Here is a 144,179-nt window from a genome sequence, read left to right as displayed (position 1 = left end):
GAAATCTTGTGAATGAGATTGAAAAAGGCCAGTGGTCTTCATGGACTGAAATCTGAGGGGCACAGCAGGAGTGCTGTAGGAAATGGTGGAGTAGTGGGGAGTGAGGCCAAGTGGAAGGAGGCTAAGGATACAGGCCCTTTGGAGAACACATTGGGGCAAGGCAGAACAGGAACAGGGACATGAAGATGGGAAGCTGACACTGCTGGACCTCAGCTCAGAGGAGAACATGCTGATCACAACTGCATCAAGGTTGCAGTGAGAGTGAGAAGAATCCAGCTGACAAGTCAGGATGTTGTCATTCCCTCTCTCTCTTTTCCAAGGTTTCATATTTGAGGTTCTATTTCCTGCCAGATGTTGGAGGAGATTCACTTATCCCTCACTGGACACATGGGAAAATGTAGCATGAGTTTTAAAAGGTCTTAATAATAAAAGCCTGGAGTCAGGTATAGGGGAAAATGAAATATCAGAGAGATCAGACGAGCCAGCCACAGCCACACCTTACCTCAATAACTTCCAAGCTAAAAAGAGACTGAGCTCCTATCTCCTCCCATCTTATTACTTCCTGTCTATGTCTACAAACGTCCAGAACTCTATGGTTTACTAGTGGCTAGCTCTGCCTTCTGGTCTTTAGGAAAGCTTTAATTGTTAAGAGTGCAAACAACATATCACTATAGGATATGTTCTTGTTTGGTAAATGGAGAAGTAGAGTTGGGAGGCCCAAGCCCTTCAACAGCACAGGGGTAGTCTGTGACAAGAGCCCCCAACTTACTCTCTTGCCCTAACTTTGTGTCTCATGCTTTTGGCTGGAGCATCTCAGAAAAGGCAGTGAAAGTTTTTGAGATGAGAAACACTGAAAAGAAAATATAATCCAGAAGGAGCTTTCCCAGAGTTGCTGCCTATGATGGTAATCTTGTCAAGTTGCCTAGATTTCACATGACCCAAAGACACACCCTGGGGTATGTCTGCCAGGTCATTGCTAGAGAGGTTTGACTGAGGAGGAAAGACCAATGGCCCCACAGAATGGTTCCTTCCATAGATATTCATTCTTGAATAAAACATATTGCACCTTAATTGGTGAGTATTGTTGAATTGAGTAAGTGAGTGTATGTGTACATGTGAGAGATACAGGAACACAGAAAATAATGATACAAGCCAGAGTCTCTAATCCCTGGCATATCCACTCTCATCACCAGTAAGAGCATGTTGCCCTTCACATGGCATCTCCTAATTCTAAAATACATGGCTATAACTCCATTTATATTACATGGAAACTACTAGTGAAAGACCCCTGAAAGCTCAGGCCACCAGGATCTCAGCCCAGGACCGAGGTCACCCCAATCACCATGAGGAGGCAAAAGCTTGATGCAAACAGCAAGAGGCTTTAATGAAAGATAAACATTTGTACAAACGGGCCTCCTCAGCACGCAGGCTAGAGGGTAGCCCCGACCTCTAGGCACCGCTGGGAATCAGATGGCCTCCTGACCCACCAGTTGTAAAACCCGCAGACCTCAGGATATGCTAACTAATCTTGCCTGAGCAAATTGTTAATTGTTGACATATTGGCCAGTGGGGCAATCTGTTTCCTTTATGTTTCCTCCAGGGAGGGGAGCCATTTGGGAATTCTTGGTACACAGTTATGTTATGGCCTTGTAAGGGAGTAATTGCTGGCGGTTGGTAAATTTCAGGCACGAAGTCATAGTAGTGGTCTTGGTCAGTTTCTGGACTATATTTCTTTGCTAATTTTTAAGTCTTTCACTAGTATACAGGGCCATTCTCATAAAAGATGTCACTGAATTAAAGCTTGAAACTGTTTCATTTTGTTGGCAGATCAGTAGTGTAGTGTTCAGAATACAACATATGATCTAATTGAAAGGGAAAAGAGAATAGAAAATCCATAGGTACCTGATTGAAATGGTTATTTCTGCAATAAGTCTTCATATATAAAGAATTATATAAATGACATATTTTATTTTATCTATAGTACAAAAGGACACAGAATACAAGTAGACTCCAATCCATAGTGGTCGCTGATGAGGAGAGGAAATACAAGGAAAAGAAGCCATGCACTTAGCATACCTGCATTTGGGTGTGTCTCGAAGAAGCTGCCTCCTCCCTCTTGTTTTCTGGATTTGATTGTGAGAGCCAGTGGTAGTTATAACAGACATACCTGACTACAAGCACAGTGTACTATCAGGTACTATTAAACAAACTAATCCTTCTGTTTGTTTGATTTCTAGAATAAATATTAGAAAGTCTACACTCTGTAGTTTTATGAAGCTGAGGAAAACAGACATATTTGTCAAAATTCGTAGACCTTTTTTAAATTCTTTTTTATTTAAATTTTTATTAATTTTACACATCGACCACGGTTTCCCCTCCCTCCCTTCCTCCTACTCACCCCACCTTCCACACACCCCAACCCCCAACCACTCCCCAGAAAGGGTAAGACCTCCGATGGTGAGTCAACAAAGCCTAGGACATCAAGGTGAGACATGACCAAACTATTCCCCTCTGCACTGAGGCTGAGCCAAGTATCCCAACATAGAGAATGGGCTCCAAAAAGCCAGATTATGCACTGGCAATAGATAGACCTTTTAGTGAAGTTAATAGGCTTGAAAAGAAACTTTTAAGCTGGGCGGTGGTGGCACACGCCTTCAATCCCAGCCCTTGGGAGGCAGAGGCAGGAGGATCTCTGTGAGTTCAAGACCAGCCTGGTCTACAGAGTGAGTTCCAAGACAGCCTCCAAAGTCACAGGGAAACCCTGTCTCAAAAAACCAAAAAAAAAAAAGACAAAAAAAAAAAGAAAATAAACTTTTAAAGTGTTTTTTTACTGGTTAGAGACAGGGTTAATACTACTAAGAATTTAAAATGAAAATGAATGAAATTAAACAATGGATCACAGCTAGAATATGTGTGTCCCTAACAACAAATCAATGCAGAGTGTATAAATTATTTGATGCTAGAGTCTGATTTTGCATTTACAAAACATTATTAGTATAGCTATAAAACAATCTATTAGTTTCCCACTATATTCCATCATTTGTACATACTTAAAAGGAAATTGTTCATATAAACGTCAAATGAAAACTAGGCTTCTGTGTTGTTTATGAAAATTATAAATTCCTGTCATTAATAACCTGGTTCCTGTAAATTTTCTGTAAATAAAATTATTGGTAATTAAGTTATTTGAAAAATGCCTTAGAAATCCCACAATTGATAAGAAGGATCAACATTGGATTATTTTGCAAAGTAAATAACTTTTTTCTTATAATGCCATTCAGTCTCCCAGCTTTTTATAGATGATGATTTTTGTAACATAAAGTGAGCAACATGAACTATAGAGGTTTTATCATGTAATATATATTACATGATAAAACCTCTACTATATATATATATATATATATATATATATAATATATATATATATAATTGCTGTGCTGTAGTACCATAATTCTGTATGTGTTCTTAGACTAAAAAACATAGGATTTACAATCTCCGGGAAAAAAAAAAATCTTACAAGAAGCTCCAAACTGTCATAAAGCTAATAAAAAGAAACCCACTGAGCCTATGTAAGGTTGAATTATTTTGAAGTCATGTGTGGAAATACTGAGATAAATCATTTCAGATGGAGAGATGGACAAAGTATCACTGACTATATATTAATCTTCAGGGCTGCCAGTCCCAACAGTCCTAGGCTTGGTATGGGCTTTGTATATGTGCACAGAGATGATGGTCATCACACTAGGGCAGAAGGACCTCAAAGCAATGGAGGACAGTAATCATCCTGGCTTCTTCTTTCCTGACAAATGCAAAAAAGTATATTGATTTGGCAATGTAAGAATAAGCCATACCAGGGAGCCTGCTGCCCAAGGGAGTCATATGGAAACAGAGGGATTCTGTGCTAGGAAAAAAAAAATAGTGCAGAAAAGATCAGCAAACTTCTCCTATAAAAGTGTGTGTGTGTGTGTGTGTGTGTGTGTGTGTGTGTGTGTGTGTGTGTGTGTGTGTTTATATATATGATTTTTGTAGCATAGGTGAGTAAAATGAATTGCAGATATTTTTATAGATGTTAGATTACAAGACAATGCACATCTACAACTCTTTAACTGAATAAATAAGAATCTCTCCTTCATAAGAATCTGAAAAATACAAACCTCAGGATAAAGTATCATTTTGTTATTTTAAAGATTTTACTATCCTTTCTTTCACTTGTTATCAATCAAATGGTAGTGTGATACAGTATTGTGGTGATGAATTCGATGGAAGAAAGAGACAGCAATCATGAATTCCATCTCTTTCCAGGAGATTGGTCTTCACAGTTCATGACTGCAAAATATCTATAATGCCAAAAACTAATTGTGAAATATTGTGTTACTGAGAAATAATTCATTTACAATAAGTCATTCCTGGAAAATATATATTCTGTGACTTTGAGTATTTCCACAGTATGTTGCAGTCATCATCATTAGCTATTTTTACAATGTCTTATTATATCCAAAATGTCTTATATCTGTCAGCAGTTTCTTCTCTATCCTACCATCCTTAAGGAATGAAAGCCAATGATTTATATCCGGCAACTAATTTTTGTCTGTAGACATTTCGCAGAAAGGGTATCATACCATATACAATTTTATACTGCCTTTGGCCACTTAGCATACAATACTAAAGATTTTATGTTGAAGAATGTAACATTGCTTCATTTATATTGCTAAATAGTATTATATTATGTATATAACATATTATTTATTCACTGAGTAGTTGAGTTACATTTGTGTTTCATTTGTGTTTGTGCTTTTTGTTATTATGAATAACAGTGCTGTGAAAATTCAGGTCAGAAATTTGCAATGGAGGTAATTTCACTAGTCTCTCTGTGTCATAGTTTCCAAAATTATGGCATAGGGAGTATAATAACTCTCATATTTGTATATACAATTCATGAATTTATAAGTCTCTAAAACTTGGGTAAATGTCATGAATTAGAATTGTAAAAATAAAGGCAAATTTTTCCTAAATAATAAGAAAATGTGACTATATATGGAATCAATTATTATTAATGTCATTTCTTGAAAAAAGACAATATTGGATATCTTTGTATAAGGAGAATAAGTTAGACTCATGAGGATGAATTTAATTGGATTTCTTTCCTATATATTTAATAAAAAGGAAGTAGATGGAAATAAGATGTAATACTCATATATCATGTTTTAATCCCCAAATCTCTGAGTTCAATTTCCCAACATTACAAATAAACATGAAAATCAAAAAGCATTAAAGACTAAAAACCTGGCAATAGTACCAATGAGAAAAGAAAAGGTGACTCAGCAACAGGAATAAAAAGAATAATATGATCATGGTAATTTATATACATATATGAAAATGTCATAATGAAGCTATTCATTGGTACAATTAATATAACCTAATACTCATAAAACTAAAACCAAAAATCAGCATAGACCTAAGATTCATTATTTTGTCAGTCACGAATTCCATGACTTAATGGATACTCAGAATTTTATCACACTTATTTGTTAAACAGAAATTCTCTACATGAAATAATTTTATGCCTAAATAAAATACAAATTTAACACCATTCATTCATAAAGTTAACTAGAAACAGCACTTACATTCTTTAACTCTCTGAGTATCTAGGAAAAGATCTGAGACCCAAATAACATTTACAAAAAGTAATTTGGCTTATAGGAAATCAGTTCCTAACAAACTTAGTTATGTCTTAAATCAAATATCATTTGTATAAGAGGGAAACAAAAGCTGTACCTAAAAAATAAGATTATAAGCATTTGATTTCAATCACTATTAAAATTTGTCAGTGAATGAATGAGGATAAACATACTATAATTTTCTTCAGGATACTCTCCCTATAGCTCCTTTAGTTGCTTTTAATAATTCCTTAAAAGAAAAACAAAATAGTGCTGTATGACACTATTAATGAGCAGACTCAAGCAAATAACTATTCATCTCAGATAAGGAAGCACTGACAGACAAAAGAGGATGCCACCAAAGTCAGGCTTGTTGAAGCTATGAATTTTTGGATGGTTACTTATGTGAATATGTGTAAGCTACCTACATGAACAGAAAGGACTCAAAAACAGCTGCACATCCAGCCCACCTAAGACATGGTAACACATTACAAAACCTGGAAATATGGAGCTCACTACCCAATTTGAAGGCAGCTTGACAGACTGAATGGTGTCTCTTTAGGATGGTCTCTGACTCTTATTGGCAGTTTAGCTTGTCTAAACTTATGTAGGTATAAAGAGGAAGGTGTCAAGTATACCTGGTTTCAGGAACATTCTGAATCTTGTGAGTTTTTACTTCCTGAATCTTGATCAGCCTCTCTTTAGTACATCCTTCGACTTAATGAGCTTATACCCAAAATTAAATGTATCAATTCAGACATTTCTTACATCTCTCTACTTGTCACTCACAGCTAACAATTTACATCAAAATGCATGTGAAATTTGAGAAAAAATGTAAACCTCTGGTCAAAAAATACTTATAAATAAAACTATGTTTATGTTGCATATTACATTAAAAATTGATTCCAGTATAATTATTTACTGTACTCATTTCTAAATGCTATATCAACTTAATTACTACTCTGGGTGCTATGCAGCTATAATAAAATGAAAATCCCTCCCACTGCCCAGGTCATTTCTTAAATGCTTCCTCCACTCTTATTTTTGGAGGTAGTATCAAAATTAGGAGGTTAGACCCATGCTGGTAGAAGTATAACAAAAATGGTGTGCTTTAGAAGGTTATACCATTTTTGTGGCCTTTTCAATCCCCTTATACCCAATCAGCCATGATGTGAGTGGTCTCTGCCACTTCATCTAGCCATCCTGATGTTCTGCCTCATTAAGTATCCAAAAATTTAATAGAGTCAAGAACTGTGGAATGAAGAGTATCCCCCCACTTTAATGATGACAGATATGTTGTCATAGAGATGAAGTGCTTAAAATATTAAGCCCAGCTGATTTATATAATGTACTGACTCTTACATTTTTGTATAAACTGAGAAATCTTTTGTTCCCTAAAAAATTACCTGCTAGATATCCTAGATAAAGTTCTTAAAACTCAGACAACTAGCTAATCCTTTACTAGAAATTCTTATTTTAGAAGTCTTCATAAAGTATTTAAGACTATTTTGCCAATACACGTCAGCACCATTATATATGATTCAAACATCATAACTTTTTGTTTTATAAATTTTAACATGCACAGAAACATGAACTGATATTTTCTGTCTTCTATTTAAACCTTCACTCTTTCCAGGACACCAGCGAATTGAGTTAGTAAGTGTGATATATTTGTTTTTCTTTTCCCAGGGTGAACACACTGGATACATCTGCCATTTCTGTTTTTAAAACAAGAAGGAAAAGTAAAAAAAGGGGGGCAATATTTATATGTCTGATTTGATGATTTTTTAATAAGGAAACGTGTATCTAATTCTCAATTTGAGACAAAAAGTATCAGTTCTTAAACCTGCCTAAATGTCCTTTCCTATTAACAACACTTGTCTTTTTTCTAGAGTTAGCATGGCCTTCTCAGTTAACCCCTGACAGTAACCTAAATAATGTGGGTTTTTTGCCTGCTTTGAAACTTTTTGTGAATTGAGCCACAAAACATGCATTGTCATATTTCTATATTCTTTTTCTCAGTCATGTCTTAATGCCCACCCATATATTTAACTTATTCTCATAACTAGATGATATATTAATTTTTATGTGAATCTTATATATGACCCTCTTATCATAATAAAAGGTATAATAATCAAACATTTAATCAAAATACAGCTTGAGGACAGAGGGCAAATTTCTGAATACTTTAACTCATATATTTAGGTGAATATAAGCACACATTTTACTACCATGTGAAATTAATAAAACACAAAGTGGGCTTCCTTCCCTTTCTGCCGACCCATCAGCAACTAGGTGAGTGACACCCTGCTTGTACCCAACTCCTGTCCAAAGCATCATTCACCCAGATCTCCCCAGGGTTGTCCCTGATTGAAATAGGCATGCCAGGCAGGGAGGAGCTCCCTGAATCTGGGTACAGGGCACTCTTCCTTCCCTTCCCGCCTACTGATCCGCCAGGAGGTGAGTGATCCACCATTCTTATCCAACTCCCTATCAAAGCCCCATCCATCCCGATCTCTTCGGGCCTGCTCCTGCTTGGGGTAGACCTTCCCAGGCAGTGAGGAACCCCCAGAGCCTGGAAACACCCCACTCTTGCTTCCTGTCCTGCCCCCACACACCCTATCCCTATGGAGGCCTAACTCCTTCAGAGTGAAGAGACTACCAGGAGAGGCAAGACCATCCAGAGCTTCGGACATTGAATTCCTGGCCCACACACACCACTGCATAACAGAGAGACTCCACCTGCACTCATTGGAAAAAGATATGGGAAGAAGACAGAATAAGAACTCGCACAACAACAGAAAGACCAATATGACACCACCAGAATCTAGGGACTCCACTCCAGCAAGACCTGAAAAGCCCAACATAGTGCATGAAGAAGAGATGGACCTCAAATATTATCTCAGCAAGATGATAGAGACCTTCAAAGAGGAAACAAGAAAACCCCTTAAAGAAATAGAAGAAAAAGCAAGCAAAAAATTACACGACATGGAGGAAAAAACAAACCAAAAAAACTCAAGAAATAAACAAATCTCTTAAAGAATCTAAAGAAACCCAAGATAAAACAACCAAACAAGTGAAGGAAGATCTTGAAACAGTTCAAAGCATAAAAGCTGAATTAGACACAATAAAGAAAACACAGAATGAGGCGATGCTGGAAATGGAAAGACTGGATAAATGATCAGGAACTAAAGATGTGAGTATAACTAATAGAATCCAAGAGACAGAAGAGAGAATCTCAGCTATTGAAGACTCGCTAGAGGATATACATTCATCAACCAAAGAAAACCTCAAGTCCAACAAATCCCTAACACAAAATATCCAGGAAATATGGGACACCGTGAAAAGACCAAACCTAAGAATAATAGGTGTAGAAGAAGGTGAAGAAACACTGCTCAAAGGTACAGAAAACATATTCAACAAAATCATAGAAGAAAACTTCCCCAACCTACAGAAGGATGCCTATGAAAGTACAAGAAGCTTACAGGACACCAAACAGGCTGGACCACAAAAAGAAGTCCCCCCATCACATAATAATCAAAACTCCAAATCTACAGAATAAAGAGAAAACATTAAGAGCAGCAAAGGAAAAAGGCCAAGTAACATATAAAGGCAAACCAATTAGAATCACACCCGACTTCTCAATGGAAACTCTGAAAGCCAGAAGGTCTTGGATAGATACCCTACAAGCACTAAGGGAGCATGGATGTCAACCCAGACTACTGTACCCAGCAAAACTTTCAATCATTATAGATGGAGAAAACAAGATATTCCATGACAAAAACAGATTTAAACAATACATATCCACAAATCCAGCACTACAGAAGGTTCTGGAAGGAAAACTCCAACACAAGGAACATAATTATATGCACAAAAACACAGGCAATAAATAATATAATTTTGCCAAACACAAAAAGAAGCAGGAGGGCAAAATCCACACACAATGACACCACCAACAATAAATCCAAAACAAACAAGAACAAATGAATAATAGACATTAATATCCCTAAATGACAATGGTCTTAACTTACCCATAAAAATATATAGGCTAACAGAATGGATACGAAGACAGAATCCATCCTTCTGCTGTTTACAAGAAACACACCTCAACTTCAAAGACAGGCGATACCTCAGAGTAAAAGGATGGGAAAAGATTTTCCAATCAAATGGCCTCAAGAAACAAGCCGGTGTAGCAATCCTAATATCTAACAAATTGGACTTTAAACTAAAATCAATCAAAGAGATGAAGAAGGGCATTTCATACTCATCACAGGAAAAGTCCATCAAGATGAAATCTCAATCCTGAACATCTATGCTCCAAATACGAAGGCACCCACATTTGTGAAAGAAACATTACTAAAGCTCAAACCACACATAAAACCACACACACTTATAGTAGGAGACTTCAACACCCCCCTTATGCCACTAGACAGGACCACCAGACAGGAACATAACAAAGAAACAAAGGATCTGAAAGAAGTTATGACCCAACCAGGGTTAATGGATATCTATAGAGCATTCCATCCAAACTCAAAAGAATATCCCTTCTTCTCAGCACCACATGGCACCTTCTCTAAAATTGACCACATAGTAGGCAACAAAGCAAACCTCCATAGTTACAAAAGAATTGAAATAACCCCCTGTATCTTATCAGACCACCATGCATTAAAGCTAGAATTCAGCAACAATACAAATGGCAGAAAACCTGCAAACTCTTGGAAAATGAATAACACCCAATTGCACCATTCCTGGGTTGAGGAAGAAATAAAAAAACAAATTAAAGACTTCCTAGAATCTAATGAGAATGCAGACACAACATACCCAAACTTATGGGACACTCTGAAAGCAGTGCTAAGAGGGAAGTTCATAGCACTAAGTGCCCACATGAAGAAACTGGAGAAAAGTCACATTAGAGAATTGACAGAACAACTGAAAGCACTAGAGCAAAAAGAAACAAACTCACAAAGGAGGAGTAGACACCAGGAAATAATCAACCTGAGAGCTGAAATCAATAAAATAGAAACTAGGAAAACATTATAAAGAATCAACGAAACAAAGAGTTGGTTCTTTGAGAAGATCAACAAGATAGACAAACCTCTAGCCAAACTAACCAAAAGGCACAGAAAGAGCATGTTAATTAACAAAATCAGAAACAAAAAGGGGGATATAACAACGGACTCTGTGGAAATCCAGAGAATCTTCAGGTCACAGTTTGAAAACCTGTACTCCACAAAATTTGAAAATCTAAGGGAAATGGACAGTTTCCTGGATAAATATCACTTACCAAAATTAAACCAAGATCAGATAAACAGTTTAAATCGACCCGTAAACCCTAATGAAATAGAAGCAGTCATCAAAAGCCTCCCAACAAAAAAAGCCCAGGGCCAGATGGCTTCACTGCAGAATTCTAACAGAAATTCAAACAACAGCTAATTCCAGTACTCCTCAAACTGTTCCCCACAATAGAAGCAGATGGGATATTGCCAAACTCTTTCTATAAGGCTACAATCACTTTGATACCCAAGCCACACAAAGATAAGACTAAGAAAGAGAACTACAGACTGATATCCCTCATGAACATCGATGCTAAAATACTCAATAAAATATTGGCAAATTGAATCTAAGAACATATCAGAAAAATCATCCAACATGATTGAGTAGGCTTCATCCCAGGGATGCAAGGATGTTTCAACATACGAAAAACCATCAATGTAATCCACAATATAAACCAACTGAAAAAGAAAAACCACATGATCATCTCACTAGATGCTGAAAAAGCCTTTGACAAAATCCAACATCCCTTCATGATAAAGATCTTGGAGAGAACAGCAATAACAGGAACATATCTAAGCATGATAAACGCAATATACACCAAACCAATAGCCAACATCAAACTAAATGGACAGAAACTCGAAGTGTTTCCTCTAAAATCAGGAACAAGTCAAGGCTGTTCACTCTCTCCATACCTCTTCAATATTGTACTTGAAGTTCTAGCTAGACCAATAAGACAAGAACAGGGGATCAAATGATACAAATTGGAAAGGACGAAATCAAACTTTCACTATTTGAAGATGACGTGATAGTCTACATAAGTGACCCGAGAAACTCAACCAGGAAACTCCTACAGCTGATAAACTCCTTCAGCAAGGAAGCAGGATACAAAATTAACTAAAAAAAATCTGTAGCCCTACTGTATATAGATGATAAACTCAATGAGAATAAAATCATGGAAACATCACCTTTCACAATACCCACAAGCAACATAAAATACCTGGGGGTAACACTAACCAAAAAAATGAAAGACCTGTACAATAAGAACTTTGAGACTTTAAAGAAAGAAATTAAAGAAGATAACAGAAAATGGAAAGATCTCCCATGCTGTTGGATAGGTAGAATTAACATAGTAAAAATGGCAATCCTACGACAAGAAATCTACAGATTCAATGCAATCCCCACCAAAATCCCAACACAGTTTTTCACAGACATTGAAAGAACAATACTCAACTTTATATGGAAAAATAAAAAACCCAGGATAGCCAAAACAACTCTTTACAATAAAAGATCTTCTGGAGGCATCACCACCCGTTACTTCAAGCTCTACTATAGAGCCATAGTTCTGAATACAGCTTGGTATTGACACAAGAATAGACAGATAGACCAATGGAATTGAATTGAAGACCCAGATATTGACCCACGCACCTACAAACACTTATTTTTGACAACGGTGCTAAATCTATACAATGGAAAAAAGATAGCATCTTCAACAAATGGTGTTGGCACAATTGGATTCAGATATGCAGAAGATTGCAGATTGATCCATACCTGTCACCATGCACGAAACTTAAGTGCAAATGGATCAAAGATCTCTCCATAAATCCAGCCACACTGAATCTTCTAGAAGAGAAAGTGGGAATAACCCTTGAACAAATTAGCACAGGAGACCGATTCCTGAACATCATGCCAGAAGTACAGACATTGAGGTCTGCAATCAATAAATGGGACCTCCTGAACCTGAGAAGCTTCTGTAAGGCAAAGGACACAGTCAGTAAGACAAAACGACAACCCACAGAATGGGAAAAGATCTTCACCAATCCCACATCTGACAGAGGACTGATTTCCAAAATATACAAGGAGCTCAAGAAGCTAGCCAGCAAAACACCAAACAATGAAATTAAAAAGTAGGGTGCAGAACTAAACAGAGATTTTTCAACAGAGGAATCTGAAATGGCTGAAAGACACTTAAGAAAGTGCTCAAAATCCTTGGCCATCAGAGAAATGCAACTCAAAACAACTCTGAGATACCACCTCACACCTGTCAGAATGGCTAAAATCAAAAATACCAATGACAACCTATGCTGGAGAAGATTTGGAGAAGAAGGAACACTCCTCCATTGCTGGTGGAAATGTGAACTTGTAAGACCATTTTGGAAATCAGTATGGCAGTTGCTCAGAAAAATGGGAATCTAACTCAAGATCCAGGCATTCCTCTCTTGGGTATATACCCAAATAGTGCATGTTCATACAACAAGGACATATGTTCAACCATGTTCATAGCAGCATTGTTTGTAATAGCCAGAACCTGGAAGCAACCTAGATGCCCCTCAACTGAAGAATGGAAAGAGAAAATGTGGTACATTTATACAATGGAGTACTACTCAGCAGAAAAATGCAATGGAATCTTGAAATTCGCAGGCAAATGGATGGAACTAGAAGAAACCATCCTGAGTGAGGTAACCCAATCACAAAAAGACAAACATGGTATGTACTCACTCATATATGATTTTTAGACATAAAGCAAAGGTTTACCAGCCTATAATCCTCTTCCCCAAAGAAACTAGAAATCATGAATGACTCAAAGTGGTAAATAGACTCCAGGAATGGGAAGTGGCATGAACTCCCGAGCTAATTGAGAGCATGAGGGTAGGGGAGTGGGTGCTGCCACAATAAGAGCACAAGAAGAAGAGTAGAGGAGAGGAAATGGAGGAGCAGAGATATTGAGTAGGGGGAAGAATAGAGGAGAGAGAGCAGGATGAGAGATACCATATCAGAGGGAGCCACTATAGGTCCGAGAAGAGATCTGGAACTAGGGAGATTTGCAGAGACCTACAAGGATGACACGATCTGACAGTCCGGGCAGTGGAGGAGAGGATGGCCTAGAAGCCCTTCCCCTAGAATGAAATTGAAGACTACTCTCTATGCTATCCTAGAACCCTCATCCAGTGGCTGATGGAAGCAGAGACAGACATCCACAGAAATACACTGAGCTGAAATCTGGAACCTAGTTGAAGAGAGGGAGGAATGAAGATCGAAGGGGTCTGTACCAGGTTGGAGAAACCCACAGAATCAGTTGGCCTGAAAAAGGGAAAGCATATCGACCTCAGAGGCTGTTTGGGAGGCCAGTGCGGGACTGATCCAGCCCCCTGATCATGGATGCCAATGGGGAGGTCTCTGCACTCCGGGGAGCCTTGGATGCCAACGGGGAGGCCCCTGCAGTCCGGGGAGCCTCCGGAGGTGCACTGGCGTTTTTCCCTGTTGTGGGGGGGGGGACTTTGAGAGCCCATCCCATGTGAAGGGATGCACTCTGTCTCAGGAAGTTGAAAACTTAGTTCCCAGATGGTAGCTGGTTGGAAAAGATTAGAAGATGTGATCTTGTTGGAAGAGGTATGTCACTGTGGATTAGCTTAAGGTTTCAAAAACCTCCTGCTATCACCAGGGTATTTGCTATTTGTGGATCCAGATATGAGCTTCCAGTAGGTCCTCTAGTATCATGTATGTTTTCCTGCTTTCATGTTCCATGACATAATGGTGATGAAGTCATATAACCTCTAAAACATTAATCTTCACATAACACTTTTTTCTAGAAGTTGCATTAGGCATGGTGTTATATCACAATCATAGAAAAGTAACAGATACACTCAGGTCCTGTTCAAGAGTAACAAGCGCTATTATTTGCTGAACAATCTCTCCAGCCCCAATGTTAGTTTAATTTTTTTAATTGAAGATAACAATTTTGTCTTTATACACCATATTCTAATCACTTTTCCTTCCCCAACTCCTTCCCTATACTCTACAACTTTTCACTTACCCAAATCTATGTCCTTTCTTTCTGTCTTTAAAAAACAAAATGTAAAATTAACAATTCTCCATTGGAACAAACTAACTTTTCTCTGCAAATAAGTCTAAATTGAAAATAGCTTCTTGATTGAGGTGGGAGCCAATGTCTACTTGGGACCCTATCTGGCTTCAAAGTGTACAGGCCCTGTGCATGCCTCCACAGCCTTTGTCAATTAATATGTACACCAGTCCAGTTGTGTCTGGAAGGCACTGTTCCTTAGCATCATCCATTCCCTCTGACACTTACAACGTTTCTTCCTCTTCTGCATAGCTTCAGACATCCCATTTAGGACTGAATGTTCCAAAATCTCTCAGTCTCTTCACATTGTCCAATTGAGGGTCCCTGTTTTGGTTCTCATAAGAGGAACTATAAAGGAAGCTTCTCCCATGATGGCTGAGTGAAACAATGATCAATAGGTGTAGCAGTACAACATAGGAAGTCATTGAATTATTTTGTTCCTTTAGAAGAACAATGATATTTGTATTATCTCTAGGAGAATGGACTATCTAGTCTCAGGTTCTTGGCAACTCAAGTATTGTCAGGCATGGGTTCCATCTTATGGAATGGGCCTTAGATTCAGTAAGAGAATAGTTGGTTACTTCCACAGCATTTATGCCACTATTACACCAGCTTACCTTGAGGGCAGGTCATTGATGATTGCCTTTCTCCTCTGGCAACATGTAGAGTACCTTACAGTACCATGAATTCTGGTCAGGAAAAAGCCTCTACCTAGGTACCAGCTAAATTTCTTCATATTTGATGAGATATATAAATGTTCTCAGCAACAGATCCATACTATCTTTTTTTAGAAAATAACCAATGGCCTTGGCAATAACTTGAGATGTTTGGCAATTTCCTGGGTACCTATTTTTCTAATGACTGAATTAGATGTAGCCCATCCCTCGAAATAGAGTTAAGCAATTTTATTATTGAGAACTTACTCTTTCTTTTCTTTTTTCCACTTTTATTGAAAATAGATTCTCTTTTCATATAATAATTACAAATTAAGTTTCTTATACTCCTCTGAGGTCCTCACCACTTCCTCTGCCATCCAGATCTATTCCTCTTACATCTCTTATTAGAAAAGAACAGACTACTCAGAGATAACAACCCAAAATGACAAAATAAAATATAATAAGATAACACAAAAACCATCATATCAAATTTGTTCAGGGAAGCCCTACAGAAGGACAAGAGCCCCACGAGCAGACACAATAATCAGAGATCCATTCACTCACACACTCAGTCCCATAAAAATACTAAGCTGAAAACTTTAATATATATGCAGAGGACCTGGTGCAGATCTGTGATGGCGCTATGCTTGCTGCTTCAGTCTCTGTGAGTTCATTCTTTCCAACACTAGGCACTCAACAACTTTTTCAATTAAACCATATTTTAAAACTACCATTAGTATTATATTGCTGTTTTAGTTCCTGTAACCTTGATTAGAATTAAAATGAGTGGGTTGCTACTGATATACAATGGGTAGAAAGAACTCGTGCATTCTATGAAAAAGAATGAACTGGCCCCATATATGGTGTCAGCAGTGACATGTTGAGAGGATTGGGCTGAGGACACTAGAATTTCTAAACTATTTTGAGGTATACATGACTGCTCTTGTGCTATCTTCTCTTTGAACAGTATAATTTGTTTATCAAAAAGAATAATGCATCAGGACTTTAAAAATAACCTACTTCAGTCTTGTCATGTGATGTTTCTGGAAACAGGAATTTTGTTGTTAGTTTCTCACAGAGGTGTTTCTTGCCTTATTGGTGTTTTTCTTTGTCAACAACACATTTGCCATCTTCTGACACCACAATTCACTTAATTGACAGCTTTCTGTTTCATTAAATTTTCTATTTTTCAAAATAATAAAACTCTTTTTGGAAATAAAGACAAATATAAATACTTAGTTGTTCTTCAGTAAAGTCTACCTGGTAATTATGAGAACAACCTAAAGGAAACTAATTTCTTACATTCTTTTCGTGTTTTTTTTTTTTTTTTGGTATTCTGAATTCTTTTCTTTTTCTTTTTTATTTAAATTAGAAACAAGCTTGTTTTATATGTCAATCCCAGTTCCCTCTCCCTCCACTCCTCTCCTGCCCTCCAACAACCTCCTATCCCATCCCTTTTCTGCTCCCTAGGGAGGGTGAGGTCTTCCATGGGGGAATCTTCAAAGTCTGTCGTCATTTGGAGCAGGGCCTAGGCCCTCCCTTGTGTATCTAAGTTGAGAGAGTATCCCTCCATGTGTAGTGGGCTCCCAAAGTCCATCTGTATACTAGGGATAAATACTGATCCTCTATCAGAGGCCCCATAGATTGCCCAGGCCTCCTAACTGACAACCATGTTCAGGGGTTCTGGATTTGTCCTATGCTGGTTTCCCAGTTATCAGTCTGGAGTCCATGAGCTCCCCCATGTTCAGGTCAGCTGTTTTTGTGGGTTTCTCCAACATGGTCCCCAGAAAAGGGGATAGGCACCAGATCTCCTGAGCTGACTGGGACCATGGGGTGAGACAAGAGGGAACTAGGAGAAAGAGAAGGGGAGAAGAAGAGGGTAGAGGAGGACATGAGGGAGCAGGAATATTGAGTTAGGGAAAGAATAGAGGAGAGCAAGAAAAGAGATACCATAATAGAGGGAACCATCATAGGTTTAAAGAGAATTCTGGCACTAGGGAAAAGTCCAGAGATCTAAAAGGATGACCCCAACTAACAATCTAAGCAATAGTGGAGAGACTACCTTAAATGCCCTTCTTCAATTATGAGATTGATTTCTGCTTTATATGTCATCCTAGAGCCTTCATCCAGTAGCTGATGGAAGCATAAGCAGATACCCACAGCTAAACACTGAGCTGATCCCCTGGAATACAGTTGCAGAGAGGGAGTGATGAACAATGGAGCCCATTTCCTACATTTGTATTCACTAAATTTGCAAGGAAACAACAAAAGCTAGGATAACACAAACCTTAGTTTCTGAAGTTATCCAAGGACAATAAAATTTACATATCAAAATATCATTCCCAACTTTGAGTTAATCACCTTTCCTCATTTTTAATTTGTGGGAGATTATTCACATAACTTTCTGAGTGATTATATAAATGATATCTAAATCAGTTTAATGTAGATTTAATGTAAATACAAAGCCTATGCAAACATGTCTTCACATGATTTTGCATCTCTACTAATAATCCTAAATAGAGACATTTTCTGAAATAAATTTCCTGTAATTCAATGGATTTTCAGATTCGGGGTATTTGTGCTTCTACAAATTCCTTCTATATTATGGAACTATTTGGCAATTGAGATTTCTGTTATATTTTAAAGTGGAGTTTTAGGTTCTATTTGACCCTGAGTAAAACCTCTTCTTCCATGGTTTACCTTGCTTTTGTAAACTGTTCTATACAGTCTAACTGAACCATAAGCTCATATGCTGTTCTCTCAAAAAGGAAAACAATTCACTCTTGAAACTATTTAATTTAATATTGACCTATTTTGCATTCTGACCTCAGTTTCCTCTCCCTCTTCTCCTCCCAAACCCCCACCATCATTTCCCCATCCCCCCATTATCCTCTTCCATTTCTCTTCCATTTCTGTTCAGAAAATGACAGACCTCCCATGGATATCAACAAAACACAGCATTTCAAATTGCAGTAATGCTGGCACCTCCCATTGTATTATGACTGGACAAGGCATCCCAGTATGAGGGATAGAGTCCAAAAAACAAGCAACTGTTATTAGACACTGTCCTTGCTTCCACTGTTAGGAGTTCCACAGGAGGATTACACAACTTCACAACTGTTCCATATCTCCAGAGGGACTATGCCAGTCCTATGCAGGTTCCTGGGTTGCAGTTCAGAATCTGTGAGATCCTAAGAACCAGGTTAGTTGATTCTGTGGGTTTTCTTGTGATGTTCTTGAAACCTCTTGCTCATACAATCCTTTCTCCCTATCTTCAACAGAATTTCCTTAGCTCAGCCCAATGTTTGTCTGTGGGTCTCTGATGACAACTGGTCTTGGTATCAATATATGTGTGTAGCAGAATATCATTACGCATCATTACATCGACACTTTTTTGTTCAATAATGTTTGATTATATCCTTGGTATCTAGACTATCCAGCCGCTGAGTCCTGGTGCTCCAGGCTGTGTCAACTCTGTGCTCAGAGAGGCTAGGTAGCAATTAGGGCTCAAGTGGGACACCTGGATCTCTCTGGGCAGGGGAAAGAGAAGAGATTTTATGGGTGGGCTGAGGGCAGGTGCAGATGGGTACATGAGAGATCAAGTTGAGAGGGATGGAAGGGTAGAGTAATGAAAGAGAAGATTGGAAAGTGGAGGAACATTTCAGAGTAAGGTAAAAACCTGGTACAAGGGAAACTCCTAGGAATCCAGAAGGATGATGCCAGCTAAGACTCCTAGCAAGAGCAGAGGACACATAGCCTAAACTGGACACTTCCTGTAAACAGGCAAGACTTCTAGTAGAGGGATTGGGACAGCAAACCAGCAACATAATCTTTGACCTACAGTCAGTCTGTCCTGCCTATGGGATGTGCTGGGGTAAGGGGTAAGTGGGCAACTAAGGACTTGTCTAGCCTGAGATCCATGCCAAAAATGTTAACCCACCACAAACTATTTTCTTAATGATCAAATTCTTATATTTGAATTGCACTGACTTGCATTTGCTTTATATTTCCAATTGACACTAGCCCTGAATACCAAGACCTTTTTGTAAATAGTTATCTGGCTTAAAATTATACTACAATCGCCCCTCAGAAGTTTGTTTATTCTAATATCTTTGATCTGGCAGCCCTCTCTGTGGTATACCTGAGAGAGAGACTTGCAGCTATGACTTCTACTACTGGGATCTGACACTGTATATTGTATAAATGGGACAGATGGAACTTGTCTAAGATTTTGTTTCATTAGCCTTATCCTTGGCAAGCAACTCATAGATATCAGAGTAAGACAGACTGGTGCCTGATCTGTTATTTATGAAAAAGAGCTGATATTAAAGTACAAAATACCATTGATACAATTATGGGGCAGAAATCAATAGCATAAGATTTAGTAATAAGGAGTTGTCACTGAAAAAGTAGAGCCATGAACTGATCATACACATTGTCCATTTATAAGCAACTTGAAAGAAAAAAAAAGAACTCTGATTCCAATAACAAAGCACTCGATGGTGTTCTACTATAGTGCCTTTTGTCATGTCTCTTTTATGGAAGAGCAAGTCAGACTTGAGAATGATGACTTCACTGCAGATGAGACAACTTTCAGTAAGTGGTTACACTGGTTCTTGAGTATTAAATTTCATGGGCTGAACAGATGACTATTTACAACGGTCATAAAGTTCTATAGAGATGTTTTATTACATCTAATTTTCTACTCCTAATTTTTCATAGGTGATATGTTTTCAACTTGAGTGTAAAAATTAAAAGGCAAGAGAACTTTTCAGAAAAAAGTTACAAGGATTTTTTTAAATCAATGGACACTGATATAGAAAGGACATAAAAGGTAACCATTGAGCTCTGAGGTTTTCTGTGGTTATATATTACACATTATGTATTACAGATGTATGAGAAAACATTCTGCACAACACACACCCTCATTCCATTTATTATGTTTGTCTTTGTGTGTTCTTCTTCACTTATAAAAATCCTATGGTATTAATTTACCACACCAGTCACTTTGACACTTAATTAAAATTCTATACTAAGTAGTACTGATACTTTTCAGGACACATATTCATTCTTCCTAAGGAGAAATAAATTTCTCTAAGCAAATATTTTATGTTATCCTATGACTTCTTGTTAGAATCAATCAGAGATATGACACAATGAAAATCACTCAAGAAACCCTTACACAACCAGTAAAAATTAAATGAATTCCAGTAAAAAGAATCAGTGTACAAATTTTGAAAAATGAAATATATCAAAATATTTTACTCATACATTAAAATGAAAAGCCAAGGTATAGAAAAGCTTATATTATTGCATATTTCCCTTAATTTTTCTTTAGTTACACTTTATATTAAAAGTGCATACCAAAGGAATTCAAGAGGAATGGTTGGCATTTTCACATGGACAACATTTAAACAATATTTAGACAATATAATGATGGAATGCAGATGGGGACATATTGATGAGGTCCCATGGGAGTCTGAACTAGGAAATTTGGGGTATACATGACAAAAATATATTTAATACATACATATAATGTTTGACTAGTAAATAGAATTATTTTAAAGTTTGCAATTTTATTTATTTAAATTTTTAATTCAATTTTATAAAACAATAAATAAAAGGTAATAGATATTTATTGATTTCCATTATTTGTGATAGATATTTTAGAGGGCTAGATTTACTTTTAAAGTGTTTTATAAAAAGATTAATGAACTTAAATGATAAACAAGAGTAGAAAACTAGCAGAACAATTGTAAGCACAAAGAATGAAATATGCAGTGATAACTTTTCATAGCAAAATCAGAAATTAGCTGTTCTTGGTACTGGGGACATGAGGAGCACTCAGTGGCTGTATGAAAAATCAAACTGAATTACCTACTTATAACTTTCTGTACTGAAGCATATAGGAAATTAGAGAAGGCACTAAATGATTTCTAGATATAAACAAGAATTTATAATCATAAGACATTATGTTGAGCACAAAAAGATTTACAGAATTTAAATGAATATAGATGCAAAAATTAGATATGGGTATAAGGAATAAGAAGCTGTTAAGCTGAGTAGTACTCCATTGTATAATTGTACCACACTTTCTTCATCCATTCTTCAGTTGAGGGGCATCTAGATTGCTTCCAGGTTCTGGCTATTACAAACAATGCTGCTATGAACATGGTTGAACATATGTCCTTTTTGTATGAATATGCATTTTTGGGTATATCCCAAGAGAGGAATTGCTGGATCTTGAGGTAGACTGACTCCCATTTTTCTGAACACCCACCATGCTGATTTCCAAAGTGGTCTTACAAGCTCACACTCTCACCAGCAATGGAGGAGTATTCCTTTTTCTCCACTTCCTCTCCAGCATAGATTGTCATTGCTGTTTTAGCCATTCTGACAGGAGTAAGATGGTATCTCAGAGTTGTTTTGAGTTGCATTTCTCTGATCGCCAAGGATTTTGAGCATTTTCTTAAGTGTCTTTCAGCCATTTCAGATTCCTCTATTGAGAATTCTCTATTTAGTTCTTCACCCCACTTTTTAATTTCATTGTTTTGTGTTGTGGTGGCTAGTGTATTGAGTTCATTGTATATTTTGGAAATCAGTCCTCTGTCAGATGTGGGGTTGGTGAAGATCTTTTCCCATTCTGTGGGCTATCGTTTTGTCTTACTGACTGTGTCCTTTGCCTTACAGAAGATTCTCAGTTTCAGGAGGTCCCATTTATTGATTGCAGACCTCAACGACTGTGCTACTGGTGTAATGTTCAGGAAGCAGTCTCCTGTGCCAATTTGTTCAATGGTATCTCCCACTTTCACTTCTAGATGATTCAGTATGGCTGGATTTATGTTGAGATCTTTGATCCATTTGCACTTAAGTTTTGTATGGTGACAGTATGGATCTATCTGCAATTTTCTGCATGTCCAAATTCAGTTGTGCCAGTTGTTGAAGATGCTATATTTTTTCCATTTTATAGATTTAGCATCTTTTTCAAAAATAAGGTTTTTGTAGGTGTGTGCAGTAATATCATGGTTTTCAATTGGATTCCATTGGTCTTTCTGTTTATTTTTTGCCAATTCCATGCTGTTTTCAGTACTATTGCTCTATAATAGAGCTTGAAGTCAGGCATGGTGATGCCTCCAGAAGATCCTTTATTGTATAGAGTTGTTTTGGCTATCCTGGGTATTTTGTTTTTCCATATAAAGTTGAGTATTGTTCTTTCAAGGTCTATGAAGAACTGTGTTGGGATTTTGATGGGGATTGCATTGAATCTGTAGATTACTTTTGGCAAGACTGCCATTTTTACTATGTTAGTCCTGCCTATCCAAGAGCATGGGAGATCTTTCCATTTTCTGGTATCTTCTTTAATTTCTTTCTTTATAGACTCAAAATTCTTATGGTACAGGTCTTTCACTTTTTTGGTTAGTGTTACTCCAAGGTATTTTATGTTGCTTGTGGATATTGGGAAGGGAAATGTTTCTCTGATTCTTTCTCATTGAATTTATCATGAAATTTGCTGAAGGTGTTTATCAGCTGTAGGAATTCCCTGGTAGAATTTTTCAGGTCACTTATGTAGACTATCATATCATCTGCAAATAGTGAAAGTTTGACTTCTTCCTTTCTTATTTGTATCTCTTTGATCTCCTTTTCTTGTCTTATTGCTCTAGCTAGAACTTCATGTACAATATTGAAGAGGGATGGAGAGAGTGGACAGCCTTGTCTTGTTCCTGATTTTAGAGGAATCACTTTTAGTTTCTGTCCATTTAGTTTGATGTTGGCTGTTGGTTTGGTGTGTATTGCTTTTATCATGTTTAGATATATTCTTATTATTCCTGTTCTCTCTAAGATCTTTATCATGAAGGGAATCTATAATGAGACCAATGACTACTTTTTATGCCATCCTAGAGCCCTCATCCAGTCGCTGATGGAAGCAGAGACAGACATCCACTCAGATGAAATCTGGAATTTAGTTGAAGAGTGGAAGGAATGAAGATCAAAGGGGTCTGTACCAGGTTGGAGAAACCCACAGAAACAGTTGGCCTCAACAAGGGAGAGCACATCGACCCCACATGCTGTCTGGGAGGAAAGTACAGGACTGATCCAGACCCGTGAACATGGATGTCTATTAGGAGGCCTCCGCATTCTAAGGGGCCCCTGGTAGTGGATTAGTATTTTTCCCTGTTGTAAGAAGCAACTTTGAGAGCCCATCTCACGTGAAGGGAGGCACTCTTTTCCTGGACAGATGGGGGAGGGCCTAGGCCCAGCCGAGGATGATGTGGTGGACTTTGAGGAGGCCCTGTCGAGGGCCCTACCTTGCCTGGGGAGTGGAGGCTGGATGGGGTGGGGGGCAAGTGGGGGTTGGAGGGAGAGTTTGGGGGGCCTGGAGGGAGAGGAAGAAGGGATAGACATGTGAAGCCAGCTTGTTCCTAATTTGAACTAATAAAAAAAATAAGACAAAAGAAGCTGTTTAGCAACTGAGGCTTGTTATACTCATATTCACAAGGTAAAGAAAGTCAATTCAAATACTATATAAAATCTGTGTGGCACTAGGTCAGTAGTAAGTGCACATCTGTCATCAAACAAATAAAGATTGCTGAATACTACCCTTGCTGTGTTGATAGTTATATTTGGGGAATTAGTGGGTAATTAATCACTACCTCAAACAAAAACTGTCAATTATTCTACCTCTTACAGAAAATAGTTCATTAAGCATAAATATATATGAAGAATCTATTGAATCTGTAATACTAAAAATTAGAATAATTGAATAAAAATTCATGAAACACTTTATTAATACACCAATATCTTTTAAAGAACAGTTCTTGTTACCATTTGTTTTTTAGTTTGGCAGAACAACTTTCAAAAATATTTATACCTTACAGAAGCACCTAAGAAGCTTAAACTGGAATTCATTTCCAAATGAGCACAGGTCAGTGCATGTGGACTACAGTGGACTACTGTGTATGTATGTGTGTGTGTTTGTATGTATGTATGTATGTATGTATGTATGTATGTATGTGTGTATGTATGCATGCATACACATACATACATACATTGATTGATTGCCATAATCTCCTATGGTACACCTGGTGCCTTTAGATAAGTAATAGAACCTTTTTACCAGTAATGACATGTCAAAGTCTTAAAAGAAAATCCTGCCAGATGCCACCTGTAATCACTTTCTGCTGGTTCTAATATCCGTTTCAGTCTAGGTGTCCTCAATCTATTCTGGCAGTACAACAGAGGAAACAATGTCAGTAGACATTAGTAATGAATGGAAAGTGTAAATGAAAATGCTGACCTGGGATAGGTCACATTGTAAAATCAAAACACAGACATTTAAGAAGGCAGCACTTACTTCTATTGCACTTAAATGTCACCTATACTGTTTAAGCGGTAAAAATGATATTTATAATAAGAAAGTTTTTAATGCCCAATATAAACTTAGTGCTTTGGACCTTTAAAGCTAATAATTATACCTAGGCCCATCCTATAATCATTCCTTTGTTTTTATAAGATAGACATACCAGGTCCTGAGATGAGAAGTTAAAAGGGTACATTGATAACACACACAAATCTGATAACCCTGTGGAACTTAACACAAGCTAATACAAATATGCCTGCAAAATGAGAAGTGCAATATTCCATTCTCAGAAAAATTCTATATAGAAAAATTCAGGTTATAAGCAACTTTAGTAGCAATACCCCAGATAGAACTTTATTTCCTAATGCTCCATTTTATTTTAAAGATCTAATTTCTCTTCCATTTGTATTCTGTTAACCTGTATTTAAAAAGTCTTGAAATATTTCCTTCAGCAATGATCATTGTTTCTAAAAATGAAAAGAAAAATAAATCCCAGAACTGTGGGATCTATCTGTATTTGAACATATTGTCTTAATCATAATGTCTGTGCTTTCCTCTCAACACTGTTTCTCATGTTTTTTCTTTGACAAGGATCCTGATAATATCATTAGAGTACAAATTTCCAAGTGTAATAGTTGAAGGAATTCATGAAGCAAACTATAATTAAAACCCAAAGGAGAAAAAAACCTTTTACATTTATGACAAAGACTCTTTTATCCTTTTCATAACTCATTCAGTTCTCTGTCCCCAATCATATCAATGTGTGTTGAAAGACTAACTCATGGGAAAAGAAGAACTCATCCCTGTGTTGTTCAACATCTAACTCATACTTATCATTCATAACCACAAACTGGTCTACCACAATATGCTTCAATAAAATAAAGACATCATCTATACTTCACTTGGTTAATTTCTGGTCTCTTTAGGTTTAATTACAGCAATGGTAGGACCTGTTGGATTGATGAAATGTTCTTTTATTGACAGCAGAAATCTGAATTTGTAGTTTTGCTTTAAAACAATTAGATGGTAGTAAAAGACTATGTCACAAAGGAGCAATTGAAAAGTTAGGTGGCTCTTAAAATGATTTACGTATAGATCAGTGACTCAATTGTGAATGTAGAATCAGAGTATTTTCATACTTTGTGTTTCTGTCTGTCTACTTTTTGTGTATATCAATTCATCTCATAATAATCTCCTACTAGTTATAATGTTATCAGAATATACAAACATTCACCTGGATCTGTCATGATATATTTAATAAATGTATTTAATAAGTGTCCTAGTTTGGTTTTATATTTCATGTTAAAACACTCTTATCTAAAACAACATAAGAATGATTGTTTTAATTTCACTTTATAATCACAGGGTATGGAATCCATTGTTTAGTGTACTTGTAGAAGAAAATTTATCAAGAATTGAATCAGAAAACATATGCATATATGCTTGCTGGCTTGGAAGTTTTCTTATATAGCCCAGGAATACCTGCCATGTATGGCAATATTCATAGTGGCCTGGAGACTTTCAAATCAATCATCCATCAATACAATTCCTCCACTGATTTGGCTAGAAGCCAACCCTATTAAAGTAATTCTTCAAATTAAGTTCCCTTACCCCAAATGACTATAGATTATATCAAGCTGACAATAAAAAATAATCACAATAATGGAACAGGAAGGGTTAAATTGGGAAAGGGAAAATGTATGAGAGAAATGAAACTATGGTGAGGGATAATTAACATTAAATATTTTTAAATCCTATGTAAATCTACTACCGTAGAAGCTTCTCTCTCTCTCTCTCTCTCTCTCTCTCTCTCTCTCTCTCTCTCTCTCTCTCTCTCTCTCTCTCTCTCTCTCTCTGAGTGTGTGTGTGTATTTTGTTAGGTTTTCTTATATAAACATATGTTAAAAGAACAAAAATGTAACTACTATGTAACAGAGCAATAATGACCCTACTCAACATCAGAAGCTAACAAATAAAAAGTCCATCAACAAGAATTTGTTGCTATTGGAATTGTTACTCAATGAGTTTTGGGTTCCCACATGGTAAAAGCTTTTGCCAATGCACTTTGTTACCCTCCAGTATTGTGATAGCACTGTATTGTTGAAGATAACACATAATCAAGTCAAAGGATATGGAGAAATCAAGCTCTTTTTGACCTAGAAATTCCACTCAGACTGTCCAGCCTTCATAGGACAGGAAGGTGCCATGTATGCTAACAAATGAGAGAGGCAATCATAAGTTTTACCCAGGTTACAACACTGTGAACTACAGTAATGATTGGTCTAGCAATACATCCCTTCTCATACAGCACTGGTTTGATTGTTATCCGAATAACCAACCACTTTCTGGATTAATTTAAGTCCTACTAGATAAGATAAACCTCCAGACTTGACAATATTGTCAAGCCAAGAACCTATGACTAGAGGGGTAACAAGGCCTAGTGGAGAACCTACAACTGTTATGGACATAGTATTAAGAATAATTCTAATGAGTTATGTATATAGTCATCGATTAAGGCATCTACATATGCTCATCAGAGAAGCTTGTCTTTTATAGTAGATAGTGACTAACATGGAGAGCCATAATTGGCCAAGGCACAGAAAATCAGAGACAGAAAAATATTCAACTTAAAGGGAGGATATTTATAAACAGAAGGAACATACATATTATATATCCTCCTCCCAAAGCTCAGGAATCATTGTAGAAAAGGGTGATCAAAAAAGTGTAAGAAGCAGAGATGGTATATTAAAACAAAGAGACAGTATATTTGGGACACAAGAGATCAGCTGAACATATGAACTCACAGTGATTGGGGCAGTATTTACAGAACCTGTGCAGGCCCAAGTCGTATCAAATCTCAGCATGGTAAGGGGAGTTGGGCATGAAATTCCATCACTAGCTACAGAGCAACTGGTATTTGTTAACTGCTGAGGGTGGTAGACTCAATGTTCTCTTAAAGTGTAGAAACTGGTGCATTAACCATTCTAAAGTGGAAAAAAATCACACATGTGAGAACATCTAGACAACACAAATTGGCCTTCATGTAGAAAAATACCCAAAATGTGTTTATGGAAAATCAGTGTTTAACTGGAAGATTTAGGCATTGGCAGTGAATAGGATCAAAACACATTCTATGAAAAAATCCACCAAAGTAAGCATACTTGTAATTTTAATATTTCTGATGCATAAATGCTGCATTAATTATTTTTAATTAAATATTGTATTATGATGCTAAGGTCCTTTAGGAAAAGGAAAAAAAGTTTATGGGGAAGCTAGGTTATCTAGGATTACAATAAATTTAGGAGTTTAGAAAAGTCACCTTACATATGGGTCCTTATTATTTTCATATCATTAATTTTTGTTAGTTTGTAGGGATACTAGTTGTTTGTCTTCCTTTGATTTAAACAATAAACTTAAATAAAGAACAATGACAACCCACCCACCAGGTGTAGTTTTGAATGCATTGTGTGCAGATAAGCCTGACCAGTCACTGTTTTTACAGTTAATATGTTACTAAATAGAAAGTCTTAAATAAATCATCACCCTATTAAAATATTATTTGTAAGAGTGTGCAATAGTGTATGTCTGAGATGGTGTTAAGTGTTGGCTAAATGAGAGAACATGCAGAGAGCCCTTAGTGTTGTTCCTAAATGGATTTATGAATGAGAGAGAGAGAGAGAGAGAGAGAGAGGGAGGGAGGGAGGAAGGGAGTGTGTGTGTGTGTGTGTGTGTGTGTGTGTGTGTGTGTGTGTGTGTGTGTGTACACTCTTTTTTGTCAGTATCCTCATAGTACCAACATATCAGTCAGCCTTGGAAAATTTTACATTTAGAACCCAACCAAAAAAATATATATATAATTAACTATGTCTTAATTTTGTTAACCCAAATAACTACAAAGTTCTTCTTTCCTGATATGGTCACATGTTTATATTATATATATGTTCCAAGAATAAGGGTATTTCTGTCTACATAATTCTCAATTAATTGCTCAATTGGGATTTGACATGTACGCTTGTGTTAAACCAGTATGAAAAGTGCCAGCACATGCTAGGCATTGGTGGCACACACCTTTAATCCCAGCACTCGGGAGGCAGAGGCAAGCAGATGTCTGTGAGTTCGAGGCGAGCCTGGTCTCCAGAGCTAGTACCAGGATAGGCTCCAAAGATACACAGAGAAACCCTGTCTCGAAACACCAAAAAAAAAAAAAAAAAAAAAAGGTGCCAGCACATATGTTTAAACCACAATGTGCCTTGCCTTTAAAGTTTCAGGAAGTAAACACATGAGCAAAATGTAGTAACAAAATATAGGTAGAATTTATCTTGAATGGCTTGCACAAAACTAAAACACCTCTAAATTCGGGAACTGAATAACAGGATGAAGAGGAAAAGCATGCAGTACCTGTATATGCAGAAGTAACAAGATACAAATAACCGTTACCCTCATCTATGGTAACTTTACCAAGTTCCTAAATAATAGTCTCCCAATGGTCTCAATAGGTGAGGACACTACAGTGACACTTTGTCTACCACCTTCTACTTTTTGCAAAAACTTTCTCTACCAGTCCCTCCAGCTTAAGCATAGAACAGAAAATCACAGTTCACCCCTACTGTTTCTCTATTGGAAATTCATTCTGAGTTGTGACTGTGAGAATCAAAAAGTAAGTTCCAGATTCAAAAGCTTCTTTCTTTGTGCACCTTATCTTTGTTCTCTCTCTTCTCTTTTCTCATGTCATCACCACACTTCAGGAAACACAGTAGTTTCGAAAGGGAATGTTATTTAACAATATTTTCATATTTGGGTTCCTAAGCATACAGATAGAGGAAAAGAAAGAAACCCACAAGGATATAGACTGGCAATAGCAGTGAGCTATATACCATTTCTGACGATTTCCAGATGACTAATCTTGCCTAAACCATGTTCATAAATCTGGCATTATGCTAGAAATACAACACTATACCTGCTTAATGTTACAGACACTAAAAATTACAAAATAAAGACCAGATTTCACTGACAGGGTAATTAAGGTAGGAACGTCTTAGGACTATATGGCTCTTTATTCCTAGCTCTTGCTCCACACCAAGTAAGGTATAGAACCTCCAAATCCCTGTCAATGAGAGTAACTAAATCAAAGATCACCCCTACTGGGCTAGGCTGTGGTGGCACACACCTTTAATACCAGCACTTGAGAAGCAGAGGCAGGCAGATCTCTGTGAGTTCAAGGCCAGTCTGGTTTACAGCCTGAGTTTCAGGACAGGCTCTAAAGCTACAAAGAAACCCTGTCTTAAAAAATTACAACTACTAATTATAGCCATCTCTGTCACAAAGTCATCAGCCAGAGCTTCACCCTCTATTTTTGAATCACTTTACTACCTTGGGATACCAGCTTGACTGGTGGATTGCTTTCTTCATTGATTAAAGAATTAAGTCAGGATCTAGAGAGGAGGTTTAGTGATTTAGGCCACTTGTTGTTCTTGTAGATGATCTGGGTTGAATTTCTTGCACCTAGAGTGGCTCACAACCATCCATAACAACAGTTCCAGGAGATGCAATGTTCTTCTCTGACCCCCAAAGGTACCAGACTTGCACATGATATGCATACATCATTCATGAAAAATTCTCATACATATGAAATAACATAAGTAAATTTATATTTTAATTAAGAGATAGGTAAACAAGAGTTATAGATTTTTGAATAATAAATGGTTCTATAACAGGTGCCATTAACTTTAACAGGGTCTAGGTCATTTCTTTGGTTCCAGCACACAATCCAGTTTACCCATTCCTTTTTCTTATGCCTTCTTTGATACAAAAATTTTCACTGTAGAGATTGTGTCCCTGACTCTTTCCACAGGCATGGGACCACTTGCCTTGTTGTCTGAGCATGGACGTAGCTGTACTAGTAACCCATGTCTTAGTGCATGAGTATAAAAACAATTGTTGGTTGGTTCAGTAAGACTGGATCCCCAGCCCTCTCTTTTGGGTGTGCTGTTATAGGAAAAAAGAGACCAATCTCAAGGGAAGGGAAATGACATACATTTTTCGTAAATGGAAGTTTCCTACTGCCTCATAGCCTAAGGCCTTACCTGCATTAGAATGGAGAAAACTTTTTCTCTACAGCTGAAATGCTGGACCATATCCCAGTCAATTCTGAAGTCTTGCATTAATTCATCCCCAAGCTCCAGTCTCCTGCAAATACTTTGGGTTGCTGAAGTAGTCCACCAGTATCCTAAAGCAGCAAGAATTCCCAGGACATTTCTACAAAACAGGGAAATAATTTGCATCTGGCCATCATCAGCTCACACATCATTACATAGACCATGACTTCTTATTCCACAAACAACTCAAGATTCCATGAAGAAAATCTTCTGTTTCTAACTATGGCAGTTTTCTGACAGGGCTGGAGTCAGGAGACAAAGCTACATTGAGTTCCCATGCCCCTAGATTTGGAGTATATAAAACTTTCTTTCAAATATAGTCAGGTGGCTTTATTCTTGACTGTATCCAAACTTGTCTAAATAGTTGGAAAACAGCCTACACTAGAGCTAAAATATCCAACATATGGAGAATATGTCAGGAAAATAACAACAAGAATGTGCTAGAAGGAGTTCTGGATTTTTATTAGAAACGGCCTTATTGTACCATCAAAAGACCAAAGTGTCATATCTGTAATGGCAGTGATGGCTTTTGTGGTAATACATGATTTTATGGTTTATTACCTATTGAATTCACATTTTGTTTGGCCACAACAATAATTTATTGAATTTTAGAAAATAAATTATATTTGAGCATTGTAATCTCAATACTTTTTATAGGGTATAATAGTATCCTTCCCCCAAAAAATCCTGGCTAAATTCACAGTTGCAGAAGTCAATATTAATTACTAGTAACATGAGATATACACTCTAGAGAACTTCCATAGTCTAAATTGAAAAAAATTATGATCTCTGTCTTAGATAGCAAGCAATATGATTAAAACTATATTCGGAAAACACACCTGACTACTTCAAAAGTGTGTGAGTTTAGCAATATTGACCAACTATTTTTGAAATTAAGTAGATGCTACAAATAAGTCACCAGATTAATAAAATAGAGTGTTTGATACAATAATGTAGAGAAATATTACTTTTCACGGAGAAGTGAAAGCAGGAGCATTTCATGGTGACCAGAAACTTAACAGGCTTTGTGAGGAGAGGGCATAATGATGTACAAACAAGTGGGTTTAGACATCTTGCATTTGTAATGAACTGTTGTGTAAGAAAAAAATCACTAAACAACAGCATAAAAACAGCACCTTATCTAAAGAGAGACCTAGCATCCTAGCATTCCCTGAAGTCTACTGGAAGTGATAATTAAGCCTCTGAAATGCCTTGCCCAAGGTCATGGTTGTCTTTATCCACCTGGCACTTTTGTCAACAGATAGTATTCCAGGGAGATGTGATGTGACTGTGAAACAGGTCATTATCAGTTATATATTTCTCTCAAAACTCCAAGAACATCTGGAAAATAAACAAGAATCTTTTGGTTGAACTCCAATGAAGACACTGAACACAGAAGGATTATTGAACACTGCTTAGTTCTCAATATTTTTTGAATGGTCAGAAGGAAGTAACTCTAAACAAGAACTTGTAACTTTAAGGGAGCTAAAATTGTCCAGCTTGGGCTTCCTCCAGGCCTTGCTGTATGCATTGTTCCCTTCCTTTAGTTGTTACTAGTTTGTGTCATATCCTTTTACCATGATGCAACTATAATTCCTATGTATTATAACTATCTGCATCTTGTATATCATTCTAAAAGTTGCCAACATTAGATAGCTAGTAGAAATATACAAAGTTTTGATGATCTGATCAGAAGTAACATTGACCCAAGGATCTAAATATCTGGAACAGTCTTGTGTAGGATTGTGTCATTCTTTGGTGAGATTTGTCCTATATCTAACTTCCTGGAGGTGAATGTTACTTAAATTGTTTACTAGGGTTCATAAACAAGATAGAGTGGATAGGTTTCAGACAAAAGAGTATATTGCTCTTAAAGTCCACTAGAAATATCTCAGATTAAGATGAGAAAAATAGTGTTCAATAGTAAATATGACCTCTCATTCACTGCGAAGTAATTCTACTGCTTTGGATTAAGATGTGATGGCCGACCTAATGGTGGTGGCTAGTTTAGTATCAACTCAAGACAAGTTAGAATCATTTGAAAAGGAAAGTTCAATCTGGAAAATGTCCCCACCATATTGGTCTATAGGAATCCCTGTGATTCATTTGCCTGACTCATGATTGATGCAAAAGGGCCTAGCTCACAGTAGATGTGTCATTCTTAGGCTAGCCGCTGTACCTGCTCTGAGAAAGCAGGCTAAGAAAGCCATGAGGAACAATCTAGTAAGCAGCACCCATCCATGGCCTCTACATCAATTCCTGCTTTGTCTCTCTTAAGTAAAGGACTGCTACCCTAAAGTGTAAAGTTAAATGATCCCTTTTCTCCCTAAGTTGCTTCTGGTCATAGTGGTTTAAAGCAGCAATAGAAACATTAACTGAGACACTGAACTCATCACTAAATTCATGAGCAGGCCTCTATTTGGGTGATCATTAGGGTGAGGTCAGAGCCTGTGGTGATTTATTTATGATTTCTTAAAGCTTACCTGAGGATTCAGAAAGCAAAGTCAGTCTCAAGCTACAGAGATCAGTCAGTGGTGATACACACCTTTAATCCCAGCAGCCAGAAGCTAGGAAGTAGTGGTACACACAGTTAATCCTAGGACTCAGGATCAAGAGGTAGATGGATCTCTGTGAGTCCAAAGCCACCTAGATCTACACAAGACTGATCCATTCCTAAAGAGAAACAGCTCACACAAAGATGATCTCAGCACATGGGATCATAGCCTTTAAGCCCAGTCCTAGAGGGGTATAAAAGATAGAAGCAGAGTCTTCAGTAGTCAGTATCAGGCATTCATTCTCCAGCCACATTGAGAATAGGATGACACTGAGTTTCAGGATTCTCTACTCATGCTGAGGAGAGAGGTTTGGTGGAGCCAGGATCACCTTTAAATCTGAGATACAATAAAAGCTAGTGACCAGTTGCTCTGCTCTTCTGATCTTCTGTTTGAAGCTTGAACCTCAATATCAGTCTCTGGGTTTTTTAATTAGTCATGCTACCCAGCAAAACAAGGCACTCTGGTATAATATTGTTTCACAGGTTCCCTTTCAACTTCATTCATGGCAGGTAACTGAAAAAAAGTTTTCAATCTAGATCTGTTTTATACTTCTCATCTTAATATCCACAATCAAGCTTGACATGAAAGCTCTCTGTATACATTTTTTTCTAATGAAAACTTAAAGTGTAAAATATCCCTTTGAGCTATTCAATTTAAGCTTTCAATTAATGGAGGAAAAACAGAGTGGTTAGATGGTTACTCATATGTGACCCAAAGTCTACAACCCTACTTGAGCTAAGCAACAGCAAATTCCTTTGGCTTAAGGAACTCCAATATAATCAGTAAGTCTGCTCCTTTCTGCAGGATATCCCTTCCTGTTACCACCATACAGCACCACAGACACTGAATCTCAGTGAGCGTCCATACCCAAGTAAACACACCCTTATCAGTTTAGTCACTGTGGTCTGGTCATCACATACAAGTTAGCTCTCAGACAGTCCCAGGTGTCTATAGTTAGATGGGACATAGAAACAGTAGTGAGCCCAGATGGAGACATCCCAGCTGAACAGATGGCTATGCATTGTGGGTTGCAGAGCAACTCACCCACATCAGGACTAAATAAATTTCATTGCCAGACACATTTTCAAGAAGCCTCTAGTCCCAGCAGGAGATAAAATGAAGCCTGCTGGGCCAGACAATGCTGCAAGATTGTCATCCAGCCAGGAAAACTGACAGAGAGGCTTCTGCATCAGTGGCCAGCAGGCTGCTCAGCCGGAAAAAGATATGTCTTCTAGAGATCAGCAGAGCTCACCCTGCTGAATAATGACCATCTATTGCTAAACAAGAACTTCTGTAAAAAAAAAAATGAATGTTATGGAATGATAGAACTTTATAAATGTATGATAGTGCCTTAACATATTATGTTAAACTAAAATATAATTATGATAATACTTCTAGTTTTTTCAATTCATAAGGAAAAGGAGATTATATTAGGAAGAGCATGTTTTCCAACCCTACTGTGTTGTTTGACAGGTTCATCTTCGAAACTTGCTAGGCTATTTACATAATTAATTTAATACTTGTGATGTCTGTGACATACATTTATCCCATATTCTTATAAAGTGCACAAAGAGGAAAAAATCTATGATAATGTTTATAAAATTTCTGCTGATATATAGTTTCATATATATGTGTATATGTGTCAATTAAAAATATATATGTAGTCATCTCACAATCATAGTTTATTGCATGATATATATGTAAGTAAGAATTTTGTGTGAAGACTAAATTGTTCTATATTGTCTACCTTTCCTAGTATAGTTTTCATTTACTGAAAAGAAGCCCAAACAATTCAGTAGAGAAGAATTATCTCTAAGTGATATGTTACAATTACCCAAACTAGTAAAGCTTAAATATAGCATTATAGCTTTGACATTGATAAATTAGATACAAATAAGAACTTCACAGTCTCCACAGTGAGTTCCCAACCACACCATCATTCTAGAATCAGCATACAATGGCATGGTGATAACACAAACAAGGACAGATATCAAAACTTGGCTCTTCCCTGACTCTCCTTAGTGCATGTCATGGGTTAATATGATTAAATCTATCTAAAGAGGCTTATATTAAAACTTTCATTTCTCCTAGGATGTAAAGTCAGTCCAGGAATCTTGGTCCTTAATGAATGGTTCATAGTATTATATATTTTCATTAGGTAAACTTTCATTTCCTATTTCCTTAAGGGTCACTGAAAGAATTCTATGAAGTCATGATAATACCTCAGTGTTTAAACAAAGCATATTTGCAGTTTAACAGAAATCTTACTGAAAATATTTTGTGATTTACTTTAGTATTTGATGTCTACAAAGGATTTAATTTTATAGTCCCTGAACAATGGATTTCAAAACTCTGTTAAGAAACAAATCATATACATGCTAAATGTTTGACTTATTTTATATGCCACTAACTAATGTGTATTTATGGGAATGAACAGTACCAATTAGTATTTGCAAGTTTAATAAAGAAAAACTATTCATTCTTACCATTACTGTTGATCCAGGGTTTAAAGTCACAAAAGCTATTGTGAAAAGAACATTCTGAGATTATTGTAGACAACCTACAGGAAGAACATTTCAGAGGACTCTAACAACTTTCCACTCATGATGGGACTTTTACACTTAGTAATATTTTTGGTGAACTGACATCTATGCTATTTATAAATAATGTTGAGTCACAGGGATAACATGTTTGACTCATTTGATATTACTCAGAAACCATAATACTCAAGATAACCTGGCATGGTTAATAAACATGGAAATAAAACTTTATTATGACAATGCTGCACAATAACAGGGTGTTTGGTTGTTAGGCAATGTGGCTATCAAACATTGATTTCAAATACCAGCACTTGTTGATTTGAGAACTGGCAGGATAAATTAAAATTGAATTATTTTGATTTCTCTGTTCAATATTCAATCAAAGCATTCTAAAGCAACCCATTTCAAATGGGTACAAAAAATGGAAGGCAAAAGAAAAATCATCCCATTTGCCTAACAAGTGAACAGCTCTGATGAATAATTCAGAGGCCATCTCTCATTCTAGGAAGTACATAATTCTTGAGATCTCATATCTATGAAGAAAGTAGCTTCCTTTTCATGCCTACAATTACCCATTTACACCAGGTTCATAGAATAAGATGAGTTTATCTTCAAGATCAATGTCAATGTGCCAGTTACTAATAGGTCAGATATAGCCATTTAAAGTCCAGAAAAAAAATATTTTTCTACAGTTCACTTCAACACTGTAATGTTTTAAGTCAAATATTTTAAGCTAATGCACTATATTGGAAGTTTGGGTTCTATTAAGATCCAATTGCTCCTTTAGTTATCAAAACATGATAGAGACACTGTGGTTATCCTTACAGGTGAATGAAGAAACTAAAGCATTGAATTATTAGATTAATTTTCCTGATTCCACTTCCAAACAAGCTGAACTATGTACTCTCATTTTAATCCTTGGTTAGAGATTAGGAGCCATGAAATGATCACTCTAATAGTATCTAAAGACATAAAAAAGGAGGACACCATCAATAGAGAAACAAGGAACTTGCAAGAAAATGTGTGCATATACAAATAGCAGACTGATGTTTCATTTTTGTTACAGAGCAGTTAGCTGTTTTCTATTACCTAGTTGGCAAAGATGATTTCTTTTAAATATGAGCTGTTTCTTCCTACTCTTTCTTTCTTGCAAGCTGATAGCAGTAGCACATCTTCTTGACCCCAAAGTATACCACAATTGGAAACAACACAAAGCAAAACAAAGGAAGAAAACATTATAAACTGGAAACTCATTTTCTGTAGTTAAGAAAAACACAAAACCATAATCTGAAGATAATACTTCATCTTCAATTCCAGACAAACAGATAAACATATTTCATTTGGCTATGATCTTAATGCAGGAACGTACTTCAGCTAGCTATTTATTTTACAATACATTTTCTACTATTCAGAGAATGCCTGTTATGGGGAAGTTATTTCATAGCTATGAGCAAAATGAATAATCTTGAGACCTGAATTAATTACACATGGCTGTCTATAACCCAACAAACTTGTGTGTGTGTGTGTGTGTGTGTGTGTGTGTGTGTGTGTGTGTGTGTGTGTGTGTGTGCTTATTCCATTCAAGGGAACCTTTGTTGCAAAGGTCCTTCTCATGCTAAGTTCTGATTAAAAGAGGTTCATGCCTTCCATTACAGATGTGGTACTTTGCATTACATTAGCTGGAAATGCCTTTAGAATGCATAGATATTTACAATGAAACTCTCCAGACTAAATACCTGTCCCAAGTTCTTTGCCTAGAAATGGTTTCATTATCAGTCTATTGCTTCTTCAGTATTTAAATGCTGCACTATTTTAGCAAAGCATGACAGAATTAACTGTGAATGCTAAACTGTTCAAATTATTTCATGTAGTAAGTACCTGCTTTAAACAGTTCCTGAGAGGTTATTTGACTTCTTGCTGCCTGATGTAGAGATGAAACTTTATATAAAGCCAGAAGGGTGTCTACCTTCTGAATTTCACATTAAAACATTCTGCAAACATAAATCATCCTTGATAAAGAAAATGATGTTCTTTGGAGGACTCTTTCTACATAATACAGGAGAGGCTAGAAAACATTTTAATTTTTTATCTGAATCTACTGCTTTAGGCTATTAGCAAGGAACATTGCAGCCCTTCATAAAAATCAAAATAATGTTGCATTATCACCTTTCAAGTGAACATGAGCTTATTCATCATGTTCAGAAACAAAAGGTGATATTTCTTTAATCAACCAGACATGAATAAACTCACAATCTATAATATGAATGAGAGAGTATGTACTCAGAGCATCAAGTAGCTTGTAGAGTAAAGTAGCTGGTTAGCTTCATTTAGTTCTTAGCTTCTCAATTTCCTTTACTTAGTGAATACTAGAATTTATAAGTGTAAATCATAAATAGGCATGATATTAATAATGATATCAAGATAAAGGGAAACCTATCTGCTGTTTCAGAAATATCAAGAATATTTTCCTTACATACATTTATTCAAAGTAAATTTAATTATAAAAATTCTCCAATATTATTTGGTACATATAATTGGCCTGTAATAGAAATGAGTAGGAGATGTGAGAGTGGAGAAAAACAACTGGAGATGTAAAATTTTTATCTATTTTTCAGCCAGGTATTTTTCAGGAGATACAATGAATGCTCTAGAGATTCCAGATTATCAGTAGTATTCCTGGGAGCTCACAAGGCTTTGCACACCAATGGGATTCTCTCCTGTTGAAAACTCCTGATGCCTGTGACAATTTATATCACCACCCAGAATGCCAAATTTGTTATAGAAAAATTAGAATAAAATATCCTGAATAAATTTTGTAAAAACAGGCCTTGCATTCTGTAAGAGTTAATGAGTACCAGGTAAAATTCAACACACCTATGACATTTCCTTTCCTTCATTCTTAGATAAATCATTTTGAAATCTTGTCAGACCTTTAATGTTCTAGATAGGAACATGATAATATCCAGAGACAAAATAATTAAGAAACCAACTTAATATGGGGAGATAAATTATAAAAGCCTTTATTTTACTTGTATCTTTATCATTCTAAGATTAACCATGTCAGATATTAATGTTAAAGCAGAAAATGTTTATCCTTCTTTACCCATACTTAACATTGTGAATAATATAACAGGGAATTTGTCCCATGCACAAGCCATATTCTTTTTAATAGCATTGAAAAAAATGAATTCCTTTCTCTGTTGACCTCTATATCATTTGAATGGAGTTTGTTTTGTCTGCTAGTAAAAGAATTAAACAGCTGTAAAATTTTTGAGCCCAACTTGTAGGAGCAAGGGAAATTTGAGCCACAGCAGGGAGAAACTGCAGGTGAAGAGAGACATTCATTAAGGATGAGAAACAACACCCACAGAAAAGCACACAGAGAAAAAGATTCTGTTCAAAGCAGAAGGTGAACTCAGGAAGCTGAAGTCCATCTGTCTTTGAAGGCTGGGGATTTAAGGGTCCTAGGTAGGCTGAAATGGGAGTCTAATTTAGGGTTAGCAAACAAAAAAGGGGCAACTGCAGGAACAAAACTTGGACAAAATTGCCTTGAGCTTGTCTAATTGGTCTGCTATGCAGGGTCCTCCTAGCATGAGGCCACCTGGTCAGAACTTAGGCCCATGCCTGTCTCTAAATTTGAGAAAGTGAGAGAGAAGCTGAAGTTGTCATCTTTATTATCTGTCTGTGTCCCCTTTCCCTCTCTGTCTGCCTATTAGTAATCTGTACTTCCTGGTCCTTAAATGCATACAATACTCAATGGTGGAGAGTATAATTAATGGATCACTTCAGTCACTTTTATAAAAACACAGACTTGCATAAAACACCATAATTGATTTATCTAGCTTTACTAAATGCAACCTCTAAAATCGCTGGGTTATTAGCTCCACAAAATTTACCTGACTGCTCTTAATGATAAGGGCAGTATTTTATATACTTGTGGGGAAACTCAAAAGCATAGGTTTGTCCTTAAACTCATTGAGATGGCTAACAGGGTAACAAATCACCAAAAATATTGAACATTTTGCAATGCAGTTTTATTACTCCATGGATTGAGAGTAAATATCCAGAAGTTATTCTGGATTCCTGTGCTACATTGCAAGTTTTAGAGAGACCCATATCACTCCATTCTAATTTCAAGGTCCTCCCAACCTACTAACGCTCTCTTGATAAACATACAGTTCATAGTCAGATTTGCTCCCCTTGAACATTTCATGTTCATAACTCCCTGATCATCCATTAGTTTTCTTCACACACATAAATATCAAGTTCTCATTTGTCTAAGAAATCTAAGGAACAAGTTGAAAAGAGAGCTATCCTACTGCTACATACCTAAATGTGTTCCCTTGTTTCATTAACCTATTCTAATCTGCCTGCTCAGGTATGAATCTTCATGCACTCTCTTCTCTCAGGATGTTTTTCATGTAAATCCTTACACAAATGACCTTTGCTTATTCTTAGACCTTCACACAAATGCCTCAGTACTAAACTTCCTAACCCACTTTCTCAACTTCAAACAAGTTTCTCACTATATTTTCTCTCAAAACGTTGTGTTTTCATTTCAAATACAAAGAACTTGTGTCAATGGTTGCTATGTATGTATATTTAGTAATTTTTCTCCTATATGGATCAGAATAGTCTATGTTAGTTATGAGTATACATGTCATATTAAAGACCTAGAATGAATTACCATAGAAATTAAAAGAAAAACTTAATTTGGGTAGATAAATTCCAAAAGTAAATTTAGAAACTGTGTTGTAGAGGACTTTCAGTATGTAAGAAATTCATAGCAAATTGAGTGCACGGGGTGGGGGGGAGGGAGGTGGGAAAGGGAGAGGGGGAAAACCGAGAGGGGGAGGACAACAGGAGGACTGAGACAGGGAAGGAATAGAGAAGGGCAAAAAAGGAGATGCTATAGTATGAAATTACCAATACGGAGTCAGGTAGAAATATAAGGGTATTTAATAGGGAAAAGCCTTACTTACAGAGCAAACCAGCCAGCCTGTGGTAGTCTGTACAGCAAGAAGCAAAGAGAAACCGAAACCGAAAACGCAGTCCCCCTACTCACTCTGACCACGCCCTCACAAGCCCTCAGGTACTCCTGTAGCCAGCCCCTAAGAAGGCGTGGCTACAGCTTCCCCTACAATTCCCCTTTTAGTCTAAAAGAGGATTAAAACTTAACAGTATAAAGGTAAAATATAAGAAGATAACTATCTATTTTAACTAAACCCTAAAGTCATCTGAAAGAGGTGTCCAAGCCTGAACACCTCCTTCCAAACCGAACCATAAACAATAGGAAGCTATTCCTAACAAGGTATATACACTATCCTAAGTGACAACAATGGGGAAAGGGGGCGTAGCATTTTCCAAGTTACTTCCTGCTGAAATGGGACGATGATAGTCATGTGGGGTCCTGTAGAAAGAAAATGTTAGTATCCAGTCCATGTTAGATGGGATTCACTTGATTGAAGATCTCGCTTGAAATCCTCAACTTGATTGAAGTCAGTACCCGAACCTCTGGCCGGAGTGTCAGTTGAAATGGAGCAAGTTGGATCCAGTGCAGTCGAGGAGATGTGGCCCATTTTCTTTCCAGGGTGTCCAGGGATTGCTGTCAGGCAGGTCTTCATTGGCTGTGTGGGACTCAAACATAAACAGTTAGCAGAGAAATGTTTGCTTGTGTATGTACACATGCTAGGGAATGCAACCATGAGAGCATAACAATTATGAAAGGGTGTACACCTTGAGAGAAAGATCCAAGAAAAGACAAAGACAGTCCCCAAATTCTTCTTTTATTCTGTATTACATCAATTGGCTTCTTGATACAACACAGAAACACTAAAGCTTAGTTAAATAATGTGCTTGGATTTTAGAGGAGGAAAGCCAAATCCACCTCTAAATCCAGCATTGGTTTAATTGAATAGGGACTAGGAAATAAAGAGTTTTTTGAGAGACAGCTGTAAAGTTTACCGTATGGCACATTCCTTCTATTTGATGGTTATAGCTACCTTGTCTTCTTAAGTATCTACCCATGCAGTGTCCTTTGCCTTCTGAAGATGAGTTTTCCTGTGAAGATAAAAGCAAAACACTTCCCTTTCCTTTGGGAGGTTTCTATTTAGTTTATAAGATATACCTTAGTAGAATACCTGTCATTTGTCCTCATTGAGAGGTTTTTCCTTTTCCAGTCGAATCTTGATCAACTTTGATGGTATCCAAAGTTTTTCTTCTCCTGTAGAAACCAATGCAAAACCCCTACCCCAACGTAATACATGTCCTGGTTTCCATGCAGAGGTTAGTACATCTTTGAAGTATACTGGCTGATTGAGTTCAGCAGTTTTTTCCATAGTCCAGTGTCTTTCTGCAGCTGTTTGTCCTTTTTCATTGGCATTAAGAAAGTTTAGTGTTAATAAAGCATTATGCAACCTATGTTTGGGGGGTTTAGTCTTCCAAGCTTGTTTGTTGAGCATCTCCTTAAGTGTTCTATTAGATCGCTCAACCACTGCTTGTCCTGTAGGATTGTGTGGTATACCAGTAACATGCTTTATGTTATAATATTTGAAAAATTGTTCCAATTTCGTAGAGACATATGCTGGAGCATTGTCAGTTTTTATTTGTGCAGGTATACCCATAACTGCCATCACCTCTAGCAGGTGTATAATAACAGAATCAGCTTTTTCAGAGTTAAGAGCAGTAGCCCATTGGAACCCTGAGAATGTGTCTATGGTATGATGCACATATTTCAAATTTCCAAACTCTGCAAAGTGAAAGACATCCATCTGCCAAACCTCATTTCTCCGAATGCCCTTAGGATTACAACCTGCTGGCAATGGAGTTTGATTATAAAAGGAACAAGTAGGACAGTTTTTCACTATCTCCTTGGCTTGTTGCCAAGTGATAGAGAAGTCCTTTTTCAAACCTTTGCTATTTACATGATGTTTCTTATGAAATTCTGAGGCTTCTAGCACACTTCCAATTAATAAACGATCAATCTCATCATTGCCTTGTGCTAGTGGGCCAGGCAGACCCGTATGGGATCTGATATGTGTAATATACATAGGATTACTTCTGTTTCTGATAGTTTCCTGTAATTGTAAAAACAGAGAAGTTAATTCTGTATTATCAGGAACAAATTCTGCAGTCTCAATATGTAACACGACTCTCTCTGCATACTGAGAATCAGTAACTATATTAAGAGGTTCTGTAAAATCCTTAAGTACCATGAGAATTGCATATAATTCTGCCTTCTGTACAGATGTATATGGACTTTGAACTACTTTACTTACCTCACCTGCTTTATAACCTGCCTTACCTGATTTGTTGGCATCAGTGTAGAAGGTAAGAACTCCAGAAATGGGAGTTTGTCTTACAATACGTGGAAGAATCCAGACTGTCTTTTTTATGAATTTAATTCTGTCAGTTTTGGGATAGTTGTTGCTAATTGTTCCCAAAAAGTCAGTAAGAGCTATTTGCCAATATTCATTATCTTTCCATAAGGAAGAAATTTCTTCATTAGTTAAAGGTACTATAATTTCTGCTGGATCTTTTCCAGTCAGCTGGCGAAGTCTTAATTTACCCTTTAAAATCAAATCAGAAATCTTTTCTATATATGTCTTTAACTTTTTATTCTGTTTATGTGGCAGAAATATCCATTCCAATATAGTGTCTTCCCTCTGCATCAGAATTCCAGAAGGGTATTCTCTGGATGGCAAGATAACCAGAATACAGTCTAAATTAAGGTTTATCCGATCTACATGTGCATTCAATATTCTGTTTTCTACCCATTGTAACTCTTTTTCTGCCTCATCAGATAATATTCTAGGACTGTTTAGGTCCTTATCACCTTTAAGGGCCATTTTTAAATGCTTTAAGTCATGTCCTTCTACACCAATAATTGTCTGTAATTGAGAAATTTCCCCTAATAATTTCTGAAGAGAATTAAGAGTTTGATACCGATCTCTCCTAATTTGTACCTTTTGAGGTCTGATTCTCTGTAAGTCTATCTTGTAACCTAAATAGTTAATAGAATTTCCTCTTTGTATCTTTTCTGGTGCAATCTGTAATCCCCAACGAGGCAGAACTTCCTTCACCATTTCAAACATACGTTCCAAAGTTTCCTTATTAGAATCTGATAAAAGAATATCATCCATGTAATGATAAACAAGAGATTGTGGAAATTTCTTACGAATTACTCCCAAAGGTTGCTGTACAAAGTGTTGACACAAAGTAGGGCTATTTAGCATTCCTTGTGGCAAAACCCTCCATTGATATCTCCTAACTGGCTGTGAATTATTAAGAGTTGGTACAGTAAATGCAAATTTTTCTCTATCATTTTCCTGTAACGGTATTGTGAAAAAACAGTCTTTTAGATCAATGACTATGATAGGCCATCCTTTAGGTATTAAGGAAGGTAATGGCATTCCAGGTTGCAGAGAGCCCATTGGTTGAATTACCTTATTTATAGCTCTCAGGTCTGTCAGCATTCTCCACTTACCTGACTTCTTTTTGATGACAAAGACAGAATTCCAAGGACTGGTAGATTCCTCTATGTGTCCAGCATCTAGCTGTTCCTGTACTAACTTTTCTAAAGCCTCTAGCTTCTCAGAGGTCATAGGCCATTGTCCTACCCAAACTGGTTCATCTGTAAGCCACTTCAATGGCAGGGCCTTTGGCTCCTCTGAAGGTCCATCATTTGTACCTAGTTTCTGTACAGCATGGATGGTTGGTAACCGTTTTCCATAGCGTCTTACCAGATCTTTTTCATAATTTGTATCTGACACTGGAGGAATATTAATCTGAGTATTCCATTGCTGTAAGAGATCACGACCCCAGAGATTTATAGCTATATCTGCCACGTATGGTTTCAGTATCCCTTTCTGTCCTTCCGGTCCAATGCAGACCACTGAGTTAACACTCTGTCGAACTCTAGATAGAGTTCCAATTCCTAAAAATTGTACATTTGCCTCTCTAAGAGGCCATTTCTGAGGCCAAGACTTTTGAGTAATAATAGTTACATCCGCCCCAGTGTCCACTAAGCCAGAAATAACTTTATTATTAATTTTCACTTTTAACTGAGGCCTTTTATCATTAATAGAAGCTTGCCAAAATATGCGTTTCTCATTTTGTCCATTCACACTTGATTCTTCATCACTATTCAAACTACCATCTAGAGCAATATCTTTTTTCACAATAGGCAAAGAACTATCTATTGTTCCTGTGAGAGATTGTCTTCCACTGCTATTGGGAATGACCTGACCTTTCTCGATGTGGGGGCCTTCTTGAGGCCCCCCTCGGGGTTTCCTGACCTTAAGGGGTTTCCTTGTATGTCCCTGGTCGATCTACATTCATTGGTCCAGTGTCTGCCCTTACCACACCTTCTACACAATCCAGAAGGCAGTGGCCTTCCATATGAGGCATTATTAGAATTCATTTGTCTACAATTTCTCTTAGTATGTCCCATTTTACCACAGTTGAAACATCTAGGTTCCTGGCGCCTTCGTGGTCTCAAGGGGAAGGCTCTTCCTCCCCAAGGTTCTGGTTCATAGTAGTAGTAACCTCTAGCCTCTTGGTACCTATGTTGACCTCTGTAAGGTGCTTCTCCTTGCCAAGCCCTTACATCCTCACCTCTAGAACTTTTAATTTCCTGTTGCCGTTTTAAACCTTTGGAGATGGCTTCTCCTACCCAAGCTCCAGTATCTTGCACATTATAGTCAATGTTGGCTGCATACAAAACCCATTCTTCTAACGGAGCTGATCTGATCTTTAAAGGCAAAAGTATTCTTTTGCATATAGGGTTTGCATTTTCATAAGCTATTGTATATATAATTGATTGTCTTGTTTCTGGATCTGTTACCTGTAATTCTACTGCCCTAGTTAACCTTTGTAAGAAGTCCTGGAACTGTTCTGTAGGTCCCTGTTCTATTCTGGTATAAGCTTCTAGACATTCTCCTGGCTCACGAACCTTATCCCAGGCATTTAATGCTGCTTTCCTGCAAAGAGACAGTATATCGTCATCATATTCAGCCTGAACCTGTGGGTCAGCATAAATACCCTGACCAAGAAGCTTATCTAGAGGCGCTTCAAAACCTTCCTTTATGCCCTGACGTTCAAGGAGCTTTGCCTCTTCCCTTACCAATGCCTTCCACTGGATTTGGCATGAATTCTCAAGTACAGCTGTTACCAATAGTTCCCAATCTGTGGGTGTCACCCTGTTAAAGGTTGCCCATGAATGTAATAGCTGTTTTACGTATGGGCTATGGAGACCATATGAGACAACTGATTCTTTAATATTCTTAAGATCCTTTGGCTGTATAGGTTGCCATTCATAAACCATTCGTCCATGAGGGTGTTTCTTAGAAGCTGGCTTTTCTACCATGGTAGCTGGGTACACTAATGGTGTACGAGTAACAACCTTAGAAGAATAGTCACGATACCTGGGTGGAGTAGGTGCCTGGGATTGGAGTGATTCTGCTTCTGAGGCATCCCACTGATCTTTAAGCCTAGCAATGATATCCTTTTGAAAAGTTTCAATCTCCTTAATCATAAAAGATTCCAAGCACGTTAGTGAATCTGTAAATTGCTCTAACTGCTCATCTACACGTTTTTCTAGGTCTTTCATACGATCATCCTTAGACAGCATCTGGATGGCATGGAAACTGCCTTCTAGGTATTGGAGTCTAGATTCCAGGTCATGATTTGCTGATTTTGAGTCCTCAGCAATCGACCGTATGGACCTATGTAATCTGTCAGCCCTGTACTGTAAATTATCTTCCAAACATTCAAATCTAGACTCAAATTTCTGATCTGCTACCTTGGATGCTTCAATAACTGATTGAATGGCATTGTCCAATTCTTCAACCCTATGCTGGGTATTTTGCACCGTTTCGTCTAGTTGATGAGTAACATTGCCTATCTGAGTTTCTAGCTGGCTACAGATATTCTTTAGCTGGTCATGGTCTTCTGACAGCCTAGCCTCTAAGGCCTCAGACATGGAGGATCTCTCTGTGTTTATCTTATCATAAATACGCTGTATCTCATCAGACAGCTCTGTCTTTAGTGTATTGGACACAGAGCCAAGCTTATCATCCAATTTCTGTTCCACTTGCTGCACAATTGTGGTCTGACCTAATCTGTTTTCCAAAACCTCATTGCGTAAAGCTGTTATTTCCTGAAAGCAGGTGGTGAAGTTATTTCTGTCCCTGTTCCTGAGTCCTCTGGCTAGTAATACTATTTGTACCAGCAAGCTAACTGCCATGACAGCATATAGGCCAATAATTGGCAAATTAGCATCCTCCTCAAACAGTGAATTCACGTAATAAGCAAAAACATTACCAATTTTAGCAAATGATAAATATTCTGCCATGATTTTACCTGATTTCTACTCCAGATGCAGTAAATATATTTGACCAGCAGGTAGCACAGGCCTTCAGTTATTCCGAGGCGTTTGGCAGCAGTCGGTCAGCGGTGGAGAGAGGTCACAAAAGCTCCTGCGCTTATCTTAGAGAGTATACGGCTTTTCAGCTTTGGCTTTCCCGTTCAGTGGCAAGGGGAAGCCTCTGCTGAAAGCCGAAACTTACTCACCTCTAGGCAGCTAGAAACTGGGTGGATGGCTCTGAGCAGCTCAGCTGCCGTGGGTCGGCTGCTAGCCGGGAACGCCTGTGGAGAGAGGGTGCTTTCCCGGCCTAGGCCACGGGCCTGATGGAACCCACAGCCTGTCCCAAATGGGGTGTGGGTTTCCAATATCCTGCTTCTGACAACCAGATATAGTATGAAATTACCAATATGGAGTCAGGTAGAAATATAAGGGTATTTAATAGGGAAAAGCCTTACTTACAGAGCAAACCAGCCAGCCGGTGGTAGTCTGTACAGCAAGAAGCAAAGAGAAACCGAAAACGCAGTCCCCCTACTCACTCTGACCATGCCCTCACAAGCCCTCAGGTACTCCTGTAGCCAGCCCCTAAGAAGGCGTGGCTACAGCTTCCCCTACAAGATGCCTTAATAGAGGGAGCCAGTACAGGTTTGGAGAGAGGTTTGGCATAAGGGAAATGTTCAGGAATCCTCAGGGCTGACCCTAAGGATCTAGAGAGTGGTGGAAAGGCTGCCTTGGATGCTCTTCTTCTATGATGAGATTGATGACTACCCTTGGTTGCCATTCCTAGAGCATTCATCCAGTAGCTGATGGAAGCAGAAACAGACACCCACAGCTGAACACTGAGACACATTCCCAGAATCAGTTGTGGACAGGGGGGAGGAATGAGCAAAGGAGCCAAGAAACAGTTGGAGAAACAGTTGTTGACCCGACCTAGTGAGAGCAAAAAGACCGTAGTCATAAAGCTGGGGAACCAGCATTGGACAGAACCAAACCCTGTGAATGTGGGTGCCAGGTAGGAGGCCAAGGCAGTCTTTGGGAACTCTAACAGTGGAGACAGTGTTTATTCCTAGAGCACAAATGGACTTTGGGAGCCCATTCCCTATGGAGGGATACTATTGCAACCCAGATATGGGAAGGAGGGCCTGGGACCTCCCTCAAATGATGTGTAGGAGTTTGATGATCCTCTGTGGAGGGACTCCCTATCCCTGGGAAATACATGGGGGTCAGTTGTGGGGTCAGTGGGGAGCATGGGAGGATGGGAAGGTGAGGGAATCGGGGGATGTATATGTAAATAAGAGTTCTATTAAAATAAATGTACAAAACATTAAATAAAGGAAATTCATCATCAATTGTATTACATAATAATTTGACTATGACTGCCATTGTCTACACTGCCCCCATCCAGTTAAGAATTTACAGTGTACATTAGTCCAGGGTTATTGCTGAAGTTCACAGGTTGTGTTTTCAATTAAATTACATAACACTTAATGTTACAAAATTTACCTTACATGTATTTTGTATTACTTATATAATTTAGGATGATACTGCATGCATTCTACATTCTTAGTACAGCTTAGTGAATTAAATTGGGATGGATTGAATTAAAGCAAATCAAAGAGATTTTTTTCATAACATTGTGTCTTTTACATTTGGCAGATAGGGCACCAATGTAATGGTTAGAAGAACATATCAACTAAATAATTGGATCCATTTGTAAGCTTTCTACTCCTGAGTCTAGAAAATGAGGCTGATGCCTGTTATCTTTTCAAGGGTACCAGGAAGACTACACAGCATATTTACATGAAAAAGCTTAATAAATGTGAAGTGTTGTCATTCATGCCTGGAAAAGTAAAATACTGAGCTGAAAATGTGATAATTAAGGTCTTTCTTAGAAAGATGGAAATTTATAATGGTAGAAAAAGATGCTTAATGAAAGTTGTAAAAATCTGTTTAGTTTATATGTGTTTGTCTCATTAGCATAGCAATTCTATGAAGCCCCATAGTTCAGAGTACTGGTGTTTTGCCCTCATATATGTCTACAGAACACTGACATACCTGGTGTCTATGGAAGATGGAAGGTATCAAATACCCTGAAATTTGAGTTATAGGTGGTTGTGGGAAGGTATGTTGGTTCTATTAATCAAACTCTAGTTCCCAGGAAAAGCAGCCTGTGCTCTTATCTGCTGAGCCAATTCTCCATCCCCTTAATAAAATCTTTTACCAAAAGGCCACTCAATAGAAGAAATGGCTGATTTGTTATTGCCTTCAGTAAACACTGCTTAAGTCATTGATCTGTTATTTGCAGAGACAGAGCATATAACAGTACAGTGATACTTCACCAGAGTTTATTTATCCAGAGTTAAGAAATTTCAAGAATTATCCTTCACTTTAAACAACAGATTATTGATCACACTGCCATATTTGCCATCATCTTCAAGATAAAACTGAGCACAACAATGTATTTGTGATCCAAGTGGGGCCAATAACAACAGTATCTGGAGAAACAACAGAGATAATATGTGGGGGAGGGAGATAATTTCTGTTAACACCACAAGTCATACTATTCTTTGCATTTTTTTTAAAAAAATGAAATTAAAGTATAATTATATAATTTTTCACATCTATTTTCTCATCTGAACATTCACAAGTAGAATTGTGAGTACCAGGGCCTTAGGAATATCAGAAATTATCACTGTTGTCTAATAGTAGCTACAGTTTTGTAAGATGACAAAGATCGATGAGACAGGCATGGTGAAGGTTGTATGAGAAGACATATGCTCTTAATGTCTTAGATCTGTACACATAAATGTTAAATGACAGCTTTTTCAGGTTAGGAATGTACATCCATAATAAAGAACATTAAAGCTACCCCTGATAGGTATGTTAAGGGTATGGACAGATTTGATCTCATGATCTAATGTTTTTATTTTAAATCCTATGATACTACCCAAGGATTTATAAAAAAAAAAAAAAAAAAAAAAAAAAAAAAAAAAAAAAGCTTGTGGTGTGCATGAGTAAAAGACACGTTACATATTATAGGCATTCTACATGTTCATGGATTAGATCATGTATTAACATTGGCACACAGTATGTGTTGTTCCATAAAATAACAGTTTCTCACAATTGTTATGAAACCAACATTACAAGCCAAGTACAGGAATTACAACCATATCATAACACTTACCAGCTGTTATAACATGGGCAACTCCTCAGTTTTCTCATTTGTACATAGCTTAATGTCCGAAAAACACTCTGGATTGCTGGCACATGGGCAGCATTTACAATTTCAGTTATCATTGTGTTGCTTAGAATCCTTGGGATGTAGATGTGTTTTCTTCCTGCTTCAGGAAATACTACCAGTGAGAATACTTAAGCCCACATGACTTTAAAATAACATTGATCTTGGAAGACCATGCTGACACTGAGGAAACACTCAGCTGTTTGCAGGGCCAGGCAGAACCTCCGGTCCTGTGCCTGGCTGGGATGCTGAGTTCATGAAGTTCACATTTCGAAGGGCTCAGAAAGTCAAGCCTTCTCAAAGCTAAGGGGCAGAAAAGTGTAATTCAGGGTTTGTGTTTCTTTTTTTGAGTCTCACAATTAGTATGGGGGGTACTCATTGAGAGAGGAGTTGGGATCTACTGACATAGCATAGGTATGCTGGCTTCTCCTTTTTTTTTTAAGTGTATCCCCCAGCAGTCAACACTCTTTCTTATTCATTTAAATAATTGGCAATCTGTGCAGCCCTTAGCAGAAGGTGGGAGATTATTTATATCTTCTCTTTGTCAGTGAAGACAAAAGAGAGGAACAGATGAGATCAGATCAAGGAGCACTTTGTTTTGTAATCTCTCTGGAGGAATCTCGGACTTTCCTCCCCTTAAGCTCGTATTTCTTGTTGTGGAGCACTAATGAAGACAGTAATTAGTCGTTCTGTGGCAGGGCTTCCCTTGGATATTTTCAAGTCACACTTCTCCCCACTTGGCATATGCTTTACTTATATGTTTCCTGTTGCTCTTTCCTAATTTCTGTCTGTGAGATAGAATGGAGGTAAATCCTCTTTTCTCTTTTTCTTTCTCTATTTCCCTCTCTTCCTCAACCTCTCTCCTTTCTTTCCTTCTTTCCTCATCCTTTTACAGATTTGATGTTCATCCAAAAGCTTTGGCTGGGTGTAAGTCAAAGAAAATAAAGGCAAAAATGTGCTAAATCATTAACACAACAGGCAAAAAAAAAAATACTATTGATTACAGTAGATTATTGACATAAGAGTTCCAAACCTCCTCCAGAGAGTTCGTAGTAGCTCCTATACTTGTGCTTCCCATTGGCATATTGCCATTCCAGGAACAGAAAGTAACATGACAGAGTGCCTGCTGGAATGAAGTGTTGACTGACATTCTCAAAGGCCCTGGGGTTTTGGTTTCATTAGATACACTGATTGCAGTCATTTAAACATTTTCACTGTTAATTCTGTCTAGTAACTAGTCTTAGTAGGTGGAATTTTAGCAGATTTATCAAACCGAATGATAAAGTTGATAGATAACAAAGTTAATACCAAAAATTAGTTTAGAAGATTGGATAATTGGACCCAATTTAGTACTGAGAGTCCTGATGTGTAAAATCATAAATATGCAAACAAGAATATTATTTGGGGATATCCTGACAGTTTAGTTTATACTTTATTTTGAATCAACAATGTGTATTAGAAGTCAAGATGCCAGGAAATGCACATATGAAACAAGAGAATTAAGTCTTTAAAAGCAAGAGGCATTGAGAAGGAATTATAGAGCTGTTGAATTATCTGATTGTAAAAAGGCTTTAGCAAACTGAAATATTCATAAGTGAACAAATACAGAATGTGGAATTTAAATAACAGCTTGAAATAAGAAACTGCTAAATTTGAGCAACTGAAAGGTTGAGCATAACACAGTCATATTTCAATGCTACAATTATTCACATGGTTCCATAGACTGGTATATCAGTTAATTCATGTTTTAGTTTGTGATTTTATTCATCAAAAATAATGGTTACATATAATGTTCTACTCATTTGCTACTTGATATGTATGAAACAGTGAGCAAAACAAAAAAAGTTGTGCCCTCTAGTATTTTGAAATTATAGAATGGAAGGTAAAAGGCCATTGCCTAAGATAGTCAGTGGAGTCAAGTTCAGATCAACATAGAAAACTATTTCCCTTCAACAAAACTTTCCTCACCATCTCAGAAAAAATAATGAGTTTCCATTGTGAGAAATATGTCATGGCTCATGTGATCACTTGTTTGGAAATTCTACACTGAATATTCATCCTGCATTTAGCCATTTCTCTTTAACACCTTACCAAAGTAATTATACTTTAGTTCTCTTCTATGAAGTCAAAAGAATATTTGGTCATGTACACTCAAATGATATTTTTTTCTAAATTTATTCTTTAATTTCATTTTATATTCCAACCAAAGTTCTCCCTCCCCAATCCCCCCTCGATGCATGTGTAGCACTTTTTTTTTTCATCAGTAAGTTTAGATTAAATGTGATCAATATGAAATCTCAAGTCTTAGGATATCTGTTACTCTTAGATACACCCAGTCTCTTGTTTTAGAGTTATCAGAAAATATATGTCAATGAAGTTTACAAACTATGAAGCTAGCTATTGTTTTGTTGGTACACAATGTGTAAGGATTCAGGCATTATGCTGGCCTGCCCCTGTCACCTGGCAGAATGCACTCAGGCAGTAACCAGGTAAGCCCAGGGTTCCATAATTGTGTAGTCTGCTCACAGGTGCAAAGGACCTCTTTAAAAGACAGACCCCCACCCACTTATGCTCTCCTTCTGCTCTCTTCTTTTTCTGCTCTTTTCCAGCTGTTTTCCCACTCTCTTTTCCTGCTGTTCTCCTGGGGCAGACAAGACTTCCTGTCTCCCTCTTCTGTCCTCTATCTGTCTCTATATTTCTTTACCTCTTTTCTCTTCCCTTCCCTATCCCTCCCCTTTCTAATAAAACTTCTCACTTAAACTCTGTCTGCCTGGTATGCTTGTCTTCTGCCTTGGTCACCCTCACCTGCCATCAAATCCACCATGGTTCCCCATGAAAGGCCCTCATTGAGCTTTATCCTAAAACAATGGGTGAGAATGAATATGAAACAGAAAGACCTTGCTCTCCAGTCAGCAAAGTTTAGAAGAGTGGCTTATTGTGACATAAGTTGCAGAATAAAGACAGATGACACATTTGTATTGGGCCATGCAAAGTTTAAGGATACACACCAACTTTATGAACAGAAGTATGCATTTTACAATCACATCATCAGCATCTGCCCTTTAACTTCTACATTTCTCAGTACAACACTCTACAGAGATGACTTTATTCTCAGATAGTCTCTGTATTATGCAATAGAATGTTCCGAGTAGACCCAGGCTGATAAGGCCTAACACCATGCAATAAATGTGATATTATGCCAGATACTGGAAACCTAACCAACTACCAGGGCCTAGTAAAGGATTTGGGAGAAGAACCTACAAATGCCTCCTTACCAAACAAGCATAATTCCTAACTACACTTGAAATATTTATCCTTATGCCTAGAGATAAGTAAATGTCTCATCTCTCTTCAAATAAATTGCAGATGGAAATTATTGCAGAAATCAACACTAATGAAAATGAGGACAACAAATGTTCCTGTGATGCTCAGCCTCAACTGTTATATCCATAGCACAACTCCTGAATCTAAGACTCTGGGATCATGGCAGGAGAGGTACCAGAAGGACCATAAGAGCCAGAACAGAAAATTCAGTGTGATACTTTATCTCTTAGAAATGACAAAGAAGCTACCCTCATGAAGTCTTATCAGCATGGCTGAATAAAAAAGACCTGAACAAGGACAACACCAATAAACATGTTAACATGAAAGGGAGAAATATCTTCAGCCTCAACCTCAGACAAAACTATAAGCAACAAAGAGATGCTGAGATTAGACGAAATAGTCTTCCCCAGGTAAGAATGCTACTGACTACTTACTGGTTTTTCAATATGGTAGTCAGCCCTAAAATCATATACAAACAAGTAACTTTATATGAACTCATAAAATTTTATTGATATGTTGAAGAACACACACACATATACATATATATGTATATGTGTAGGTATATATGTATGTGATGTATGTTGCATAGTTTACAGCTGAATGAGATTCATTCTTATGTTTTTCCTCTAGTAGTATGCTTGGAATCTCCCAGAAACATAGAAGATATCCAGGAAGGATGGAGCTTACAGGTAAGTAGCAGCTTTATTTTGCCATGTTCTATGCATTAATTATGTGGTATATTCACCAATTAAGGTCTCACCATAAAGTTCTGGAGAGTAAGCAAAAGTATTGTGGTGGTTTGATTAGGTATGGCCCTAAAGACTCATGTGTTTGAAAGTTTGACCCATAGTGAGTGACACATTTAGGAAGTGTAGCCTTGTCAGAACAGATGTGCCCTTATTGGATGAAGCGTGTTACTGTGGGGATGGCTTTAAGGTCTCTTATGCTCAAGCTATGCCCAATGTGGTACACAGTCTCCTGCTGCTACTGTGGATCAAGACGCAGAATTCTTGCCTCTTCTCCAGCACCATGTCTGGATGCATGTTGCCATGCTTCTCACTATGAAAATAATGGACTAAACTTCTGAAACTGTAAGCCACTACAATTAAATATTTTTCTTGGTAAGAGATTCTGTGGTCATGTTATCTCTTCACAGAACTAAAACCCTAACTAAGACAGCTTATAAAGCTTAAGAGGTCTATGTGACCCCACTAGTCAATGAATCAAAAGGAGGTAACCCAATCCTGGCACTGGGATTTTATTTACTACGATGAAATATCTACTTGGGATACTCTCCCCTGTTGCATGGAACCTCCATTAAAGCTCTTTTATATCTGTATTTGTATATATTTTAGAAAGATTTTATAGTAGTAGATTTCAATATGGATGTTTCAAAATGAAGTTAGTTTTAGTTATTCTCTATATTCTCTCATCTACCTTGTTCTACTGTCTACCACCCTTCATGCTCTATTATTCTTCTTTACCCATTTTAGAAATAATGATAAAAACGTATTGTGATGCCCAACTCCAATATTTTTACATATATACATATATAAATTTGCATTCAAAGAATTTGGAAAATATCACTTCAAAACATATTTTCTTTGATATGTTGATATTTTTGAGTGAAAGATTGTTGCAGGTTACCCTGCTCAGACCTGGGGAAGGCAGTGAAAAGACCCAGCACCAATGACTCAGGCACTCTTTTATTAAGGAAGTTCGACCTTGCTGTATACCCCCGCCCAAGGTCACATTTGCTCAGGCAGCTGGCTCTACTGCATTGTCCTTTCCTCATTGGTGTCTCTGGACATGTGTCTCTTCATTAGCTGTCTCTGTGTGGAGGGACAGGCTTGGCTCAGGGAGGAAAGCCTGCATTACATACTCATGCTGGCTGGCCTAGGCACCTGGGCACCTGGGCAGAGCAAAATGAGGCTTGAGTTTCTCATACAAAAGATACTTTTCAGAAGGCATATACAGTTTTATAGCAGTCCTTTTCTTGTTTGATTTTCATTCTTTAGACTTTAGGCTTTTTAAGATATTCACCAACCAGTTTCAACATAAATCATACATGGAGACTTATTCTTACTTATTAATGTCTGGCATTAGCTTGGCTCGTTTCTTGACAGCTTTTCTTAAATTATCCCTTTTGCCTGTGGTCTTTTTCCTTTTCTTTGTACATCGTACTTTCACTCTTGGGTGACTGGGTGGCTGGGTTACTGACCCCTGAAATCCTCTTCCTTTATCTCTCATTTCCAGATCTCTCCTCTTCCAGATTTCTTTTTTATATTTATCCTCTCTGCCTTCCAACCCCACCTATTTCTCTCCCCTGCCTCTCTATTGGCCATCCAGCTCCTTATTAGACCATCAGGTGTTTTAAATTGGCAGAGAATCACAGATTCACAGAGTTAAACAAAAGCAACACATCCTTACATCATTAAACAAATGTTTCAAAGAATAAACAAAAGTAGCATACCTTAACATTCTACAACACTTTCACTCCAACTCCTAACAATTACATTCTGCCCCATCTTACATAATGTTCCCTTAATTCTGGGGTAGTGTGATATAGTTACCACATTGATGTCTAAGCTGTCTACAGACATTTATTCTGTATACGTTAATTGTGAGTCTCCATATTAACTATCATCTACTTTGAGGAAGGCTGAGAGTTCGAATAATGAATGGGTAACATGATAAGTATTGTGCTTATTAAGTAAGGAAAAGGAAGAAATGTTGTGGCTTCTTACATGAAACCCACACAAAATCAATCCACTCAAAGTTTTGTTACAACTGGGGAGAGATTTGAGAATCCCTAACCTGTGCTGAGAAGTTACTGGCACATGATAATGTCTAGAGGAGGAAGAATTTACTTTCTTTAGGGGTCTGGTCCCTGGTAGGTTGTCCATGATGGAGTGCATACACCTGTTGAGGTCTTTGATTCGTTTGCACTTAAGTTTTGTGCATGGTGACAGATACGGATCTATCTGCAATCTTCTGCCTGTCCGAATCCAATTGTGCCAGCACCATTTGTTGAAGATGCTATCTTTCTTCCATTGTATAGATGTGGGAAATTACCAATACGGAGTCAGGTAGAAATATAAGGGTATTTAATAGGGAAAAGTCTTACTTACAGAGAGACCTAGCCAGCCGGCATGGCAGCAGTCTGTACAGCAAGAAGCAAAGAGAAACCGAAAGCGAAAACGCAGTCACCCTACCTCCCTTGACCACGCCCTCACAAGCTTGTGAAGGCGTGGTCAGGCACACCTGTAGCCAGCCCCTAAGTAGGCGTGGCTACAGCTTCCCCTACATATAGATTTAGCATCTTTGTCAAAAATAAGGTGTTCATAGGTGTGTGGGTTAATATCAGGGTTTTCAACTCAATTCAATTGGCCTACCTGTCTATTTTTGTGCCAATACCAAGCTGTTTTCAGAACTATGGCTCTATAATAGAGCCTGAAGTCGGGGATGGTGATGCCTCCAGAAGATCCTTTATTGTAAAGAGTTGTTTTGGCTATCCTGGGTCTTTTGTTTTTCCATATAATGTTGAGAAATGTTCTTTCAAGGTCTGTGAAGAATTGTGTTATGATTTTGATGGGGATTGCATTGAATCTGTAAATTGCTTTTGGCAAGATTGCCATTTTCACTATGTTGATCCTACATATCCAAGAACATGGGAGATCCTTCCATTTTCTAGTATCTTCTTTAATTTCTTTCTTTAGGGACTCAAAATTCTTACAGTACAGGTTTTTCACTTTTTGGTTAGCATTACCCCAAGGAATTTTATGTTGTTTGTGGCAATTTTAAAGGGTGATGTTTCTCTGATTTCTTTCTTCATGAATGTATCATCTGTATATAATAGGGCTACAGATTTTGGGGGGGTTAATCTTGTATCCTGCCACATTTCTGAACGTGTTTAGCAACTGTAGTAGTTCCCTGGTATAGTTTTTCAGGTCACTTATATAGACTATAATATCATCTGCAAATAGTGAAAGTTTGACTTCTTCTTTCCCAAATTGTATCCCCTTGATCTCCTTTTGTTGTCTTATTACTCTAGCTAGAACTTCAAGTACAATATTGAAGAGGTATGGAGAGAGTGGACAGCCTTGTCTTGACCCTGATTTTAGAGGAATTGCATTGAGTTTCTCTCCATTTAATTTGGTGTTGGCTGTGGGCTTGCTGTGTATTGCTTTTATTATGTAAAGTTATGTACCTGTTATCCCTGATCTCTCCAAGACCTTTATCATGAAGGGGTGTTGGATTTTGTCAAAGGCTTTTTAGGCATCTAGTGATCATGTGTTTTTTTTGTTTTTATTTTTTTTTCTCAGTCTGTTTATATGGTGGATTACATTGGTGGATTTTTGTATGGTGAACCATCCTTGCATCCCTGGGATGAAGCCTACTTGATCATGGTGGATGATTTCTCTGATATGTTCTTGCATTCGATTGGCCAGTATTTTATTGAGAATTTTTACATCAATTTTCATGGAGGGATATTGGTCTGTAGTTCTCTTTCTCAGTTGTGTGTTTGTGTGGCTTGGGTATCAAGGTTATTGAAGCCTCATAAAAAGAGTTTGGCAATGATCCTTCTGCTTCTATTGTGTGGAATACTTTGAGGAGAATTGGTGTTAGCTGTTCCTTGAATTTCTGGTAGAATTCTGCACTGAAGCCATCAGGTCATGGGCTTTTTGTGGTTGGGAGTCTTTTGATTACTGCTTCTATTTCATTAGGGGTTATAGGTCTATTTAAGTTGCTTCTCTGTTCTTGATTTAATTTTGGTAAGTGAAATTTGTCCAGAAAATTGTCCATTTCCTTTAGATTTTACAACTTTGAGGAATACAAGTTTTCGAAGTATGACTTGATGATTCTATGGATTTCCTCTGTGTCTGTTATTATGTCCCACTTTTCATTCCTGATTTTATTAATTTGCATGTTCACTCTCTGCCGTTTGGTAAGTTTGGCTATCTTTTTGATCTTCCCAAAGACCAACTCTTTGTTTCATTGATTCTTTGAATAATTCTCCTAGTTTCCACTTTATTGATTTCAGCACTCAATTTGATTATTTCCTGGAGTCTACTCCTCCTGGTGTATTGGATTCTTTGTGTTCTAGTGCTTTCAGTTGTCCTGTTATTTCTCTAGTTTGATTATTCTCCTATTTATTCATGTGGGCACTTAGTGCTATGAACTTTACTCTTAGCACTGCTTTCTAAGTGTCCCTTAATTTAGTGTATGTTGTGTCCGCATTCTCATTGAATTCTAGGAACTCTTCAACTTCTTTTTTTATTTCTTCCTTGACCCAGGAATTGTGCAATTGGGCATTACTTAATTTCCATGAGTTTGTAGGTTATCTGCAATTCGTGTTGGTGTTGAATTCTAACTTGAAAGCATGGTGGTCTAATAAGATATAGGGGGTTATTTTAATTTTTTGTACCTGTTGAGGTTTGCTATGTTGCCAAGTATGTGGTCGATTTTAGAAAAGGTTCCATGTGGTGGCGATGAAAAGAAGGTATATTGTTTTGTGTTTGGGAGGAATGTTCTATAGATGTCTGTTAAGCCCAATTGGGCCGTAACTTCTTTTTTAATTTTTTTTGTTTGTTTTTTTGAGACAAGGTTGGGCCATAACTTCTATTAGTTCCTCTGATTCTTTGTTAAGTTTCTGTCTGGTGTTCCTGTCCAGTGGTGAGAGTGGGGTGTTGAAGTCTCCCACTAAACATGTGTTCAGTTTTATGTGTATTTGAGTTTTAGTAATGTTACCTTTATGAACGTGGATGCCTTTGTATTTGGGGCATAAATGTTCAGAATTGAGACTTCATCCTGATGGATTTCTCCTGTGATGAGTAGGAAGTGACCTCCTTCATCTCTTTTGATTGATTTTAGTATAATATCCAATTTATTGGATATTAGGATTGCTACCCCGGCTTGGTTCTTGGGTCCATTTGATTGGAAAATCTTTTCCCAACCTTTAATTCTTAGGTACTGTCTGTCTTTGAGTTTGAGGTGAGTTTCTTGTATGCAGCAGAAGAATGGATTCTGTCTTCTTATCCATTCTGCTCACCTGTGTCTTTTTATGGGTGAATTAAGACTATTAATATTGAGGGATATTAATGACTATTGATTGTTCATTCTTGTTTGTTTTCGATTTGGTGGTGGTGTTGAAATTATAGGTAGGTTTCCATCCCTGTTTTAGGGGGGTGTTGGTAAAGTGGGATTATCTATTGCTGTATTTTTTTCTGGTTGTAGTTACCTTCCTTGTGTTGCAGTTTTCCTTCCAGTACTTTCTGTAGGGGTGGATTGGTGGATATGTATTGTTTGAATCTGGTTTTGTCATGGAATATCTTGTTTTCTTCATCTATATTGATTGAAAGCTTTACTGGGTATAGTAGTCTGGCCTGGCATCCGTGGTCTGTTAGTGTAGGTAGAACACTTATCCAGGACCTTCTGGCTTTCAGAGTTTCCATGGAAAAGTCAGTTGTAATTCTGATAGGTTTGCCTTTATATGTTACTTGACCTCTTTCTTTTCCTGCTCTTAATATTTTCTCTTTATTCTTTATGTTTGGGGTTTTGATTATTACGTGTCAAGGAGACCTTTTTTTTGTTCCAGTCTATTTGGTGTTCTGTAGGCTTTTTGTACTTTCATTGGCATGTCTTTCTTTACATTGGGAAAGTTTTCATGCTACTCTTTTGGGGGTCTTCATTTCTTGAAGAGGGATTATGAACCATGGAAAACTTTCATGAAATAAATTTGTACTCTTTTCCTCTGTTTTATGTTCTTTGTGTCAGTTTAATTATCATACACCACGATCTATTTAAAATGTATTAACTTGTTCTACAGAACTGAGAATAATGCCACTTTAGTTGGGAAGATGAATGTACTCAGCGTTTTGGTGAGGACTTAAAGATATAGCAGCAGATGGGGCCTGGGAGCTGAGCTCAGGTTTACTCTGCAATACAGTCACAATTATATCAGTATGCACTACAAAATAGATTTAAAGAATTGGTGATAGGTCACTTATTCAAAATAGGATCCTGTCAGACATGACTATACACACTAGCACTAAGGAGTGTAAAGCAGGAGGTTTTTTTTTTTTTTCCAGTTCTGGACTAGCCTGGGCTACATAGGCAGAATTCTGTCCAAAAACACAACAAAACAAATAAAAAATACATCATAAAATAAGTACACCAGAACAATTTTTTTCTGTCAAGTATATTCAGAGTAGAACTATAACTGCAATAAAGAAGTGAAAATTGGTATTATGTTAGAAGGGATACATTCAACTGGTGCTTCCGTACAACAAACCATCCCAAATATCAATGGTACTTCATACTCTGCAAAGAAGGCAGCTTGTCTCAGACTTTCCAGAAAGGTAACTCCACTCCAATGCTTTCTCACTGAGGATGAGCAGAGTGACTTTTAGTCACAGCTAGGCATTTTCACACAATAATTTATACAAGAAGACTAGCAGAAACATGTGACGTCTCCATGGTCTGAGCTTGGAAATGGAACCCTGTCTCATCTACTTCATTCACTGACCAATCTAGAAGAAACAGAAAATATTTTAATTCAGGCAAGAAAAAAATACAATATTACATAACAAAATGTATGTTTGCTTACAGGATGATACAATTAGTAGCAATACAGTCATGCAAAAATGTAATTTCTAGGAAGATCTGAGGTTAGGTCATGGGAAATGAATTATTATAGCAGAGAAACAAAACTAATAAAGGTTTATGGGATTGCAATCATTGCAACATTATTGGATGCTCATTGAAACATAAACTGGATGCAGATTAATGCTAGACATTCCAGCTTTCTCTGCAGTGGGATAGTATCTAAGTCTGGAATATCTCTATTTGTCATGAAGGGGTATATCTGGAGACACAAAGGATAATGGAGGCAGATACTCATAGAATTGTGTGTATTTGAGTAAGAAATAATCAAGGGAATGACCAGGAAAGGAGAAATGTTTTATCTAAGGAATAGATTATCATATTAAGAATGTTTTAAGAAAAAGATTACATTTTTATTCAATGGGTTCTATGAATGCCAAAAGACTTCTTAAAAATAAATGAATAAAATAATCAAAGTTGTGAATTAGGAGGGCTTATCTACCAGAGTATATAACATGGAAAACAATGGAAGATTCTCATAGGCAAGGTTTTGAAGAAGAAGGCTGAAAAAAGCACTGAGAGACTCATAATCTATCACTTTGTGATGAGTGTTTAAGGCTTGGAGAACATCATGGGAGAGAAATTTGAAAGATTTTAAGAACCAGAGGATCTTGCTTAGACATAGTGTCTACTTCTAGACATGACAATCATGTGGTACTGATGAAATCTCAACAGTATGGCTGCCAAAGCAATTCCTACATAATGACAATGTCAGTTGACATGACAATATGGATGGGGAAAACTTCACACGACCCTATTCCTATATTAACAGCTATATGGATTAAGTGCACAATAAGAAAGGGAAAATCTGCATTTTCCAGGGATGAGTTGGAAGTGTATTGATCTCAAGTTATCAAGCCTTAACATATGTACATATCAACAACATTAAATGGAGTTAGTGAATACACACACACACACACACACACACACACACACACACGGAGATATATATAGATAGATATAGATATTGATATTGATATATATTGATAAGAAGAAATAAATTTGAGATATTTGAGATGGAGTAGGGAGCATGGAAGAAAATGGATGGGAGAAAGGAAAGGGTAAAAATGATGTAAATACTGTGAGCATTTGAGAAATTCTCAAAATACAGCTAAAATAAGTGATGAAGAAAGGAGCCTGAGTGAGCAGTGGGATAGAAAATACTGGAAAAGAATTCAAAGAAAGAATCCCAAGTTTTCAACTAAAGGTTCTTAAACCTCAGTGATCAGAATTTATGATACAGTTATTTAAGAAAACTCAAAGTGGGACGTATTTTAGAAAAATGGTAAAAGTTTTAGGGTGAAGCAATGACTCAAACCACATTGTTTTTTTTTCCAGAAAGAAAGCAACCCTTATAAAGGAACATTGAAGGTTGGAAAACAAAATAACAAAAGCAGGAAAGCAGCATCTTCTATAAAAAGCCAAGAAGTTAGCTGGAAACATAAGGGCATTGAAAGCTGGATTAAATATTCGAGGATCTGGGCAGCAGTAGAAATTTTAAAAACAAGAAAAGCATGATCTGATTAACATTTTTGAAAGATCACCCTGAAAGCTGAATCAACCTAGGTGAGAAAATTACTAATTAAACTGATTATGCAGTGTACAAATTCTTTTAGCATAAAATGTGTCACCACTGGAGCTGAGCCAACACTACCCTTTGTAAACAAGATAACCCAAATGGGCTGAACGTGTTTTGTTGAGTAACAAAGGATAAAGAGGAGAATTCATATTTACAAAATTAAAGTACACATCTTTCTTCAGAGTAGAAACACCAGCTACCCAGAGACATGCTAGAAGCATCTCTGACTATCATCACTGCAGTACAGTTTCTGACAGCAGAAATTGTACAGCAACTGTTCCGTGTATTCAATGATTATTCCCTAATAGGAAGTGACAACATTGCTTTCTAAGAAGGGAATCTTAATAAAAAGATTTTAAGGCTTTATTATGTTTTCCATTATATATATGTGTGTGACTGTGTATGCATTTGTGTACCTGAGCACCTGTGTGATCAGAAGCCAGAACAGGATGTCAGATCCTCTGGAACTGAAGTTAGCAGTAATAAGTTGATACATGGGAGTGGGGGGAACAAAACTCAGTTACTCTGCAAGAATAGTACGTGGTCTCAAACACTGAGCCATCTTTGTAGCCCCAAAAGGAAATAATACTTAAAAGCTATTGAAAATGTATCCACTGACATCTATTGTTTGGTGGAAATTGAAGTGAATGGCATAGCTCTTATCCAATTGGACAGGTCCTGAGTTCAGTCCCCAACACTGAAAACAGAATTTCATTGCATTTAGCCAGAATATATAAGGTGACCACCAATTTTATTTTTAAATTAGAAAATGGTTACAATACTTCACATACAGGTAAAAGAATATCCTCCAATTTTTGTTATATAATTTCCCATTTTTTCTTGGATGTTTTCATAGAAAATCGTAAATTCATGGAATATTTATTATATAAAAGGAAAGACTATTTTCATTCAGTGCTGATCAGGTGGAATTATGGCCAAAATAAATTGCCTACCACTTCCTAGTTTAATAAACATATTAATATACGTTTTATATAAAAATTGAGATTTATATATATATTATAGCATTTCAAAATTGAAGATTTACCTTCCTTTGAAAATGGTTAAAGATTGTGTAGACTTGTGTGCACATGTAAAATTATATTTATTTAAATATGCTGGCCACATTTAATGGAATCTGGGAAGGTGTCTCAGTGATTAAGATCACTGGCTGTTCTTCCAGAAGATCCTGGTTTGATTCCTATCACACATATGTTGGATAACAATATTCCAATAGTCCAGTTTCAGGGCATTCAATCCCCACTTCTGACATTTATGGGTACTGGATGCACATGATGCACAGACATACAAGTTGACAAAATACTCATACACATAAAATAAATCCAAAAATAATTTATTTCTTTTAAAACATTAAAAATTAAAGTAAAAATAAGTACACAGTGGTATTTTTTAAAAGTAAGAATGAAAATAGAATATACTTAAGCTTGTCACAGGGCATTCACTAATGCAAAGAAATCACAGTGTGAAAAATACTCAAAAACAGTATGCATTAAGTCTTCCTTTAAGACATTTGTTACCATACATATTACAATATAACTTATTTGTCTTTATTTTGACGAATTTTTTACTCTATTATTTATGAGATTATAATATACTTAGACAACATTTCTGCAAATCCTTTTCCCCCTCCAAATTCTCCCATGTAACCCTCCTTCCTGTCTTTCAAATTCATGGACTCTTTTTTGATTTATTTTAATTGTATACATATATGCACATTTTTGTACATATACATTCCTCAGCATAACTGGTTGAATCTGTATGATTTCACTTGCATGTATGTTTTCAGGGCTAACCATTTTAATATAGTATATAGTATTTTATTAGTTTCATTGAGAATTTCATACAAAGAATTTTGAAAATATTTATTCCCACTCTTCCTCTTGACTCCTAGCTCCATCCCCCCGCCCCTTTTTATGTCACTCTGGATTCCATGTACTTTCTTTTGCTTTATTTTTAACTCACCATGATCAATTTGTGCTGTCCACGTATTCAGGGCTGTGAGGTTATTCACTCACATCATGAACAACCTACCAGGTACTATCCTCTTAATAAAAACTAATTACTCATCCACCAGAAGCCATCAACTATACTCATCTCTTTTGTGAGGGGTGGAGTTTCTTAAACCCACTTCCCTTTTCTAGAAATTTTAACCATCTTAATTTCATATGTCTTGGGCAAGCAAACAAGGTGCCAAAAGTTCACATAGCCAATGGTCCTGCCATGGCCAGAAAACATGGTTTCAATATTGTTGCTCTAACCCATTGGCTGTCAATGGCACCTGAGCATCAGGGTTGTGAGGGGAAGAATGATAGTGAAATTCCAATTATTATTGAGTATGCCTTTGATACTTTTTCTCAACATTTTAAACAAGGGGGAGTTTCTGTGTTAACCTGGGCTTGAAGGATTTTGGTTTCCCCATGAAGAATACTTGGATTGTCGGTTAGAGAGAAGGCTTAGTGATTCAGAACACTTTCCACTCTTGCAGAGGACCATAATTTGATTCCCAACATATATGTGAAGACTTACAACCATATACAACTCTGATGCTTTCTTCTGGCTTCCTTGAACATCATGGAAATAAAACAGGCACAAATGTATATGTAGATAAAGCATCCATACACATAAAAGAAAAAAAGAAAGAAAGAACACTTGTGATATAGTACTTGGATCCAATAGTAATCGCAAGATGCACCTTGGTTTTGTATAGGTAGGGTGTTAGTTTCGGGGGCAGAGGAGGAGGGGAGGGAAAGGGACCTGGGGCTGACATGTAAAATAATTTTCTTTCTAATTAAAATAAAAAAAGAAAAATAAATAAATAAAAGAAATAATTGCAAGTAAATCTTCCCATTTTTTATGTTTTAAATATAGAGCTCATATTAAGATATATGACTCACTGGGAATATATTATGAAATAATGCTTAGGTAGAAAATCCAACAGTCTCCCCTGCTTCTACTGATAGACAATTAAACTTTTTCCAGCAACATGATTTAAATGATTTAGGTTTACTAATTAAATTATAATATAATTATTTGAATCAATTTTTATTTTAAATATTTTTTATTTTAGAAGCATCCTTATTTACATACCAGTCCCCCCATTCCCTCACCCTCCCATCATCCCATGCTCCCCAACGACCTCCCAGACACCCTAAACCACCCCCCAGCCACTTCCCAGGGATAGTGAGGCCATCCACGGTGTGTGTGTGTGGGGGGGACCATCAAAGTCTGTCACATCATTTGGGGGAGGGCCCAGGCCCTCCTTCTCGTATCTGGGTTGCAATAGTATCCCTCCATAGGGAATTGGCTCCCAAAGTCCATTTGTGCTCTAGGAATAAACACTGGCTCAACAGAGGTCCCATAGACTGCCTTGGCCTCCTAACTGGCACACACATGCAGAGGGCTTGGTTCTGTCCAAGGCTGGTGACCCAGCTTTACAACTAGGGTCTCTGTGTTCTGGCTTGGTCAGATCAACTGTTTCTCCTAGTTTCTCCAGCACCTTCTTGGCCCCTTTGCTCATCCCTCCTCCCTCTTCACAACTGGATTCCAGGAGTAGGGTTCAGTGTTTAGCTGTGGGTGCCTGTTTCTTCGATCAGCTACTGGATGAAGGCTCTCAGGATGGCGACAAGGTAGTCATCAATCTCATCATAGGAGAAGGGCATCAAAGGCAGCCTCTGCACCACTGCCTAGATTCTTTGTAAGGATCAGCCATGTGGATCCCTGAACATTTCCCCTGTGCCAGACCTCTCTCCAAACCTATATTGGATCCCTCTATCAAGGCATCTCCATTCTTGCCCTCCTCTATTCCTCCCCTGTCTCAGTCCTCCTGTTCTCCTCCTCCCTCCCCTTCTCCCCCTTTCCCCTTCCCACTTTCACCTTCTCTCCCCCTATGCTCCCATTTTTCTCAGGGGAATTTTATCATTTTCTGCTTCTCCAGGAGTCAAGGTTTTTTCTGATGTCTTGTTTCCTAGTTTCTCTGGCGGTGTGGATTGTAGGATGGTAGTCCTTTGCTTTATGTCTAATATCCATATATGAGTGAGTATATAACATGCTTCTCTTTCTGTGATTGTGTTACCTCACTCCAGATGTTTTCTTCCAGTTCCATCCATTTGCCTGCAAATTTCAAGATTTCATTGTTTTTCCCATTGTGTAAATGTACCACATTTTCTCCATTCTTTCTTCAGTTCAGGGGCATGTAGCTTGCTTCCAGGTTCTGACTATAACAAACAACACTGCTATGAAAATATGTCCTTGTTGTATGAATGTGCTTCTTTTGGGTATATGCCCAAGACAGGAATTGCTGGATCCAATTTTCCTGAGAAACTGCCATTGGTGTTTTTGATTTTAGCCATTGTGGCTGGTGAAAGATGGTTCTCAGAGTTGTTTTGAGTTGCATTTCCCTGATGGCTAAGGATGTGGAACACTTTCTTAAGTGTCTTTCAGGCATTTTAGATTCATCTATTGGAATTCTCTAGTCCTGCATCCCAATTTTTAATTGGATTGTTTGGTGTTGTGGAGCTAGCATCTTGAGTTCATTGTATATTTTGGAAATCCACCCTCTGTCAGATGTGGGGTTGGTGAAAATCTTTTCCCATCCTGTGGGCTGCTGTTTTTTTCTTGTTCACTGTGCCCTTTGCCTTGCAGAAGCCTCTCAGTTTCAAGAAGTTCCATTTATTAATTGTGGATCTCATTGTCTGTGCTATTGGAGTTATGTTCAGGAAGCAGTCTCCTGTGTCAATTTGTTCAAAGATACCTCCCACTTTCTCTTCTAAGAGGTTCAGAGGGGCTGTATTTATGTTGACGTCTTTGATCCATTTCTATTTAAGTTTTTTTCCATGGTGATAGATATAGATCTATCTGCAATCTTCTACATGTCTGAATCCAGTTATGACAACACCATTTGATGAACATGCTTTCTTTGTTCTATTTCATAACTTTAGCTTCTGTGTCAAAAATCAGGTTTTCATAGGTGTGTGGGATAATATCAGGGTTTTCAATTCTATTCTATTGGTCTACCTGTCTACTTTTGTGCCAATACCAAGATGTTTTCAGGACTATGGCTCTATAATAGAGATTGAAGTCAGGGATGGTGATGCCTGCTGAAGTTGATTTATTGTACAGGGTTGTTTTAGCTATCCTGGTTTTTTGTTTTGTTTTGCTTTTCCATATAAAGTTGAGAATTTTTCTTTCAAGGTCTGTGAAGAATTGTTTTGGGATTTTGAGGGAGATTGCATTGAATCTGTAGATTGCATTTTCAAGATTGCCATTTTTACTATGTTGTTCCTACTTATCCAAGAGCATGGGAGATCTTTCCATTTTCTGGTGTCTTCTTTAATTTTTTTTTCTTTAAAGACTTGAAGTTCTTACTGTACAGGTCATTTGCTTGTTTGGTTAGTATTACCCCATTCTTTGTGGCTACTCTAAAGGGTGATGTTTCTCAGATTACTTTCTCAGCCCATATATTGTCTGTATATAGAAGGGCTACTGAATTTTTTTAGTTAAGTCTGTATTCTGACACATTGCTGAAGGTATTTACCAATTGTAGGAGGTCCCGGGTAGAGTTTTTCAGGTCACTTATGTAAACTATCATATCATCTGCAAATAGTGAAAGTTTGACTTCTTCCATTAAATTTTGTGTCCCCTTAATCTCCTTTTGTTTTATTGCTCTAGCTAGAACTTTCAGTACAATATTGAAGAGATGGAAAAAGTAGACAGCCTTGTCTTGTTCCTGATTTTAGAGGAATTGCTTTGAGTTTCCCTCCATTTAGTTTGATGTTGGCTGTTGGTTTGCTGTATATTGCTTTTATCATGTTTAGGTATGTTCCAGTTATTCCTGATCTCTCCAAGACCTTTATTATGAAGGAATATTGGATTTTGTCAAAGGCTTTTTCAGTATCTAGTGAGATGATCATGTTTTTTCTTTTACAATTTTTTATATGGTGGGTTCATTGATGGATTTTAGTATGTTGAACCATTCTTGCATCCTTGAGATGAAGCCTACTTGGTCATGGTGGATGATTTCTCTGATGTGTCCTTGGATTTGATTTGCCAGTACTTTATTGAGTGGTTTTACATCACTGTTCATGTGGGATATTGGTCTGTAGTTCTGTTTTTTATTTGTGTACTTTTGTGGCTTGGATACCAAGTTAATTATAGCCTCTTAAAAGAGTTTGGCTATATTCTGCTTCTTTTAAGTGGAACAATTTGCTGTTAGCTCTTATTTGAATTTCTGGTAGAATTCTGCACTGAAACCATCTGGCCCTGAGCTTTTATTGTTTTTTTGTTTGGGAGACTTGTGATGACTGCTCTTATTTTTTTAGGGGTTATAGATATATTTACATTGCTTATCTGTTCTTGATTTAATTTTAGTAAGTGATATCTATCCAGAAAATTGTCCATTTCCTTTACATTTTCAAATTTTTTAAAGTACATGTTTTCAAAGTATGACCTGATCATTCTCTGGATTTCCTGGGTGTCCAATATTATGTCCCCATTTTCATTTTTGATTTTGTAAATTGGCATGGTCTCACTCTGCCTTTTGGTTACTTTGGATAAAGGTTGGTTTGCCTATCTTTTTTATTTTCTCAAAGAACCAACTCTTTGTTTCATTGATTCTTTGTAATGTTTGCCTAGTTTGTACTTTATTGATTTCATACCTCAATTTGATTATTGTCTGGCATCTACTCATACAGGGTGAGTTTGCTTCTTTTTGTTCTAGAGGTTTCAGTTGTGCTGCTAATTCTCTGGTATGACTATTCTCCATTTTCTTCATGTGGGCCCTTAGTGCTATGAACTTTCCTCTTAGCACTGCTTAAATAGTGTCCCATTAAGTATGAACATGTTGTATCTACATTCTCATTGAATTCTAGGAAGTCTTTAATTTCTTTTTTTTATTTCTTCCTTTACCCAGGAATCATGCAATTGCACATTGTTCACCTTCCATGAGTTTGTAGCTTTTCTGCAATTTGTGTTGTTGTTGAATTCTAACTTTAAACCATGGTCATATAGGTTTTTTCCCAATGTTTGTGTATCTATGGAGGTTTGCTATGTTGCTGAGTATGTGGTCAATTTTAGAGAAGGTTCCATGTGTTGCTGAGAAGATGGTACATTCTTTTGTCTTTGGATGGAATGTTCTATAGATGTCTTTTTTTTTTGTTTTTTTTTTTTTGAGACAGGGTTTCTCTGTGTAGCTTTGGAGCTTATCCTGGCACTTGCTCTGGAGACCAGGCTGGCCTTGAACTCACAAAGATCCACCTGCCTCTGCCTCCCAAGTGCTGGGATTAAAGGTATGTGCCACCAACACCCGGCCTCTATAGATGTCTTTTAATCCCAATTGGGTCATAACTTCTGTTAGTTCCTTTGTTTCCTTGTTAAGTTTCTGTCTGGTGGTCTTTTCTACTGGTGAGAGAGGGGTGTTGAAGTCTCCCACTATAAGTGTGTGAGGTTTTATGTGTTATTTAAGCTTTCATAATGTTTCTTTTTATGAATTTGGATGCATTCATATTTGGGGCATAGATGTTCAAAATTGAGACTTCATCTTGATGGACTTTTCCTGTGATGAATATGTAATACACTTCTTCATATCTTTTGATTGATTTTAGTTTGAAGTCCAATTTGTTAGATAATAGGATTGCTACACTAGCTTGTTTCTTGGGTTCATTTGATTGGGAAATCTGTTCCCAACCCTTTACTCTGAGATAATATCTGTCTTTGATATTGAGATGTGTTTCTTTTATGCAGCAGAAGAATGGATTCTTGTAGTAGCGACCAGTGCTACAACATTTCATGGATTTGGGTGAGGAAATCTGAGGGTTAAATAAAGACAAGACAAGGGGTTATTCTTGCAAGGAGAATGCCATTTATTTTCAAAGGTGAGGAGACTTATATACCAACAGCAGCCACAGTGAAAATTTACTCAGGTCAAGGTCCATGTCCCCAATCCCTCTTGCAATGGGCAGATAGTTTTCATACTTGCATACAGGCCTAGGCAGAAGGAGGGAAGTGAACGCCTAATCGAGGAGGGCAGATAACACCAAGGACACCTTAGGTCACCCAGAAAGGTCTCAGCAGGAATACCTAGTCCAGAGGCCAGACAGCCAACCCCAAGGGCACTATAGGTCACTCATCAGAGTCCCAACAGATTCTGTCTTAGTATCCATTCTTTTAGCTGGTGTCTTTTTTTTATAGGTCAGTTAAAACCATTGACATTGAGGGATATTAATGACCATTGATTATTTATTCGGGTTTGTTTTGGTTTTGTTGGTGGTGGTTGCATTGTGTGTGAACCCCCCCTCCTTTTTTTTTTCTTTTGGTGTTTGGTTAAGCAGGATTATCTATTGCCTATGTTTTTGTGAGTGTAGTTATCTTCACTGGGTTGGAGTTTCCTTCCAGTACTTTCTGTAGGGCTGGATTTGTAGATATGTATTGCTTGAATCTGGTTTTGTCATGGAATAGCTTGTTTTCTCCATCTATAGTGATTGAAAGTTTTGCTAGATACAGTAGTCTGGACTAGTATCCATGTTCCTTTAGTGTTTGTAGAACATCTATTCAGGACCTTCTGGCCGGCAAAGTTTCCATTGAGAAGTCAGGTGTAATTCTGATAGGTCTGCCTTTATATGTTACTTGGCCTTTTTCTTTTGCTGTTCTTAATATTTTTTCTTTATTCTGTAAGTTTTATGTTTTGATTATTATGTGTCAAGGGGACTTACTTTTATGGTGCAGTCTGTTTGGTGTTCTGTAATCTTCTTGTACTTTCATAGGCATATCCTTTTTTAGGTTGGGGAAGTTTTCTTCTATGATTTTTTAGAATGTTTTCTGTACCTTTAAGATGTATTTCTTCACCTTCTTCTATACCTATTATTCATAGGTTTGGCCTTTTCACTATGTCCCATATTTGATGGGGGATGTCCTTCTGTGTATATGTTTGTCTTATTGGAAGGTAAATAAAGCACTGTTGGCCAATAGTGAGCAAGTTAGGTGGGACTAGGGGAGAAGGAGGATTCTCGGAAATGTAGGAAAGGGACAGAGTCACCATGTGATCCCTAGAGAGAGGATACATGCCATCAGTGTCCACGATAAGTTGTCTTTAATATATATATATGTGTGTGTGTGTGTGTGTGTGTGTGTGTGTGTGTGTGTGTGTGTAGTTATGGTTGATAATTAAGACTGAGCTAGCAGAAAAGAAATCCTAGTCATTGGCCACCAGCTTGCAAATCAATCTGTGTGTTATTTGGGGGCCCTAAGGTGGCAGCAGAACTCAGGTGGCTGGCGGAAAGAGTTATCGTTACACATATTTCCTGGATATTATGTGTTAGGGTTTTGTTGCACTTGAAATTTTCTTTGGTCAATGACTGATATCCTCTAGTACATCTTCAACCCCTGATATTCTCTCTTCCATCTCTTGTATTCTATTGGTTATACTTACATCTGTAGTTCCTGATTGTTTACCCAGCTTTTTATTTCCAGCATCCCCTAATTCTGTGTTTCCTTTATTGTTTCTTTTTCAGATTTCAAGCCTTGAACTGTTTAAATTGTTTAATTCATTTGTTTGTTTTTTTTCTTGGCTTTCTTTAGACTCTTTAAAAGATTTGATTATTTCTTGAATTTTTTGGTTTGTCTTTTCCTCCATTCAATGTATTTTGGTTTGTTTTTTCTTGTATTTCTTTAAGGGATTTTCTCATTTCCAATTTAAGGCACTGTCCTTGCATGTGTCAGGTGACATTAGTGCATTTCCCCTGGGGCATTTCTGGACAACAAGACCCATGAGATTACCATCATAATTTTAATTAGTACCTTGCATAACTCCCAGGAGAATGCATGTCATGAAGACAAGATTTACTTCTGAAATTCACAAAGAGAACTGAGCTTGGCTGAGAATAGAAACTGACAAAACATTCATTCCCTGATGACTAGATGTTGAATAAAATTCTAGTAAAACCTCACAATGCACTTTACCTCTAAACAACTCTTTAGTCATCACTCTCAATGCCATGAGTTCACATGGGTTGGTTCACCTTATGACTAAAGAATTACAATAGGCATCAGATTTGTCACTGGGAATTATGGGAATCATTCTCATATGCTATAGGGGAAAAGCATATTACCCCTATTTCTCATCATTTTGGGGAATTTTAAGATATTGAATCAAGTTATTTTTTATAAGAGTTTAAGTGAGATTAAACAGGTGAAAATGCAAGATAGAACCTGAATGACATAACATTAAATTTATAGATTATTTTGACGAGTAAGGTATTTATATTAACTACCAAATTTGAACATTGTTGATGTTAACAATACTGCTTTATTTAATTTCCTTCTTTTAATTTTTACCATAGTGTCATCTGCAATAATAATTATTCATTTTATATTTGTTCTAAATTAATTACAACAGTTGTAATATAATAGATTCTAAATTTTAGCAAAAGTTAAATTTAGCATTCTTGAAAATATTTTAATTTTGCTATTCTAGTAGAAAACATTCTGTTAAGATTTGTTAAGAGTCATTGAAGTGCTAGTTATCTTAATAGAGGATAAAAGTATTAAATTGCAGTCTATAAATAAATAATTCATATGTTTAAATAACTTTATGCCAGTATGTTGTTCCATTAAGTGTTGTGTTATTGTCAATGTCTTCCTGTGTCTAATTTGCAAATTTAATTTTAAAAATGTATTTGTATGGAAAATCTTAGTATATATTTAGTTCTAATAATGTGTGTGATTTCAGTCACCTTCTATGCATCTAGAAGAAGACATCTGTAGTAATATATTATTTGTGATTTATTAAAGCTTGCCTAAGATTTCAGAAAGCAAAGCCAGTCACAAGCTATAGAAGCTGAGCAGTGGTGGCACATACCTTTAATCCCAGACTCAGGAAAAAGGCAAATGGATCTCTAAGTGCAAAACCAACTTAGACTACCTTTAATCCCAGGATTTGAGAGCTATAAAAGGTAGAGGAATTCAGTCTGAGAGTTAGTCTTTAGCCATGTGTAGGAGAGCATAGCAGTCTGAGTGATTCTGAGGAGCGGTGAAATCTGGAGAGGTTTAAGGATCACCCCTTTGATGTGAGCTGAGGTAGAGGTAGGAGCTAGTGGCTGGTTGCTTTGCTTTTCTGATCTTCAGCTTGAAGCTTGAACCCCAATATCATCTCTATGTCTTTTATTTTTCATGCAACAGATATCACTCACAGATAAAAGCCTACTGTACTCCAAGATCATATCAATATGCCTTAAGCGCTATGAAGCACTTAGTGGATGCTTTAATGTTATCAAATGAAAAGCAAATTACATTCCCTAATAATATATTCCAATTTTCTTTAGTTCATAATTAATCTTAAAAAATCAATCCAGACAATAATAAATGATTCAGATGGGCAAGGTTTTGCAAGTATAGTTTTCAGGTACAGCTTATTATATAGCACCAATAGAGGATCAACTGTAAATGAAATTTTGCTATTTTCATTTCTTATTTATATCATTTTTCTGTCTTTATATAGAAAAAAGAATTTTACCTTTTAAATGGAGTATTGATTCTGTGTAAATGTATTAAAAAATAAATTTCAAAGGCCATAATGCTGACTGTAGCATCTAAGGTGCTTTTGGACCACAGTCTACACTATGTTCTGGATTGAAAACTTGAAGGAATAAGCCAAAGTGCCAAGGGGCTGGCATGGTAAAATGGAAGCAAGATTATTAGTAAACTGCCAGCACTAAAACTAGAGTAACTCCCTGGAGTACAAGGCTTCACTTCAGACTTAAACATGCTTGGAACACTGCCTTATCCTTATGGCCTTTTGACAGCTCTAAAAGCTACACAAAACATGACAAAAGGAGATAAGCCTTTTCATTGACTCTGTTCTTTCTCTGCTTTGCCAACTAGTTTCCAGTGGAGAATGCACTGCACAGGTGAACTGTTTGATGATCTGAAAGTTGAGGTGGTGTGGTCTTGTTGGAGTAGATGTGGCCTTGTTGGAGAAAGTTTGTTGAGGAGGTGGGCTTTAAGGTTGCAAAAGCCCACTCCATGCCCAGTGTCTTTCCATTGGCCTGGTGCCTGTGGATCAGAATGTAAAGCTCTCAGCTACATTTCTTGTGTTGGAAAGTGAACAAATGTGTGCAGAGGCAAATATTACAGGCTTATAACTCTCAGTTACAAATCACTTGTCTTTATATTAAGCTGGATAATGATAAAATGAATATTCATGGAGGTTACATAAACTCTCAAACATCTTTAAGCATAGCTACAATATCAATGATTGTATTTCAAACTAATTTTCATCCATAAATCATTATGTATGGAATGGTTTAGGTGTGCAATTCTTATGATAATAAGTCACATTATTAAAAGAAAAATATATAGCTGATAGAATAAAACATACATCTCTATGGAGATAAAATATTCATTTATAAAGTGATGCATACCATATCCCATATATTTCTTTTCTGATATTATTCACATATTTTAATGTATACATATGTCCTTTTTATAATCTATACTTATATTTTTCCTTCCCCATTAAAAGAATATAAAATGTACAAGTGACAAGAAGTTTTTAATCTAAATGTCATTTCCTGAATTAAACTAAAGTAAAAAATAGTGAGAACATCAAGTATTAAACTTTTGTAAGTTTATAAAAAGAACATATAAAATCAAAATGAGTATATAACAAAATTCATGCCTCAATGTAGAAAAATAATTATTGTGTTGACATTTACAAAAAAATGTAGGACTCATCCTAAAGAATAAGAAGAGTGTCCTGAGAAAGTGTGTTTCATGATCCCATGGCAAATGTATTTTTTAGATAAAACTGCCAATCAAAATAAAAATTTAATGTTTGTGATTTTTAATTGATTTATTCATGAGGGAATCGTCTTATGCGGTAATATGTACAATCATGTTAAAATTGCAATTTATTCAACATTAGGGCTTACAAATATTATTCACACACAGCATTTCAATATATATAGACATTCACATAGTACATGTATTGAAATCATAATGGTGTTTTTAAGGTATTATTAATAATTGATAATCACTGAGAATATTAAAGCTGGATCTCTTAACTAAAGACTTAAGCTTCTAAGCTGTTAATCTTGTGGTTACAATAAGTGTCATAGACATTTGTGGTAGTAGATATGAACAGCATTATTCACTCCTCATGAACCCAAAATTAAAGCAGTATGCTAGAGAAAAGCCTGGAAGTCAGACTGAGTCCCATGTAATCTTTACAGCTTACTCTATGACTTTTACCAGGCAGAATTCCTTAATCTTCCCAACTCATGGGTTCTTTGTGAAGAGGAATACTAGATTGCCATCTTATAGAGGTGCTGACTTAATTACATAAGTTGCTTACAGAGCCTAACACACAATCAACATACATAGATTCTATACCCTTTCTTGTATGTTTGTTTTTTTTCTGAAGCATTTTAAAATTACTATGATGTTTTCATCCCAATATAATATAATGCACCATTGTATTTTGGCTCTATCTCCTCAGTCTCACATTGTTAACTGAAATAGATAACAACCAAGGAAAAACTACTTGAAAATAGAACACTAGAACAAGAAAAAGAAATATGGGAAACTAGGGTTATTTTTACCATAGCTCAGTAAATCATAAAGAATAAAATACCAAGTTAAAATGTTTATTTCTTCACTGAGGGTAGAGATCTGAGAGTATCTTCTATTTAAAACTTAACGAGACTCAATAGATTTGATTGAACACTCTTAGCTCATACCATTAAATTTTGATTATAAAACAAGAGTGAGATTATCATATGAAAACCCCTTATTATAGAAAAAAGTATCGTGAGGTAACTCTTGACATGCTGCAAATGTTATGTCACTACACATACAGAAATGTTTCCTCCAACTCATGTTTCATGCTATAGCATGGCCAGATCACTGCAGGGAAAATGCAAGAGAAAACTGAGTTAAACTGAAGTTAAAGTGGGTGGTCACAGAGGGCATGCTAATATTGACAAATCCTCATATATTGGATGTACCTAGAAACCTCTGTGACCACTTGTAATGTGTGGCCATGGTACACAATTAGAAACTGATATTTTTAAGTAAGAATGCTAAAATTAAAATCAAGGTAAATGAAATACAAGTAGACACACACCTTGAGGTGGTCACAAGTTACAGTCCAGGTAACTGCATTACAATAAATATTTTGCAGTGACAATTCACATATGTTTAATGGTTTTCCAGAGCATAAATAATCCCATAGTATTTTGTTTTCCACTAAATGTGCAGCATCATTCTGTGTTTTAAAAATGTGTTCCTTAATATAAAAGACTTCACTGATTTTTTTAAATGATAATCATTATCTGGTCTTACAGGGAATTATGGTGTTTCTTTCGGTAAAGGAGGTGTTTTTCTCCAGAGAAGAGCATATCAACTGGCCATGCAGTGCCAAATCATCATTCATGAAAACATATATGCAAGTAACATTATACAAACTTAAAAGTTTATATTTAGGAATATATGTATATGTATATACATGTAATAATAATTAGTGAAAACGAAAACGAGGTCAAGTATTTGAAAGAGAGTGGACAAAGATATATGGAAGGGTTTGGAAAAAGGAAAGGGAAAAAAGATACGAAATATTCTAAATATATCACAAAATCTGTTTTTCTTTTTTCTTTAGAAACCATCATTTTACATATCAATCCCCCAATTCCCTCTCCCTCCCATCCTCCCATGCCCCGTACCAATCCCCACAATCCCCCACCCACCCACCCCTAAAGATGGTGAGGCCTTCGTTGGGGGTTATCAAAGTCTGTCACATCATTTGGGGGAGGGGCTAGGCCCTTCTTAGTTTATCTGTGCTGTAATAGTATCCCTCCATAGGGAATGGGCTCTTGAAGTCCATTTTGCATTAGGGATAAATAGTGGTTCCACTGCTAGAGGTCCCATAGACTGCCCAGGCCTCCTAACTTGTACCCACATTCAGAGGGTTTGGTTCAGTCCAATGCTGGTTCTCTAGCTTTACAACTGGGGTCCATGTGCTCTCACTAGGTCAGTTCAGCTGGTTCTGTAGGTTACTCAGGGTCTTGTTACGCAGGGTCTTGACTACTTTGCTAACCCAGCCTCCCTCTCTACAACTGGATTCCAGGAGTGTGGCTCAGTGTTTAGCTGTGGGTGCCTGTGTCTGCTTCCATCACCTACTGGATGAAGACTCTGGGGTGGCAATTAAGGTAGTCATCAATCTCATTATAGGGAAAGGGCATCAAAGGCAGTCTCTCCACTATTGCCTAGATTCTTATTGGGTTCATATTTGTGGGTCTCTGAACATTTCCCTGGTACCATATTTCTCTTTAAAACTATAGTGATTCCCTCTATTAACGTATCTCTTTTTTTGCTCTCCTCTATTCCTCCCCTGTCTCAGTCTTCCTAATCCCTCATGTTTTCCCCTCCTCCTCTTCACCATTCTCTTTTTCCACCCTCCCTTCCCTCCCCTTTCCCCATGAAATTCACAGGCAAATGGATGGAACTGGAAGAAACTATCCTGTGTGAGGTAATTAAGTCACAGAAAGACAAGCATGGTATGTGCTCACTCATATATGGATATTAGACATAGAGCAAAAGACTACCAGCCTACAATCCACAACACCAGGGAAAATAGGAAACAAGAAGGACACTAAGAGAAAAAAAAATACATGGTCCCCTGAAGAAGGGAAAGGGACAAGAACTACTGAGCAAACTGAAAACACAACATATTTTTTAAAAAATAATAAAAATAGCCAGGTAGTGGTGGCACATGCCTTTAGTTCTACCACTCAGGAGGCAGAGGCAGAGGCAGTCAGATTTCTGTGAGTTTAAGGACAGCCTGGTCTTCAAAGTGAGTTCCAGGACAGCCGGGATTATTACACAGAATAACCCTATCTTAAAAAAATAAGAAGAATAACAATAATAATTTTTAAAGGTTATTTATATTGTAAAAAATAAAAATGAAATGGCATGACAATAGAAGTTTTACTGGAATTTTCAGATGAGAAGAGGATAAAGTGTAGTCAGAAGGAAATGTATACATGTATGAACCTTTCAAACATTAATTTAAAAAGTAAAGCAACAAATTAATTTGTACTTTGTATACATATTTTCAGGGTTGACCCCCCTGGGTGCTTTTTCCCTGGGGAAGACTATTTCTCCTGATGTCAGTATTCCTTGGTTGCCTGTAGTTCTTTGTGTAGTGTTGAGGCCTTGTATTGTTTCTCCCATTCATATTGGCATGTCTGTTGTTTGGGGTCATGTTCATTTCATGGTAAGCAGTGATGTTGATGAGAAATTATGGGTGTACCTCTGACATTCCTAAGAGACAGAATCTCATAGCAAATTCCCTGAATCTCTGACTCTTACATTCTTTTGCCCCTTCTGTCACATACACACAAGTGCCATTATACAGATTGATCAGGTTAGATTTAGGAATATTTAAATGTCTTAATGTTTCTATTGCTGTGAAAATATACCACAACCGCAGAAAAATCTTATAAAAGAAAGCATTTAAATAAGTGGCTTACATTTTCATAGACTCAGCCCATTATCACCATGGTGCAACATGGTGACATGCTGGCAGACATGGGACTGCATATGGAGCTGAGAGTCCTACATCTTGACCCACAGGCAATAGGAAGTGACTGAGGCACTGGGCATAGCTTGATCAAAAGAGATCTCATAGCCTGCCATCACATTGACATGCTTATTCTAATAAGACCACATCTGCCCCAACAAAGCCATACCTCCTGATAGTGTCATTCCCTTTGGTAGGTACTTTCTTTCAAACCACCACAATATGTATATAATATATGCACATAAAAAGAGTTAATGGAAAAACCCATGAATTTGAAAGGGAGCAAGTATGAGGTCTATGGGTGGTTGGAGAGAGGAAAGAGGGAAATGATGTAATCATATTATATCTAAAACATAAAAGTAATTTTAAAAACAAAATTAAAGTTGCTTTATCATATCCATTTCTGTCCCTGAAATTTTAGTATCTGGACTTTTGCTCAGCCTATCAAGGTCTCAGACGTAAACTGCTGGGCTGTTTAGCTCACCTTTCTCATCTAGAGTTAATCCCTTTATCCAGTGCTGCCAGTTTTAATTCATTAGAGCATCACTGTTGAAAACAGTTTATTTTCTGGCTTTCTTTACTATTTGCGTCAACCTTCTCAAAAATACAGAGGCTTCCAGTCGTGATAACAGGGCAGCTTCTAAAAATCATCTTGCTATTGGGATACTTCCTTTTATTTCCCCTATCATTCATTTATCAGAGGCATAATTTCTACCTCTCGTTTTTACAGTTCCCTTCACAAATAAGGCTAAAATGTCGATCCTCAGAAAGAAAATAAAGTGGAAAAGATACTTGAAAGATGTTATAAACCACTTATGACTTAACTCACATATGAATATTAATTGTATTTACAATTGTATTTAGATAAAAAGGGACATATTTCTTTTTTATTCGTTGACCATTTCATACATGAATGTAATGAGCTTTTAATACTCTTTACCACTCACTATCCTTTCTTAGTCAAATTTATGCTTTCTTTTATTATGACCCTCTCAATTAATTATTGTTGCTCCTTGAATTTGCCTGGGAGGTTTGGAAGTGTTTTGAAATATAATTGTACAGAACAGGTACAGGGTTCTTTTATCTTTATTTCCTAAACAGCACAGGAGAAGAGCAACATACACCACAAACTATAAAGACAGACAAAGCATATAACAGTATGGGCAAGCTACATGCAAGCACATCTCATGTTGCAAACAGGACTTCAACATTCACATGGAGGAGGCAACAAGCTGCAGCTGTTACAGTACAAGTAATTTCTTCTCTGGGATCTTTGTCCAATGCCTCATGTATTCTAACTTATTGAATCTTCTTAACAGATTTCCTGAAATTAATATAGTTACAGTAGCTTTTTTCCCAAGGCTTATGCTTCCAAAGCCTGGCCACTTGCAAAGATATTGAAATATAAAGATTGAGTTTGGTTTTTTAGTGTTGTACTTTCAGAGTAGTTAAAAATGAAGAACTCTGAGAACACCAACCAACCATCTCTAAGAGAGAAGCTTAAAATTAAGGTGTGGTCACAGTTGGTTTCTTCCAAGACCAGTGAGGGAACCATCTGTCCACAGGCATTCTCCTGGTGGCTTGTATTTTGCAGACAGTCTGCGTCACTTGAATTTGCTACCTCATTCTGATCTGTGTTTACATTTGCCATTGCGAAGTGTTGTTCTTCTGTATAGGGCACTTCAAAGACAGACAGAAATCAACAATGAAGCTTAATTCTCTCAAGGCAATGTATGAAGGCTCTCTCCCATCTTTTTCTTCCCTCGTTACCATGGATGTTAGGAAGTATAAGTATATTCTCCTTTTGAAATGTGTGCAATTAGTCATCTCTATCACTGAAAAAGTTCTTAAGATCCTGGAAGTCTTCTCTTCAAAATGCAAACATCAGGGTGAAAGTGCGCCATCTCTCAGTATCTAACTTCTGTGAACAACTTATTCCAGTTACATAACCCGCAGGCATCATAAAAATATGAGTTCTTAGAAATTCTGTTACTTAACATAGACAACCATTCTAATTACCAGCTAGAAGAGAATGAATAATGTGTGGCAAATAGGCAGTGAAGCTCTCTTCTGAGCAACAGTTATCATTTATCTTGATGATTGCAATAGGTAGCATCTCATTGCATTTATTAACAGTTGAAACTTATTAACAGTTGAAACCTTGGAATATTTTAGCAGATTGTTGTTGTGCACTTCACATTCTAGATAATGCATGATCATTCATTGTATTCTTCACTTCCTCTGTGAAGACACTTCCAAGAGACATTTTGCTTCTTTGTTTTTGTTTTTTTAAATGAATATTCCATTCACAGTGGATTAGGTCCATCATAAACACATCATCCAAACTAGTTTTATCTTCTTCCTCCTTTTTCTTTATAAACCTACATTATGAGGTACCAGTTATAGATTTGGAGACAGAATTCCATCCATAACTATTATGTCTTGGTTCAGTTAGCATGTGACATAACCAATGTGCACTAGCATGTACACCACATACAAAACTTTTAAGCTCTGTGTATATTTACAGTAAGAGCCTTTTTCACTTATAGGTAGAAACTTAGAAGTAAAATGGCCAAGTTGAATGTAATATTCACTGAAAATAAAGAATCATTTCAGGCTAGTGAGCAGAATTGGCGTTTTGCCTAGGAAAAAGCATTTTTCATCTCTCATTGTTTTACTCTAAAATCCGGAATGAGCTATATTTTCAGGAGAAGTATCTTCAAAAGCAAAATACTCCATTAGAGATTTAGCATACATTTAAAATGATGTTACCAGAAAGTACTTTAAATGCAGCATGCTTTGCTGTTATTGCTTTTTCAGAAAAATACTCAGAGTCTATAATCCTGTGACTTGTATATAATTTGACAAGCCTAAGATCTTAATTTGGGAGAAAGAAAACAGACACTGAACTCATAATTCCCCAAGTCTCTATTCCAAACCCAGTGACCTATGCCTTTATTCTCTTCAAACTTTTCCATGGCAGTATATCTGCCACACACAACCATCTGATCATGCTGATCATGAATTATTTCTAATTTTAATTGATCTTTTGGATAAAAGAATTTGTCTTTTATTGTCACATTTTGTCTATTCTCAGGCCAGTCTTCCCAGTTGGCTTCTCCTTTATTGGCACAGGAGAAGTTTATTGCATAATTCATAGACCATTAATGATCTGGCAACCAGCAAAACTCATAGCATTGCAAAAATAGCTATGTACACAAAACAGAGAGATTAACTATGGTTGGATGCTGTAAACAACCATAGACGGATGCAGATAACTCTAAAGGGGACATCTTAAGCAAAGACATAAAATATACATCCTTATTTTTTTTTTTTTTTTGGTTTTTCGAGACAGAGTTTCTCTGTGTAGCTTTGGAGCCTATCCTGGCACTCGCTCTGGAGACCAGGCTGGCCTCAAACTCCTAGAGATAAGCCTGCCTCTGCCTCCCAAGTGCTGGGATTAAAGGTGTGCGCCACCAACGCCCGGCTCAATTACATCTTTTTTTGTGCAAGGAAAATTTTCTTTTAACAAGTTTTTATATTTTTTATAATCCAACAAGCACTAAAATTCTCCACACATTATATGAGCATAGAAATAATCATCACTTTATAGCTAACAAGTATTACTTCATGTTAAAATATTAATGCATCTTTCTTTGTATGGAAGTAAAATTGTGCACACAATTAAATTCTGGTTATTATATATTTTCTAGGCTACAGCAAAGATAAAACCTGTCACTTGCTTAATAATTTCAGTTGTATCAAGTGAGTAAAAAAACTTCAGGGTATAAAACTTGTGTTTCAGTTTTTAGCCATCTCTGATGGGTGTATTTCACCTAAGTATTTCATTTTTCATAAATATGGATATAAGACTTCTGTTGGCTTTCAATGGTATTCTTCCTGTCAGCTAAAATTCATCCAGGCACAAACAATACAGCTTACCTGAACTATTGGACTATTGCTCCCAGATCATTCTCTGTATGAGAGGTCTTACCTTGTTTCCACAGTAATTTTCTCCAGCTGTGTTGCTGATGCAGGTAATATAGAAAGCATTTATGAAATATTCGAAATCTTTCTTTTATAGTAGAAGTCATGTTCAGAGATTTCTCTGTGTTCATTCTGGGGACCTTTGACACACTGTGTACTTTTTCAAATAACTTGTGATTTATTTTAGAAGTTGGTAAACTTCAACAGATGAATTTTTAAAAAGCTATTGTTCAATTATGTTTATATAATTTAATAGAGTTTTCAATAAAGATAGACATGCTATGATGTATGGATTTTTTTCCATAGTAGAAACAGATCTTTGACCTAGAATAAACTTTTTCAACTATACGTTTCATTTTCTATGATGTAGTTCTCTATTGCATTGCTTTGATGGAACTGTACATGGATCTATTTCAATTTTAGTTTTCCAGGCTTCTATATTATCATGCCCATTCAAGCAGCCTTAGATCAATATGAGGCTACTTTCTTTACAATGGTATGAAAATAGACGTTTGTGGTTTTCTATCATATATTTATTATGAGAAGTCTAACATCTGGAACACTTTCCTCCTGTTCTATAACCTTTAAGAACCCCTAAAGAAAAACCTTAAATAAAAGTCCCATTTCCAAGTTCATATGCTTGTTCTCTACATTCCCACTATATAGAATGGAAATCTATGAAGAATTCTACTGGAAAATAAAGAACAATCCTTTAAATTTAGGGGTATATTTCTGAGCTGTGATTCATTCTTTTGGGTCAGGGTTTAAAATTACTTCATGGACTAGAAAGATGTGCCAGTGGTTAATATGACCATCTGTTCCTCCAGAGAACCTGGGTTCATTTAACTCCTCGAAACATTATGCAATATTACAATAGTATTATAAATTCTTACAGGTCAAGAAATAGCTGGTTTGCTCATAGTGGATCATCATCACTAACTGTGGGTTCAAACACGCTAAGAAGTTGTACATATGCTGTTTTTATTTAATCAATTAGTCAGTCAAACAAGAGAAAACAAAATGAAAGTTCACTGAGTATACTAACTACATATATATTATTAGTGAGTTAGGGATGTACACACATGACATTTGCAAGCAATTTCAGGAATATTAAGACATGAAGAAAGCCCCATGAGGAAAGGTCACTATGGACTTCAGAAAACCTTTATATAAAAGATGATCTTTAAGGTGAAAATGCACTGACAATAAGAATAAACTACTTATGACCTGGGTATAACAATTCTCCAGCTCTGCCTTGTGTACTTGCTTCCTGCTGACTTAATAAAGCAATAGAAAGGAGTGGATTTTAAAATTCAATCATTAGAGCCTTACTGTGAAGTATAATCATTTCAAACAAGTGTTGCTTTCTTGAGAACAGACACAATAGAGTGGTAAAGAAAATTATATGATTTTGAATTGGGAGTAAGGGAGATGATTCAGTGCTTAAGAGTGTTTACTGCTCTTCAGAGGACCAGAGTTTCTTTCACAGTACCTTTATTGGCCACCTCACTACTAACTGTTACTGCAGATCTCAAGCATGCAGTACCCTCTTGTGACTTCTGCAGGAGTCTGTAATACCTGCACACAAGAACAAAAGAACAAACGTTCAGGTACACACACACACACACACACACACACACACACACACACATTAAAATAAATAAATATTTTTAAAGGAAAAAAAGAATTACAGAAATCAGTGAGATCATAATAACTCAAAGAGGATTAAACATCGGTAATGTACCTATAATACACCTATAATGTGGTTTTGTGATGAGAGATTTGCCATAGTCTGTTATTTTAAATTAATTCCAAAGCAAGATGACAGAGAATGGATAAAATATTTCTTAAATATTGATAAATTTAAACATGAAAAATTTAGTATGTGTGAGATACATAACTTTGTATACTGTTAGACAAATAGTATGTGTCCCATATTTTTAGCATGGCAGATTTAGTAACTTAGTTTAAACCAAAGGGATAATTAATACAAGGGAAATACTGCCAAAAGAGAGCTTCCTCTCTTAAAGTTGAACTCAATAGTTCTTGAGCAATAGTTAAAAATAGACTTTGCCTCACATGGATATGGCACTAGATCTTGTAAAATGTAAAGCTTAACTAAAAACATCATATACTGACCCTGACTTTGGCTTTGGCACATCATGGGCATCAGCTTCTTAGAATCAGGTATGGCATTCATCCTTGAGCTTTCTATTCTGGTAAGGATAATGTAGAGATGTAAGATAGAAAATAAATGAAGTGAAAATGGAAAGGTATAAGAAAAATAATTAGGTTCTTGGGCACATATGACTAAAGGAGGCAGAGATTCTGCTATAAAACCCAAAGAAGTTTAAACAAAACTTGCTGTAGTGTCCATGCCACACATGTCATTGCCCAGTGATAACAGTTGGAAAGGAGCTAATGAGGACAGCCTTGCTGCTCTTGGTCTCATAACTGACAGTGTCACCACCCCTTGAAATCTTCAATCTGCTTCACAAATACCATAGCTAACATCACTGTAAAAATGATTACAGTCATTGCTGCCAAAAAATTTTACAATTCCATTTTTAGGATGTCTTCCTGTTTGAAGAAAAACATCTTGTGTACATTTAATCTTCTGAACTCATCTCTCAACAGTGAAAAACAATAAATAATGAAAAAGTAAAGATGTTTTCAGTCTTCTATTGTCTTAGTCTAATTTTTATTTTCAGGTGTCAGTATCACCCTCAGACACTACCATGATTGGCATACAATGGCCACATGTATACGTTTTCAATATTTTTATTCAGTGCAAATGTAGGTAGAACTAATTTGCTGATATCATCAATTCTAAAAAACTATAGCATAGATTCAACGGAAATCAAAACATGGTACAAAAAAGCATGCTTTTGAATAAAACAATAGCTTCATACATCAGCATGCCCTAATCTACATATACATAAAGCATTCAAAAGAATGGCCTACTGCATCTATTCTCAGCTGTTCAGTCATCAATGTTCAGTAAACCTGGTAGACACAATCATGCAACAATGATTATATATAATAAATAGTATTATAGAAATAAGCTCATTGCCATCATTATAAAATGTTAAAAAGAAATAGATGGTAATGAAATATTTTTATGTTATGATTTTAAAGTATTTTGCATTTAACTAGGAAAATTTAAATAGAAAAAATTTAAACATATTGAGCCTGTGCAGTGAAATAGTCTGATAAATGTAGCTCTCACCCATTATTACAGAAGCCTCTTTTACAATAGATAGAGACTACGCAGATCTACAAATGACCAAAATGCAGACTAAGTTTTTGTGGGTCGTCCAGGCACAACAAATAGATCGGCAACACTTCCCTTACACCTAATGCTCAGGAGACATCCTCAAAGGAATGGTGAAAAATTTGTAATACTTAGAGGAAAAAAGATGCCTGCTGCTAGATAGTGTCCCCTAGATATGACAGTAAAACTGTGCACATGAAATCTTAGCAATATGGTTGCCTGAATATCATCAGTATGATGCCATGAGTTGACATGACTGTGGGTTGAGGAAATCCCAGAATCTCCCAAGTATAGATGAAGAGCATGGGGTGGTCAATGGCTAATAGGAAAAGGAGAACAAGTTTCCTTCATGGATGAGCTCACACACACACATTGTCCTATCTGAAGTGGTCAGTCTTGGACATTTACATATAAATAGCAGTAAATAGACTTATTAGGCTTTGTGTGTGCATATGAAAAATAATACACAAAGGAGAAGAGGGCATGGATTTGGAAAGGAGGAGTGGGACACAGGAACAACTGGAGTAGGGAAGGAGGGGCTGTAATAATACAAATGCAATACTAAATACAACTTCTCAAAAACATAAAGTTAAATGTGTTGAAGTAGAATCAAAGCCACAGTGGTGCTGAAAACTCCTGCATAGAATGTACAGCAATAATTTCCCAGATAGATTTGGAGTTAGATGGAAATGGAAATGATCTAAGCCCACTTATGCCATTTGCCAACTAACTCCATTAGCTTATGCAAAGATGGAATGCACTTACATGCATCATGTAGACATTCTAATTGATGCTGTAAAAAACATTATTATAACTAAAATTGAAACACTAAAGCAATTTCTTTTAAAATCTGGAAAATGGACTAGATCTAATGCTGAGAGTATTTATCACTACTAAAATAATTTCTGATTAAAATAGTAAGACAGCAATTTTAATGGCTAAATAGCAAAAGGGAACAGAATGCAAGAATCATCAAGTAGGTTGATTAAAGACTACATCTCGTTAAAAGACTGTCACATTACATATATTTGATAAATATTTAAGATAATGTGTATCTGATAAATTTAGTAACATAAGTTAGAAAAAAAGATAAGATTATATAAGAGCTCCTAGAGGAAAACTGGTAATTTATAGATACCAATTTTATTAGTTTATTTTTAATTTCTTTTATCCCCTGAGGTTGTAATATAGTTACATAATTTTCCCTTTCCCTTTCTTCTGTCCAACCCATTTCATATATTCTTCTTTATTCTCCTTCAAATTCATGACCTCTTTTATCAATAATCCATATATGTATCTACATATATATGAATACATACATACATATATAAGGCATATAAAGAATTAATGACATTAAACATTATTAAATGTTATAGCCATTAATTTCTTCAATTTTAAGTTTCATCTCTTCTGTTTCAATAATAACCTTATTATTTTATAAAATTTTTATTATGTGATTTTTAATTCCTACTGCATACAACTTCTACTTGAGTAGATTTGGAATTTTACAAGGATTATATCAGAAAATGCCAGTCTTTTGTATGGAATTATATTTCTGGCATTCTACATGAGCAACAGAGCAAGGTCTATGCTTAGTCTACATGAACTCCAATATCAAAATAGCACATATATTTTTCATATTGAAAATAAATATACTGTGATTATCCAGTGACTTTGGGTCATAGATAAATGAACACTATGCACTGAAAAAAAATGAATACTTTGGTTGAAAATTCTGAAGAACAAATAAAGGTGGTGATATAAATGAAGTCAATTATACTCAGTAGGCTAGTATTGAACAACTAGTAAAAATATATTTATAGCTATTAGCATGAGCAGACTAAATCTGAGTCTATACTGATTTTAGATACAGTGAAACTGCCTTGGAAAACCATGTATTAGTAGTAATTTCTCCTTCAACTCCTAAGACACATTATATTAAATATACCATCCTTTCATCCCTCTTAAAATCCAATGATGATTATCAGAAGATGAATCTCAGGTTTGAAACTATATAGTTTAGATGTGTCAGTGATTCACACTTTCCAAAAGCATTTGAAATTATTAGTATTTAAGTCAGGATATAATCTCTTGAAAAGCTCTCTCTAAACCAGCAGTTCTCCAACCCCTTTGGGGACAACATGTCAGATATTCTGCACATCAGATATTTATATTACAATTTACAACAGTATCAAAATTACAGTTATGAAGTAGTATCAAAATAATTTTATAGTTGGGGTCACCACAACATGAGGAACTGTACTAAAGGATGGCAGCATTAGAAATGTCAAGAACCACTGATAAACCAACTTGAAATTACTAGTTCAAGCCTTCATCAACTTTTTTGCAGCCTCCACTTACTGAATTTTCCACTTTATTCTATTTCATTCTTTTAATACTCTACATATTGAGAAAATATATAGACTTGAAATATTTAATTAAGTCATGCCTCTCATCTACTTAATAGCTTCAGTGTCTCCCCACTGACATTAGGATAATAGTCAAAATCAGTTTCACGGCCTGTAACACCTCAATATGCTAGCCCCTATGTACTTCCCTCTCATCTCAATTAGACACTGCTCTTCATCTAATAACTTCAGCAACATGTTCTTCATTAATATGAAATGATCTTTTCTATAACATGGTTTGCCTGCCTTTGTCCATAATTTATGCACATTTTATACTTTTCTTGCTAACATAATAACCCTTAGGTCTCAGCTTTAATGACTCATTGGTTTCTTGTATACATGCATATCATGTTTTTCCCTCATCATATAAATCTTACTGTAACAATTTCTTACATGTTTGTCTGCTGAATGAGACTGTAAGCTCTGAGATAATTAAAACCTTGTATTGTCAGAATATCACTGTGTCATGATTTCTGCATGAGGCATCATTAAAAATGCTCAGGAATTGGAGGTTTGTCCCTTGGTTGATGAATCCAGTCACAAAACACATATGGATCATGACAGCTCTGAATCTACTATGAAGTGGTGGAAACTATCCAATAGATTCTGATTGAAGGATGTTGACTGTAGGATATGCATTCATCTTGTCCCTGGTCCATTGCTGTCTCTCTCAGTGCTTTCTGGCTGACATGAAGGAGGCAGATCTACTCCATCACACTCTCTCTTCCAAAATGTTCTCCCTTGCTGTCGGCTAAAAGTAATGGAGCCTGATGCCACTAATTGAAACATCTACAACCACAAAAAGAGTCTTTCTTTTGAGTTGTTTTAATCAAGCATTGTGTCACAGTGATGAATAGTTGACTAACAAGGATACAAATGTGGTCCTAGCCTAATTGAGCTTGCTCTGAGCAGGAATGGATCAAACACAAGCTCATCAATTTCACATATATGTTTCCTCCTGGAATATGATGGTGCAAATGGTAAATTGAAAGCTATCAATTTGAATCAAGGAAAGATGAGATGACCAGAAGTTTAGGCTACTATATTCTTCATGGAGGCCAGTCTTCAGTGAGACATTGCTTCAATAATTTAAATTAGTAAAACAACACAAAAGATTTTAAATTATTTAAAGATAAATATTATTCAAATTAAAGCTGGAAACCATCTTTTTATTTTAGCAGAGAACAGTAGTAGGTAATATGTGAGTTGCAATATCCAAAACAATAAGGAACAATTTTATCATATTTTCCTCTTTTTAATCTCTTCATGATGAGCCACTTTCTCCAACAGAACAAATAACAACAAAAACAACAAACCATAGTAATATAAAGTTTGCATAGTTAGCCTGGAGATAGAGGAAGTGTCTGGGACATGGAGAAAAAGACATCTAGTAACAAGTCCTCACTGACTAGCACCTCTGTTTCTCTCAATTGGTTACCTTCTCCTATTCCTCTCCCTGGTCTCTCACTCGATCCTCTCCCACTTATTTATCATGCTAATATACCTTTCTCTGTGGTTGTCTTTAATCTCACTGAATTTTATTTAAAATATGGATGAGTTTAATGAATACACCAAACTGGATGAACAAAAATCCTTGAGGCCTCAAGCCTACTAAAAGAACTATACATGAATAAAAGTGGGAAACAGATTGTGATCAATTAGTTGTAAACAACACTACTTTCGGACCAACCATATGGAGGGATACTCCCTGAGCCCAGATACAAGCAGGTTTGTCTAGGCCCTATCCCAAAGAATATGACAGACTTTGAAGACCCCCTATCAAAGGCCTCACCCTCCCTGGGGAGCAGAAAGGGTATGTGATGGGTACAGGGTTAGTTGGGGGGGGTCAGGGGAGGAGAGAGGGAGAGGGAACTGAGATTGAAATGTAAAGTAATTTTCTTTCTAATAAAAAAAGGGAGGAAAAAAGTGGGAAACAGGATTTTTGATCCTGAAGTGGAATAAGAAATGTTTCTCCTGGTGTTGAGTCCTGAACAGCTTCCTGACATGGGACTAGAGGACGAACGAAAGATGCTTACTGGATCCAGAGACTCCAAAGAGGAAGAAGAGCAGGAGGAATTAGTGGACCCCCTAACTACAGTGAGAGAGCAATGTGAGCAGTTAGAGAAGTGTGTAAAGGCCAGGGAGCGGCTAGAGCTTTGTGATAAGCATGTCTTCCCCAACACAGACGAAAAGGATTGTACAGAGGAGCTCTTTGACTTCTTGTATGCACGTGACCACTGTGTGGCCCACAAACTCTTTAACAGATTGAAGTAGCTGCACAGATTCATCCACCTCAGCCTTGTCACCAGGCATCAGGAAAAGTTCCTTGTGGTTTTAAACCATTTGATTCCAATGTGTATTCTGGAGAACCACAATGATTATGGCAATTAGCTTCTCTACCATGTAATTAGCAGCGATTCCATCTTAATAAACTGATATGCAGACCTGCAAAAAAAAAAAAGAGTAGGAAACAGAAATGTGGTCCTCCCTGAGGGAGAACATAATAATTGGTTGTCTAGTGCCAAATGATTGGCCCAAAAATATATTAAAAGTAACAATACATGGACTCAACAGGTTATAGTTAGGAATACATAAGTATATACAAAGGAGGTCATGAGTCTGAAGGAGAGTAGGAAGGGCTATATAGGAGGGTTTGGAGGGAAGAAAGGACAGTGAGAAGTGTTGTAACTAAATTATAATCTTAAAAATAAATAAAAAGAAATCTTTATGTTTAAATTTCTTTAAAGATGATTTTAAATTCATTTCATCTTGTTGAGCTTAAAAATAAAAGGTGACACAGAAAGAGTGACTAGGTTATGGTAGTGAAAAAGATCTAACCCTTTGTATTCTATATCATCTATGATTTTATTAGTTCAGAGCAATGCACAGTGATGGGTATATGGCACACGTCACTTGAACAAGAAGAGTAGAAAGTGAAATATACTGCAATATGATCTTTTTGTTTGTGTTCAAGTGTAAATAGACTTATAGTGAGCACTCTGGATGAATAGCAAGAAAAGAATTTTGAAATAATATTAGTTCCAAAAAACAAACATTCAGTGTGAAACTTTAAGATCTCACTCTAGAAAAGTCAAGTCTTTCCTGAAAGAAATGACTTCTGAATGGCATGAATAACTTGCTGTTACTTTTAACATTTCACACTCATAACATTTTAGATTTATATTCCCGGAGAAAGCAGCTCAAGAAGATTCTCAGATCTGCAAAGAAAATGACTTTGCACATAACAAAGATAGCATCTCTGGAGAAGGAACTAGTGCCTCTTTAACAATGCAAGTTGCCTCATGACATTCGAGGAAGTTCGAAGAGGCTGGATTCTGACTCTGTGGTGGCAGATCCTCCAAGTCACTTACGCCACACTCACAGTTAGTCTTCACCACATAGACATTTATTCTCTGAGAATAGCGTCTTATAAATAAGGTATCTTGCCGCTCTGCACTTCTGTCATTTGTCAGAATCGTGACTGTTCTGTTTGGAAACCATAGCTAGCTGTCTCTCTAAATAAGACAAATAGAAAGAGAGGAAATTTCTAAACAGGTTCTCTAGCCCTTATTCTGTCTTTTCATTTCCTGAAAATCCCCTAGATTCTGTCTCAGATGCTTTAGTAAAAAATGTTTCTTGCTATTTTAATCTGCTGGTGACTACCTAGGTACCGTACTTGATATCTGTGTGGTACTTCTGGATTGAGAAATTCGTTAAACAGACAAATTTAAACTCCCCACTTGTCTAAGAAGTGGAAATAAGATGGGAACAAAGTGAAATCTGTTTTCCTGGGGTTTCTATTGAAGCAATGGAGAAAAGCAGGATGAGAAAAAGAAAATAAGGTATACTTGAAAAAAGAGAATATCCATTGTGGGACATGGTGATAATATTGTTTATGATCTAATAAAGCCCCTGGAGATCTGAATACAAAGCTAGACACAACCGTAAGAGGCCAGGCAGGGGTAGCACATATCTTTAATCCCAAGACTCAGGAGACAGAGGCAGATGGATCTCTGTGAGTTCACAGCCACCCAGGACTACAAGAGAGTGAATCAGTTTAAAAGAAAAACAGAGCTCACACAAAAGTGATCATAGGACTTGGGAACTCATGCCTTTAATCTCAGCCCTAGAGAGAATATAAGGAGCTCAGTGCAGTCTCAGAGGGCAGTCTAAGATTCTGAGGCTTGGTGGAGAGGAGTGGAGTCTGGAAATGCAATCTGAGGTTCGTTTGATGGTCCCTTCAGTCTGAGCATTGGAAAAGGTGAGAACTCTCTAGTGGTTTGCTGCTTTGTTTTTCTGATCTTCATCTTGAACCCCAATATCTGTGTTTGGGTTTATATTATTTGTGCTACAGTGGGAGGTACTGTTTCTATGTTTATATAAAGCAGTCACTGGTATTTGATAATATCTGAGCAGACTTGAAGAATACAATGAGTCATGTTGACATCTAGAAGAGCACTTTAAGAAAAAAGATTAGTTTAAAGAAGCTAATGTATCAAAAAGTCCAAGAAAGAACAATGGCAAAGGGAGGTATTACAAATGATGTCTAAAAATTAGGAAGGGACCAAGTAATATTAAGTATATAGCCACAAAAAGCTTTGGGTGTTCTCAGAGCTAGGACACAGGAATGACTGCGTCTCAACATGTTTACCAATAATTCTCTGGCTTGCCATGAGACAACAGGCTGGAAGCATGGGTAGTAGACAGAAGAGCAATTTACTAGGACATTGGTATGGCACTGCAAAGAGATGATGGTGCTCTGAGTTAAAAAGGAAAGCACAAATCATGTCTCAATCACGGAGCAAAGAAGTCAATGTTTTCAGTTTAGATATTAGTTTCTTGTCACTGACACAGCCAGATACTACTGAGCCACTCCCAATTGCTCATCAGTATCATGATCATTATCTACCAAGAGTGACTTGGTAAAAAGGATGATGAGATTGGTGCTCATTTGTGTTTGTTTTCATGGCAGTATTAACTACCATACACTATTTATGAACTTATTACAAGTTGCCCATTTATTTAATAGTGCCTGTTTTATTCATAAGTATTTACTTATCTTGAAAATGGTGAAATTTGTAAAGTCATTATATACATTCCTTCTCTTTTAATTAAGATTTTTTTAAAGATTACAGTACAATTACATATTTCCCTTGCCTTTCTCCCCTTCAGACTTTCTCATGTTCACTTCCTCCCTGCCTTTTTCCAAATCCATGGCTTCTTTTTCATTAATTGATGATATATGTAACATATTATATTAAACATTAATTTTTATATTAAATTTATATAATCTGTATTTTACTCCACATTTATTGGTGTCAATAGCTTCCCTGTATACATACACACACATTTATATACACACATATATATGCATATATACATATATATTCCTAATACATAAATTTGACCTGCTCAGTCTATATAATGTTACTAGTTTGTATATGTTTTCAGGGCTGACCATTTGGTATTGTATAACCAATTTGGTGTGTACTTCCCTGGGAAAAATTATTTCTCCAAAACTCAGGATTCCTTAGTGGCCTGGAGTTCTTGGTTGTTGTCGCTTAGAGTCCTACTCTTTTCCAAAGAAGAAACAGGAAGAATGGATGTGGGGGATATGAGAGATGGAAGGATATCTGGGAGGAGTGGAGGGATGGGAAACTGTGATCAGGATGCATTGTAAGACAGAAGAATCTATTCTTAATAAAAACAATGCTAAATGTCCTTCGGACCATCCCCCTCCACAAGTACATGTCCATTGGTGCCATTCTGGTTCAGGAGAACTGAACCTGCAACTGACACTTTACTAAACCAGCACAATCCCTAACTACATTTACTTTGTAGCTAAAATAATTTCTTTATTTTTGATTGATCAATCAAAAATCACAATAAAAGCTTTGATGGATGACCAGGTATATCATCATCACTCTTTAAAAGATTTTGTAAATTAAAGCATCTTAGAATTTGGTGTAAATAATCAAGAAAATATCCTACTGCCCCACATCTCATACATTTTTACATTTCAAAATTCAATCTCTTTGCTTACCCTAAAGCTTGTGATTTTCATACCATGTTTCAACCTAAATAAAAAGTCTCTCTCTTTTGGAATTCCTTCTGACAATATTTCTAATCACAGCACATCACTAGATTTCCCTTCTTCTTAATATAGACCATGTAATAAAAACTGAAATACAGAGAATTCTTCACTCTACATTCAAAAAAAATGTCATTCACAATAATTTAAGTGATGCTCTGTGTCTCATCATTTTTTTGTTTTAGAAATTGATTATGCACCAACTATATATTAATATATTTTACTACCAATTTATATAATACAATTCTTTGATTTTAGGCTGTCAATAATTTTCTTACTTACAAGTAAGCCAATAAACAAAGCATTAAACAAATGTCCCAGAGAAGGCAAAGACACAGTGATGCTAATGGAATCTGACCTAGGATGAAAAGTCCAAGAGCTTTAGAAGCAGATTTTCTTGTTCCCACCAAGTATCAACTGCAAAAAAAGTTCTAGGTCATGGATGGGACTTTATGTTTATTTCTTCTTCTATGTGCTGAAATTTTGTCTGATTTGAACCTATATAGGTATTGTGCACGCTATGAGTTCACATTCTTATCAAGCCTGCTGTGTCTGAATGATGCTGTTTTCTTGGAGTCACCCACTATCTCTGTCTCTTAAAATCTTGCAGTCTCCTCTTCAATACTGATCCCAGAGCCATGATGGCAGAGCTTTGATAAAGTCATTCCATTGAGGAGTATGTGCTCCAAAGTTTCTCACTCTCTTCTATTCATCAAATTGTGAATGCCTACGTTAATTGCTATCAACAGAAAGAGAAAACATCTCTGATGAGGAGTCACCTATGGGTACAGCAATATGTCATTAGGATCCATCTTACTGCAGTGTTAATTTAGCAGAATAAGAAGAAGTTTTCCATGAGGGACCTTAACCTTTCTAGTCTTGGATTTTGTATGACTTTAGCACTTTACTTCATGGAACTGGCCTTTAATCTGAGATAAAAGTAGCTGGTCACTACCACATAAATCACTTTTCTGCATTGAGTGACACTGGTTATATCAACTGCATTGCATTTCTGACCACAAGCCCAAGAGTAGTTGGCCATCATAAAAGACATCATCCATGTTTTTTGTGTGAAGTTTGTTTCAGTTTGATTTTGCAGTTTTTGTCTTTGAGGTTTTTATTAGTACTTTCATTTTCTTCTATCCTTTTGTTTGATAGAAAGAGAAAATACAAAGTTGGCAGGGTAGAGAGGTAGGGAGGATCTAGTGGGAGTTGAGAGAGGGTAAAGTAAATGATAAAAGTCTATTTATGAAAAATTAAAAATAATAAAATAGAAAAAGTAATGGCGAAGAGAGCACACAAATTTTTTATTGTTCCATATCATTGTCACCATTTTCTGCTTTCTGTAATTATTCATGTACTTGTTGAATAGTAGGCATTCTGGTGAGTGTTGAAAGATACATTATTGTGATTGTAACTCAAAATTCTTTAACAACTAGAATTGAAAATCTTTCCTTTCTTTCCTATATTCCAACCATCCCTATCCTTTCTTTCCTTTCTTCCTTCCTTTATACATTTCATTCTTTCCATTTTCACTAGCTGTAGAGCCTAGGACCCTGTTCTTCATAAGTGGAAATTTTGCTACTTACCAATATCTTCATCTTTGAAAGCACACTTAGAGAATATTTGTGTATCTTCTAAGGAGATAAATCTTCCCAAGTGTTTCCTCTATTTTAAGGTTCTGGATTGACTAATATATACAACACATTTTAATCATAAAAGGTCTACATTCTTTACATCCCATTCCTGTCAGACCCCCACCAAAAAGCACCCCCTTCCAACTTCATATCCTTTTTAACTATTTTTTGAAATATATACATATATATATATATATATATATATATATGTATATATATTTCACCTGTATGTATCTCTGTGTAACACATGCTTGCTTATTTCCAAGGGAAGTCAGAAGATGGCATTGGTACCCTGAAACAGAAGTTACATACGGTCCTGAGATGTCATGTATGTGATAGAAACTAAACCTGTGTCCTCTTCTCAATATGATTCACTCAGTCTCTATAATGCTATTTGTGCATATATTTTCAGAGATGACCATTTGGCACTGGACAACCAATTTATATGCTCTTGTAGAGGACCCTGAATGAAGATAGCATAATAGATGCCATCTTATGTCTTCTTTTACTATTCTAGGAACTAACACCCAGTTAAGTTTTTGGTTCTTCACATCTGCTTATCTTCTTGTAAAGCATATGCCCATGTCTGCGGTAGAAAGAGCCCCAACTGCAGATTTATTTCCTTGCAACACATCCTGCCTGGAGGGACAATAGCGTCTCTGACCTCCTGACCTTTTCACTCTACTTAAGCCCTTCTGGTGCATCTAATAATCGAGACTTGATCAGAATACTGTCTTGTCTCCATCTCTCGAGTCTCTTGCCCCTTCAATCTCACTCCTTTCCTCAGGGTACCCGTTGACTGACCCCACAGGCTGGACCTGAAGAAGACCACTTCTCTTGCTCTCAGATTTCCTCAGTTGCCTACAGTTCTTTGTATAGGATTGTGGCATTGTGAGTTTTCCTCCATCCACTTTGGGTTGTCATCTGGTATCAAACTTAGCTCACGTTTGGATAGCTATGTTAGTGAGACATTATGGTTGTAGCCTCTGATATTATCAGGAGATATAATCTCACAGCAAATTCACCAATCATCTGGCTCTTACAGCTTTTCTGTGTGCTCTTTCTCAATATCCCCTGAGGCTTCTATGTGGAAGAGTTCTTAGATGCATCCACTGAGACTTGGATCTCATCTCAACTTTCATTGTTTGTAGTTTTCTATTACCAAAAAATTCTATTAAAAATTTTCCTTGATTAGGCATGAACACTAGACATATCTGTAGATATAAGGGCGGATGTTTATAAATGATCATTAGGGACTATACTCGATTAATAAATTAGTAGATGTAGAGTTGATAAACCTCTAATAACAATGACTTCAAAAGAACTGAATACTTAGATAGGTTCCCAGTACAATGCATTTTTTTTCTTGTTGAACTGGTTTTAAGTACAATCAGAGAGCTGTTAGTTACTGCCAAGATATGCTTGCCAATACTATAACCTCAGAATTATCTGCCATGTCATACTTCCCTTGGAAGTAATGACAAGGATAAGGATAAAGGCAACAATTGCAAGGAAATGTGAGCCTCTCCATTATATAGATCCTTAATACAAGCTATATTCTTACTTGTTTCAAATTGGACAGTATTGTATTTTATTCCTTTAACAGAGATGAATGGAATGCAAATTGTTTCTCTGCCTGGGGGAATGGTATAGGAGAGAAAACAAATGCTACATCCAGCCTTTCATTAAATTGGAAATTGTGACATTAAAAGGAATAGGTTTCGTTTTTCTGTTTTGACATTTTATTTAACAATATCTATGGTTTTTTATAACAGAAATATATAGAATATATAAAATAGAAAAGATCATGTCCTATCACAGTTATAGCAGTCTGGTTAAAGATGTAAATGTCACAGTCTTCTGGGGGAAAAAAGCCAAAAGAAAGCTTCATTCAAAGAAATCATCAGTTTTCTTATTAATATTAATTTTTATTTCATTTAAAATAATGTATAATGGAATGACTTGTCACCAGATCATGTCTATATTGAATTTCTTTACTAATATTTGTACTTGTATATTTATTTATTGCTTATTTATTTTGTAGTGTTGAGATGCAAACGATTGAGTTATACCCATGCCTTCTTTTCTATTTCTTTTGAAAAAGAGACTCCCTGTTCTTGAGGCTGGCCTTGAACTAACTCAGCATCCCAAGTTTTAAAATCACAAACCTCTTGCCTCAGCCTCCCAAATAGCTAGTATTGCAGGTTTGTACAATCATGCCTGGAATCAATTTTTACAGTAACTGAAAGTAGACATAGAGTTCCCATGCTATGTAGAGCATAAACTGATGGAAAGGTGATTCACTTACACTTGCAAAGTTGGAGAAATTGTCTTACTGGTAAGAGCTTTCTATTGGTAGGCATAATTAGATTATAATGCTGAATTACTTATGAGACCATTTTTACACCATTGTACTATAGGAACAGTACCCATGTCTTGGATGTCTCCTAGGCTATTTATTAGGACAAAAGGTTTAAAAATGTTTAAATGTTACAAAACTGTCAAATGCCATCTGTTTTACTCATTGTTTTATTGCTGTGAAGAGACACCATGATCACAGCAACTCTTATAAAGGAAAGCATTTAATTTCAGGCTTTCTTATAACTCAGAGTTTTAGTCTTATCATCATGGTAGGAAATGTGGAAGCATGAAGAGAGACATGGTCCTCTAGAGTATTTGAGAGTACTGCATACAGATCCACAGGCAGCAGGCACAGAGACAGACACTGAGCCTGGCTTGAGCAATTGAAAACTAAAAGACCACTCCCGGTGACACACTTCTTCAAACAAGGCTACACCTCCTAATAGTGCCACTACCTTGTGATCAAACTTTCAAGTCTTTGAGCCTATGGGGCCCATTCCTATTCAAAGCACTACACAATCTAAATACAAAATATCCTAATAGAGGACTCGTTTTATATTTTATAAACTTGTCCAGAATGGTTTTTAACATTTACATTTATTAATAAAAGATAAGGAAATAATATGACACTAAGATATAAAAAGAGAGAAGCAGACAGATCTATGACTTTTTTACTCCTATAGTTGTAGAACAGTGAATCAGCTACTTGGGAAGACTCTAAAGCAGCTGCTGTATTCCAGAAATCAAGTGTATGCGGCCTGATGCAATCCTTTCCCAATGAATATAGGTAAACTATGCCCCTTACTCCTACTCAATGGATATGACAACACTGACAAACTATTATTTCTCTGATATAAGTCTTGGGCTTCATAACAGACTTTCTCCAAAGACCTGCTATATTTGCATCTCTATTTTGGAGAAGCCATGTGGCAAGGAATTGGGAACAAACTAGTGAACTATGACCAGGTTCCAGGAGTTCAAAAGAGTCTTCACTTAATCAATATGCTGTAACTTAAAATTTGTAACTCTAAATGAAAAAGTCTCTTCCTGTATTAATGCTTACATGTTTTTCTTTTACTCCATTTGTATAAATAGAGTAAAAGATGTATAAATGACAAAGGACCCTTGTGACTTAACATGATCCCATTAGTTTCCACCTCATATCACTATTAAAGTGGAGACTAAGTTTTAAGCAAATAAACTGTGAATAACTTATTCATACTATAACAGCAATTCTTCAGAGCCTTGGGAAGTAACTACCCATTTGACCACTAGATTAAATTAATTTAGTGCTATTAATTCAAATTAAATTAATTAGTGCTACTAATTTAAATGAAAATTAAAACCATAAAGTTCCTTTCTTCAATTTAATTATAAAAATAATTAAATTAAAATGTAATGTTTGTTGCATTTGTGCAAAGGCCAATGATAAGTTTCTAAGTACTTGGTAGATGTTATTCAATACGCAAACATAAAAATATCCTCAGTTTGGTCTCTAGGACTGACAAAAATTCAGGAACTAATATACTCATGTGTATTCCCAATGCTAGGGAAGTAGAGATAGGTGACTCCGTGGGATGTGCTAGCAAAATTTCTGTGCTCCACGTTCAGGTTCAGTGAGAGATTCTATCTCAATAAATAAGGTGAGAGCAATCAAGAATATGAGGTTTAAGGTCAATATGAGGTGTTGACCTATAACTTCCACAGACATGTTGACCTATAACTTCCTATTGATCTGCATTCACCAGGCTTAGAGCTAGTGACTATTTCTTAGGAATGCTGTAAATAAAGAGCCCATGTTTTGAACCCTGCTAACCCAGCTTCCTGTGATGTCCAATGGCATAGTGATTATAGCTCTGACGAGAGTGCTACAAGATTGAACAACTGACATATGGTAAGTACTTGGGAGGTGTCTTACATGTGTTACACAGTGTGCAGATGTAATTATTACTGTTCTCAATGGCTTTAAAAAATTAGAAGACATTTTCCAGAAAAGTATCTATAGCATTTGACTTTATTTTGTTGTAAATTGAGAGGAGTAAAGACAATATGTACTCTGAAATAATATACTTTGTTACTGAGATGAGTTCAGTTGACCTATACCAAACAAGCAAATGTGATAAAGCCACTAGCATATGAAGTTTCATTGACAAAAGAAAAAATAGGATTGAACCACAGTTGGAAAGTTTTCTAAAATGCTTTTCTCTTGTGCCTTTAAAATAGCTAGGATCCAGGATTCTCTGAGCACAAGGATGAAGCTCTCATTTGACCTGACAGCAGGAGATTGCCCGTTCACCCACCATGTGTATCTTCACCCAGTAAATGGCAATTAAGCATCTGCTACACTTTCTGTTTGAAGTCTCACCAGATCCAAAGATGAATCCAGTGGCCCCTACCATAGAGGGATCATGAGATGAAGGGGAAAAAAGACATAGAAAAACAACTACAGGGTGAAGCATTTCAGGCTTCTAGTCAAACTAAAATAAAGTGTTATAAAGGAATTGAGAAACGTTGTTAAAGGGTACTTGCAGTCTTACTTTAAAGTTGAAAGTGATAGCATTGGAGATTTGATGTAAGAATTTCACTTGAAATTACTTTTCTCACCGCAGCATCACAAAACAAAAATAGAAGTAAAATCAAAAGAATGGTTCTATTCATTGAGGTGATAAATAACTAATCATATGTCAGTAAATATGTTTAATAATCACAGAGAATTTTGTTTCTAAGTATTCAAAGATAAAAAAGTGAAAATGAAAAAATGTTTCTCTCCTCTTCAGTGATTTTCAAAGCTACTTCTAAATTATATGACTTCAAAAAAATGAGAATGCTAAATAATTCCAGATGATCTCATACAAATATTCATCTGAAGAAAGCCAAGCTATTGTGTTGACCTAAATGTATCACAAGAAGTTGAAAATAAGTTACTAAATAATAGAGAACAATGGATAAACTGAATGTTGCTAATATTTTAAATAATCCTATTTACCAAAACAGCTTCAGGTATTCAAGATCATTTGCTGAGTTTAACCCTGAAAATCTTTATCTAATCTAGATACTATAATTTCTTTTTATGCATGAGAAAACTATGTCATAAAGATGGTTATGAATAAAGGTCACGTGGGTTGCAAATGACAGACCTGGGACTTCAAACCCAAACCATGTGTCCTGGAAATCATGAATGCCGTCTCCAGTTCTATACGGCAAATATGGTCCCAAAGACTGTGAGAATCATAAAAAATGATATACTGTGAAGTATACCTTGCTGTTTCTGGGTAGTACAGTATAGCTATAATAGTACAGTTTAAGACAACAATAACTTTTTAAAATTCAATTTAAATGCTCTGGAAATATCAGTTTCTTTTCCTTTATTTACCCCATCATTTTTTTTTTCACTGAATGGCCTAGTATTTTTGTATGAGAGGAAAGAACAAATTACTTCAATAGACAAGATTGGCCTTGAGAACAAATGACGATTTAAATGTTCAGATGCTCTCCAAGATGATTAAGCCCTAATTTAAGGAAGGGCCTCCCTGCAGCCTGTGACTACAGAAGATGGTTCTGTTGGTCCCAAAGAAGATACGGGCTGCAGTTTCATATTGAGTGGTTAAAATTCAATAATATTAAAGGATAACCTTATAATGATTGCTTCTCTTCCTAATTATTTCATAATTCTTGATGTGAGTACCTAAGCAATGGTCCTGAGATTCCATATATGTGAAGGTGCACAGATCATGTCCCAGCAGGAGGGGGAGTGGCCCAAACTGACAACTGTCCCGCCAAAAGGAGTGGCCCAAAGCTGATGACCAACCTACCAACCAGAGCCATTACAAGATAGCGCTGAGAGGAAGATAAGGAAGCAAGGCTTCAAGTGTTTACTAAGAAAAATAATTGGCTGCCTAAAGTCACACCAGATGAGGTCATCACACTCACAGACTGTGCCCGAGAGGGGATAGGATACTAGATACATCACAGGGATACCTTTAAAATTATTGGGTATACTTTTCCCGATCTGGGCTTCTTTTTTTTTAACTTTAAAAAGACTCACTGTTAAAAAATAAATAAGATCTTGCTTTGGCGTGGTCCCTGTTGCACCTTGCTGTCTCTGGGTTCCAGGAGGCTGTGGGATTGGCGAACAGAGCTCTCTATCCCCTCCGACTTTGACCCAGCCACCTGCCACAGAGATCCCTGATACACATAAATGGGTACAGAAGGCCTCTCATTCAGATGAAAAGAGCTCAGTTTTAGGGGAATGAGGTTTTGTTTCCCTGTTCAAATGTGTTGAGACTAATACCTTCAGATATATGCCATATCTTAACAATAGAAGGTAATTTATAGGGATGAATGAATGGCAACATCTCATAGTTAAACATTATTCATAAAATAATAAAAATTTTCAAATACTTGCAAAGGAGGAAATTTCCTATTTTTCTTACTTTGTCACGAAGTTGTTACAGGCTTTGTCAGTGACAACACAAAGAAGATACTTGTGGGTGTTTGTTTTCTGTGTTCATAGTGCCTAACTCACTTTTAGAAGAGAATCATTCTCTTGTTGTGTCAAACTTACTTAGCAATTTTCATCAGAATTGAAAAGACGCTGATCCCATAACTCAATTAATGGCTCCTCTTGAAATACTTGCCATATGCCAATGGTGAATAAAACATAGGTCATCCCTGTCACCTGGGAACTTGTAATTGAGAGAGAAGAAAAGTACTAAACAGATACTTCTAGGTAAAATAAGATTGTTTTGATCCTTATATGAAATATGAGAATCTGGGAGAGAATTGCATCATTGTTTTCTATCAGAGCCAATCTATGTCAAGTGATAGGAAACAAAATGCAGTGGGGATGCTAAAGAAGAACTTAAACTTGACAGATTTACCAAGAGGAAACTCCATGGAGAGTTTCCCTTCAGGTCTGAGGAGTTTATCATAAGCCCAATAAAGTAAGGTATCACGAATGGTAAGAACAGGCATTACACAACAGAAAGGATGGTTAGTGTTGTATTCTCTGAAATTCATAGTGAATAACTGTACAAAAAAGTGATATTGAAAGAAATAATGAACAGAGGTTGGACTAGGATTTGATTGTCAGTTTAGCCTTCAGGGTAAATAAATAGTGAGCAATGAAGAATTCTTAGCAAATATTAAACATAATCTCATTGGCACAGGAGAAAGACTATCTTTTGGTGGACTATGTGTAAAGTTAACTAAAATCAATGCATTGTGATAGTCTATTTGTGTATCCTCGGTATGCTTTTCCTATAGAGTTTTGTCTAAGCTTAGACCCAGATGTCATGGTGCTAGGATAAAGAATGACAGAGTGCACAATGAGTTAAAATTTACAGAAAAGCTAATATGAGAACAAATCAAATTATGCCCATTGGGTGATCTCGTGGATTTTCTTCTTATATGTTGTTATTTTATGAAAAATTAGGTTATCTTTATCTCCACTTGAGAGATAAATTAAATGAAACTAGAAAAGTAGTCACGTAATGCATTGAAAAGCTAGAATTTCAATGCTGATAACAACTAATACCAAATTCTTTATGACCCCCTGAATCCATTCACTTTGAGTTTATACTGTACTGTACTGTGTACCCACTATATGCATACTTACTAAGTTTATTATTTTAAAATAAGACAGCCTTTAGACTGGGTTCTAGCAGTTTAGCTGACAAATTTGAAGAATTGGAATGGTATATTTAAAACAAAGGGAGAAACTGTATACATGCAATCACCAACTGAATGAAATGGCATTAGTTAGTTATTGTGTGTATAATTTTGTTTTTAGCTGAGAACAATTAAACCCAAGTTTATTATAAAATCAATATCTGCAAAAAAGAATACTCAGGCTTACATCGATGTTGGGGAAAACCCTCATTTAAAATATTTAAAAACTAAACTTTCACATACATTCTTACATACATGAAGATATACTTTCATTTTGAAGTCATAAAAACATGCTTTAAAATAAAGTGTTTTTCTAATTCTTCTTCAAATAGTGCCCTATAAATCAAAAGCTGAATATTGGAACTGTAATGAAACAACCTTCTGCCCCTGCATTCTTTATACACTAGGTTTTTATTTGGAAAATGAGAAGCACTCTTGGAAATTTTTCTTTAGAAAATAAGTAACATGAATTCCTCACCTACATCTTTTCACACTCCTGTCTGTTGAATGCTTCGGCGGGGAGATAATGATAAGTGGACTTACACTGAGTTCACCAAGAATTCACATAGAGATACCGGATTTTATTAGTGTCAGATAAATTATTGTTAGGAATCCTATAACACCTGTTAACCTCCAGAAGAACATAAATTGTTTTTCTTTTGCCGAAGAAACACATTTGTATAAAGGAGATAAATGCTTTCCTCAACTAAGATAACTTGGGAGAATTCTGCTTTGTGAAATCCAAACAAGTGACATTCAGATGCCACAGAAAGATTCATCTAGCAACATTTTGTGGATTAATGGTCATTTACTCTTAAAAGGGGGAATGTTGCCTAGGAAACACATAAATGAGTTTCGTGCTCAGGATGTAAATAAGGGTTTCATTAATATTCAAAGAAGAATTGTACTAACAACAAATATATGAGTGCACATTATGAGTAGGATACAATCAATGTTTTATGTTACAGAAGAAGCAGAAGTTAAAAAAATGTAATAAACCACTTTCTTTTATTAAGGTACCTTCTAAGTCAGAGGTTAAAACCCTGCTGTCATGTATGCTTTTTGGCCTTTATCAATCTTGACTTAAAAAAATGCACTCTTTCTCTTGAACCCTAGCAAAAATACTTAAAGAATATCAACACATTGTTACTCAGTCCCAACTGAATTCAAAATAGACTTAAAAAAACTGACATGTTTTACGCACACTGATGAATTTATTACAAATGAGGGGAAGAGAGCAGGCCCATGTATGAGAAGAAATTTTTTAGGTACCACACACAAGGTATGGTGGTTCAAATAAGAACATCCCCTATAGGCTCATGCATTTGCATGCTTAGTCACCAGAGCTAGGGACTTTTTGATATGATTAGAAGGATTAAGAGGTAAGGCCTTGTTGGAGAAAGTATGTCACTGAGGGTGGGCTTTGAGGTATCAAAAGCCCATGCCAAGCCCAGTCCATGATGAATATGGATGCCTGCCCACACAGCTCCAGGCATCTTGCTATAATGATAATAGACTATCTCTCTGAAACTGTAAGCAAACCTCCAATCAAATGTTCTCTTTTGTAAAAGCTACATTATTCACAGTTTCTGCACAACAATAGAATGGTAACTCACACACCAAGTGTGTGACAGCATAAAAGAAATATATTCTGGATATTTCAAGCAGGGATTTTTAATACAAGTAAGCAGAGGCAGGAGAAAATGGGATTAATTTAATTTCAACCTTTATGTCATCAAACATCACAGTAAAATTGGCACTGTTATTTTTCATCATGGTGAGATGAGAACACTATTGCCTACTACATAACCGAATTTTTCAGTTGATATTCTGTTAAAATTATCATTGTGTAATATCACATAAGAAAAGCTGTTAGACAATTAGGTAAACCATGCATATTACTTGTGTATTTGGATAAGAATTTCTAACACCCACTTTGTCTCAAGTACTTTTGCAATTTATAAAGATACAACAATTAAAAAAGAAGTCACTGGTTAGACTAAATTTGAAGAAAATATCCATACTATCAAGCAAATATATATTTATCATAATTTATACAATGGTGACAATGTAAAAAGAAAGACAAGGTTAGTAGAATTTTTAGTGTATATAAGATGCAGTAATACAACCACTGGGCTAAGCTCCTGTAATTCAGTTGAGGAGAGGGAGGAAGGTTCATATGAACAAGGAGGGTCAAGTCCTTGATGGGGAAAATCACAGAGACAGCTGATCTGATCCAGGGGGAGCTCACTGACCTGTACTGACACCTGGGGAACCTGCATGGGACTGAAGTAAGCCCTCTGAACACAGGTGACACATATGTGGCTTGATCTAATAGGGGGAGGGGTTTGTCACTGGAACCAGAACCTATTTCGAGTGTATAAACTGGCTTTTAGAGCCTATTCCCTAAGTGGGATATCTTGCTCAGCTTTGATATAGAGGGAAGGGGCTTGGTCCTCCCTCAGCCTGGTATGCCAGACTTTGTTGACTCCCCAAGGAAGGTATTACTCCCTCTGAGGAGTAGATGGGGGATGGGAGGGTGAGAAAGTGAGGGGAGCTGGACAAGGGGAGGGAGGGGCATCTGAGGTTGGTATGTAAAATGAAAAATGTTTAAATAAAAAAGATGAGGAATAATGATCTCTTTTAGAAAATGACTGATTCATATATGGTGAGAAGAATTTCACTGAGACAAATTTGGAGACATCGAATGAGTGGTGTGGACTAGGTAGGAAAGAGTAAATATTAAAGCAACAAAACAATAGGAGATAGATTGGTTCAGTCAAGGGGTAATAAGAATGTGGCTGTACAAAGATGAAGTCGACAAGTTGATAAGCCATTTTAGCAGCCATGATATTGTGTAACAGTTCCACCAAGATTAAAACAAGCCATCTTAGAGTAAACTCAATTAATACACAAGATGTCAAGGGGGAAATAAAGCAACAGAATATTCTATGAGGAAAGCTCCTTAAGATTGGGATTGTTTATAGGGAGGTGAAACAGCCAAATATTCTAAGAAAAGATGAAAGATTCATCTACAATATTACAATAATATTAAAAGATAAAAGATATGATACAACTTAATTCATAGGATTTAAGATAAATACAAGAATCAAAGTCCAATTTTACTATCCTAGGAAGTCACAATAATTCATTGTGTGGTAGTTCAAAATGAAGACTCTGCAAACAAACTGGGTTAATTAGACCATGCAGTCCCCTCAGTGGCTGCAGAAGAATAAACAAACAACTTAGGCTTCCCAAGTCTTAGTCTCTGCCTTAGCAAAATAGTAAGTACACAGTGGTTAGGAATGAAATTGTATGCCGGAAACACTTAATCTGACACAGAGTATGCTCCATTTAAGTCTCTCTCTCTCTCCCCCCTGTATCAGTCTATTTCTCTCTCCCTCTTTGTGTGTGTGTGTGTGTGTGTGTGTGTGTGTGTGTGTGTGTGTGTGTGTGTGTGTGTGTGTGTGTATTTACAATGTATGTACCAAGAAGTAAATGATTTAATGGCATTCATTCTTGTTTATGACAGTTGTAGTTTGTCTGATGTAAAATAATATGTCATCACATAAATCTATGTATCTAACGCTATAAACAAAAGCCTAGATTACACAATAAATTTGGCAGGGCCAATGTAACCCCAGAAGATAACATAGCTGGCAATATGTTTGCCATGAGAGTAAGAGGAACTGAGTAGATCTCTAGAAGCCACATAAAAACTTCAGGGTGTTTAATTCTAGCAGTGGAAAGGCAGAGACTAGAAAATCCCTGGGGCTTGTTGTTGTTGGTAGAGGTTTGGGTTTTTTCTTTGTTATTCCCTTTGCTTTTGGGGGTCCTGCTACCCAGCTCCCAAATAAATACATGGAGACTTAGTCTTACTTATGAATGCCCAGCCTTAGCTTGGCTTATTTATAGCCAGCTTTTCTTAACTTAAATTATCCATCCACTTTTTGGCTCTGGGTTTTTTTTTCTTTTCTCTATTCTATATACCCTTCTTTCCTTCTTACTCCATGGCTAGCTGTATCACTGGGTCCCTGGCCCCTGGCATTCTCATTTTTCATTCCTTTTGCTCCTCCTATATATTCTGTTTGCCTGGAAGCCCTGCAATCTCTCTCTCCTGCCTAGCTATTGGCCCTTCAGCTTTTTATTATACCAATCAGGTGTTTTAGACAGGCAAAATAACACAGCTTTACAGAGCAAAATAAATACTACATAAAAGAATGCAACACATCTTTGCATCACTAAGCAAATATTCCACAGCATAAGCAAATGAAACATCTTCAACTAATATTACACAACAGGGGTTCTCTGGCCAGCTAGCTTACCTTTAATCATTAAATCCTAAGCCAGAAAAAAAAAACCCTATCTCAAGATAAAGATCCAGTCCCTGAAGCAATATCTTAGTTTGTACTCAGACTTCTACATACACAATTGTGTTTATTCATATACACAGACATATACATATATATTATAAAATATTAGAATATTGAATTTTCTAGAGTTGGGAGGTTGGATAAGATCCATCAACAATATGGTCATAAGGAAAACCACCAGAGAACTAAACCTAGTTTTATACTGCAGATATCAGAGGTATTAGGATTAAAAATCGGAGGTATTAGGATGAAAAAGCAACTACTAATAAGACAAGCAAAAAATATTTTCATACATTTATGTAAAACAATCTTGAAAACTTTATATTCACATTGACTGTTTTGAGCTGGGAATTCGTGGTCACAGCTATGGTGATTTTACATTATATACAAAATGTGTATGAAGCAACAAGAAACATGATTTTGCTTGACAAAGAATAGATTTCTGTTTAAAAACAAGATGTGAGGCCTTGTAGGAGGCATGGGAGGGTGGGAGGGAGAGGGAAGGTGGGGTTGATATGCAAAATAATTGTTTCTAAATTAAAAAAAGAAAAAAAACACTAAACTTGACACATACTACGTCAATAAACAAAACTTCTTTGTGAAAAATATAAATAATTAAATAAAAACAAGATGTAAGAATAAAAGGCTCATTATCCTCAATCTTATTCAAACTATTTCAGGAAAGGTAATTATGCAACTAGAGAAAATGATAGTAATGAGAAAGTTAAATATTCAAAAGCCAGTATGTAGATATTTTCTCTTGTCTATTTTGAAATTATTCATATTTTTGATAACTCTCAAAATACCTCTCCAAAATCAATAGCATATATATGCCGTGTGTGTGTGTGTGTGTGTGTGTGTGTGTGTGTGTGTTTGTGTTGTGTGTGTGTGTGTGTGTGTGTGTGTTAGAAAGTATAATGGATTCTAAAATGTCATTTTAAATAGGGAACATAAGAATTAATTAAGCATAAACTTAAAGGGAAATATTTGTAAGATCACTGTAATAGATATACACATAGACCTGAATAGGAAAGAAACAATAAGATATTCTTGGAACAGCTGAATAATCACAAGGATATTATAAACCTAGTACAAATCTAATCTCTCAGTTCTACTGTTGATTCTCAGCATTTTGTGAATAAATTAAATTATAGAATACATTTGGGAAGGCAAACAAGTGAGCAAAAGCAGGCAAACCATTGAGAAACAGTACTGCTATGATAGGGTTCTCAGAGCCCTACTTAATAATAAAGTACTTTACAAAACCCCAGAACAACACAAACAAAAGTGGCAAAGCAGTACCTGAATAGAGAAACAAATGCCTATACCATAATAGGAACATCTTTATGTATCAGATATCTAGCAATAGTAACAAGGGCACAAGGAAAAAGAAAGTACACTGAAAAGATCATATAGAATTATCTTATAAAAGTAAGTTTTATCAGAGAACTAAATACAAAGAAGGTAGAACATAGAGTTTAAAAGGAGACATATGACTGTAATTGGAGAGTGAATAAAATTTTGTAAACTGAAATATGATCCAAAAGAGGGAAATTTTAATTATATAAGAATTTTAATAGAAAATGCTTTGTATGTCAAAGCAATTGATGAAAAAGCAAAGTAAAAAGATAAGTGAAAAACTGAAATTGTAGTTACTTGATCACTAATGTACAGACACCTTGGAAAAACAAACACAGTGGCTACAAGTATCATACAAACACTTCACAAAAATAAATGATGATCATTATCTTGTGATAAGAGAATTACATACCAAAACTATAATAAAATCCTCATTTGTCCCAAATAAAACTGAAAAAATATATAAATGTAATAGCCTATTATTTTTATGACATTGCACATAAACATTCTCAGATAGAGCTAGCTTGGCAATATCCAGCAAGATGAACATATGAACATTATCCGATGCCTTTGCTTTTCTACTTATAAGGCTACAGCCAAAATATAGGAACTGACAACATTATAGGGATATGTATATAAGGCATCATTTATGAACCAAAATGTTAAGTGAATTAGTAAATCTTCCCACTAATGTTGCAATGAGGTCTATTCTGTGTACTACTAGGATATTCTTTGGGATTTATTAAGTGAAAAACTATAAACAGAAAAAAAGGGTACAGTTTATAGCACTATTTATCCAAAAAGAACACTGTGATAGTTTGAATAAAAAATGGCCCCCTTTGGCCAATATGTTTGAATGCTTTGTTACCAGAAAGTGGAACTCTTTGAAAGAACTAGAAGGATTAGGAGGTGTGGCCTTGCTAGAGGTAGTGTGTCACTGTGGATGGACTTGGTTGTTTCAAAATTTCATTTTTCTCTGCTTCTACTGCCTCTGGATCAGGATGCAGAACTCTCAGCTGTTTCTCCAGCACCACGACTGCTGTGCATGCTGTCATGCTCTCTGCTTCGATGATAATGGACTAATCCACTGAAACTGTAAGCAAGCCCCCAAGCAAATGCTTTCTCTTATAAGAGCTGCATTACTCATGGTGTCTCTTAACAGCAATAGAACAATAGATAAGACAAAAACAACTGTCAAGGCAAGGGCAAAACAAGAAAATGTGTTGTGTGTTTTTTGTGTTATTCTTTTGAAGTTCCATTTTACACCAAGGGTATCCTGGAAAAGGGGGATGACTCTAATGCTTCCCTGGGTTGATTGTATTTTTGTCTTCTGCAAATGCTAGACTGGTTGCCTCCCTGCACTTCCTAGTGCCACTATTTCAGATGCCTTTCTTGTGAACACTGATGCACGATAGAATCATTGTTTTCACTTCACACACAGGTAGTTGCCAAGAATCTTAATGAGCTCACATGGTTTGTTCAGAAATCACTATTCACTTTATTGAAGGAATCTATTTAGAGTACAGCCATTGTAGAACTAACATCCTTGTTTGTTTTCCTTTCAAATCACATTAACTGCAAACACCTTGGATCTCCTTCATTAATGATTTTTCTCCTGCATTTGTTTCCCCCACCTTGCATACTCTGATTGATCCTTCTCTATATACATTCTTTGTAAACATTTCTTTTCCAAATAGTCTAATCAGAACATGATAATGGATTTGCCAAGAAGCTAAATTCCCCCTGGTCTTCCTTTAGTGTTATCTGGTTGCTTTATTTTTAAAAAATAAGTTACCTAATTCTGCCTTGATATTATTTTCTTATTTTTCTCTGGAGAATATTACATTGCAATTGATTTTTTTCTTTCATATATTCTTGTTACCTAATAAGAAAATATATATAGAATAGAAGCTAAAGATCTGGGCTCCATAATTTACTTGCTGAATGGATTTGGCTATGACACAGGTTTTCTTTCTTGTGTATAAGAAAAAGAGTGGATAGAAGTCACAATGGTGCCCACATTAAAAGGTTAACAAAAGAATTAAATGTAGTAATAGACATGACAGGGTGCCTTAGGACAAAGCATGCATTCATCAGATTTCAATCATTATTCAGTTATTCATATATGTATTCTGAACTTGAGAGTATACCTGCTACATTTTGTCTGGACAACAGAATGATTGTGCTCTTGACAAGGATATTTCTCAACTATGCTCATGTGAATTCACTTCATAGGACAGATGAGAATGTGCTTTGATACACTATCACCACAAATTGATTCCTATTACTAAAATTACTGATTGTCTTATGTTTCCAAGTAAAGATTAGTCAAACATACTGATATATACCCACGGGGATAATTCCTAAGGAATGTGGAAATTAGGAACAATTGAATCTCTCAGCTGAAATTATGTGGCCTGAAATTTTCAAGAATTATATATTCTAGAGCACTGATATATGCCTTGAATTTGAAAAGAATTACCCAAAAGATAGAGTAAATATATAAACACTGCATTTGTGTATATTGTGTACGTGAGTCAAAATAAACATATAGTTTGAAATGTGTATCATTCAGAGGATGGAGCCTCAGTGCAACTCAGTGTCAAGCCTACTAAATCTTTATGAAGTTAGCCCAAATTGAAAAGGTTTATTGTAAAACAAACTATTATTTGTGGTTCAAAACCAGCCTAAGGCCTGATTTCAAGAATGAAGTTTTCACAGAATACAGCCACTTGTATTCATTTCCATGCTCTCTGTGACTCTTTTTATTTCACAATGGCAGAAGTTGAATAGTTATGAGGGAGACCATATGGCCTGCAAAGTTAAGATATTTACAGTCTGGCCTTTTACATAAAATTTGCCAATTGTTGGCATACAGAGTTGCAGAGAATTAGAGCCCTCAGATTGAAGACATGAGTTTTATCTTTTGCTACACAAACTGATATTCAATTGAACCATTTTCAAAATGTCTATTTACATTAATTTCAGAAAACTTATAGAGAACTTCATCAACAAAGGTAATAATGAAAGACTTTTGCAATTTAATTTCTTTTAATTTTCAGGAGACTTCATAGTAAAACCAGTAGGCAAGTACTATTTTTTAAAAACAAAACAGAATAAAATTCAACCATACAGTAGCAGAAAAAATCATTTTTAACACTTTAAAATAATGTCTCCTCACCCCCATCAATGCCTGAGGAGGATGGGAGAGCTGACCCTGAGGTCATAAGAATAGGTGGAAGAGCTGTCTCTGCATGCCACCAGCTACAACACTTGGGAGAACAAGCCCTGCACCTCACCTGGGCATAGGTTTGGGTGAGCATTAGAAAGCTGTCCCCACTACTCATCTGTCATAAGGCAGTGTGGGTGGGGAGGGAACGCACCCCCATACCTAACCCCTTACTGCCTGCAACAAATGACAGAGCTTACCCTCCATCTCAGCAGCTGTGACACTCAGGAAAGCAGGCCCTGCTCCAGGCCTAGGTAGCACATCATAGCTGAACCTGTTGGTAGAGGTGTGGACAAGATAGACTGGGGGCTGTGAGAGAGAGATAGCTGGCCACACCCCCTCATCTGCCATGTGGAAAAGATATCGGTCCCCTTGACCCTGCCACCTGTAGTAGGCAATGGAGCTGACCCTCCCCCTTTCCATCTGTAGCTCTCCTGAAAGTGGACCCTGCACTTTACCTGGGCAGCATAGTAGACCCCAACCCTTACCCCAGGCCCGTAAATGCCAGAGACAAGAGAAGAGCTCGCCCTGAGGTCTTAAGAGCAGGAGAGCTGTTCTATCCCCTCAGCAGCTTCAGGAAGATTGACCATGCACCTTGCCTGGACAACACAGTAGATCTGACCTTAAAGGTATTGGTGTGGGGAAACTCACCCTGAGGATGTGAAAGCTGGAGAACCTGCCCTGCATCTTGCTCTTCCCTGCAAGTGGTGAACTAGCCAGGGAAATGCAAGAGAGCTCACTCTGGTGGTGAAGAGAGGGGAGAGCTGGAGGGCTGACCAGCCCTGCAACTATGCAGGCCAAGAACAAAGATTATGTGTTGACCCACCTCGACATTCACCCTATGGGGTGGGGATGGGGTAGAGATGGGGCCAGTCTTAAGGACCCAGAGCAGCAGGATCTCCATGATACAGGGAAGCAACACGATGTCCAAGAAGAGATTCAGTGAGGGCCCAGCATCTATGGTATAGAAGAGATCAGGGGCCTTGAATCACTCCAATGATCCATTGCAATGAAAGCCAGCATGTAAAAATGCATGGATAAGAGGTGTATTGCATGGCTCACTGTGAAATTATGGATACACTGTTTCACACTGCAGCTTCCATGATGAGATTTTCCCTTTCTCCCCCTTTTTTTCATTGTTTTCTCTTAAATTTTATTTTGCTGTGTTCTGGGGCAGAGAAGATGGGTTGGATCTGGATGCATGATATGAAAGACACAAAGAATAAATAAAAATCAAGTTTTAAAGTAATGTATATATTTAAAAACAATGAAAGAAATAGAGCCCATGAATTTGAAAGAGAGCAAAAATATGCATGAAAGGGGCTGGAGGGAGAAAAGGGACCACAGAAAATAATGTAACTATGTTTTATGCTCAAAAAAGATAACAACATATACAAAATAAAATAAAAGCATCAGTTGGCCATGTTGGCTCATGTTTTAATATTTACAAACAAAAGACTGAGTCAGGAGGATTGGTGTGAGTTAAAGCCCAGCTAAGCTAAATTGTAGGTGCCAGGATGGACACCCTGGGATATGGACCAAGACTATCTAAGCAAAATAAAAGAATAATGAATGAACAAAGCAACAACTGTTTGAATTAAGACTTGTGAGTTAATAGACTTAGAGACATTATTTTAACAATAACTTGAGCAATACAATGTTAATGACAGTAAATATTTTCAAAATTACATTAACTATATCCAAAAATTCAAAAGCTAATTTCAATGTAATAATTTTATATGATATTAAAAATTAAGATAGCATTTAAGAGTAGCATTATTTTCTGTTTGGATAGACTTGGGAAATACATTTGGAAATAAAATATCCATTCCTGTCCCTTTATCTGAGCCACCTATTTCACATGAACCTGAACACCACTTGGAAAGTCAGAATTCTATGAGAAGAACTATTGATTTTTATCAACCTGGAAAGTGAAAGGAGAGAGAGAGAGAATGACATTGCTGGCCACAGGGAGTTCAGTTCAGGTCAACAACATCTAAGTTTTATGGGAATTGTTCAGAAATTACAAATGTTGCTGGGCTAAAGGACTCTGACATGGATCAAGAAAGCACATTTGACACTAGGTAGCATGCAGCCTCCATGCTGCTACTGTCACAGATATCCAGAGCATATTGCATACACCTGCTGCTATCACAGAGGGTCAAATGAGGCAGCTTTTTAGAATGACATTTGGGCATTTTGCAAGGTGGTGCAAAAATCCTCCTGTGGATTAATAACAATGCCTGAACCTGTGTCTGCTGCTCTATGCCTGTGTCTGCCACTCTGTGCTACTAAAGGCATGACAAGTCCCTAAAGGTGAAAATGTAAACCAGCAAAGCATGAGAAATAGCCCCAGACCATCTTTGAATTTTTGATTGCTATGTTTTTAGCAATCCTAATCTTCCTAAAGGAGCAATTTAACTACCATGGTGTTGTTTTGCTTCCTTTACAAGCTTATCTCTGCAACTGGTTGCACAGAAGTGACTGTTTAAACATAACATAGTATTTTATCATTTATACATTAGAAGTAGATGATGTTAAGGTTGATTATGATGGCGATGATGACAATTATAGTGGTGATGATGATAGTGATGATGGTGACAATGATGATGCTATGCTTTTCATCACTGTCCTTTACAAACCTACAACACAGGAAGGAACCATAGCAAAAAGTCTGGAAAAACTTTTTTGCTTCAGTGAATCTGTCAGTGTTGTTCAATCACAACCATTATTGTATCATCCATTTCATGGTCCACCATCCCATTCACCAAAAATGGTTTGTTTCTTAGAAACACACTCACCTTTCATACTGTAGTGAGTTAATATACAAAAAAACTACAGGTAATAACGACAAATATCTGTGTACTTAAAATGTTTTTCCCCATTTTAATGGTCAAGAAGATGAAATTATACAATTAATGAATTTGAGCAAAATAATAATTTCAATATTATGCATGATTAGTATGTCTAAAAAGTGATCAGAATTACCATGTGGGTCAGAATATTGTACCTGTTTACAATGTCAAGGGTAGCTAAAAATGATCACTAAAATTATGCTACAAAATTGCTTCATTTTGACTCTAAAACTACACTTCTCCATAAGATATCAATTTTAAAAGGACATTTTGCCACCAACTTTCAGAAGGATTATATGAAATTTACCTTCAGGCATAGGATTCTTGTGTCAAGGGATTATCTTCTCCATCGTTGTCACATATTTTATTCACAAGCATTTTGGTAAATTAAACAAATGGCTAATTAGAAAAACAAACACACAAACAAAACCAGTCTGAGATTCAGAGCTCCACTGCAATGTATATGGCAAACTTTGGGTGGAAAGTAAGGACAGACAGTAGCCTACAGAATACATCTAAATCTAAACTGCAAATGCACTTTGTCGCATAAATAATAACAAAAATGAAATATTGTTGTAGTGCTATATTAGTATTTACTGCAGGAATAAAGTGCTTCAGGCAGAGTAGCTTTACATAGAATAGAAGTCTATTTAGCTGAAAGTACAATGTAATACTGACTCTGACAAGGGCTCCCTGGTGTGTACTGGGAGTGTTTACAAGGAGCATAGCTCACTTACTTTTATAAACAGAAGACAGAGAGGATGAAGTGCTCACGTTTGGGTTTTTACATTAAGTAACTTTGGTATAGCTCTCTCTGGGGAGCAGTCACTTTCCTGAGGTCATACTCTCAATGACCTACAGGTATCTCATAAGTTTCTCCCCTTAAAGTCTATTGCAAGTGTCACATCCAACATTTCTAACCAGCCAGAACCCCCATTTCTTTTCCAGGATGTGGCCCAGTGGGTCTCCCTGATCTCCCTACCCACACTTTCTCAACCCACCAGATCTAGCCTATGCCACATATCTAGTATCCTGGACTAATCTGATCATCCCTGTCTACACTGCAATGAACATCTAGACTTCTTCCAGGTTATGTCCCACAACTATGGGTATCTTTTGCATCACAGCCAGTCTCACCACCCAGACAGATCATCCATATCCTTCTTACCCATACAACCTGTCACCAACCCCAGATCCTTTCTGGATTTCAGCCATACTTCCCACCAGCCATAGAGCCCAAGTCTTTCTCCAATGTATAACACAGTGAGGTTTCTCACCCTACCTATTTATGAACTCCCCATGACACAGCAGAGATAGCCCACACATCTAAAGTTTATAGCAATCTAGCCACCCTTGCCTGACCACAAATGATCTCTTGAGTTCATCCAGGAACCTCCCTTCCAATTCTCAATTGAAGGGCTTCTCTCATACCATATCACGCCATTCCATCCAGCAGGTCTACTTTTATACTCCAGGATTGGACCAGGATACAAATTGTATACACAATCCCAGACTCCTCTATCCACCTGAGTAAATTCCACCAATAAAAATATTTCTATCCTCTAGCCCCCCAACACAATCCTCTATTGTGCCTTAATCTGTTCTATACCTAAGACTTAGAACTAATGAAAGAAGTCAACAAGCCCAGATCTCATAAACAACACAAAAGATCAAGTCATCATCTCCTCTCTCAATACTACAAGTCCTTTGCAAATGTTTACCCATGATAAACAACTAGATGAACCCAGGACACAAAACTTAGAAGAAATAGCTTAAAGAAAAAAAAAAGACCCAAATGATGCCCCAAAAATACAAACATAAGGCTACTAGAAATAAAAAGGACAATCCAACACTAGAGGTCAGAATTCAGTATAAGGATATAGAAAAAACATTGAAGATGAATCAAACTGAAATAAAGACGGAATTGAAAAACCCAGTCAATCAGCTAGAAAACTCAAAGGAAAGTCTTACAAGTGGAATGAATCAAACAGAAAATAGGACATCAGGGTTCAAAGATAAAGGAGAGACAAAACCAAATAAGCAAATAATATGGAAAAAAACAGGAAAAGAAAATATGGGAAATGTGGCATACCATGAAAACAATAAAATTTACAAATTAAGGGCATAGATGAAAGAGAAAAATCCCACATCAATAACATAGACCAGATCTTCAACAAGAACATTTGTAAACTTTCCCAATTTGAGGAAAAACACACCTATATAGATAAAAAAGTGAACAGAACATCAAATAGACAGGAAATAAATCCATGTGGCATATCATAGTTAAAACACAAAGTATACATAACAAAGAAAATATATTGAAAAAGGAAGAGAAAAACTGCAAGCCACATACAAAGGAGAAGTCATCGGAACAACAGATGATTTCTCAACAGAAATATTGAAAGCCAGAAGAATGTGGAACAATGCATTCCAAGCCTTAAACTTAGTCTATGGCTAATAGACTAATAGATCCAGAAAAACTGTCTGATAACTATTGAAAGAGAAAGAAAAATATTCCATGCTATACATTGCCAACAAAACAAAACAAAAACAAAAATTTAGAAACAAATTAAACCAAAAGAGAATATAAGAAGCAATATTTAGGCCTGACAAGAGGAATAAGCATAGCAGAGAGTTTGTAGAAAGAAATCCATAGCCATAATTATTAAAACACAAGGCACCACCAAGGAAACAAATAACAATACTAAGACAACAATTAGCATAGGCTTCAATAATAACTTCAAATATCGAAATCCTCAATTGTTCAATGAAAAAACAATATCTGACTGAGTGGATCAAGAAATGTTCCTGCTCTCTGCAAAAAAACACATCATGACTTTAAAAATACATGCTGCCTTGTAGATAAAGAATGGATTAAAAACCTTCCAATAAAATGGGACCAGGAAGCAGGCAAGTGCTGCTTCCCTGGCATTTGGTAAATAGAGCTAAAAATAAAACTAATCAGAAGCGATAAAGAGGCCACTTTATTCTAACCAAGGGAGCTGTTAACCAAGAAGACAAATAATATTATAAACATATATGCACCAAACTTTGAAGTGCAGAATTTCAAAAGTAAAACATGTGTTATTATGTTTAAAGATACAGATTAACATCAAACCCATTAATAGTAGGTGGTTTCAATATTGTGGTTTCTCTAATGATCAGGCCATCTGGACAAGAAATAAACAGAGAAGAACCAAAATTAAAATTAATTGAAATGAACTTAGAAGATATCTATAGATTATTCCACCCAAACAAGAAAGAAGGCAGATTCTCCTCATCAGTGTGTAGAAATTTTGCTAAAATACAACACATTTAGTGACACAGGATAAATATTTAAATACAAAAATTAATCAAAAAGATTAAAACTACTCCTTATATCCTGTACAAACACAAAGAATTAAAATTTAAAATTTACAACAAAGAAACTTCTAGCAAATACATAAATTCACGGAAATTAAACAATAATGAGTGAATCAAAGAAAAAAAAACAAGAAAGAAATAAAAAAGTACTCCATATCCTGGAGCTCTTCATAGACCCTTCCTATATTTATGAACCCCTGTTAAATTCAGTGGTCCTGACTGTATCTGTTTAGTCAGTTGTGCACCAAGAGGGAAGCAGATGCTGCCATTCCCAGCCACACCTGCGGTCTCCGTGGGTGAGAGCAGCCCTGAGTTCAAACTGTGGCTGCAGCTGGAGCTGGAGTCGGAGCCGGAGCCGGAGGTGGAGCTGTTGCTTCTTCATCCACTACATCTTGTCTTGAGCGGAGTTCCTGGCTGGGTAAACAATCTCCACCCTTAGAAAAATACTTATGCTATAGGAAAATGTACCCCCCCTTACTCTGGGAGAGGGGATAATTATCAGCCTGACCACATCCAGCCACATTTATCTTCGAGTAACCCAGAAGACGTCTTCTTCTCCTTTGTCTTTTTCATCTCTTCTCTAGGTTGCTCTTTCATTTCATGGAACCTCTTTAGATGCTGGTCTAAGTCACGGAGATCTGGAGAAGTCTGTCCTGCTTTATAAAGATCTTGGCCCATCAAAGCACTCAGTAAAGCTGCTAAAGCTCTCAACAGCTTTAAAGTCCCCACTGGCTCAGTTTTTCTATCGCCTCTGTGAACATCGTCCTATCTGGCCCAGTGAACTGAGTTCAAACAGCTTTCCTTATCCTAGTTCTCTCCCTCCTCTGTTCCCAAGCTTTTATGGGGAGCTCAAATGAAGATAGTCAAGCCATCCTAATGGGTTAAATAGCCCCTTCAGGAACTGATTTCCCTTATACAATCTCAGGTCACGGTCCTGTTGCCACAAGGAGAGATAAGAAGTTATATTAATGTGTTTTCTATCTCTACAGCAGTCAGACTGATCCCATCCACTCCCATGTCCCACAAACTCACAAAACTCACACCACTGCCACAGGCTCTTTCATTGTTTGAGTAAGGCTTCCCTAATTCGAGGAATTAGCTGAGTGTTTCCTGATGACCATAGTTTCTTGTTTAGGATCATTATTATGGTACCTTGAATCACATATTTTACTCTCTTTCTATTAAAGTTCAGACCTGAAGGATATCTGTCAGTCATCATTTTTTGTTTGTTTGTTTGTTTTCGAGACAGGGTTTCTCTGTGTAGCTTTGGAGCCTATACTGGCACTCGCTCTGGAGACCAGGCTGGCCTCGAACTCACAGAGATCTGCCTGCCTCTGCCTCCCGAGTGCTGGGATTAAAGGCGTGCGACACCAACGCCAGGCTTGTCATTCATCATTTTTACCAGCTCTTTCCCATCCTCTCATACATCTAGTCTATTTGCCAAATCAGGGGCTAACAGGGGGAATACTACCTGCATTTCAATTTCCTGTGGTCATTGCTTCTTTTCATTAACAAGTTCCTACTTTATACAATCAAGTTCTTGCTTGACTGCCATATTGGCCTCAGATGCTACTTGTAGCTACACACAACTGTAGCCAGGAAATCTCTGCTGCTGTTTGTCGACTATGCTCTAACCCTTGAACTCTTCTGAGGGCATCTCCTTATTCACACTGTGGACCCCTTGTTTATCCTGAGCCTGCCTAGGGATTTCATTGTCAACTATATCTCTCTACCACGCCTACATTCTGCCTACCATAATGACAATGGACTGAACTTCTGAAACTGAAAGCAACCCCCAGTGAAATACTTTCTTTCATAAGAATTGCCTTGGTGGGATACCTCACTCAACCTTCATGCAGGGGGGAGGAACTTGGTCCTGCCACATTTTGATATGCCATACTTTGTTGACTCCCATGGGAGACCTTATCCTTTCTGAGAAGTGGATAGGTAAGGGGTAGATAGGAGTTTGGGGAGGGAACAGGAGGAGAGGCAAGAGGGTAAACTGTGGTTGGTATATAAAATAAATTTTAGAAAAAAAGGAAAAAAAAGTTGCCTTGATCATAGTATCACTTCACAGAAACAGAATAGTGATTAAGATAAAAGGGCTTGAAGGGAGGAAAAAAGGGAGAAATTATGTAATTATGTGATAATTTCAAAAATGAGAGAAAAATATCTTACAAAATAAAATAAAAATTAAATATGGAAAAAAAATCATCCCCAGTGTAACAACCAGGGGACAAAATCTCCAGCACTATAACCATTGGGTACATGAAGAATATCCAAAGCATAGTAAGTACTTCTAACACGGTTAATTAAAAATTGTTAGGTAATAAGAGTTGTTGTTTCCATTAATGCTTAACTTATTATTTCACTTTTTAAAATTTTGGCCAAAAATGCATTTTAAAATATAAATTCCCAAAGTGGGGATTTCTTTTTCCTTTATGGAACATGATTGAGATTCAAAAGAAGTTATTATGTAAAAATCCAAGAATGCTGGTATATTTTGATCATGTAATTTGAATTTTACAGTTAAATTTCTATGAAAAGATAAAAGCTTTTCACAAGAGATGATAGCTCACTGGTACTAGTTTATGAATGAATGATACATAGATTAAAAGATGGAACATACAATATATCAGAAAGAAAATTTATCAAATATATTGAAGCTTTTCTATATCATTAGGCAAAAGATTTGCAAATATAATGAATCCAGGCTAGACCATCAAATATGATTTCTATTATGCAAAGTATAGAGTGATTCTCTGATGTTCTTGACTTATTTTATTCTCTTAGTAAACTTTAACTTGAAATCTACATATGCCAGATACAATGGTATATGCTAAAATTATAAAAGTTAAAGTGACAGAGGTGCTTCCTCCAATGGGTCCACATTTCAATACAGGAGCCAGACATAACAAGCAAATAATGAACAGGAGAGAAATGGATTTTCTTCCACATGATTGCACCACGTGAAGCCAGGTGCCACATGTAAGTAGAACCTAAGTAACAAAATGGTTTAGTTAAAGGGTTACATGTAACATAGAAGGTTCATACCAATAATTCACAGAAGAATTTCTACTAAGAGCAAGGATACAATGTTTCACCCTAAATGAGAGACCATAGATCCTGAATAGAATACATTTTGTTATGAATAAAATTCAGTGGAAAACTGGAATATAAATGTGATTTGTTCTGAATATTTTCTAATGCTTTCATTTCTCATTGTTAAATATTTTATTAATATCAGTTTTATGGAACATTAATTTTAGTTTACAAAGCAGAGTTGAAAGCCTGTGAAACACTAGGGTGTTTGAGCTGAACATTTTGTCATTATAAAAGTCATTGAGCTATTTGTGAACTTACACAACCTGATTACATTAAATGTATTCTAACTACCAAGCAATGCGCAACACATTATAGTAAAAAGAAAAATCAAAATTAAGTGTAATTCTTGTTAGCAGAGAGTTAACATCTTCCTTTAGGGGGTGAGGTGAGGGCTAAATAAACAATTATTAAACCTATAGTATGTTGTGAAAAACACAGTAAAATAAGTATTTAGGAGAAAATAAGGTATTTAATTTAATTAAAAGAATCTTTTCCTGGTAAAAGAGCCCTGGAAGTCAGAGCAGAAAAGGATGAGAGTTAACAAAGATAGGGTATCTGTGTGTTCAGAGAAAGGAGCATGGAACAAGTTAGGTCATTCCCAAGTGAAGAGGAACATCTTCAAAGCCTGAGAAGGAGAGATAATGGATTACTCACGGCCAGTCAGTCAATTTAAGGATTTCAGTGTTCACACTCAAAACCGTCAAAAGCCAGAAAGGGATTGGAAGCACAGAACACGGCAAGCCAACAATCTAACAGAACTTGAAGGATGAACTTTTATGGGTTAGAAAATCCAATTGCTGATACAGAAAATTTTTTGAATTGAGAACTAGCATAGCATAAAAAGAGGAACTTAGTGCAATTTAGGGGATCTTGGAACTCTTCTTTTGGTCACAGAGTGCCTGAACAGGATCTTGAAAAACAAGTAAATTTGATGAAGAGGAAAGAAGGTAGTCATTCAGGACAAATAGGCAACCTACATGCAGAAAAACAAACTTAAATAAATGTCACAGTGGGAGATACAGATTACAAAAATGTCAAAGAAAAGAAATGAAACTCTATGGATTATTCACTTATGGAGACATAGAAGGGCAAAATTAAAACCACAATATGCTCCATAAGCAATCATGAAAAGATTGAGCAGACAACTTTAATGATTCCTATTTTACATATGTTGTTCTTAAAATAATAGTAATAATATATTTTAAGGTGACCAAGAATGGATGAATGAATAAAATATATGATAGTTTTAAATATAATTGTGGTAGTTAGATTAGAGACATATCAAGATGTTAAACATAGTTGGATCAATAATGCAATTTGAAGGTAAGGAAATTATGAAAAATGGTTTATTTCTAGGCCACATAAATGTACAACAAATTCATTTAATTTTAAATAAGGAATATGCAAAAATTAGATGAAATATAATAATTTCAGATTTTATATTTCTGGAGTGACAATGTGAGGAGTTCGGAGAAATGTCTTCCCCAGAAGGGTATCTCTTACACAGGTCAAATTTAACAAAGCTAATCATTCACAGTCTCTGGAGATTGATGAAAAGGCCTACAACAATTGAAATTCAAACCACATTTGTGCAGCATCTACAGAACTTAGAAAGATGGATTAAATGAGCTGACACTCAAGCATCTATCTCCCAGAACTTGTGATGCATCCATCTCCCAGGAGTTTCCATCTTTTTCAAGTCCCTAAAGTGTAAGAGCTATTCTGGGTATATTTCATAGTCAATGGAAATCAGCAGGTCATCTTTCCATTGCTCCATGTAGACTACTGTATAATACCAACCCTATGGGTAACTCTTAGGCATCTAGGCTTCCAAAACAGATACTATTTAATTTCTTTTGTCTATGTATGCATGCTTATGCAAATTTGACACAGCATGCATGTAATGGTCAAAGGACAAAATGTGTAAGCTGGTTCTCTTTCCATCATGTGGTCCCAAATGTTGTTTGACCTTGCAGCAGATGCCTATTCCTTCTGAAAGACCTAAGCAGTTGAACCCAGACTTATAGATAAATGGAAAGAGAAAATGTAAGCTGAGATAGCTAAGTCAGGACATCGAAATAAGGAGAAAAGTAATAGTAATTGACTGATTAGTCTATCAAACAACTAGAGAGAAAGAGCAAATGACAAAGGATTAAATACAGAAGGTTTTGTATCCAGATTCGCTATAATATCTAATGTGTCTGAATCATTTTTTAAAATGTAGCACACCAAGAAACAGTGAACCGTGGCAAATAATATTTTTGACTTTAAATGGGACCAGAAATTAGACTTGGCAGATGAAGACTTCCAAGCACCTTCTTATATATAAAGAACTAAAAGAAACTGAATTGAAAGTTAAGGAGAAGAAAATGTTTCTTCAAATATATAAGGAAGAGAAATATTTTTTAAAAATATAAATGGGAATTTTAAAGGTGAAAGGCACAAATATTAAAATAACAAAAAGGACCCAATAGCAGAGAAACCATATGAATAACAAGAAAATGTAAAGACAGTTTTACATAGGTGATGCATTCTTCTATACTCCAAATACAAGGGCAACTACATCTGTAAAAGAAATATTACTAAAGCTTAACTCATGCAAAGAACCTCATGCAATAGTAGTGGAAGACATCAAAACCCTACTCTCACCAATACAGGCCATCCAGACATAAACTAAAAAAGGAATAATGGAGCTAACAGGTATTGTGATTCAAATGGACTAAACAGATATCTACAGAATATTCCATCCAAGGACAAAAGAATAACCTTCTTCTCAGCACCTCATGGAACTTCGTCCAAAATTAACCACATACTCAGAACAAAGTAAGTCTCAACAGAGGCATGAAAATTGAACTAATCTCCTGTATCCTATCAGACCACCACAGATTAAATTTGGATCGCCATGGCAACTGATGCAACAGAAAGCCTACAAAGGCATAGAAACTGAACTCTCTACTGAATGAATGCTGGGTCAAAGCAAAAATAAGAAAGACATTAAAGACTTCCTAGAATCCAATGAAAATGAATGCACAATATTCCTAAGCTTATAGGACATAATGAAGATGTTGCTAAGAGGATGGTTCACAGCACTAAGTTCCTATATAAAGAAATTGAAGAGATCCCATACTTGCAACTTAACAGCACACTTGATAGTTCTAGAACAAAAAGAACCAAATATACTCAAGAGGAGTAGATAGTAGGAAATAATAGGATTATTATTATTCTGGGTTGAATCAATAAAATAGAAAAAAAAGAACACCACAAAGGATCAATGGATACTTCCTTGATAAAATCAACAAAATAGACAAACACTTATCTAATTATAAACAAAAAGGAAACATAAAAAGAGACACCAAGGAAATCCAAAGAAACATTAAGTCATACTTCACAAATCTATACCTCCCAAAATTAGAAAACATAAAAGAATTGGACAATTTTCTTGATAGATACTACTTACTGATGCTAAATGACATAAAGAAGTCAGAAATATACAACATAAAAAAGAAAGCATCTTCAACAAATAGATGGTCAAAATGGATGTCAGCTTGAGACATCATGAAAAGCTTCTATAAGGCAAAGGACACTATCAACAGGAAAATATGGCAACATACAGAATGAGAAAAGATTTTCACCCTTTCCACATCTTACCTAGGGCTGAATTCTAAAAAAGTATATACTCAAGATACTAGAGTACAAATAATCCAATTAAAAGGGAGTATATATTTAATCAATATATCCTCAACACAGGAATCTCAAATGACCAGGAAGCACTTAAAAATGTTCATCACCCTTACCCATCATGGAAATGCAAATTAAAATGACTCTGCAAATCTTATACCTGTCAGAATGGCTAAGATAAAAAACACAAAAAACAGCTCATGCTGGTGAGGATATAGCACAAAGGGAAACATTTCTCCATTGCTGGTGGGAGTGCAAATTAGTACAGCCACTATAGAAATCAATATGGCAGTTCTCAGGAATAATAGATATCCAAATAATGGATAAAGACAATTTGGTACACTTATACAATGGAGTATTACTCAGCTGCTAAAAGCAATGACATCATGAAATTTTCAGGCAAATGAATGGAACTTGAAAAAAATCATGAATCTCCCTGTGAAGGGGAAATAGAAATAAATCACAGGTTGACTGGGGGTGGGTGGGAATTGTAACAAGATGGATTAGGTGAGCAGAAATTTGGAAGGACTTATACTATAATTGGGGGGTACATTCTGAGGTTGAGGTAAAAACTTAGTGCAATGGAAATTCCCAGGAATCTGAGGGTGACCCTGGCAAATACTCCTAGTAATGGAGAATACGGAGCCTGAACAGGCCACCTCCTGTACCAGGCAAGATTTCCAGTGGAGGGATTGGGACACCAACCCTGCCTCAAAACCATTGACCTACAATTTGTTCCATCTACAAGATGTGCTGTGTTAAAGGTCTAGCAGAAATCAGCAGAATGGCCAGCCAATGAGCAATCCAGCTTAAGTCCTATGGCACTGGAGGAAGCCCACCCCTGACATTGCTTGGATGACCACAAACTTGAGGCTGGATATCCTAGACACCTAGAATGGAACCAAATGGAACAAAACCTAGACAAAAAAGTCAATAAAATGATACATAATGATATTCTCCTATACTCATACACTCATGCATTAAGCCTAGCCATAATCATCATCTGAGAGGCTTCACCCAGCATCTGATGGAAACAGATGCAGACACCCACAGCCAAACATTAGGCAGAACTCAGGAATCCTGCAGAAGAGGGGGAGGAAGGATTTTAGGAGCTAAGGGACAAGTACACTACAAAAAAAGGCACAGAGTCAACTAACCTAGCTCATAGGAGCTCACAGAGACTGAACAAAAAATCAGCAAGCCTGCATGGGTCTGACCAAAGTCCTCTACATTTATGTTATGGTTGTCTAGCCTGGTCTTCTTGTCTGACTTTTACCCATGGGAGTGAGGGCGGTCTCTGACTTTTTTGCCTGCTTTTTTGGACCCTTTTCCTCATTTTGAGTCTCCTTTCCAGTTTCAATATGAAGAGAGGTGCCTAATTTTATTGCAAATTGATATGCCGTGCTTGGTTGGTATCCCTGGGAGGCCTTAACTTTACTGAAGGGAAATGGAGAAGGATTGGGTGGCTGAGGGGAGAAGAGAGATGAGTGGAGGAATTGGGAGAAAAGGAGGTAGGGGAAATGAGATCAGATGTAATATATGAGAGATAAATAAATAAATAACAAAAAAGAATAAACACAAAAAAGAATAGAAAGTGAATAATTGCCCCAAATTAGTCAACAGTCAAGAACATATGCAGAGTGTGGACTAAAAGAAAAAGGCAGGTAAACCATGAATCTTATATATTTTTTAAAACAAGTAATATTTAGAGAAAGATACTGAGACCCGGGTGGTTAGTGATCCCAGTGAGGAAGAATGAAGGGCTAAATCTAAAGTATGAAACAGAGAAGGTACTCTTCTTCAACAGGGTTTGAAGAATAACATTTAGGAAATGACAACAGCTTCCCCAAATCATTAAAATCCTGGTATTATTCTGGGTGGTGGTTGAGCCTGCCAGGCCAGGTCACTGGGACTGTCTACCTCAGGCAAAGGGGAAGAGCCAGCTCCCTTAGACTCAAGCCCTCAGGGTCAGTTCTCCCTTGCCTGTGGTGAGGGGTGGAGCCATCTCTCTACAGTGCAGGGGTCAGCTCTTCTGTGAGGGTATGTGTTACTATAAATCTTTCTGCCAAAAGCCGCCTGAGCCCCACTGTCACATGTGAGCTTTACGACAGCCGCCTGTCTGAGTTAGGCCCAAATGAATACACAGAGAGACTTGTATTAGTTACAATGCTGCTTGGCCAATGACTAGGATTCTCATCTGTTAGCTCAGTCTCAATTATCATACATCTATATATTTTATAAGACTTATCTTATCGGACGCCTTATTGGCATCCCTCCTAGCTGGTGGATCACATCGTGCAGCTGGAACAGGAGCCCAGGGGAAAAGAGGGCCCTTCCTCTTTCTCTTTCGCTTAAATGAGTCTTCTTGCTATGTCACTTCCTGCCTGGATCAGCACTTTTCTACTACATTTCCCAGAATCCTCTTTGACTCCTAGTTCCGTCTAACTTGCTGTCTCATTGGCCAAACAATATTTTATTCAATAATCAATAAGATAAACATACACAGTAGTACACAGTAGGTATACACAGTAGGTATGGGCCAGTTCTCTTACTATAGGCAAAAGGGTATATACTATTTGACACATTGCTCCCAATGCCACCAGGATGAATAAAGGGGTGTAGGCAAAGCAAGAAAGATGGAGAAGCAAGGAGGTTTTTTGGGGGGAGGGGGATTTGGTTTATTCTTGTTTTTATTTGTATGTTTAGTTTCTGTTTTCCTTTGGTTTGATTATTTTAATTTTTCTGTTGGGGGGATGCTACAGGGGTAAAGAATGGATATGGGGGGACAGGGAGGTAAACAGAATTGGGGTGTATGATGTGAAATTCTCAAACAATACATAAAGAAATTATGTATAAAAAGAATCCTCCATGTCATTATTTGGGAGCCGGTGATCCAAAGAAAATCTACACACAAACACACACACACACACACACACACACACACACACAGAGAGAGAGAGAGAGAGAGAGAGAGAGAGAGAGAGAGAGAGAGAGAGAGAGAGAGAGAGAGATTATTTTTCTAGCACCAAGACAACTAGTATGGAACAAATTCATCCTGTTAATGACTTGAGGCTGACTTTATGACCGACAAAACATAAACTCTTCAAAGGAAAGATCAATCCCTTTTCATATTCAAGGAAAAGTTTTGTATAGAAACTTGAGTTTGAGAGCTTGATGATAATACTTAAACTTTAATGTGAGACCAGAAGAGTCATTTCATTCTCTAATTCATTGTCTTCCAGTGCAATCAATATTTAATCCCAGTTTGCAATATCTGGAATCATCCTTCTATTAGCTTAGTATGAATGGATTAATTTCCTTACAGCATATGCTACACAGAGCTACACAGACATATACACTGAAACATGCATAATTTCCCAAATGTAGCTATGCCTTGGATGGCACTTTAAAAAGTGTATGTACACAGCCCTGTTTCTTCAGTTAAGCTATGCATGCCTTTGTACTCCTTCCTATTATCCACTATACAAAGTGGCATCACATGTCACCATTGTAGAATCAATTTCTATAAAATGCCACATAAAGCCACAATTTCATTTTAAGATAAGTAAAAATGATAATAAATTATTCTCTTACATGTTTACAAAGCCACATCAAACAGCTGTTTATAATTTTACATAGAGAAAATGTTTGTTGAACTAGATCCTACAAGATTAAAGATTCATTCTGCCAGTGATTTGCAAATTTTAGAAGGCACATTAATCTTTAGGAAAATACTGTACATTCTTTAACTCCTTAAGATTGAAGCATATTCATGTAAGTACAATTACTCATAACCGAGGCAGCATTTGTCTTTTCTTGTGGAATTCTGCTGGGTTTTTCTTTAACTCTCATGGCAAACATTGTGTGATTATTAATAAGAACCAACAGTGAAGAAAAATACATCAATAAGTATTATCATCACAATTCATAATTGATCATGTCTTTCTAGGTGTTGTTCAATAATTTAAATTCCCAGAAGCATTTGTTCTTTCTCATTGCTATTTTTAGAACTTACAGAATCACTGATGATACAGGCAGATGCCTACATATTTAGTTTTTAATATGGTGGTACCTCATTTCTCTGATACCTCCTAGAATTGTGTAAGATTTGTACAAAATTGCATTCTCTTTTGTGCTGTTTACTATTTGTCAATATCTACAGATATGTTTTCATCAGACTTGAAATTGCAGTTAAGTAACACTTAAGAGAACATACACTGTGTGTATAATAAATGTGACCTAACAATGAAGGGAAAGTGGCAGGGTAAAGTTTGTACAAAGTTAAACAAGTGAGTTGAATTCAGTCTCACAGAGAACTGCTAATCAAGGTTCTCCGGATGTCAACTCTGTGATGACTTTTTGTGTCCTGGAGATTTAGTCAAGACATCTTATAGAAAGCAACACTTTAGGTAAGGGAGAAAGAAGAAGAAATAAGATTAGGTGAGGGTCACCATAATCACCTATAACAGAGCCCTCAGCCAGTCTCACAAGAATGTTAGAAGCGTGATGGTATTTCAAAGGTACCACCTTGAAGTATAAATCAGTCCATTAGATTTCCTTGAAGGAGAGTGCAAGTGATTGCTTTTTTAAAAAAAAGTACACTTGAAAGTGGACAAATATATGCCATCAGACAAAAGGGAATGACAATCCCATGTCCTGAGAAGAGGACCAAGGACATGCTCTGCATTCTCTGCTAACAGTAACAACAGCATCACTGCTTTACTCCTGGGTCTTCCCTCACTTTAATGCCCAAACAGTGACACTGCCTCAGAAATCACCCAATGTGCCTGAGAAGCATTTTTATCTTTGTCAGCTCTCAAAGGCATCAGGACATTTTTATGTATTGATTGGATTTCTGTGACATGTTTTCTATCAAAATCTCAAAATGCAATTCACAGGAAATTTCAGACATAGAGACTCGGACTGCAGGGCTATTGCTCTTGAAAGAGAAAGCAATGACAGCAACCAGGAAAATAGGAGCAAATACTTTGTAGAAAAACACTGATGTTGTAATTCTACCAACTGACATCTCATTAAATGGCAAGATAATTTTCTATAAAGCAGTTATATAATACAAAATTAGGCCAAATAAATATAAGAAAACTTGAATGGCAAGCACACCCAGTCTCCCTGAGCACAAAATTAAATTGCAGAAAACAGAATTTAAAACTAATATTTTGTATAAATGAATATAGTTTTCTGTCAAAGTATAATGCTAGAAACTTGACACATTTTGTAGATGTCCTCATAACTTGTATGGAAATCATGAAGATAAAATGTAACCAACACGATCATAAGTCAGTGGAAGTTTTAAATGAGAAATAGACTTAAAATACATAAAAGTATGTATATATGATATATATATATGTGTGTGTGTGTGTGTGTGTGTGTGTGTGTGTGTGTGTGTGTGTGTGTATGAGATGGTTCATTGGTTAAAAGTGATTTCTAAGGAAGCCTAACAGGCAAGTTCAGGTTCCTAAAACCAATTTAAACGTCACATCAGTGGTCCACCACAAGTCTGTAATCCCTCTATGCCTACTGATGGAAAGTGGTGATAGGAGAACCCTAGGAAACCCAGAAACCAGCTACTGGCATAAATAGATGTGAATAAAGAGAGACCCTGTCTCAAATAGGTAGAAACTCTGTGCTCTCTACATGTGTTCTGTAGCATATGCCCCTCTACAAAGACACATATCATCACACACATACACCCCCAAAGAAACTAACATATACATACAGACATATACACTAAACTAATATCATCCCATAAAAACAGCAAAACAATAACAGTAAATAAAATAAGAAAAATTGTAGAATGTTGCCTCTGTGTCATGGAATCTGAAAAAGTGGTATGTCAGAGTGCTGTCCAGTAGAAAATTCCATAATGCATTCTTGTGTGTCAAGCATTAAAGGGAGAAAAATGTTGAGTTAAAATACTGATGTTATTTTCATACCCAATTTTTTTTCTCTCTCTTTTACCACATTCAGTGAATGTGGTACCCTCCCACAGTGAATGAAGAATGTTTTCCTGGCTCTGTATTTTTAGAAAACAGAAAAGGCTGGGGTTGTTAACTGTAAATCTGATACTCAATGTCCCTTCCTCATTGTACTTACCTTCTTTCAGCCCCGGTCAGCACTCTCAAAAAATGTCTAGACTGCTTTTCAGATCCCAGTAGGAGAAAGACAGACATATGGAGTCATACATGTGTTTTTGTGTGGCACTGAATATTAGATTGTCTATTGTACAAATTGCTTAACATTAACTAAGTAAAAATACATATCTTTAGAGCTTTCATAATTAAATGGCATAGAAAATATATGTGCATAACATAAATAATGTCTTCAGAAAATGACTTGAAATAGCAATGTATCCTGGAAAAAATGAAATGGAACATCCACAGCCTGTGGTGATTAAAGTCTAGGAGTATGAAAGTATGATATTGTGGGAAGCTATAAATTATCTAACATTCTACAGAATGCAGATCCACAAATTGTTTTTATAAAAATCATTCAGCTTTCACTAATTCAGGACAATAGAAGGATAGCAAGTACTCAGATGTCTTATTCTAATTCTGCTAAAAGCTGCTCATCCAATAAACAGAAGAAAACACAGTGCTCATATTTCAGCCAAGTTCATCTCAACAGATTTTACAGGACAGTGAGAAAAACTGCTTATGCTGAGTTTAATTTTTAACTAGCAAAGAAAAACATGTTAGTGAACTCAATCATAGAAAGTAATATACAAATCATGGGAAATGCCATATGAGGTTATTTTTGGATACTTTTTGAGATAATTTGAGAATATTGGAAAGGTACATGGACAATAGAGAATGTTCATATATGAGTCTTACCATTTCTGGAATTCTTTCTTTTTTCTGCATTTTCTTTTTTTTCCAACTTTTTTATTTGAATTAGAAACAGAATTGTTTTACATTACAATCCCAGTTCCCTTCTCCCACCCTTCCTCCCCTACACCACCCCAACTAAATCCTTATCTGTCACATATCTTTTCTGCTTCCCCCTGGATGGTGAGGCCTTCCATAGGGTGTCATCAGAGTTTTTTGTATCCTTTGGGATAGGGCCTAGGCCCACCCCCGTGTGTCTTGGCTCAGGGAGTATTCCTCTATATGGAATGGGCTCCCAAAAGGGATAAATACTGAGGTTCTACAAGAGGTCCCATAGATTTCTGAGATTTCCTCACAGAAAACCATGTTCCTGGGGTCTGGATCAGTCCCATGCTGGTTTTCCACCTATCAGATTGGTGAGCAAGAGTTCCCGTATGTTCAGGTCAGTTGTTTCTTTCTTTAATACACGAGTCCTAAAACCCACATTTTATTCAACCTCCTCCGTTCTATGTAAGATCTTTTTCTTCCCTAAGTTTTCATCCTAGAAATCACAGCAAAGTACCATTGCACAAATCACATTGCATCTGTCTTTTAAGTCTTGTCATCTTCTCTGTGTTCACTCCTCAAATGTTAGTTAGTTTGTTCGTTTCTTATAATACTTTATTGAGGTGTACTGTTCCTCACTTGACATTTAACTGATATGATTTGCAAGATGAGACATGGTGCAAAGAGTTCCTGGGGACTACTAAGTTGTAGTCCCAGTCCCATCACTTTATTGAGACTGTGTGTTGTCAGTGTTACTAATTTCTACTGTGGGCCTTGGTCACATGACTCTGGCCAAGGTCATGTTTCTCTGATTCTCCACAGCTAAGTTATTTCATACTGTGTCTATTGGAAGAAATGCACTATGTACAGCTCACAGTTAAGGAAGGAGAATAATTTTCTCTTTTTTATGGAATCAATATGGGCACATTAATATTTATTACACATTTTGAGTTATATGCAATGTTTTAACTTAACTTTTAGGGAAAATGCAGGGTCCCACTGTGTTGAACAGACTGGCCCTGAATGGACATACTAAAGGGAACACATAGATGTGATACACACACACACACACACACACACACACACACACACACACACACACACATGCAAACACACAGATTCTATCGATAATTGTGTAGATAGTAATCTATATGCTAAACCAAATCTTCAGCTCATTCTGGTCTATTAAACTATAAACTACACCCAAGTATGTGGCTCTAGTTTCCACTATTTGCTTATTTATAAACACGTATGCCAACAGAGGAAACTTGACAACCACTTTCTATTTACTTAGTAGTCAAATTGTTAACATATAGACCCATAGGAAGTGATTTCATCATCATAGTATTTTTCTTTAGGTTGTTCATAATGTTGATTTCCAACATTGTGTAGGTTGCCATTGTTCTATCACATTAAATTGACATATTTATATAGCAGACAGGCACATCACATATCCACTATATATTTCTAACCTCCAACAAATATGTTCCTTGGTGCAATATTGACTCCCAATCTGTGGCTTATATTTTCATATTGCTAACTTTTTATTTTGGAAGGCAGTAGTTTTCAATTTTAGTAAATTTCAATGTGCCATGTTATTTTTTCTTTATAAATAATTATTTCAAGTTATAGCGAAACAGCCAGTATAAACCTAGGAATGTTCATGTATGTTGCTGTAGGATCATAGTAAGTCTTTGGAATCTAGATTTTACAAGCCAAATTGGCTAAGCACAGATATATAGTAAGGCAGTATTTAAGATGATTAAAGAAAATTATTTTAGATGATATTAAAATTTAAATCTGTAGAGTTTGAATAATGCAGATTACTCTTGGTACTGGCAGGACCCAAACTACTCAGATGGTAACTCTATCAGGAAAGGACCTAGGTCTCTGTTGAAGAAGGACTTATACAAACAGAATGACTCTATGCTTATTTTAAATTGTAAAAGACCAGTACATAAGCAAGAACAATCACTCCTGCAAGCTAATCTCACCACCAAACACCATCTCATCCTCAAGCCATTCTTAGGCTTGGTAGGAATACTTGCCTTTATCTACACATCAACTACTTTGTGTGAGTAAAAAGAATTTATTTATTCTTAAATATCGATTACTTTGTGTTTTTAAAAATTCTCAAATTTTGTATGCTTTTCATAATTGCAAGTTGTGATGCCAAATATTTGGATTACAGGATTAGTAATACGGCTCCTAAAGTCTCCTGTCCAGAAAGTTTGGAGTTCTGATATTCAAGAGCAAAATGAGCATGCCCTAACCTTCAAGAAAATAAAAAGCCAAGGAAAATGTATTTTTCTTTTTATTCATTTTGGTTGTTGTCATATTAGAGAACATAGCCAAGTGCATGATATACACACATAGTGAGGGTACATTTCTCCAGGCCCACTGACTAATATTTCCATATCCTAAAGAAGCACCCTCACAAACACATCTGAAATAATGCTATACTAAATCAATAGTTACCAGTAGTGATAAGTCTCCTTGACCTGAAATTGACCATTGCATCTATTATGTAAATTCATTGTATAGAAAATATGAAGGTATAAATTTTGTAAATAAGAAAGAAATATAGGTAGAAAGGTTGAGGGTTGGCCCCTGAAAGGCTTCTATTTTCTTCTAAGAATTAAAGCATTCTGAAGGTTAGTTGAGGAGAGAAATAGATTATTTTTATTATAGGTAATTCACTATTATTAGAGCTGAAAACCCCATCAGGTGAGCTACATACATGAACTCACAACAGTTATGATAGCATGCTCAAGACCTCTGCAAGTAAGAGCTAGAGAAAATCTCATCACAGAGAGGTGAGCTGAACACAAAGTCCCACCATAGCAAAAAGAGCTATTGGCAATTATTGGCTCCTGGGAGTTGGGGAGTCTGTTTCCCCTAAGTGTAGCTCCTGATAAGTCAACCATATTCCACTTGGAAGGTCACACTACTATTATTTGGGAATTACAAATCGGTCTTGATGGGTTAAGTAAAAAGGACACAGAGTTATATATGTAGGGAATGAAAGGTGGATTTAGGAAGAGTTTGTGGAGAGGCAGTGAATATTCTCAAACCACATGGTATGAAATTTTAAATGGACTTATGATAATAATAATAATAATAATAATAACAATAATAATAATAGGTAGCTTATTAAATAAATAATAAAAGATGAGAAGAATTATAGGTTATATTCATATATACTAGCAATGAATATGTATACATATATACATAAATGCATGTAATAACAATTACTAGAAAAAAGGAAAAAAGAATGAGAGGGTCACATAGAAGGGGTTAGAGGGAGAAAAGGAAAGACAGACATGTTGTAAACATGTTGTAATCTCAAAAATAGACCTTAAAAATAAAGCATGAAAGAAAAAGGAAAACAATGGAAAGGAATAATGTAAATTCTAGAGACACTGAAGACGATGCTGGATGTAGCAAAGAGGATAAAGAGAAGACCTGGATTAATACTTTATTTCCAGCTTGTACAAATGCATTCCTATGGACTAAATTTTAGATAAAAGGCAACAATGTTATTCTTCATTTAGAAAAATGAGATCCACAACTTCTTGGATATCAAGCATACCCTTATGCATAAAGCAGGGTTTTTTGTTTATTTTCCATTCAATTTTGATTTACTGACACAAATACAAACTGTGCCCCATGAGCAGTTTTCTACCTTTTGCTAGTATTTTCTAAAACATTGTTTGAGCCTAAATCACTTGAAGAAGATTCCACCTATTTCAACATGCACTACCCCCTGGAGGTAGCTTCTCTAGATTGTTTAAAAGGATGACTGAATCATTGTGTATGCTGCTCAGTAATGCCACATTGTGAAATATTGATAATGTATTACTCTGAAGCAATTTGGGGTACTGATGTGAAAGGTGTTATTCAAATTGAAGTTGGAATTTGTTTTTAGGCAGCACATGGCAAGTTTTACCAGCATCTGTGAACAACTAATCTCAAGTTCAATTATACTTAAATTGAAAGAAGAGAGAGACCTGCTATCACTATCAGAGTCTAAAGTAAGAATAAAGCAAAACGGGAAAAAGAGGTCACTGTGTTGTCTAATGAAATTGCAAACATGAGGAATAAAAGCCTTCAGGATTGAGTTTATCAGCTTGTAGCACATTTACAAAAAGAATTCCTCTAAGCAATGAGGGCAACTTCCAGAACAGACAATATAGGCCAAAGCACTGACATCAGAAGAGTGGAATTTTCCTTAGCAAATGACTTTTCATAGCTATTTGTTCTTTCATAAGTTGTCCCGTTCAGACAGCAGTGTTTTTCATATTATGAATGAGGGTTTCCTTACCTTCAGAAATGTGTAATGCTTGGACAGAGGTGATAGGAAACAGAATATAGAAGGGGTTTGCAACTTCTTGATATTCTCTATCTTTGCAGTTGAAAAATTAGTAATTCAATATCAATGATAAGACTCAGTTCTCCTTTTTGGTTCTAGAAGAGAAACTGTCCTCATCATTCCACAAAGGGACAGTATTTAGAAAAGAAATCATAAGAAGACACAGCCAACTGTAGAGAGGAAAGCCAATAGTAGAAGAGGCTAATGAAGAGAAAGAGCTAAAACAGAACTAAATAGAGATAAGCCATGCACAGTGGAAGTACAGAGGTATCACAGGCCATATATCAGTTACAGGCCTTATTCTTCTCCTGATTTCTTCTGTCCATTTTCTCTAAGATGATGCCAATTATTGAAAGACTTACAGAGGGTCTATGACAAATGATGTGATTTATTATAAGACTTCTTACTGATGAATCATATAATAAGGAAACAAAATTATATCTAAATAAGATAAAATTCAATATTAAGAATAAGATTAGTGGATATTTAGTGTTTCTACGTGTTTTCTTCATGAGTCTTGTAGTGCATGATATCCTATAATCCATGAATTCCCACTTCCTTTTCTTTTCCTCTGTCATTATTTGTTGCCAGCCCTCCCTTCAAATACTCAAGAACATTCTATTGCCAATAAAGAATTACATAGCTCTGTGATTTATTCATTTAGCAGCATATTCATTTGAATTGTGTGTAGGTCAGACAAAGACTTGTGAGGGGGGGTCCATTATCTCCTTCCATCACTTGGATTATAAAGGAACACACATCTTCAAGTTTTATATGAAGGGCCTCTACCCACTAAGCCTTCTCACCAGCTCCAGAGAAAATACTTTTTCTGAGAGTTGTAACCCATAATAATTTTTCTTTTCCCTGAAATATCTAAGTGAAACTGCATAGAAATAACAGTTCACTTGTCTGGGAAGATTTTTTAACCTTCTAGTCAAGTTCAATCAATTAAACAATATTTTAAGTAGTGTCATCTACATACCAGATGTTGTTGTAAGCCAATGAAAGTAATTGAAACAAACCATTAGCAGAGTTTTCAAATTAAGATGGCAGACTAGAAGCTGTTTCTATGTCACTTAGTGGAGCAGAATTTTCATATAAAGAAAAAAGATCCAGAAAGATCGCCCACTGGGTAAATATACTTTTTGGATCTTCTAGTTTGGTTTCTGTTGTGTGATAGAAAATAGTGACAGAATAACCAACTTATGGAAGAAAGAACTGAATTAGCTCATAGTTCCAAGTACAGCATATCATTGAGGGGAAGTCAAGGCAGGAAATTAGTAGCTAATCATATTGCAGAGCTGTAAGAAATAAACACATACAGGATTACTTGCTTACTTCCTCCTCTCTCTTACATTGCGAAGGACCCCTTGCCTAGAGAATGCTGCCACACACAAAGGGTTGGATCTTCCTACATCAATTAGCAATCAAGAAACTGCAGAGTTTGATGTCACAGGACTTTAAAGCCAGTATTTTGTAGGCAGAGGCAAGGAATCTCTGGGAGTTATAGACCAATGTGGTCTATATAGTGAGTTCCAGAACCGCCTGAGCTACATAATAAGAACTTTTCTCAAAACAACAACAACAAAAACCAAGATAATCCCTCCTAGATTCCTGAACACAAACCTGATGTAAGCCTCTCTTCCCATTATGTCAACATGATACATATAACTAACAAGTACATCATGCAAGTTGTGAACCTGAGTTTTATCTACTGAACATACACTCAATTGAGAATAACCATACTTCCCCTTGTTTACATAGGTCAGTAAGAACTAAAATCAAACAAAAATTGAACAGATTTAACTGAAACCACTTAGTTACAGGCTTATCTCATGTGCACACACATGCATATGTGCATGCACGTACACACACACAATAAAACACTAAACAGATTCAAAGTGCACATTCTTCTCAGTAGCCCATAGGATGTTCTGTAAAAATAGAACACAAAGCAGGTTTTAACAAATTCAAAATGTAGTAAATGATTTCATATATTTATTACATCATGAAACTAAAACTCAATAGCAAAAGGTAAGAGCTGAAAAGTAGGGAAAAGAATGAAATGTCAGCCAGGGAACATGGCATGACTGTTGCAAATATGAATTCATAATGGGCCCACGCCCATTATGTGCACAACACCTGAAGATGATGAAGCTAATTCACAGTTGCTTCACGTGGGGGAGTAGGAAGATTCCTGATGTCTCAGCTGATAGTTGCTGGCTGCTGATGAGGGAGAATCATTTTTCCCTGGGGGCCTGGCCATTGACAGGTTGTCATGGCCCTGTGGTTAGCCATACACACATACACATTGGAGTACCATAAAACAGAATAGACTCAGCAAATTATTTTTTTCAAAAAGAGGAGATGGCATGGTCTTTGGATATGTGAAGACAAAGAGAGAGTAGGGAGAGAATATAATGAAGATACATTGTACATACTGGAAATGGAATGCCCACGGCTGGTGAAGTCATGGGACTAGAGGTGAACCATTTTCTACCTCTTTCTTAAGCCAGTATAATTATTGACTGCATACTATATACTTACCCTTATGTTCATATATTAATTTAGCTGTCACCGTTCTTCACATAAATTTATTTTTGCATCAGACAGAGACTATTACAGAAAACTACAACTAGTCAGAAGCAGAGAACAACTGACCAGCTGGTGGAAGTAGAAGCAGACACCCATAACTAATCACTGAATTTAACTGGAACCCAGATACAGAGAAGGACCAGTGAAGAGCACAGAGGTCCAGACCAGGCTGGTGAAACCCACAGAAACAGCTGACCTGAACATCTGGGAACTCTTGATCCCAAGTCTGATGGCTGGAATACCAGAATGTGACTGATCCAGACCCCAGGAATATGGTTTTCTGTGAGGAAACCTCAGAAATCTATGGGACCTCCTGTAGAAGCCCAGTATTTATTTCTAGCTTAGGTGTGGACTTTGGAAGCCCATTCCATATAGAGGAATACTCCCTGAGCCAAGACACATGGGGTGAGCTTTGGCCCTATCCCAAAGGATACAAAAGACTCTGATGACACCCTATGGAAGGCCTCACCATCCAGGGGGAGCAGAAAAGATATGTGACAGATAAGGATTTAGTTGGGGTGGTGTAGGGGAGGACAGGTGGGAGAAAGGAACTGGGATTGTCATGTAAAACAATACTGTTTCTAATTCAAATTTAATAAGTTGGAAAAAAAGAAACACACTGTAGAAAATTATCAAAGAATTAATAAAATATTATTTTTAAATTATAGGACTCTTTGCTTAAAATAAAAAATTGAGGGTTATATAAATAAATGATTTAATGAAGTATTAGTACAATAAGCACAAGCCATACTCAAATGTATTAGAGAAAATCATAAGGATAACATCAATGATTGATTAGAGTTAATACATTGACTCAAAAAGTTGGCTCTTTAGAAAAATAAGCAAGACTGGCAAGCCGCAAGTCAACTATGACAATGAAAGATGGGAGACACAAATTATTAAAATTATGGATGAAAAATGGGAAGGTCACAACAGATTTCAATAAAATTCAGAATTATTAAGAAGTACTTTAAAAACATATTCAATAAAAAACAAAATTCCAGAAGAAATGTAGAACTACTTAGAATGCACACACACACACATACACACACACACACTTTCTAAAGTAAATTAAGAGAATACAAATAGCCTAAACCTATTCATACTGCATGATAAGCCTGAGCTATAGGGGAAGCTGTAGACACGCCTACTTAGGGGCTGGCTACAGGTGTGCCTGACCACGCTTTCAAGGGTGTGGTCAGGGTGATGTAGAGTGAGACTTTCAGGGGACTGTGTTTCTCTTTCAGTTTCACTTTTGTACTTGCTAGACAGACTGCTGTCATGCCAGCTGGCTAGGTTGCTCTGTAAGTAAGGCTTTTCCCTATTAAATACCCTTATATTTCCACCTGACTCTGTGTTGGTAATTTCCCACTTTACTGAGCAATAACAAGTAGTCCAAGAGCAGATGATTCTCTGTCAAAGACCATTGATTTTAGAAAAGATCTAATCCCAATGCTCCTCAAACAACTTCTAGGAATATAAAGGGAAAGGAAGCTACCAGAGTAATTCTATATTTCCACCATCACCCTGATATCATACTGGAGAAGGCTACAAAAAACAACAGAAACCATAGGCCTATTTTCATTACAAATGCAAATATTCTAAATGATACATTTGAAAATGCTAATCAAAAGCCATTAAGAAAGAAAGTGCTCAAAATCCTTAGCCATAAGAGAAGTGCAATTCAAAACAACTCTGAGATACCATCTTGCATGGCTAAAATCAAAAACACCAATGGCTATCTATGCTGGAGAGGATGTGGAGAAAAAGGAACACTACTCCATTGCTGTTGGGAGTGCAAACTTGTAAGACCACATTGGAAATCAGTATGGCGGTTGCTCAGGAAAATGGGAATCAGGCTACCTCAAGATCCAGCAATTCCTCTCTTGGACATATACCCAAATAATGCACGTTCATATAACAAGGACATATGTTCAACCATGTTCATAGCAGCATTTTTTGTAATAGCCAGAACCTGGAAACAACCTACATGCCCCTCAACTGAAGAATGGATAGAGAAAACGTGGTACATTTGCACAATGGAGTACTACTCAACAGAAAAAAGGCAATGGCCATCCTAGAGCCCTCATTTAGTGGCTGATGGAAGCAGAGGCAGACACCTACAGATATGCACTGAACTGAAATCTGGAACCCAGTTGCAGAGAGGGAGAAATGAAGATCAAAGGGGTCAGGACAAGGCTGGTGAAACAGCTGCCTGAACAAGGGGAAGCACATGGACCCCAGACTGCTGCTGTCTGGGAGGCCAGCATGGAACTGATCCAGACCCCTGAAGGTGGAAGTCAATGAGGAGGCCTCGCCACTCTATGGGGTCCCTGGAAAGGATCAGTATTTTTCCCTGGTGCAAGAAGGGACTTTGAGAGCCCATCCCATGTGAAGTAATGCTCTTTCAGCTTGGACCCATGGGGGAGGGCCAAGGCCAGCCCAGGATGATGTTGTGGATTTTGGGGAGCACCAGTGGAGGGCCCTACCCTCTATGGGGAGCCTAGGGGGGAGTCAGTGGGGTGCTAGTGGGGGGCTGGCGGGGAGGGGAGGGAAAGGGAGTGACATGTGAAGTAAGCTTGTTCCTAATATGAACTAATAAAATATCTATTATAACAACAACAAAAAAGAAGATCATATGTCATGACCAACTTAACTTCACTCCAGGGATTAAGGTTGGTTCAACATAAGGAAAAATCTAAATGTAATAAATCACATAAATAGACTTAAAGACAAAAATTTTATGCCTGTATCAAAATGGAGGAAAGGGTTCTTATGAAGTTCATAATCCCTTCATTATTAAAAAGCTGTGTAATAACAAATAGTGTAAGTTATAATACATGTCAAACATTCAGTACATTACATGGTGAAAATGAAAGCATTCCCTCTGTAAGAAAGAATGAAAAAAGAGTGCTCACTTTCCCTGCATTTACTTAATGTGCTGCTCAAAGGCTTGGCGATAGCAATAAGGCATGAGAAGGAAGTAACCTTGCTACAAATAGAAGAAATCATGCTATTCTTACATGTTGACTACTTGATTTTTATGCTTAAAGGCCATAAAGATTTCAGAGCAAATTCTGAGAAACACTTCTAGAAGGGTAGCAGAATAAAAATTAACATACAAA

General features: G+C 36.6%; 1 protein-coding gene and 1 long non-coding RNA gene across 5 annotated transcripts; one reads left to right on the top strand and one right to left on the bottom strand.

Moving 5' to 3' along the window:
• Positions 1-61,210: 61,210 nt before the first annotated feature.
• On the bottom strand, positions 61,211-127,421 carry LOC113832763. Of its 4 annotated transcripts, none has more exons than XR_004772383.1 (6): positions 117,359-127,421; positions 115,259-115,389; positions 114,397-115,153; positions 85,934-86,010; positions 85,287-85,372; positions 61,211-61,510 (listed from the first exon to the last, which is right to left on the bottom strand). It is a non-coding gene; the product is annotated as an uncharacterized LOC113832763 (long non-coding RNA). The 4 variants fall into 4 exon arrangements; XR_004772382.1 differs by lacking the exon at positions 61,211-61,510 and having other exon boundaries at positions 83,287-85,372; positions 114,397-114,470; positions 115,023-115,153; XR_003480223.2 differs by lacking the exon at positions 61,211-61,510 and having other exon boundaries at positions 83,287-85,372.
• Positions 91,481-91,750, top strand: LOC100765588 (cytochrome b-c1 complex subunit 6, mitochondrial). The gene has a single exon (XM_035452765.1). The coding sequence runs from the start codon at positions 91,481-91,483 to the stop codon at positions 91,748-91,750; it is 270 nt and encodes an 89-aa protein (XP_035308656.1).
• Positions 127,422-144,179: the final 16,758 nt, after the last annotated feature.

The sequence above is a fragment of the Cricetulus griseus genome (assembly GCF_003668045.3).
Source record: "Cricetulus griseus strain 17A/GY chromosome 1 unlocalized genomic scaffold, alternate assembly CriGri-PICRH-1.0 chr1_1, whole genome shotgun sequence".
Lineage (NCBI taxonomy): Eukaryota > Metazoa > Chordata > Mammalia > Rodentia > Cricetidae > Cricetulus > Cricetulus griseus.
This window is presented reverse-complemented; position numbering and strand designations above follow the sequence as displayed.

Bases quoted from the DNA above. Each gene is read 5' to 3' on its own strand.
- LOC100765588 (XM_035452765.1), top strand. From the start codon at position 91,481: ATGGGACTAGAGGACGAACGAAAGATGCTTACTGGATCCAGAGACTCC.